Below are 144,179 nucleotides of genomic sequence, written 5' to 3' on the forward strand. Positions count from 1 at the left end.
TTGCAGACCATGTACCTCCCTTCATGGCAATAGTGTTCCCTGATTTAGCAGGCTAATGCACCCATCACATCAAAAACGGTTCAGAAATGGTTTGATGACCATGATAAAGTGATCAATCTGTTGCCTTGGCCTCCACGTTCTCCAGACCTCAATCATATTGAACATCTGTTGGATGTGCTGGAACTACAAATCCAATCCATGGATGCCCCACTACTCAACTTGCAGGATATGCTAATGTACCATATACCACAGGACACATTCAGAGGTCTTGTCCAGTCCATGACGTGAAGCATAAGAGAAGTTTTGGGAGCACGAGGGGAACCTACGTGATATTAGTGGTTTTAATGTTGTGGCTAATCAGTGTATGTAAATCTAGATTTCGATTTTATTGCCCCTTCTTTTTCCCTCTATTTTGGTAATTTCTCATTTGATCTGTGAATAAAATCAGCAACTATTGGCTGTCACGAGCCATGAATCATCTTTTTCCCATTAATCTTCTCCCTTTTTGGAACCACATACATAACTCCAAACCACTTAACAAATGAACATGCTTACCCACTGTCCACTTTGTTTCAGACAAATCTCAAATTGAAACCAAATGCGGAAGTCTATTATTCACTTAACCAGGAATTATAATGAACTGTTATATAGAAGCAGCAAATAAATGTTGTATAGCACATGTGATGGACCTCAGAATCCTCATAAACAACATAATATTGCTGGTAGCTGAGCCATGAGATGGCATAGTTGGCTGCCTAAGGGTTGGGCTCAAGCAGGGGCCTGGAGCTTTGGCTTCGGAAGAAAGGGGATTTCTTTGAGCAAGCAAGGAGATCAAGAAGATCTCCTTGCTCACCTCGTACCAAACTACCAGCTATGCAGCCTCATTGGACCCACAAGCTTTGGGTAACCATCGGACATCTCTAATGAGGGGAGTGGTCAGGTGATCAGCACACTGCATTGGTACCCTATTGGTATTGGTGTGTGTGTGCATTTTTGTGTTTGTGTATTTACATGTGTCAGTGTATGCATGTGTATGACTGTGTGTATCTCTGTGCATGTGTACACTACACACAATACTCAGACTCCCTTAGACTTAACCTCACACATTAAATTTAGCCACCGCACAGTCTGTTTGACTGTTTTGAGATAAAATGAGCAATGTCAATTCCACTTATCACAGCTTAGTGAATATACCCCATAATGTTTATTTTTTTTCAGAATGGCATTTTTGTCAATATTTTGCATCTGGTTTTCAAGTCACCGTTTAGAGAAAAGGTTCCTAGTTGCAGTCATTTCACAGATTTGCTACGTCCAAACCTTTTAATGTTTAAATACTTTACCGCTACTAAAGTCTGGATACAATGTGATACTCAGGGTCTTTTGGGATTGGGCATGCTTTATGTGTTAATTTACATGCCTATACCCAGAATCCTTTGCGGTTAAACACTGTGTTTTGGTGTGGCATCTGGAACAAGCTGAAAAGCCTCCATGAGGCATGCAAGATTTTATTATTCGATTGTAAAACTCACAATGATGTGTGATTGAATGTTACCAGATGGCCCCAGGAATTCTGAGGTTAAGCATGTGCCATTATCACTTGCCTGAACCTACAGCCCCAAGCAAGCTGTTTCTTATTCAAATATTAGATGATTGTTCTGCGTACAATGCTCTAGTCGTGTAACAGGGAAAGTACTGGAAATGATCTGTGTTCTTTGTGAGACCATCTTCAGTCTGTAAAACCCCTCAGGTATTAGACTGATGATCAATCCCTCTGAGGTGTTATGAAAAATTATGTTACTTGGGTCTCCTCTCAAGGAGAGGACTATTTTATGCCGCGTTGGGTATGCTTGCCACGCTTTTAAATTAAGGGACACTGAGCTATTCACTGAATTGTGAACTGTGGCTGCTTAATAATCAAATGAAAGGGGCTTTGAGTATTCTCCAACAATACAAACAATATGTTACTTCATTCCTATTCCTGTAATTTTTTTTCTACTGAAACACCAAAAAATAAATAAATAAAGACTCCAACACCAGCCAGATCTTTTAGTAGGAAACGCCATTCCCTGTGGATGCCCATTTATGGTGTAAACATTGCACTCCATGGGGCAAGGCGTAAAGTCCTGTTAGACTTAGTGTAGCTTGGCTATTCATGCATGCCATTTTGAACTTAATTATTAAAGTGACATATTAAAGAGCAACATGAAACGTTGCCCTCTTCTGTGTTGCTGAAATTAATTAAGACCTAAGTTAACATTAAAAATGGGATCTGGGAGGTTTCAGTATTTAAAAAAATTGTAAAAAAAAAAAAAAAAAACTTCTATACCCTCACATTTGCACAATGGCTGCTGGATTCTTAAAACTGTGCTATGTCCCCAATACCCCAATAATAATAGTATTACTGTGCACACTTTACAGTACGCACTGTGACTGCTTATTGAAGGATCTTCACACTGGTAGGGGCATTTGCAGCTTTAAGAGCCAATGGGAATCCGTTATCTTCATTTGATGTACAGTTGTGGGTATTTTAGTTATTAGGGTCATGGGAATTTGGCAGCAGTTTCTCTATAGAGAGCAGGAGCCTTGATATACCATGCAGGAGCAGGATCCTTGATAGCCCTTGATCTGTTTATCATTGGGATAGAGGCCATGGGGACCCATTAGGTCCAACTCCACTTCTCAAGGTGAGGAAGAAGGGGTAGAAGCATTTCACTGTGCACACTCCAAGCTTTTTATTACTCAGCACTCAATTCCACATGGAGTGAAAAAAGGTGGGTGAGCATCCATGGTTACCATCTAGTTAATACTGAAGCCTAAAGGAATAGATGTATTTTGTTTTTAAACTCCACACCCACCTGCTTCGCCCTGGATGGTGACAAGAAATCCAATCATCTCTTTTTTTATTTGCTGGAGTCTCATGGACCCCTGAATTTGTATTGTTTCATTATTATTTTTGTACATGTGCAAGGCCGACTTATAGCTGCAAACAGCAATTACAGCTGTAACTTGCCACACCATACAACCTTTGCATCACCTCCAGGACAAACCATTCTGAAAATAGTAAATTGTGTTAGAAAGCCTACACATCATGCAAATAAACAGTAGCATAGGCTCATGCAATCAGCCCTTGGGACTCAAGTACCTTAAATGGCATCCTTTGCCATCTATCTTTTTACTATAATATTAAATAATTTAGTGTCAACAAGGACAACATATGTTTCCTACCCATGTAAACTGATGCCTTCAAATAGCCAAAACAAAAAAAAATATCACAATTTATAAAGGATTTGCGGAGCTTTAATTAATTCACTTTACAGTTTTGGTGTATCCCAAATAACATCTTTGTTGATAAAATAATTAATAAATATTACTGGCCACTTTTTTCCATGTTTTCCTTGAGGAGTATAGTAGATAAAATCTGTATCTAAAATGGGCATCCATATTCAATTCAGTATATGAAAACTAAACTGCAAAACTCTTTAGAAAAGACATTTTGTTTCTATGCAATCCCAATGGATATACTCTCTCTCTTCATTTCAGCAACAGCCTGACAACATTAATTTAATTAATTTCATTAATTCATGTGGTACTTTGTCAGTTTTCATTTCAAAACACAGTGACATGAAGTGGGGATTGATACAGGGGCCCTTTTGCTCAGAGGGGTTTATAAAGTAAATTGGAACATTGCTAAATTCTAAGCTGAAGAATTTGTAGAAAAGCTATGAAATGTGCTAACTCTTCTGTTCAACCATTCCATCTCCAAACACCTCGCTCCACCCATCATTAGCCCAAAAGGAGCCAGCTAGCTTCGAAGACGGCCTGCAAATTGCATGAAGAACAAAATCCAAGATACTTACTGACTTTAGTGTCCTTTCTGAAATTTAAACACTTCCCTTTCAGTATACTGTCATCTCTCTTTGGGAAAACATAAAAGAGGAAGTGTTAAGTCCCCCTTAGAACCCAAAAAACGTTTTCTAAGATTTGGCAACACATTTAATTCTAATGTGACATATATCATCCAACTAAAAGCAGAAGCAAGGAAATCACACAATATTATGGATTTAAAGTTTATCTGCATTATGGAAAACATGACAATAACTTGTGCAGACAATTAGAACTTATTCTTCATGGAATGACAGAGATTTTAGTCGGCGTTAACGCTAGAACACTGATCATTTGAACGTCATATTTACTAATAATAATAATTAGGAATTTTCATGGTTTTGGTAGAACAATTACAGCAAAGCTTGATTTATCACTACTAGCAAACATTGTGTATTTAATTATCTGTGTTTATACTTGTTAGGATTGCGTTATTAATGAACAAATATATAAAAAAAGAACATCCATGCATAAAAAATAATGCATGAATAAAATTATGCTTTCTACAAAAAATTATTAAGGATAGAATCTCAGTCTCAAAATCTTCTAGTTAGATGAAAGCCAAAAATTGCATATCTCTGCAACCAATTTTTATGTAATCTATTTATTTGTAGTGATGTCCCAAACGGTTCGCTGGCGAATAGTTCCTGGCGAACATAGCGTGTTCGCGTTTGCCACGGACGGCGAACATATGCAATGTTCGGTCCGCTCCCTATTCATCATCATTGAGTAAACTTTGACCCTGTACCTCACAGTCAGCAGACACATTCCAGCCAATCAGCAGCAGACCCTCCCTCCCAGACCCTCCCACCTCCTGGACAGCATCCATTTTAGATTCATTCTGAAGCTGCATTCTTAGTGAGAGGAGGCTGCTGCTGATTTAATAGGGAAATCGATATAGCTAGGCTAGTGTATTCAGTTTTGATAAATTTTGAAATACAGGAGAGCGCACTCTTAAATGATAAATATAGATATGGATAAAATAAAATAAAATAAGAATATGTTGGTATAAAGTTTAGCAGCTAGACATAAAGCAAAATTCCTTAAAGATCGTGCCCTGAGTATATAAATAAAAAATGTCAGCGCTATATACGGTAGCCTTTCAATGAGGCAACCTATAAAAAATGTGCAAAAAATGAAACAGATCTCTGTGAATTAATGGTATACATATAAGAACACTCAAATCCCACAGTAAGTTAGACTTATGCACAAAAAATAAAAGAAAACTTGCTTAAGAGTCCATACAGTCTTATAAGAGAGTCTTGAAGGGGTTAATCTTGTATTGTAGTAGGAGATACACTGTAGCTTTTTTCGTGGATAATACCTTCAAAAGATACAAAAGAGAGCTTGCATAGTGTAAAAACGTATTTAATAAGTAAAAAGATACCTTTCCCCCCAAATGGAACCCTTACGTTAGCAAGTAGTGATACTTCTCTCGAAGATATCACAAAATACACTTTGTATAGTCAGAGGCTGTGCAGCCGTTTACCGTCCGCTGCTCTCAGCAGTATTCAAAGTTCCCGCCCGATCTCAGCGCAAGATCGAAAAAGCCCGGCAAAGCGAGCGAAACGCGTTTAAGTGCTATCGGGTGCAGAGGTCTGATGTCCACAGCCGGCTTAGAATCAACCACACGCTGATGCTCCCATCCTGCAGGCTAGAACCCACCGTATCAGCGCTGAGATCGGGCGGGAACTTTGAATACTGCTGAGAGCAGCGGACGGTAAACGGCTGCACAGCCTCCTACCGTATATAGCGCTGACATTTTTTAGTGTATTCAGTGTCCACTACAGTCCTGAAGGACTCATCTGATCTCTGCTGTAAGGACAGCACCCCCAAAAAGCCCTTTTAAGGGCTAGAACATCAGTCTGCTTTTTTTTCCCCCTGTGTAATCTAATTGCAGTTGCCTGCCTGCCAGCGTGTGTGTCAGGCTCACAGCGTATACTGTGCCCACTTGCCCAGTGCCACCACTCATATCTGGTGTCACAATAGCTTGCATTTAAAAAAAAACAAAAACTTTTTTGACTGTAATATAATAGCAGTCAGTTTCCTTCACACGTGTGCATTTCAGGGCCTGCCAGGGCACAGTGTCACACCAGTGCAACTCATATCTGGTGTCACAATAGCTTGCAATTAAAAAAAAAAAAAACTTTTGTTGACTGTAATATAATAGCAGTCAGTTTCCTTCACACGTGTGCGTTTCAGGGCCTGCCAAAGCACACTGTCACACCAGTGCAACTCATATCTGGTGTAACAGTAGTGTACATTAGAAAAAAAAAAACCTAGAAATTTGACTGTGAAATAATAGCAGTCTGTTTCCTTCACACGTGTGCGTTTTAGGGCCTGCCAGGGCACAGTGTCACATAAGTGCAACTCATATCTGGTGTAACAGTAGCGTACATTTAAAAAAAAACTAGAAATTTGACTGTGAAATAATAGCAGTCAGTTTCCTTCACACGTGTTCTTTTCAGGGCCTGCCAGGGCACAGTGTCACACCAGTGCAACTCATATCTGGTGTAACAGTAGTGTACATTTAAAAAAAAAAAAACTAGAAATTTGACTGTGAAATAATAGCAGTCAGTTTACTTCACACGTGTGCGTTTCAGGGCCTGCCAGGGCACAGTGTCACACCAGTGCAACTCATATCTGGTGTTACAGTAGTGTACATAAAAAAAAACCTAGAAATTTGACTGTGAAATAATAGCAGTCAGTTTCCTTCACACGTGTGCGTTTCAGAGCCTGCCAGGGCACAGTGTCACACCAGTGCAACTCATATCTGGTGTAACATTAGTGTACATTAAAAAAAAAAAAAAACTAGAAATTTGACTGTGAAATAATAGCAGTCAGTTTCCTTCACACATGTGCGTTTCAGGGCCTGCCAGGGCACAGTGTCACACCAGTGCAACTCATATCAGGTGTAACAGTAGTGTACATTAAAAAAAACAAAAACTAGAAATTTGACTGTGAAATAATAGCAGTCAGTTTCCTTCACACGTGTGCGTTTCAGGGCCTGCCAGGGCACAGTGTCACACCAGTGCAACTCATATCTGATGTAACAGTAGTGTGCATTAAAAAAAAACTAGAAATTTGACTGTGAAATGATAGCAGTCAGTTTCCTTCACACGTGTGCGTTTCAGGGCCTGCCAGGGCACAGTGTCACACCAGTGCAACTCATATCTGGTGTAACAGTAGTGTACATTAAAAAAAAAATTTTGGACTGTAATAGATTGAATAGCAGTTAGTTGTCTGCAAGCGTGTGTGTCAGGCCTACAGCGTCTACTCTGCCAACTTCTGCCAGTGCACAGTGCCACTCATATCTGTTGTCACAGTAGCTTGCACGCATAGTACCACTAATCAAAATAGAAATGACAAGCAGAGGCAGGCCACCCCGCAGGGGCCGTCGTGGTTGTGGTGCTGTGATTCCCTTTGGCCCTAGAATAATGCCCAGTGTTCAGGGCATAGTTGAGGACATAGTTGACTGGCTAACACAGGACACCCAATCTTCTACAGCTTCCGCTCGGAACCTTGACGCACCATCCTCCTCCAGCTTAGCTTTGGGCACCTCTTAAGTTACCACTCGCCCACCTGCCGCCACCACCAACACTAGCACCACAGCCGCTTCACTTGATATGTCAGAGGAGTTATTTACACATCAGTTGGAAGAAATGAGTGATGCGCAACCATTATTGCCAGAGGATGTAGATAACAGGGATATGTCTCAGTCAGGCAGCATTCACACATGGACGTACGGTGTGATGATGATGTTGTACCCGCTGCTGCTTCCTTTGCTGAGTTGTCAGATACAAGTGAAGCGGTTGATGATGACGATGCGTCCGTGGATGTCACGTGGGTGCCCCCTAGAAGAGAAGACAGGGGGAAAGTTCAGATGGGGAGACAGAGAGGAGGAGGAGGAGACGAGTTGGAAGCAGGGGGAGGTCGTCGCAAGGAGCTAGTGGCACAGTCAGACAGCATGCATCGGCACCCGGGGTCAGCTAGACAGCACGCCAATCAATGCATGCTGTTGCCACCACCAGAATGCCGTCATTTCAGAGCTCAGCAGTGTGACATTTTTTTTGTGTGTCTGCCTCTGACAACTGTGTTGCCATTTGCAACCTGTGCCAAAAGAAACTGAGTCGTGGGAAGTCCAACACCCACCTAGGTACAACTGCTTTGCGAAGGCACATGATCGCACATCACAAACGCCTATGGGATCAACACATGAGTACAAGCAGCACACAAACTCAAAGCCGCCATCCTCCTCCTGGTCCAGCATCTTCAGCCACGTCAACCACTGCTGTCCTCCTTGCCCCCTTTCAACCATCCGCCACTCCCTATCTCGCCTTGAGCAGTTCCTGCTCATCTACCCACAGTCAGGTGTCTGTCAAGGACATGTTTGAGCGTAAGAAGCCAATGTCACAAAGTCACCCCTTTGCCCGGTGTCTGACAGCTGGCTTGTCTGAACTCTTAGCCCGCCAGCTTTTACCATACAGGCTGGTGGAGTCTAAGGCGTTCCAAAAATTTGTAGCTATTGGGACACCACGCATTTGAAGGTACCTGGCCGAAATTTCTTTGCACAAAAGGCAATCCCCAACCTGTACTCGATTGTGCAAAAGGAAGTAATGGCATGTCTGGCACACAGTGTTGGGGCAAGGGTCCATCTGACCACTGATACCTGGTCTGCAAAGCATGGTCAGGGCAGGTATATCACCTACACTGCGCATTGGGTAAACCTGCTGATGGCTGCCAAGCATGGAATGCGTGGCTCTGCAGAGGAGTTGGTGACACCGCCACTACTTGCAGGCAGGCCTGCTGCCACCTCCTCTACTCCTCCTACTCCATCCTCTTCCATAACCTCCTCTGCTGAGACCTCTTCTGCTGCTGCGTCTTGCTCCACATCAACGGCACCCCCCCAGCTCCCAAGGTACTATTCCACATCCCGGATATGGCAGTGTTACGCCGTCTTGGGGTTGACTTGCCTGAAAGCAGAGAGTCACACAGGACCAGCACTCCTGTCCGCCCTGAACGCACATGTGGATCAGTGGCTGACTCTGCACCAACTGGAGATCGGCAAAGTGGTTTGTGACAATGGAAGAAATTTGTTGGCGGCATTGAATTTGGGCAAGTTGACACATGTACTGTGCATGGCAGATGTGTGTAATCTGATCGTACAACGCTTTGTGCATAAGTACCCAGGCTTACAGGATGTCCTGAAGCAGGTCAGGAAGGTGTGTGGCCATTTCAGGCGTTCCTACACGGCCATGGCGCACTTTGCAGATATCCAGTGGCGAAACAACATGCCAGTGAGGCGCTTGATTTGCGACAGCCCGACACATTGGAATTCAACACTCCTAATATTCGACCGCCTGCTCCAACAAGAAAAATCAGTTACCGACTATTTGTATGACTGGGGTGCTAGGACAGCCTCTGCGGAGCTGGGAATTTTTTTGCCACGTTACTGGACGCTCATGCGCAATGCCTTTAGGCTCATGCGTCCTGTTGAGGAGCTGAAAAACCTAGTCAGTCGCACCAAAGGCACCATCAGCGACATCATGCCATTTGTTTTCTTCCTGGAGGGTGCCCTGCGAAGAGTGCTGGATCAGGCCGTAGATGAGCGTGAAGAGGAAGAGTTGTGGTCACCATCACCACCTGAAACAGCCTTATCAGCATCGCTTGCTGGACCTGCGGCAACGCTGGAAGAGGATTGTGAGGAAGAGGAGTCAGAGGAAGAATGTGGCTGTTGTAGAATTATTAAAACCTTTATTAAATTTCCCCATTAACTCCATTAACTTCATTATATGACAGATTTTCCTAACAGCATTTAGAATATTAGAAAGAGAATGTATTTTCTAGAAGGATATGAGTAACACCGGAATTGTCAAAGTTCCTGTAATATGTAACAATGTATGCCATAGTTAGATCATGAGAACTGTACTAATGAAATGTCCATTCACTAAAAAGCCTTGAACCTAACCTCGAATCTAACATCACTAACTACTCAAAATGGTGCCTAAAGCCCCCCTCCCATCGAGTAAAGCCTCGTGCTAGCAAGATGGCGCCTGGGCCATCGTGTCCACTCCCGTGTCCAAGATGACGCCACCTCTCGGTGGGAGGTCATGTAGCCGGCCACTTAACACTTAAGCCAATTAATAATATTGATGGGTGGGTATTGACATAGCCACTTAACACCTAACCCAATTAATGATGTTTATTTGTTGTTATCTTGATATTCTATGATGATGTAATATTGCTCTTATAAGGGTCTGCAAGCCCGCTTTTTAACCAGATGCCATTAAAATTTCTCAAAGTTCTTTTAACCTGAACTCCGTGTGTCAGTGTGAATTTACTTCTGCGTATACGCAATTTAATCATCTCAAATTTGGACAGGAACAGATAGACATTCAAACTTATTTGTTTGCTTAAAAGAATCTATATCATGGCTTTGAGGAGGAGGAGGAAGACCAACCACAACAGGCATCCCAGGGTGCTTGTTTTCACCAAAATAAATTAAAAAGTATGCTTTACACAGCGTATAAGGGTGATGTCACAGCACAACGGGAATCTAACAGGGGAAGAGGTGAAAGTAATTCTCCTCCTCCCATGACCACGCCGGCAAGGACAGGACGCTTTACAGACGTGTTGTTGATGGAGGACATGCAGAGCTTTTTAAGTCCTACGCATCGCCACAGCCCTTCGGGGTCCACCCTCAGAGAACGACTCGACCGATAGGTAGCAGACTACCTCGCCTTAACTGCAAATATCGACACTCTGAGGAGCGATGAACCCCTTGACTACTGGGTGTGCAGGCTTGACCTGTGGCCTGAGCTATCCCAATTTGTGATAGAACTTCTGGCCTGCCCCGCTTCAAGTGTCCTGTCAGAAAGGACTTTCAGTGCAGCAGGAGGTATTGTCACTGAGAAGACAAGTCGCCTAGGTCAAAAAAGTCTAGATTACCTCACCTTTATGAAGATGAATGAGGGATGGATCCCAAAGGGACTGACAGTGGGCGATACATTCGACTAAAAAAGGCCTGATGAGGGGGACATAACAGGGATTAAACTGATAAGAATAGTACTACTTAACACACCACTCCTATCTGGTGGCACATTAGATTGCATGCGCAGTGCCCCAAATTTGAAGTAGGAGGACCGACCAAGCATCTTTTTCCATCTCCCGCTTCCTAAAATCGATGCCATATACACGTCCCCTGATAGGGGACGTAACAGGGATTAAACTGATAGGAATAGTACTACTTAACACACCTTATAATAACGCAGAGAGAGGCAACGCAGAGAGAGGAGTCTGAAGTAGAGGAGTCAGAGGAGGAAGGTGGCTTTGAGGAGGTTTAAGACCAAACACAGCATGCGTCCCAGTGGGCTTGTTGTCACCTTTCGGGGACCCTTGGTGTTGTACGTGGCTGGGTGGAGGAAGAGACCTTCAATGACATCAGTGAGGACAAGGAACGGGACATGGCTAGCTTGGTATCCAACCTTGTGCAAATGGGGAGTTTGCAGTTGTGCAAATGGACTGTTTGCTTTTGTTTGCGGCTCGTTAAACGGGGTGTTTGGCCTGTCTCTGTGAAGCGGGCGTAACCCTTACACTACCTGATCGATAAAACATCATACCTGATGTTTTAAAACACGTTATTCCAAACAATTTAGGAATGTTAGGTGATTTATGCCCTTTATGGATTAAAACCAGACTCTGCATCAACTATGTAATTTTCCATGGGAGTTTGGCCATGGATCCCCCTCCGGCATGCCACAGTCCAGGTGTTAGTCCCCTTGAAACAACTTTTCCATCACTATTGTGGCCAGAAAGAGTCCCTGTGGGTTTTAAATTTCGCCTGCCTATTGAAGTCTATTTCGCCTGCCTATTGAAGCCCGGTTCGCCCGTTCGCGAACATTTGCGGAAATTCGCGTTCGCCGTTAGCGGACGGAAAATTTTATGTTCGCGACATCACTATTTATTTGTATTGGGATGCAAGGAAATATAAAATAAAAGTTGAGGAAGGGATAGAAGACTAAAATTATCCCCCAAACACATACAACACTCATCCACCACATACAAAAAGAAACCACATGGTTCTGGAGGGTGCTTAATCTGAGTTAAGGAACTGTAACTTTTAATATTCTAGAATCTACAGTTCTTCGTATTATAAAGAAACAATGTCACCATGCTGGTGTGAACATTGTCAGTCCAACAGTTCCCAAAACTGAGAAGCATGGAAGCAGTGGTGGCTGATGAAGTTTAAAGACGGTGGAATGCTGGACTCTACCACATATTTTCATTCTCGTGATTCCTTTGTGAAATTACCCATGATGAATCTCCCAAGACTCCGTTATGATATGTACCTGCAACGAAAAAAAATCAATTACTAACAAATAAGTTATTTACCTGTGAAATCCTACTCTGAATGTTGGCCCACCCTGTAAAAGTAACTACACATGACAAACTATTCAGATTTTCAAAATAAATAGTCTTTTAAATGCATATAGCATATTTTGAGTAGGTAATTAAGCATTGAAAAATAAAATGGAATAGTGGGGAGGGAGAGGCAAAGGTACCACTACCCCTGATAGTGTATTAACGTTTGATTGGCTTATACATGTTTTATTTAAAATATCCCTTTAAAAGAAATGCGTTTCGCCACAGTGTGGCTTTATCAATGGCTTAGTTAAACTAAGTTATAACTATGTCATATGCATGAAACAGACAATGTATTTGGAGACTCTGGATAGTTTATGATTCATTTGCCCATGCATTGAGTGTAGTCCTAATACTGTCTTTGTTTATATTTAATAATTCCGTAGGTTAGTGGCTATTTCCCTACACAAAGGAGTACTGCCCCTAGTGGCTCTTTATACACATTGCATTAAACATATCCTCTGAAAGCTGTACAGTGCTGCCATTGAAGGCATTTTAGCATTACAACATAATATGCTCTAATACAGGCTTCCCCAAACTCCGGCCCTCCAGATGTTGCTGAACTACAACTCCCATGATTCTATAAATTAAATAGATAGGCTGAGAATCATGGGAGTTGTAGTTCAGCAACATCTGGAAGGACGGAGTTTGGGGAAGCCTGCTCTAACAGGACCACATTGCCTTTGGAGGGAATAAGATATCAGATATACCACAGTACTGTTTTGTTTTTTCTTTGTTTGTTTTTTATTTTCCCTGTGCTATCCTGCTGTCCTACTTTCTATCGAAAAGAATGTTGAATGCTCGTCTTTACAAGAGTAACTTTTACTTTAGCAAAACCACCCTTTCAATTTTAATGATCTTTCTTATTTCTAAGAGTACCTATATTTACAAATAACTTATCAGAAAAAATGGCTTATGCTCTCTTCGATGTTGAAAACAAAATCTAATTACGTTTTCTGGAGCTGATTGATCAAAGTGTCTGATTTTCAGACATTCCTCACTGCTTGATGCATTCTGCCTAAAGAGACATCTCAGAAACAAAACGTGCAATATCTGCCTGCTCACCGCAGACTCCTTTAAAATATGCATATGTTCTAATTAACAATATCGTAGCTGTTAACCATTTCCTTCTCATTTGTCTCCTTTGGGATCATATTTTTAATATGGCACTAAACCCCAAAATACGCAGAGGTGTTTCATATCCCTCCCTGTTACAACCTGCCGTTCAGTGGCTAGACTTTATGAGAAGTCAGGTTCACTCTTAATTTAATTAGGTAAGTAGGAGCACATGTGCAGACAGCTGACCTGCAGTCACGGGGACCTGAAATCCCGAAATAGGTTTGCGGTGGGTAAACTTGATTCAGAACGTGGTAACAATCTCTCGGTGGAGATATTAACCACAACTAACAGATCTTTCCTATAAGGCTTTATATCAATAAGATAGACAGACAGACAGACAGATAGATCTAAGAAATACTTTTATCTAGAATGAAGGCCTTATGGATTATTTTTTACTGTGCTAAAATAGATTTTTTTTTCTCTTAAGTTGCTGGTAGTAAAATGTGGATTTGAAGCTATTATTGATAATACCCAAGGGGGACCAATGCACATCCATACAAAACAAGCTATCGATCTTTTAAACAGTGGCATAAAAACACCTACAATATATCTGATGAGAAAAAAATGGATTAACTAAATTGGCAACCAGTGTTTGCAAAAAAATATTGCTTTTCACTTGCTACATAAAACAAAAGGTGTGCATGTGCATAACGTAAATGCAATTTAAAAACCCGCTGTTTATTCTACGCAATTAGCGATTAGGGTGTTTAGTGAATAATCTGCATTGTCAAGAAAAAAAAAAAAGCTAGTTTTCGAGAAAATAAAAAACTGTAGCTTTTCAAGGTCCTTCGTTATTATTGTCATTTCTAATGTGCTTATTTATATATGTTGTGGTGCTACACAAGCCTAATAAAGGTTAGTGAGGCGAACATAGAGTCAGTTTGGGTTACGTTAGAATTTGGTAATCACACAGTAACTCGTGTAGGTGTGATTTATAGGCCCCCAGGACAAATTGAAGAGTTAGATAATCTACTAGTTGAAGAAATTGCTAAAATGACAATGAAGGGGGAAGTTATCATCATGGGTGACTTTAATCTTCCTGATATAAATTGGAAAACAAAAATAGCTACTTGTGCCAGGAGCACACATATTCTAAACTCCCTACTGGGATTGTCTCTAAAACAAGTCGTTGAGGAGCCAACTCGTAAAGAGGCCATACTAGATTTAGTGTTAACAAATGGAGATTTGGTATCAGATATTACTGTAGGTGAAAGTTTAGGATCCAGTGATCATCAGTCAGTGTGGTTTAAGATAAGAACAGTGACTGAGTCACACCACACAAAAACAAAAGTTTTAGACTTTAGAAAAACAGACTTTTCCAAAATTAGAATATGTGTAAAGGAGTCATTATCAGACTGGAGCAATTTAAATGGAGTCCAAAAGAAATGGGATTATTTAAAAGTTGCACTACTGAAGGCAACAGAAAATTGCATTAGGCTTGTCAGTAAAAGCAAAAAATTCAAGAAACCACTGTGGTACTCCACAGATGTAGCCAAAATAGTAAAAAACAAAAAGTTAGCATTTAGTAATTATAAAAAAAACCCAGAGTGATGAAGACAGAATGACCTATAAGATTAGGCAGAAAGAGGCTAAGCAAGTTATAAGAGCTTCCAAATCCCACACAGAAGAGAAAATAGCACAGTCAGTAAAAAAGGGGGACAAAACCTTTTTTAGATACATAAATGAGAAAAGAAAAGTAAAACAAGGATTAGTTAGATTAAAAACAAAAGAAGGAAGGTATGTAGATGAGGATAAAGGTCTAGCTGACTGCCTCAATGAATATTTTTGTTCGGTATTTACAGATGAAAATGAAGGAAAGGGACCTCAGTTAAGAAAAAGGATAAATGAGTCATTTATTACACGTGAGTTTACAGAGGAAGAGGTTCTATTTCAACTGTCAAAAGTAAAGACAAATAAGTCAATGGGACCTGATGGAATACACCCAAAGCTATTAAAAGAGCTTAGTGGTGTACTAGCAAAACCATTAACAGATTTATTTAACCAATCATTGATAACAGGAGTAGTCCCAGAAGATTGGAAGTTAGCGAATGTTGTGCCCATTCACAAGAAAGGTAATAGGGAGGAGTCGGGCAACTATAGGCCAGTAAGCCTAACTTCAGTAGTGGGGAAAGTGATGGAAACCATGTTAAAGGATAGGATTGTTGAACATCTAAAAACACATGGATTTCAAGATCAGAGACAACATGGGTTTACTTCAGGGAGATCATGCCAAACTAATCTTATTGATTTTTTTGATTGGGTAACTAAAATTATAGATCAGGGTGGTGCAGTAGACATTGCTTACCTCGATTTCAGTAAGGCTTTTGACACTGTTGCACATAGAAGGCTTATCAACAAACTACAATCTTTGAGTTTGGATTCCAATATTGTTGAATGGGTAAGGCAGTGGCTGAGTGACAGGCAACAGAGGGTTGTAGTCAATGGAGTATATTCGAAGCTTGGGCTTGTCACCAGTGGGATACCTCAGGGATCTGTACTTGGACCCATTCTCTTTAATATTTTTATTAGTGATATTGCAGAAGGTCTTGATGGTAAGGTGTGTCTTTTTGCGGATGATACTAAGATATGTAACAGGGTTGATGTTCCAGGAGGGATAAGCCAAATGGAAAATGATTTAGGTAGACTAGAAAAATGGTCAGAGTTGTGGCAACTGACATTTAATGTGGATAAGTGCAAGATAATGCATCTTGGACGTAAAAACCCAAGGGCAGAGTACAGAATATTTGATAGAGTCCTAACCTCAACATCTGAGGAAAGGGATTTAGGGGTGATTATTTCTGAGGACTTAAAGGTAGGCAGACAATGTAATAGAGCAGCAGGAAATGCTAGCAGAATGCTTGGTTGTATAGGGAGAGGTATTAGCAGTAGAAAGAGGGAAGTGCTCATGCCATTGTACAGAACACTGGTGAGACCTCACTTGGAGTACTGTACACAGTACTGGAGACCCTATCTTCAGAAGGATATTGATACCTTAGAGAGAGTTCAAAGAAGGGCTACTAAACTGGTTCATGGATTGCAGGATAAAACTTACCAGGAAAGGTTAAAGGATCTTAACATGTATAGCATGGAGGAAAGACGAGACAGGGGGGATATGATAGAAACATTTAAATACATAAAGGGAATCAACACAGTAAAGGAGGAGACTATATTTAAAATAAGAAAAACTACCACAACAAGAGGACATAGTCTTAAATTAGAGGGACAAAGGTTTAAAAATAATATCAGGAAGTATTACTTTACTGAGAGGGTAGTGGATGCATGGAATAGCCTTCCAGCTGAAGTGGTAGAGGTTAACACAGTAAAGGAGTTTAAGCATGCGTGGGATAGGCATAAGGCTATCCTAACTATAAGATAAGGCCAGGGACTAATGAAAGTATTTAGAAAACTGGGCAGACTAGATGGGCCGAATGGTTCTTATCTGCCGTCACATTCTATGTTTCTATGTTTCTACAACTGGAAACGGAACTTACAAACCAAATGAAGAGAAACTAATTCAGTTAAAGGAACACTCTAGCAATAAAAATTAACATAATATTTAATCATTTAATATATAATATAATAATATCATTTAATATTAGAGTGTTATTTACTTGACATACATTTCCTCCCTTATTTTTAAAACAACAAGAACTAAAAAGACGCAAGCTAACCTTTAATTCAGTGTCAGATAGTCTCCGCCAAACAGCAACTCCAAACAGCCACTCAATGAGGCAATCCATGTGGATCCAGTGCTAAACATAGAGAATGATTGGGCCTTACTGAGCATCGGTGTCAATCGGCATGGTCAGTACAGAGTAGCATTGAATCCAATGTTTACACTTGTCAGGCTGCAGGGACATGCACCAAAATCGTTACATTAAGACGTAGTGGTTTTGTTGCTTCGACTGTGCTGTTAACTGGGAATATAGGTTCATGAGGACCGATCTTGCATACTAAGTGAGGCAGAGGTTGCATAAATGTCATCTACAACTATTTACCTATCGGAAACTTGATTTGTATCCTGTAAATGCTTAAGGGCAATATGTTTCAAAAACAGAATATGATCGGCAATTGACTCTTCTGTTTCTTATCTCTATTTTCTTATCAACTACAGCTAATGGTTTAATTCTTACGCGGGGATCATCAGAGACACTCCCTGCATCCCTGACTGAGCTAAGCCCAACAGTGCACAGCTTAGCCCAGGTAAGAAACTAAACCATCATCATGATATGACTACTTACGTTGGAGAGAGGGCACCAAGGCATTCCTGACACCATAACCACTACAACACTATTTTTGTCTAAATTTTGCCATCTGACTTTAAATTAAAATTCAGTATTTAATGTAACACCTTGATACATTCTGATTTGTTCTCTGCTTCTCCACTCTCAGGAAAACACTTCATTTTGCTTTGAATGTTTAATTTAATTTTATTATTTATTTATTTTTTACTCTATCCCGCCAGCGATTCTTAAAAATGATTACAATATTCATGGTAACATTTCATTATGTCAGTTTATACATAGTTATATTAGGAAACTTTCGGCCAAATGTTTCAGCTTGTGACATAAAAATAAATCGAAAACAGATTTACAGAAATGTAAAATATTTTGTATTGTGTTTCCCAAATAATTTATTGAAACATGAATCACTGCATTTTAACAACTCTCAGAGCTTTGCTGAGCTAGGCACGTCTTTTTACCCAGCATTCCTTGTGAAGATCTGAGTACAATACAGATTAATTGCATTTTATTAACATTAACTCTCCCATCAATTATATCTATTCCACAACTACATAATATATTGTGACAAAGAGTCTAAGAGATTGCCAAGTGGCAGTTCCAACTGATATTTTATTTTTCCATTTTTATCGTTGTTAGTTGAGATTTTCAGCATGAATACTTTTTTAAGGGGGGGGGGGAGAGGGTTATTGGAAATATATGTTTAATGTTTCCTTAAAAACCAGTCAGAACCTGCAGAGAGTTTATTTATTTTAAAATTAAAATCACAGAGTTCTTAATAATAATAAAAGCATTTCTCTCGTGAGGTCATCGTTATCATGCAGGATCCAATCGTGCATTGGCCACCACTATCTTTTTCCCCAACTGATGGCTACGTGAATCACAAATATTGCACCAGTATTTTTTTAGAAGTATGTAGTTAGCGGTAGATTGTGCTTTTTTAATTCTCTGTGCTTTTTTTTTTTTTTCAATTATTATTTATTCTACTTGCTGTAGTGCGTAGGAGTTCAAAAAATATCCCCTCTTTGCCAATCGATAAAAGTGCCAATTCCAAGGTGAACTAAATTTTTTATAAACTGACATGGTTACACATTCCCAGCTGTCAATCATGGTGCTCTACTTTGTTATTTATCACTGGATCACAAAGAGAAAGTTTAAGATTTTCTAAAACTGTGATGATTGTAATGCATGCGCACTGCATCCTAATGCCTCTCATTGAGAAGAATCAGATTGGTCAAGATATCTGAGCAGTGCTGTGGTGAGGAACTCTTTAAACACCGGAGTTGCTATAAATGAACTCGTTTTTCAGAGCTTTTTTTTTTTAGCAGGGGTCAGGAGACTGCCAAGCACTCCACTGTTATAAATAAATGTATTATATATATATATATACAATCATAACTAATGCATTTATTTATAATGTTAGAGTGTTCCTTTAAATAACATATTTCTATCAATGTGTCATATATATATATATATATATATATATATATATATATATATATATATGATTCCTTTATATAGTAAAGACTAAAATGTAAACAGGTTGTGAGGTTATAGAATATATATATGGATACGTTTCAAAAATGTTTGGAGTATTGCATTGTAGAATTGTGGTGAGTCATTTGTGATTTACAGGTGCCTACAAGTTAATCCTGCTGGACTGCTGAAGGTTTTTGGTAGGCTGTTCTCCACTAAAATGTAAGTTAAATTTGAAATAGTACCATTCCATTAGAAGGCTTTGCCATTTCTACATGTGGGACAAGTCCATTTTAAAGTGATGGTGACACATGTGAGTTGCGATAGAATATTTATAAAAAATGCATTTAGACAGTGGTAGAATTTATTTGGAAATACAACATAATAAAAAATATCCTAAAACAAAAGAAAACTTCAATAGCTAACAATCGAGCGATCAAGGAATACATTCTCGAAAAAAGTTATCTATTAAGTGACAAAACCACAACTTTAATAAAAAGGCTGTGAATAAAAAATATATATAAATTATATATAGATTGGTACAGAGAGAAAGGTGGTTTGCGCACACGGTGGATATAGTGGTTACTACTGCATTTATATCTGCAAAGTTTAAAAAAACATCATAGGGCAATATATATATATATACAGAATATAAAAGAGAAAGTAACTTGGAGCACTCACAATCTATAGAGCCATGTGAGTTGGCTCTAAACTGTAATGTAATGTTTTTTTATACTTTGCAGATATAAATACAGTAACCACTATATCCACCGTGTGCGCAAACCACCTTTTTCTCTGTTCCAATCCGTTTATCTAAGTGTTTTTGAGTTACAAAAAACTTGATTGTGTTTAGACGCACTGGGATATACCATTTGTACATATCTTATTCGATTTCTAGCACCACTTACCCATCTCCTGTTTTTTGTTTATGAATTATATATAGATAATGACTCTACAGGATCGTAAAGTCGATTTTGTTTGTCTTTTTTGGAAGTCCTCTGAGTGCTGCCAATTGTTATGTTTTTATATATATTTATCAGTTCTGATAATACAATATATGTGACACATAAACCTGATTTCAAAGTCTTATTTGCTTTTTAAATAAAACTATCTGTTATAAACTTACACTTTTTATATTATAAGAAAAGATGAGGTATGCGAGACAAGACAAAATTGAAAGAAAAGAAGAGGATACAAGCACTCCGACTAGAATATGCAGACTTTCAATTAAATAACGGAAATTAAAAATACATAGTAAATTGAACAATTAGATAAGAAGTCACAAGAGGTTTTGAGAAAAAGGTCTGGATCGATACAGCAAAGTTTTAGTTATTAACAACCTGGGAATATATTACATTGTTACTAGCATCAAATTGCTTGATTTCAATTTGGCAAATATTTCACTTTGTGCAAAAGTAAATAAACCTGCGAGTTTGTTTGCCTGTTTAGTAGAGTAGAATGATTATTTAGACAGAAATTATTTCCTTCCAGACACATGAAAACTATTCAGTGAAAAAACAAACAAAAAAACAAACACAATTGGGCAAAGAAGGATAAATATGGGGCAGCTATATGTTTTTTAGCAGAAGGGTAAAATTATTAAACAATTACCTTCTATATCATGTAGTGTACATATTCATATGTCATACTGGATAACATTTTAAGAATGAAGCAAACAGCAGGGACATTCCATTTGTATCTATGGTGATTGCTCCGCATTTACAACGTTGCTCCAAAATTGCTTTTCGAAAACATATCCTATTTAATCATATTTTGCCATGGTATTGTTAGGTATTATTAACCCAAAGCACTAGCATCAGAGAAGCCAAGAGAGCATTCACCACAGCTCCTGAAACACCATTTCAGTTCTAGATCATAAGATAAAACCGTACCACGCTTTTATTAAATTCGCCATGCTCCTTGCATTATTTTACGGACAGACTTTTATATGTCATTAATTTCCCATTCTGTCACCTAACAGTCATTTTATTGTCGTAATTTATTCCCGGGATGTAAGGGGAAATTAACTGTTAACTACTGTTTTAATTAAACGACCAGAAAATAATTAACTGAAAAGTAATAAACACACAAATACTCAATAGAGGACGTATAAAATTAAGTGAATTCATAAGTCTTAAGAACGGATAGATTGTCACTAAGGGAGCTACTGCTAATTCTCGCCCGTCTGATGTGGTATTGAATCATTTTTTGGGCAGAAATTAGGATTCAACAAAACATTTAATTCTATCAATACTTAAAATTGTACCTCATACTTGGAAACAGACAACTATTAATAATTTAAAAACAAAAAAAACATATATATCAGCAGATCCTAATAAAATTACTGTGTAAAGTTTGTCTGCATGTTTGTTTTTTATGTATCTGTGTAAATTTTTATTGTTTTATGTGGACCTTCTTTCTGAGGCTCAACCAATCCAGCACTTATTTGACTATTGGAAGACCTCACCTTTCAATCATGTTGCATAGCACGGGCAGCCTTTTAACATTTTTATAGTGCAAACAGAAAGAAGCTATCGTTTGGAAGATAATCCCTAAATTTGTACATTAGTAACTTTAATTGTTTCATTGTATGGACTTAATTAGGGGATGACTTTTTATGTAAAAAAGCAAAAACAAAACATGACAGGATAACTTTTACATTTGTTACACAATTTTGAAGATCTTAGAGTTGCTATTAATATGGAGGATGGATGGAGGCTTGAAAAATGGAACTGCCATGGCAGGGTTTGTAAGGGGAGCAGGGACAAATGCCTTCTCGGTCATTGGCACCACTTTCCCACTAATTAAATTCAGTAAGAGGGGAGGGGGGGCACCAAGAGTTTAAAGAGAGACTCTGGTCAGTATAATGGATTTCAGCTACTGAGTTACTTGAAGGTTCATTCGATAGCAACGATGGTGGCCTATCTGCTTACTGGATGTTGGGTAAGTAGCTGATCTCTCTCTCTCCCTCATTGCCTTGGTGTTGCTGTTGGCCCTTCCCCCCCTCCTATGGACCACAAGAGATTATCCTGGTCTCCATTGGAGGGGATATAAGCTCTTATGGATGAAGATACTGTATTTTTATTATGTTTATTCTCCAAGCATTGAATTGGAGGCCTCAATATAAAATGGATCAACCCATATATAGTCTGCACATTAGGCAATATATTAATGGATTGACTCATTTACATAAGCTTTTGAAACTCTTTGTGACTCCTTTTGGGAAAGGTTGAACCAGCGCTCACCCTCCACAAAGTCAACTTCTCATAGGACTGAACATATTCAGAACTATGCAGACGTCAAGTAGATACCACTTGCCTGCACTGCAAGTCTCTGTAGGTAGACCTCCTTGACATAGCCTAACACCCTGGAGGGTCCTGCAAGAACAGACACAGAAAGACACGAGCCTTCGCCAACAGGACACCTTTGGAACTCCATTTTGGGAACTTAGTGCAGCCAGATCAATAGGCCACTACTGCCAGCTTGCAAACGTGCCTTCGGCTGATGGGGCAGCTTAGATTTGGCTCCTATACATTTGAAGAGTTTCACAGGGCTACTACGCTGTATTATCCCAAAGGCTGGAGTGGGCTGAAAAACATATCCTTGTGGCAGACACCCCCTTTACATATATGCACATTATGTTTTGATTTTCTTCTAAGCTGAGAGTACTAAATAGAAATATTATTGTTTATGTCATGTTTAATTGTCTTGCACTACTCTATTTTGTTCATTAGAGCCCTTCAGTGGTATACATACTTATTACCTATTAAGCAAAGTTCCACTTGTTATTATTTTTGTTACTTTTTAATTTTAACTCATCGGAGTGGGTATATCTTTTTACCATATCTGGTTCTGCTGTTTATACTGTACTATGCCTTGTTGGGCCATTTAATAGCTCTTCATGCATACAATTAGGTATTGCTTAACTGTATATGTCTATATATTAATTGCAATTGTTCTATGTCAATTCTTAAATGTTTTCATATATTCATCATGCATATAGCTCAATAAAACGTGACTGAAAATAAAAAGTAGTAAGATGCATAATGGGATGCCTGTTAGCATAGTAAGGATGCAAGAAGAAATTTGTCAAGGCCTTTCTTAGCCCAACATTTTGTGGGTGTGGTGGTGGCTCATAATTTCAATTCTCTCCATAGCTAGATTAGCCAACTGGGATATTTCCATAGAGACTACAGTATCTGAACTAAACAAGGTGGCAAGACTATGATGAGTTAACATGATTTGGAGGTGTTTGCAACCATCTGTTGGATAGGATAAGACATTGGTGTCAGTGGATTCATGAGAATGCACAGATTTCTGTGATAGCTCCCTTATGCTGTCGAGGTTATCCTAATTGATGTTGTTGAGATCCATTTCAGATTCATCCACATAGTTGCCAACTGTCTTGTTTTTTTCTGGGGCAGTCCAATGTTTTAGGCTCCTGTCCCACTTACCAGGCAAGTAGACTGAGCTGTTCCTCCAAGCAGCTGCTGTGCTAAAAGGAAGAGTATGCATTTCACTTCCTTCTGGCTCATAGAGAGATGTGGTGTGGAGAGACACAGTGGAGGAAGACATATGGGCATCATTCTTTGAGCAGGCAGGTATTGCCCAATTGATGCTGGGAAATTTCCCAGTGGGCCAATGTTGGCGACAACTGCTGTGGCTGAAAAATAAACTACATTGAAAAACTGGAGAGGTAAGTGGAGTCAAATAGTAGCTGTGGAAGCCAAGTACACTTCACCTTGTGAATACAGCTTGAAGGCTACTGGGGTATATGTCATGTATCCCGGTGGCTTTCAGCCCTGTGGACAAGTTGACGAGCACATGTGGAAAAAAGAGGGATAAGCTTGAGCTCAGTCACAACAATCGGTGCAGACTCCTATACAATTCTCCTATAAAGTTCTGCAATGCAGGGCTTACAGATTGTCCGAAAGCATCAACTGATGATTCTCAGTCAATGAACTAATTTCTGCACCACCAGACTTAGTTCAATGATGGGCATTTTCTATTCTCACTGGGCAGTAGTGAAGGCAGGGAGCGGTGCATGGCCAACCCCAATTAAGACATCAACCTGTGCTAAACTGTATTGACTACTTACAATGAGGGACAAGGGGCCGAGGGCTCTCTTGGCACAATAAAAGTTTTCATGGACTGTAGTTGCTATGGTGCTTGGAGTGTTCCTTTAACAAGCTATTTAAAAATACCCATCAGCTGCTGACATCAGAGGTGCATTTATATTACTGCTTATATTTTGTAAAGTTGAAGTTCATAAATATTTAAAATAAAATAGTATTACATTTTAAATATTTTATAACATCTCAGTTTTAAGAATAAGTTGTTGCTGGTCCTGCTTATTAGAGCACTAAACGTGTCAGGGTAGGATGATAATACAACCTGTTCCCTCAGTCATCACTACAAAAAAAAACACGAGGAGGAAGGGAAATATTTAATTAGTGCAGGACTTTCCTGCTAGATCATTGAAGGGACACTATAGGCACTAAATTTTTTTTAGCTTATTGAAGCAATTTGATGTATAATCATGCCACTGCAGTCTCACTGCTTAATTGTCTGCCATTTATGAGTTAAATGACCTTGTTTATACTGCCCTAGTTACACCTCCCTGCATGTGACTTATACATCCTTCCTAAGCACTTTTCGGAAAGAGACATCTAATGTTTATATTTCCTGTTTTGTACAGTCTGTTTAATTTAGAAAGTATTATCTCCTGCTCTATTAATAGCCTACAAGACCCCACGGTAGCCTCTTGTATGTAATTTAAGCTCAATTTATAGAGCAGGAGTAAATTAACATCTGATTGAAAATAAAACCATTATTTCATGCAGGCTGTGTCAGTCACACCCAGTTGCGGTGTGGCTAGGGCTGCATGGACATAAAAAGGGTGATTTAACTCCTAAATAGCAATGAATTGAGCAATGAGACTGCAGGGTCATGATCTATGCACTAAAACAGCTTCCTAAAGCTGAAGTTGTTTTGATGACTATAGTGTCCCTTTAAGAATTGCAGATACCCTCTTCTCATTATAATATCAAAAAAATTGTATCAAAAAAATATATATATGTACAAGCAAACCATTTCCTGAATATAACCGGGTCCTCTATTTAATTGTGTTACTAGCGATGTAGATGTAACACTCTCTGTACTTTTTATTTTTTTGATACTGTCAGAGTTCAGGCTTTGAAGGAGATGGCTTTTTATAAAATATCCAGTCTAATGTAATTTTCCATGTGTACTTACGTGACAGTTTTGGGCACATAAACATTTTTCTAAATAAAACGCAGAGTCTCTTAGCGATGTGTAACTCATCTTTCACTAATACATCAAAGAAGAACGTGAGCAAAGGCATATTAAAGTGCATTTCTAAATTATTGTATTCTTCTCTTTCATCATATCCAACATGGTATTGTGGCAGCAACTATTCTCTGTGCTTGATTTTTATCCCATTCCTGAATTGTCTCAGATGAGCTTAGAAAATGTTAAATCTGATTTAACTTATCTGAACTTCTTAAGAACATCAGTGAGAGCTTTGGCACTTTCCTTCCCAACACCTTTGACCCCAACTGACCGATTCATTGTAGCTCCTTCAATGAGCATTCCATTTTCATCTCACCCATTAGCTGCTGAAGAATAAGTGAATTAAAGAGAGCATCAAATTGTGTATTTATTTCCTGTTCTACAAAAAGGCTTCTAATCCAGACTATGCGGATTCACAGAGGTCAACTTCATTCCCTGTTACATTGAATGTAAATGGTTATTTACGTGATTTTCTCCAGAGAGATGCCCGTTTCTGCCAAGTCACCATTATTTGTAGCTCTTCAGTTTTGACAACCTAAATGCCCTTCTCAACATAGAAATGTTTTTACTTTGGAATCAATGCTCAAATAAATGACAAAAATAAGCCAAGTCAAGAACATCTTTATGTTTTGCCACTGTATAAATTTAGCGCGTTTTAAAGAGCGATCGGTGATTGTTGATACAGTAATATCTACAAGAATATCTAAGGAAGTGTCTAGATATTTTTAATGTAAAAAAATTAGGGCTTGCTATATATAAAATTCCATGTTTTGTCTTTTTTCACATTTATGAACATTGGACAATGCTGATTTGGATACACAGGTTATGTCTGTCTGTCTATCTGTCTGTCTTTCTTTCCCCTGCTTTTATGTGCTTGAAATTTGTAAGGAACAACACAGAGTCTAAAAAATGGGACAGATAATAGAGTTTTATAAAAAAGAAATGTGATTCAATAGGTTAAAGTTCATGGAACATGGTCATGTCACAGAGCCCCATTATCCGTTTGTTCCAAAATGTGTGAAGGTCCTCAGTTAACCCGTTATCAAGACGTAGGGTATTCTAGAGCTTTGCATCCTACATCTTTGCCTTGAATCACTTATCTCTAATAGATGTTGTACTAGTGATTATGGTGCAAGGAGTCTTTGGGTATCTGCATTAAAGAAAAGCAAATAAAAATCATTAAATGCAAAACAACTGCTTCTATCCATCTACATATGGAACCCTATTGGTCAGAAAAGAGCAGGCCCATTTTTATTAATTGCAATAACATGTACTGAAATGTGACAATACAAACAACATGAAATATATTAGGATGGGGAAATTCACAATTATCTGTATTAATCTCCCATAATGTTCAATTTAGTAAATAACCCTTTTTAGGTTAATTCACTAAAGCATGAATGAGTTGAAAAAGAACATTTTCCCAAACTGACTATTTTTGCCAAGATTTGTATTTTCTCTGGTTAATTCTAAGTTTAATATAAAACCCATTTTGTATCAAAATGGTGTACCTGTTCCCTTCAGTTGTATCACATTAAATCCTCTGAATATGAAATGTAATATAACTGCAAGAAGTTTGATAGACACCTATTCTTTGATGTGAATAAATGACTCACTAGGTATCACAAAAGCCAAACTGGATGCCGCATTTAAAGTTATATTCTTATCTACATGCAGATGAGATGAAAGTGACTTAAATTTTGCATAGGGAGAGCCGACTTTTCCCAATGGTCTCTGTAAAACAGCCAGCACTGCATCTGTAGCAGCCTGATAGACAAAAATGGCTTTTCTTTTCTTTATTGACCGTCTAAATAATTTACAAATAAATTATCTAGCGCTGCTGGTTTCAAGACCATAAAAAAAAAAACGTATCTCTCATTAATGTTTTATACTGTTTGAATCCCTGAATTGCAGTACCTGTGTGTTGCAAAGCAGTTTAGGAGACAGATAATATCTAAAAATAACTTGAAGGGAATTTATGAGCTATCGTCTGTGTGTTTAACCTCAAAGGAATTTAAGAAAATAAATGGCATTTTCAAATCATCAAAGTTTCTTCGCTAAACTGTGTATTGTGAAGAAGAGAAAAGGAATTGCTAATTTTTGCAGAAATTAGCCAAGCTGAACATATTATTTGAGTTTGAGACATTTTTTAATTTTGACTAAAATGTCCTTGTTAATTTCCTCAATTTACTGTTTAGTGCATACACTCCATGTTTTAAAGATTTTAAAGGGACACTAGCGATGCAAGTCCAGCGATGTGTCACGTCCTGCTCTGTTCTGTGGAGATGTCTGGCCTTGGCTTCTAGTATCCAGTACTCTTGTTACAATTCTCGCTTAGTTTTCTTGGTTTTTGGTTTTCTATTCTATGTCTGGTTTTCTTTATGCTGGGATTTCTGGGTTCATTCCTATAGTTCGTCCCTGGATTTCCCAGTCTCCAGGTTTCCTTTAAATGTTTGTTTTATTTGCCACACCCGTTTGTTTCCATCTTTCATTATGTTTGCAGGTAAGTGCTATATATGTGTTCTGAATCTGTGGTTGTTTTAGCATACATTAGGCAGTGTAGGACCTGCTAGATATGGGGTACATTGGTGTTGTTGGCAGGCTTATGCAATGTATGATCATATAGTGTGGCTAAATCGCCATGATTTTCATATGTAGTACTTAGTTATTTCTCCTCTTGTTTTGCCTATGTTGTCTTGTTTTAGTTTGTATACCCAGCCCATGTACAGTCCTGTCCAGTCATGCCCATGTTGTGTTCATGTTTTCCTCATGTCTTGTGTATATGTTCTGGGTTTAGCTTACTATCCTTCTCTGGTTCTGGGTTCTACTAGTTCTCTTGTTTTCATGTTTGGTGCCTATCTCTAGTCTTGCCTTGTTTCTAGTACTGGATACAATCTTGCTGCAGAGCCTCCCTATTCAGCTCCTGGGAGGTCTGCTAATTTCCATGCTCCTAGTTCCTGGAATCCGCTTAAGCTGATTCAGGGTCTTGGTATGTGGCTGCACAAACGCTGGTGCTCAACACCAGGGGGCGTGTGGTTACCCTGCACCAGACCCTGCTAATCCACCTCCACGCTGTGACTCCTACTCTGAACATCAGGCATACTGGGTCCCGGTCCTGCACCGCCGCCCGGACAGTGGTCCGCCACCCTGACACGATGCAAGTCTTATAGACCTGTAGAAATGAGCCTATAACGACACTCAGACCACTCCTTTTTATTCTGTCACATCGTCTGTTACCCTAGAGCTGGGGTAGGCAACCTTCAGAACTTCAGATGTTGTGGACTACAGATCATATAGGCCAGTGATGGCGAACCTTTTTGAGCCCGAGTGCCCAAACCGCAATACATGCCAACTTTTTTTCCCTCAAAGTGCCAACATGGTAATTAAACCTGAATACTGAGGTTTATGTTTAGAAAAAAAACTACTCGTACAGTTAACAACTTTTGTTTTAAAAGAACACAACAGAGTGAAATTATACAAATTTTAAATAATGATATAAATCAAGCTTATATTTATTAGTATCTCCAACAAATGCAGGCCAGCAAACATCTTCCCTCCTACCCACCCTCTTTGCTGTTTGTTATTGTCTATGTCACTAGGTGTTGGGGGAGCTATCACATGGAATGTCAGGAGATGCACAAGGTGGGTCTCAACCTCCCCTGCTCTGTAGGGTAAAGTTTTCAGTTTCCGACTTGGACGTTCCCAAGGAGCTAAAAGCCAGCTGGTGGTAAGCATTAAAAGAAAAGGGAATTTGGTTTGGACGAGGGGGGGAGGTGAGAATCCAGTGGGCAAGTTGGTGCATAGGCAGGTGGTCTCGTTCATTGGCAAGGACAGTTATGTAAAGTCTGTATGGCCTAGGTGTTAATTTATATGTTAAGTTATGGATTATTTATGTATTATCTCTGATTATAATTAAATGATAAAGTTAATAATGGTAGGATGAGTCCTACAGTCTTATGTTTAATAAATGCTGTGGCCTGTTTCATCCAAACTCGGTGTCTGTCGTTATTGGGGGGGATATTTGGGGTAGGCTATGTTATCTTATTTGCATCAAATTCTCAGCTACGTCCATACAAGTGCTCTTACAGCCATTATGCTGGCAAAACATCAGGGGTGATGTAGTGCAATAACATCTGGAGTGCCAAAGGTTGTCTACTTATGCTCTAGAGTGTTTTTCGACTTAAAGGAACACTATAGTCACCTAAATTATTTTAGCTAAATAAAGCAGTTTTAGTGTATAGATCATTCCCCTGCAATTTCACTGCTCAATTCACTGTAATTTAGGAGTTAAATCACTTTGTTTCTGTTTATGCAGCCCTAGTCACACCTCCCCTGGCTATGATTGACAGAGCCAGCATGAAAATAAAACTGGTTTCACTTTCAAACAGATGTAATTTACCTTAAATAATTGTATCTCAGTCTCTAAATTGAACTTTAATCACATACAGGAGGCACTTGCAGGGTCTAGCAAGCTATTAACATAGCAGGGGATACGAAAATCTTAATTAAACAGAACTTGCAATAAAGAAAGCCTAAATAGGGCTCTCTTTACAGGAAGTGTTTATGGAAGGCTGTGCAAGTCACATGCAGGGAGGTGTGACTAGGGTTCATAAACAAAGGGATTTAATTCCTAAATGGCAGATGATTGAGCAGTGAGGCTGCAGGGGCATGTTCTATACACCAAAACTGCTTCAATCTAGATCAGGAGTGATGAAAAAGATAGATTCCAAGATAGACATCTGTTTTGATGTTTTAGAACAGCTGTTTTAGAACATATGGTGATCTACCTTTGAACATTCATCCTAGCCTAGATAGTAGTTGTATACCATTTATTCTTCTGAGGATTAATAGTTGTCAGTGACTTTTATTGCATCACTACACCAATTTTCTTCTAAATTTTGGTTGTTAAACTTGTCTATCAACCCTTTTATTACAAATATATTGAATATATGTAAATATTTTTTTTTGTCTACTCATAACTCTTTAACCTACCAGAATCCACTAGAATATCTTGCAGTGACGTTCTCATTCTTAAGGTGAGCCATTCAAAGCAGGAGACAACTATGATACCAAGGCTGCATTCTGTTTACGGACTTTACAATGAAGGGACAATGCACAATCCACTCAATAACCTCTACATATGCTTTTTTATAATTTAAAGTAGCATGATGATGTAATAAATTTAATATAGCCTTGTGTTTATACTGGTCATTGAAAACCAGTCATTAAAGGGACACTACAATGCCCAAATAAAAAAAAAAAAATGAAAATTACTATTTTGCATATCTAATTATGCATTTTCATTGGGTATATCTAAAACAGCAAAAGCTGCAGATCTATTCTATACAGCCTTTAGAAATCATCTCCCTATTTCCCAGCCCACACTTTCTGTGTCTGTCCAATCACAGACTTTTCAATGCATCTCAATCAGAAGTCTTTGCAAGACAGGTGCTCTTGGCAGTTTCCTGCCTCTTGGGTTTAGCTCCACTGAGCTATCCAAACTAGGAAGTAACAGAACTGGTTGTCTGATTGACAGCCAGGGGGAAAAGGGGTGGATAACAAGTTTCATTTATAAAAGTGTCCATTTTTAATGAAATCTGCTCTTTTCGTAAGATAGGAAAAAATAGAACACACTCTTCACACATAAAGAAGCTAAAGTACTAACGTTTTTGGAGTGTTCATTTGAGCATTGTAAATAGCAACAGCCAGTAGATGTTTATGGCTAAAAGTTACCTACAGATTTTAATAGTCAACACTCTTGTTTAAAGCAAATTCTTTGTGCTATAATTACTAGTATGCTGTAGTGATTATGGAGCCAGAAGCGCCTATGACCACTTGACAACTTACCTGGGGTCTGCAAGGTGACGGTCACTGCCAGAGGTTTTTACATAAATCTTTCTTTACACACTCCCGTGCTAAGCCCTGCTATGCAAAGCCAGCTCAGTGCAGAAAGTTTCCTGCTCCCCGAGAGGCGCTGAATAGCATCAGGCAGATTGCAGGTAAGTTGTCAAACCATTCACAAATGATTTGGCTGCTTGCGCTAATACGAGGCCAGGCAATCCTGGTTCTATAGTGCACTTTAGTGGTTATGGTGCTTGGAGAGTTCCTTTTAAGACCGCATGCTACTCACATCCACCTCCATTGATACCATCTACATCTTAGAATTTACCTTTTTGTGAAGTTAAGGCACACGAAGAAAAAATACGCGTCTTCCAATTCATTTCATTAGCAACTGCAACGGGAAACTATAAATATTTATTCATTGCTTACGCACTTTATCTGCGCTTTTACCAACCCTTAGTGTATGCATGAATTTGACTTGTCAAATCTCACAGGTATTTATTGAAAACTACGCACAGCATGTTTATTGATGGGTTTTAGTGCTAAACTGTATTTCAATTTAGAATCATTCTTTTTATGTATAATGTACTGAGAATTGGCACTCATTAAAACTTTTTATGTTTAAATCTAGATGAAGAAAACATAATTTTAACTCAGAAGGTGATTATATGCTCTAGCATGGAAACTAGGTGCTATTTGACCTTTATTATCCCCTATTAACCTCTGTAGAAGAGCTGTATGAACTCAAACCCTTCTTTCTGCTACTACTACTGTCCAGCGCAAGATCATTATGGAAAGTATCTGTTCAGTTTATAATAGATAGAAGCATGGGCAGATAGTAATGTGCTAATTGTGTGGTTCGCTGAAAATGTATTTTTTTTCTTTCATGAATGTTGAACATGAAAGTCTTTGTGAAATGACATAGCACTGAATAAATGCTACTTATTTTTTTTTCATGTAATCTCTGTTGATAATTTTCCTCCAAATATCACCGGAAGTGCATGTAAAAGACAAAGAAACATAGAACATATAGTGCAGATGGTATTTGCAAATTACAGGAATTAACGCATACGCTAAGGTAATTATTCACACTTGCTTTTTCTAGCCTTTATAAATCAGCTCTAGCATATAACACATTTGTATAACACATACACATAACAAATAAGTGGCCACCATCCTCTTGCAGATGTGCTCACTTGAATATCCAATATTTAATAGTAGGCAATATCTATTTGAAAACATTCATAAATTGCTTCTTCCAGACATGTGCGTAGGCAGAGGGTATTGTGTATGGGCCATAACTAGAAACCCTTCCGCTTATCCTCACTCCCCAGTAACATATAACTTCCTCAGTAAATAAGTAACGTCACTGAGTACCACCTTGCCAACCCAATCACTTGTGCACAGGCCCGTTGCTAGCGGGCAGGCAAACCAAGCAACTGGCCCCAAGCAGAGCCAGTACTTACTATAAGGCTGCAGCCACCTGAGCCCTCTATAGAGAGCCTCAGGTGGCTGCAGCACTCCTCGTCATCACCTCCCCTTCTCTGGCTGTAGCGTGGCCGAGCTCCTCTTTCTCCTGTCAGTCCGGCCGGGTACCGCGCGGTAGCAGGAGATTCAGTTTCCTGTTCCCGGCCGGACTGACAGGAAATGAGCACTCAGTGGGAGAGGGGGTGAGGAGATGAGGAAAACACAGGGAAGGGGGAGGTGATCAGAAGCAGAGATGAGGAGAACACAAGGAGGGGGTGAGGTGAAGCGGAGATGAGGAGAACACAGGGAGGGTGGGGTGAGGAGAATATGGGGGGCGTGAGAAGAGACTGGTAGGGGAGGATGGGGGGAGATGAAAGACCACTAAGGGGCAGTGCAGAGCTCTAAGCAGTATTTGCACTGTAAACATTTTTTATCGATATAAAGTGTGGGTGAACTTAAACTGTATGGCTATGTTGTGGTTCCTGTAGGCCTTGCGTGCATGTGGGGGGTGGGGGGGTTGGAGTTTAGGGGGGCCTCCATGTCCGTTTTGCTTGGGGCCCCCAAATTCCTTCAAACGGCCCTGCTTGTGCAACAGCCCTCCCCCTCGTCCCGACCAGCACAAAGGCCTCAATGTGCATGTTTGTTATCCATACCTGCACCTGAAGTTAGGGGAGGGATCAGCCCCGACCATACATCTTTCTACGGACCGCTGATCTAACCCCCAGTTGGCAAGGGCCATTTACCGCCACGCTATGACAAAACAAAAATACACCACCAACAAATACCACAAGGGGAGGGAGGCCAGGAAACCAACTGATAAGATGGCTGTTTGGCCTGCAAATTGCCCTCCTATTTATACTGTCACAGCCTTTAGCCCTAAACCTCCACCCACCCTTCTTAAGGCCACCTTGCTATTTCCTTCTATACACTACCCTCACTCTCACATGTCCCTGTACTGCCTAGGCCTTACCTGACTCCTCGGGGTCTTGTGCGTAGGTAGAGGGTATTGTATATGGGCCATAATTAGAAACCCTTCCGCTTATCCCCACTCCCCCTTATTTACCCAAAATAACCAAACCAAACACTAAAGGTTAAAAAAAAAAAAAAAAGTTAACCACTGAGGGTAAAAAACTAAATAAGATCACAGTAAAATACTGTTATGTGTATTTTTTTTTTTTTTTAATGATAGAGTTAAATGGGGTCTGGATACTTTAAAACTCATTTCTTCACACAGGGATACACAGTAGAATACCAATCCATCTCTATCTACTTCACAACTAACAACCAGGTGGAGGAAGGCAGATCAGATGTCCCATTAGCATTGTGATCACTGTGACTGGCTGTCGCAGCAATCACATGGGCTGGGACACAGCCCTTTGCTGTACTGATGTGCCTTGTAACAGAATTAATCCCACGATCGCCGCAACTACTGCCATTTAGCATTATTTTAGTACATGACGGAAATATTCCATCCTAAGTCCTTAAGAGTAGGACTTACATGATGACATATCTCCATCCAGCATCACAAAAGGGACTAAGAAACACTTTTTGCAAATATTTATTTTTTACGGAATAAATGATGAAGCTTAGATTATGACATTCTATTTTTTGTTTCGTTTTATTTATTATAAGTTAAGCAGCACCCAATTTCTCCCCATCAATATTTGCACTTGTAAAGCACCATCAAATAATATTGATATGATCCATTCTAAATGATCATAGTGTACATAAAAGTGGTATGATCCAACCTGAATGCATATTGTTGTAAGAAAGTATATCTATAATGTTGGCTTATAGTCAGAGTTGTTCATTTTCTGCTGCCATAATTCTCAATATCGTAAATGCTATATTAAAGAACACATTGTACAGGAGCTCAGCAGAAATTGCTCAGAATAAAGACCCTGAAAATATTATAATGGAGAATTCTTGCAGTTAAGTGATGTTTAAGTGGAGTTCTGTACGTTAAAGCTATTTTATGGCAGCTTTGATGAAAGTTGTGTGGATGTCATGGAGTTCTGATATACTTCTGAAATTCTCTAAGAAGCAGCTGAACACAAAATCACATAATAAGCTATTTTATTCTTGTCCTTTCAGGTCAGCACCTTGGAGCTTTGTACAACAGATACAATCTTTCATATTTCACACAATTTAAAAGACGCTAATGTGAAATGAAATGTTATATTTCTCTAGTGCTGCTTAAAAAGTACAGTTGCCAGTAGTACAGATTTGGTTGGGACATTCAAGTCTTTGTTGCTGCTTTCCCAAATTGTAGTTCTGAATTGCACTATAAATTATAACTAGCCATGACAAAGGTACACCTGGATGTCTTTCTATATGTAAACTCCTCATCTAGTCTAGTAAATTGTATTATAGCCATAGTATCCCCAAGCATCAGCCAAGACTTGATGAAGGGTAATCATAATATTTCATTAGGGCCAAGTTACCAGGTTATATACACAGACCCCCCCCCCGGCATGGGGTCTCCATTCAGTTTTACTGTAAACTTGCCAAGGCGCCTCTGTGTCTGGGAGATAAGAGAGCTGGCTTTTCCTTAAACTAATTATCTCCCAGACACTCGAGGTACCTTACAATACACAAAACACCCCAAAATACATACAAGGTGGATAGGAACACAAGTGTTATATCCCCGGAGAGCCCGGATCCAAGTGGCCAAGTTGTTCAAATAGTGCTTGGATCGGTATAGTATAGCCGAATCGCCTCCAAGGTAACGTTTTGACCGGCTGCACATGTGGCTGATGCCCAAAATAGTTCCAAAATAGTTCCAGAGAAAAAGGTGGTTGCGACCAGTCCACTTTCAGGAGTTCCTATATAAACATAATTTCCCCTTCGCTCATACGTAGCGAATTGTCCCCTATTCCGGGGGGTGTTTTCCCTGGAAAATCGCTCTTCTGGCTTGTCTGGGCACTGAGCAGGCAATGATAGGATTCATGATATATAGTGTCCGACAGAGAGTTCAGGCACTCAATGACATAGTCCCGCTGCCTGCTTTTGGGTAACAAAATGGCCATTTGCTAGAGTATGTGTTATTCGGTTACATGAATGGCGGCCACCAAGAAAGAGCACTTAACTTAGTGGTTGCTTTGAAGTTAACGAGCCAGGGGGATGGTCAGTGTTTGATTTAACAAAAATACTGAGCCAAAGGAAATTGTAAAACGTTCAATGAAAATGGGACGAAAGAGGGGAATTTGCAGATATAGTCTGTTCCGAGGGAGTTTAACACATAGTTTATTTCCAGTTCGTTACAATCCTTTTGGATCCAATTCAACCTACTAACAATTACCTACAAAGTTCTCAATAACTCCACTCCTCACTATATTTCCTCTTTACTCAACAAATACACATCTTCTCGTTCCCTTCACTCTGCGAGTATTCTTCTCTTCACATCTACTTGGTCCCACACTGCCAGCTCTCCATAGCCCAGCTCTCTCTCTCTCATTTCACTGTAAGCTTTTCAATGCACCTCTTGTCTCTGTTAATATTCTATATGTAAATTACTTGTTGTCAAGTAATTTAACTTGTTGTGTATAAATAATAATATGAAAGATATGGATAGAGCTAGAGTAAGACGAGTACCACTCTGTTGTATATTTTGGTGCAGCCAACGTAAAGTGTGGACAGCAAAGAATTAGATATTAGTGAAGCTAAAGTAGATTTTCACATAGCCATGTTATCTTATTAGTGGGATATAATGTAGGTCTAGAGTAGACACACTGTCCAAACAAAATGAACCTGATTTAGGATGTGCACCTCTTTTAAGAAGTCAATCGTGCTTATTCATTGTGCAATATCCTCAATGATATGGGTCATCCTCCTTGACAACTTCACATCCATTTTCACTTCTAAACAAGGAGAATCATGGAACTAACCTTGGTGTGGAGTTGAAGCTTTGCAACAGCCCTACAAGTAGACAATACGTGCTTTGTCCTGCACGATTGTTTGTAAGTGTATTTTATATCTCTGGTGTAGAGATATTGAATACTTATTTTGCATCCTTACTGTGATTGAATTCCTTTATTACTTATTTTATTGCATGTGTGAGCATGATCATTTCCCTTAAACTATTTAATAATAATGTGTTATTAGTTTCTTCTACTAAGAATAGGAAACTGAGAAATAGAAACTTTACTATACAACCAAAATCTTGTTATGCAACATTTAATATTAACTTTAAGGCAGGTCTCCAGATGATGTTGAACACTAATTATCCACAATGCTTTGCCATTCTAAAGGCTGGCAAAGCATCTTTTTAGTTATAGTTCTATCTACAGCATTTGGGATCAAACTCTTGATCATGCTTTAAGGGACACTCCAGTGCCAGGAAAACAATCTGTTTTCCTGGCACTGCAGGTCCCCTCTCTCTCCCACCCCCCATCCCCCCAAACCCCTTCAGTTACTTACCAAAGTCCTGCGCTGATGTCCCTCGGCGCTGGTCCAGGGTCCGCCTGCAATAACAACTGCAATAATTACCAGGGTTAAGGATAGTGGGAGTTGGCACCCATACCACTCCAATGGGCAGAAGTGGTCTGGGTGCCTGGAGTGTCCCTTTAATGCCCTAATTATGACCCCTGGGACATATCTGTATCAATTCTTACTACATATTCTAACACTATGAAATACTTTCCATTTACCCAGAGAATATGAAAATCTACCCAATTTCCCTGGAAGCCTGCCCAGGCATTATGAAACATGAGAAATTCTAATTTTATTTAAAGCCCTGAAACCCTATTTTTCTTTTTTACCTTGGGAATACTAGTACATCAAACATACACTCGGTTGTATATACAAAAACTCTGCCTATCCAGTTTGCAAATCTACACTTATACCAAAAATCTACTCATGAATATTAGAATCTGCTCATTCACTCTCAGATAATGTACACCTTCCTCTTTGCCATTATTACTAACCCATTCAGATATGGAATCAGCCCATTCATACAGATAACCTGAGAATCTGCTCACTCAGTTCTAAAAGCTACCCAACGAAATTGAACATCAGAGACTTTGTATATTCCCCCGGGTATCCTAATCATCTGCACTTGTTCCTAAGATTATATTCAGTATAAGTTCTGACATAAAGTAGTATGCTATTTCTTTTTATGCCTTGCTGTATCCCTCAGCAGTCACAGGTTAAGTATGGATTCGGGTAAATAGAGGGAGAAAGAACCATAGATATCTTTCTAAAATTCATTTTCACTAAACTGCATTCATTGTGGTTCACAGTCAAGTTCCTAAAAACTCATGGATTGATGGGACCACACCACGTGAAGTCTAGCCAAGGGTCTAATTATGGTCATAGTGTTTTTAGAGCAATAAAAAAATGATCATTTCCTCCTGTCTTTTCATTTGACTGATAATTGGTATCAATTGCAAAATACACAACATGATTCATTATATTAGAGGTCTATTTGTCATTTTGTTGCAATATTAGAGCAGGACAATGTTTTAAATATTTCAATAAATGTCAGAATGGTATTTTCAACATTCTTATGCTGTAGGAAAATACTGCAATATTTTAAGTATGATAAATAACTCTACCCTGTGATCGATAACTTTGTATGCTGTTGGAGAGAGTTAATACATTAGGTTTTTAAATGGCAAAAGAAAAACACATGTACTATCTAACTCAATTAGGAAACATCACCATTATTTGCAGTCATGCTACAAGAATAGACTAAATTTACTTCCCGAAAATATATCTAACTGCAAGATCTTCCATAGTTATCACATGCCAGAGTTCCTGTGATTACTAAATGGTGTATCTTAACAAAGTAGGTAAAAGGTTGACTGCAACAACCTATTCAAGCTTAATCAATACCTTCTTGCTAGAGTACCCATCTGCCAAATATTATTTCTACACAATATTACTTCTACACTACTATCTGAAATATACTCCCCCCTAGCTATCTTCTGAAATATCGAACTACTAAAACCATCTTCCACCAGTACTTTATCTCCTCAGTGACTACAAACGAAAGCATGCCACGGACCTTATCCCCTTAAGAACCACCTCAAAATCTAACAAGATCAGTTTTAACACCAGAGTTATTTCTACCACAGTAACTAAAATACAATTGGACCAGAACTTTCACATTTTCTACCTGCAGGAACCTTCCAATAATGATCTACTATAATATCCTCATTAACTTTTGCCAGAATCACTTATCAGAGCATTGATAAGTTTTACTTTACTTTTGACCTTTTCGGTCAAATTGCGATTTTTCTCAATTTAGTGCATATTTTGTATATATTTTGCAGTACACTGATTGGCCCATTTTCCTGCCCTTTCAGTTCGTCTGAATCGTTTCCCTGAGTATTTTGCAAGGACGATATTCTGATGAATTAATCTGCCATAGAGATGACTAAATGATTTAAAATTTACTTTCAGAAGTGATTTGTGCGAACCAAATTATACCACCATTCACAAGTCTAATAAGTATCTACTTTTAAGAGCCTTTAAAGTAACTACTGTTAGTTCATCAAAACTAACTTTTAGATCGTCTCCCAAAACTGTCTCCTGGCCCAATTCAGTTTTTCTGTACTCTTTACTTGAAGAGAACTAGATAGTTAGTCGATAATAGATAGTACTCACTGCAGATATTATTAAATTATTTACTGCTTTGAAATTGGCGGGTGCTGTATAAATTGTTCATAATATGTAAAAAAAAAAAAATAATAAGTTACTATGCATAGTAAATCTGAACCTGTGCATAGCACAGAAGCTAACATTAAGCAATACAGTATTTTATTTTAACATACAAAATTTACAGGATTTATCATTTATGTGGGGTATAGTTTCCCTTTAAATGCAGTACAACAGTGTTTTTCTATCTTTTGACCACTAGGTGGCATTGTGTGTGTGTGCAGCTTGCAGATTACCTTTCAATATGAGATCGTGTTTGCTGCCGGCCATGTGAAAAGTAATCTAGTGAAATTCAGGTGTAAGCAACCTTTGGCACTCCAGATGTTGTGGAGAACATCTCACACGATGCTCTTACAGGCATAATGTTGGCAAAGCATCAGGGGAGATGTAGTCCATAACATCTAGAGTGTCAAAGGTCATATAGTCACTGAACTATGTTAGAAGTTAAATCCCTTTAGACAAGGGATAGCTGAGACAATTAAACCATTTTCTGATTAGTTTTGTTTGAAAGCTTAATTTTTTACAATATTTGCCAGCTAAAACGGATTGCATTCATATGTAAACACTTTCTCTACAGCTACTGTAAAACTCTAACTTTGCAAAATTTTGTATTTGTCTAAAATGTTGTAGTTTAAAATTGATCAGCATTATATATAAATTGGACATTGTTTTACACATAATAAAAAATGAAGTGATCAATTCTTAGGAAAAACCTATATAGCTCACAACCGCACACAATGTTGTTGTTTTTTCCTCTCTTGCTATCTCTCACCGTCTCCTATGTCCCTTTTCTCTCATGCCCCAATTTCTCTACCCCTCCTAGTCTATGCATTTAATAGGCGTAGACATGTAGACATATGTATTACATTTTGCTGGACTGTGGATCCATTTGGCTTGTCAATAATACGGCATTGATCTCTTGCGTAACCTCCACGTACATCTTTCATATTATTATTGTGATTTGGACTATCTGTTATTTTACACCAATATGCTATGCTTATAAACACTTGAAATTCATAAATATTTGTATTGCAAAACAGGTATTTAGATTTAATATATGCATGATTCTCTAAACATCAATCATTTGACTGTTCCCTTGAGAGTGTTCTCATAAACCCGACATGTCTGTAAGTAATGGTTCAGTACAGCTTAGTATATGAAGATGACCCATATTCCAGATTGAATTTATATATATATATATATATATATATATATATATATATATACATATATACAAAAAATATCTAACAAGTTCCAAAAAGAGCCCAGAGACATAAACTAAGTTATTTTAAATTAGGGATACAATTGATGTTAGCAGCTGTTTAATGGAATTGCAATTTTTGTTTGAGAAGATGCTGATTTTCCAGCAGGGTATTTGGCTCAACCCCACCCCCACCCTGCCTCCCTGGCTGAGATCATCAGCATTGATAACCTCTGCCAATCCACCTTGATAATCAATTCTGATGACCCGCCAGGCACTGGAATAAAGGTGAGTTTTAAACATTTTTAAGGGAAGAAAGGGTCAGCCAGGGACCTAAACTGCATTTTTAGCACTATACGGTATAGGGCATTTTTAGTGCCTTTAACCTGCCTCTTACTCTTTATGTGTCTGAACCCCCTCTTACCCCTCGTGTGTTAACCTTTCTCTCTGTGTTGTGGTCAAGAAAATGGATGGGTAATTTGTATTAACTCATATTCAGCTGTAGGCATGCTACAATTGCTGGGATGAGGACGTGTGGACCACCTGGGATGTGTGGACCACCTCCTGTCCATCATCCAATGCACACTGCTTTCTTCCCGCCCCCTCTTTAGTATGCCCTTGGCAGGATTAATTCATGAACTGCATCATTATGGTGTCATTATTGGCATTTACAGTGGAGTTTTACTTTACAGAGTCATAGGAATTACAGATTTTAGCCTTAAGAAAAAAATTGTATATATACTGAGCACAAGAAAGAAAAACTCAGTTAATTGAAACCAGTCTTCAGCTCTATTTGTTGTGTGCTTGAAGATGTAAACTGTAGCTGCGCCTTTTTCAAAATGGTTTTATCTCTATCCAAAAATACATAACATGGGATTAAGCAAGATTTTTTCCAGCAGGATACTGGATGCAGCATTGGGTTTTGTTTATTGCGCATCAAAGCAATAACATTAGAATTTACATCAGAGTAGAAAATTAACCTTACAAAACAGCAGTTTCCAGGTAGACCAAACATAAAATACAGAAGAACACTTCAGCCACGGAAATGCTGTTCTGTCCTCTCAAGTAATACAAGGGGAGAGAAGTTAACATGGCTAATAATATTAATAATTGTTCCCATTCCACACCCCCGAATACAGAAATTTGTCTTAGGGTTTATGTTCCAGCAGGAGTGCGTGTTTTCTTTATGGAGGATAATGCAAAAATCATGCTTTTGCAATCCTTAAAGAAATCTTATTCTTCAGATTTTGGAGCAGGGCAAATTATTTCTTTATTTATAAAATATTTTACCAGGAACAATACATTGAGATTTCTCTTGTTTTCAAGTCCACAAAACATTGCATTGATACAATAGGGTACAGTAAAATACAAAAACAATATTAAAGGACCCAGTGGCGTACATACCAGGGTCGCAGGGGTCGCGGCTGCGACCGGGCCCGGCCCACCAGGGGGCCCGGCCGCCCCTGCGACCCGGTATGTATGTCACTGGACCAGCCTCTTCTCCTGGGGGGCCCAGGAGCCGGCAGGGCAGTCAGGCTGGCCGGTGCGCGAGGGAGCACTCTCCCCTGAGTGCTTCCTCTTCAGCTCCCTCACGCACCGCACTGATACCGGAGCCGGAAGATGACGTCATCTTCCGGCTCCGGTATTAGTACGCGGCGCGCGAGGGAGCTGAAGAGGAAGCACTCACGGGAGAGTGCTCCCTCGCGCGCGCACCAGCATGACTGCCCGCCGGGTGACCGCCCCCCCCAGGAGCCCAGCAGCACCACTGGACCCCAGGGAATCCCCTCAGCACTCCAAAAGGTAAGGAGGCTGGGGGGATTAAATAAAAAAAAAATGTGTTACTCTGAGTGTTAGTGTGTGTGTGTGTGTTAGTGTGTGTGTGTGTTAGTGTGTGTGTGTGTGTTATTGTGTGTGTGTGTTAGTGTTACTGTGAGTGTTAGTGTTACTGTGAGTGTTAGTGTTACTGTGAGTGTTAGTGTGTGTGTTAGTGTTAGTGTGTGTGTTAGTGTTACTGTGAGTGTTAGTGTTACTCTGAGTGTTAGTGTTACTGTGAGTGTTAGTGTTACTGTGAGTGTTAGTGTGTGTGTTAGTGTGTGTGTTAGTGTGTGTGTTAGTGTGTGTGTTAGTGTGTGTTAGTGTGTGTGTGAGTGTTACTGTGAGTGTTACTGTGAGTGTTACTGTGAGTGTTAGTGTGTGTGTTAGTGTGAGTGTTAGTGTGTGTGTTAGTGTTAGTGTGTGTGTTAGTGTTAGTGTGTGTGTTACTGTTACAGTGAGTGTTACTGTTACTGTGAGTGTTAGTGTGTGTTACTGTGTGTGTTACTGTGTGTGTCTGTTACTGAGTGTGTTTGTGAGTCTGTTTGATGTCTGTTAGAGAGTGTGTGTTTGTCAGTGAGAGTGTATGTTTTGTAAGTGAGTGTGTATGTCTGTCTGTCGCTGAGTGTGTCTCTGTCAGTAAATGTGTTTGTCTGTTAGCTAGTGTGTATGCGTCTGTTCGTGAGAGTGTGTGTGTGTCTTCAGCACTTACCTTTCTCCAGCGCCGGTCTCCCTTGGCGCTGGGGATCCCTCCGCCGCTCAGCTCCGAATGTGCATGCACGGCAAGAGCCGTGGGCGCATTCAAACCGCCCATAGAAAAGCATTACTCAATGCTTTCCTATGGACGTTCAGTGTCTTAGAATCGCGGAAGCTCCTCTAGCGGCTGTCAGTGAGACAGCCGCTAGAGGCTGGATTAACCCTCAGTGAAACATAGCAGTTTCTCTGAAACTGCTATGCTTTTAACTGCAGGGTTAAAACTAGAGGGACCTGACACCCAGACCACTTCATTGAGCTGATGTGATCTGGGTGTCTGTAGTGGTCCTTTAAGTGTGTGTGCATCTGCATGCACTGGTGTACATACCGCGGTCGCAGGGGTCGCAACCCTGCAACCCCTGCGACCAGGTGCCCGCCGCCATGTGTTGCGGCCCCGGCCTGCGCAGAGTAAGCGTGCGGGGGGGGGCCCACGGATCAATTTTCGCACCAGGGCCCCATAGGTCATGTGTACGCCACTGAAAGGACCACTATAGTGCCAGGAAAACAGACTTGTTTTCCTGGCACTACAGTGCCCTGAAGGTGCCCCCACCCTCAGGGTCTCACTCCCGTGGCACTGAAGGGGGAGGAAGGGGTTAATCCCTTACGTTTTTTCCAGCTCCGCGATTCCTCGGCGCTGGTACTCTCCTCCCTCTTCTGATTTCATCGGCTGAATGCGCATGTACGGCTAGAGACGCGCGCATTCAGCCAGTCTCATAGGAAAGCATTCTTAATGCTTTCCTATGGACGCTTGAGTCTTTTCACTGTGAAAATCCCAGTGAGAAGCATGGAAGCTCCTCTAGCGGCTGTCAATGAGACAGCCACTAGAGGCTGGATTAACCCATAGGTAAACAGAGCAGTTTCTCTGAAACTGCTATGTTTACAGCAAAAAGGGTTAAACCTAGCTGGACCTGGCACCCAGACCACTTCATTAAGCTGAAGTGGTCTGGGTGCCTATAGTGGTCCTTTAATACACAACATTTACAAAATTTAACATAGAACAGGTAGGAAATATATAATCAACCATGACAGGTGCATTCTGTTTTGAGATATGTAGAGGGACCTCTTAAAGGACTTTAGGCTTGGGAAAGATTTTAAAGTGTGCGGGAGGTTGTTAATTGTGGTGCTCTGTAGGAGAAGGAGGATCTGGCTGCTTTCCTTTTGTATTGAGGTAGACTAAAAAAAGTGCAGGTACTGGATCAGAGGTTATAGGACGTGGAAACATCAGTGGGGAGAGCATTCTGCTCAGGTAGGGTGGGAATTTCCCAGAAAAGCTATTAAACACAAGGCTGGAAAGATGAAGGGTGCGTCTGGATTCCAGCGACAGACAGTTTAGTTCTTTTAGCATGCTACAATGGTGGTTCCTGTAATTACATTGTAGCACAAATCGGCAGAACGAGTTATACAATGTATTAAGTTTATTAAGGTGGGTTTGCGGTGCAGGTGCATATACTACATCCCCATAATCAATTATTGGCATTAGCATTTGCTGTACAATCTTTTCTTTTACTGTAGGGCTTAGGCAGGATTTGTTTCTGTACAGGGCACCTAGTTTTGGATAAAGTTTAGATGCAGGTTTTTCTATATGGTGACCAAAGATAGATTGGGGTCTAACAACATATCCACGTATTTAAAAGAGTGGACTGCGGTCAGTGGCTATTTGATTTAATTTTGATGGATAGGTGGGAATTGTGTAATTTGTGTAATTTAGGTACTGTTCCAAAGATCATTGTGGCACACCCAATGGTTTCTTTAAGTTTTGGAACGATGTACAGTGACAATGTTTCAGCACTCAGTGACTTAACAAAGGCTCATGTGAGAACTGAAATGTTGTCACTATATCTTGCTCCAAAATACAGACTGCCTCTTGAAGAAATCATTGGGTGTGGCTGGATGTTCGTGTATATTTTCAGAATTTTTGGTACAAACCTCTAGTGCATTTATACCCAGACATAGGTGATAACGCAACGTTTGGCAAATGATACTGTGGCTCTTGTCAAAGATAAGCAATTGTCTTAATATTCAGTTTATTTTAGAAAAGCAAAGTGAAATTTAGAGCACTATTGACTAACATGCTATTATTACGTTAATTTACAAAATAAAATTGCAATGCATAAAAACCAATATTAGGATGTTTATATAAAACATAGACTTAAATGATATGCTTATGTGAATTGTAAGATTATATGGCAGATCCCGCTTCATAAATTGGTGCCCTCAACACGGAGCCCTTTTCTGATATTATAAAGAGCTTGGGTTTGAGATATGAAAGAACAAGACTAGCGTCATATTTGTCTATTGAATTTTTCCCAATTCATTATCACCTTTCACACAAACAGCTTCAGCAGGTCACTTGACAAAGGCACATAAATTGTTGTAATTACAACTAGGCAAATGCAAAGTACAATGGCATGTTAATATTCATGAGCTGTACATGCAGATATACAAAAGAAGAAGATTACTTGTTTAATCAAACAATGCATTAAATTATGAATGTGCCTCTCTCTTCTGATGAAAGTAGTTTTATATCTGGCTAATAAATAAAAATAAAAAAACACCCTTTTTGTTTTTGCTTTCAAGCGATAAAATCATATTGAATCAGTTCAACCTTAAGAACATAAATCCAGTTTTAGAGGGAAGGGAATCTATTTAAATCAAGATCATATTGTGGTGTGTATTGGTCAAACGGCTTTTCTGCTTTAATAATATTGAATATTCAAGGCATTTTATGATCTGTGTAATTGGATGTGTTCTCTTATAACAACCTAAGAGCAGCATAAAATGAATTTGGGGCTTGCAAGATTAAAAATGAGAGACATGCTACATTTTTTTCTGCTTATAAAATGCTCTTTTACTAAGGAAATTATATGACTAATCCTTTTAAATATCCAGAACTCTTGGGTATTAGGCAGAAACATAATGAGCGAAAGTTATCAAAGCATTCCAGTTGAAAAATGGTGTAACAATTTATAATAAAGCACAGTTCTGTGTAAAAGTCCCAATCTTTGAAGTTGTATGTCACGAATGTAGGATATTATGATTCTAAAACCTCTGTGATTGGTCTGCATTTGGCACTAAATAAAAATGGCAAAAACATTAGGGTTATACCTGGGGATACAAAGAATGCAGAGTTCTTTAGATATGAAAGTAATTTTCACAAGGAACCGACTAAGGGAATATTTGTCAAGAGTTTATCATCCATTTTTAGTCCAGTAGAATGGTGGCATCTGTTATCATTCTCCAATTTAAAGATGACCAGAGTTTACAGACTAAATTCATTATCAATTGCATTAGGTTTATTGTTACACTTAATTGTATTAATTATTTATTATGGTTTCCATTTGGGCACATTTGGTGCTATGAAAATGTTGCAAAGAAGAAGCCCTAATGATTTGAGACATGAACAAGGAAGATCTCACCAAGCTCATCATGTATAACAGAAATATTCTTAATTTTTCTGCTCAAAAAGAGGAAGACACCAAGATCTTTCTTATATGAAAAACAATTCATTATGTAGTACACCTTTTTAAGCCAAAATATTCCACTAGCAGCACTAAATATTCCAATTGTCATGACCCAAATGGTGTAATAAGGGATGGCCTGGACCCAGTTGACAAGGATAACATGTAACTGTAAATCTGAAAAGAATTATAGGAGTAAAGAGAAAATAATTGAAATTAAAGAAACACTATAGGGCCAGGAACACAGACATGTATTCCTGACCCTAAAGTGTTAAAAACATTCTAGCCTCCTTAAATAACACCCTTAACCCCTTAAGGACCAAACTTCTGGAATAAAAGGGAATCATGGCATGTCACACATGTCATGTGTCCTTAAGGGGTTAAATAACTAAAAGAAAACCTTATTTTCAGCACAGCGTGGGCCTGCCAATGTTGCCTCCGCCCCCAATGAGTCTCCTTGGCTGACATCATGAGAATAGATCTCAGCCAATTACACTGCTTTCCCATAGGTAAGCATTGAATTGCCCGAAATTGTCAATTCTGATGATGTCAGCCAAGGAAGCAGGGCAGGGAGCTGACATCATGCCAGCTGCCCTGGCCAATCAGCATCTCCTCATAGAGCTGCATTGAATGTACACTGTGCCACACTGACCCAGAATGCACCTCTAGTCGCCATCTGAAGAGTGGCCACTAGAGTTGTTCCTAGTTGTTCCTAGTTGTTCCTAGGCTGTAATGTAAACACTGTCTTTTCTCCAAAAAGAAGACATTGTTCACAGCAAACAGTCTTCAGGTAAAGGCTGTAGAAAACAGAACAACGACATTAATCTGTAGTTATTCTGGTGACTATAGTGTCCCTTTAACTCCATAAAAAGACATAAAGGCATAAATTCTCGGGATGAAAATATAATTTTGCCTCTGTATAAATCGCTGGTAAGACCACACCTAGAATATGCTGAGCAATTTTGGGCACCTGTTCTAAAGATGGATATCATGGCTTTAGATAAAGTGCAGAGACAAGCTACAACAATGATATAAGGAATGGAGCATTTTAGTTCCGAAAAGGGGATATGATAACATTTTACAAATATATTCAGGACCAGTACAAACCATTATCTGGAAATGTACTCATAAACAGGATTATAGGACATTAGGTCACACATTTAGGCAGGAAGAAAGGAGATTTTATCTAAGGCAAAGAAAATATTTTTTTACAGTAAGAACTAGAAGGATATGGAATTCTCTGCCTGAAGAGGTGGTTTTATCAGAGTCGATACAGATGTTTAAACAGCAATTGGATAAATACTTCCAAAAGCATAACATACAGGGATATAATTTATAATTAGTGGGGTAATAGCTGACTGCCATTGTTGGGTCAAGAAGGAATTTTTTCCTAGTTTGTAGCAAAATTGGAAACGCATCAGACTGGGTTTTTTGCCTGCCTTTGGATCAACAGCAAAAACATATGTGAGGAATAGAGATGTCCCGAATAGTTCCTGGCGAACATAGCTTGTTCGCGTTCGCCACAGCGGGCTAACATATGCGATGTTCGGTCCGCCCCCTATTCGTCATCATTGAGTAAACTTTGACCCTGTACCTCACAGTCAGCAGACACATTCCAGCCAATCAACAGCAGACCCTCCCTCACAGACCCTCTCACCTCCTGGACAGCATCCATTTTAGATCAATTCGGAAGCTGCATTCTTAGTGAGAGGAGTGACAGTGTAGCTGCTGCTGATTTAATAGGGAAATCGATAGCTAGGCTAGTGTATTCAGTGTCCACTACAGTCCTGAAGGACTCATCTGATCTCTGCTGTAAGGACAGCACCCCAAAAAAGCCCTTTTTAGGGCTAGAACATCAGTCTGCTTTTTTTTTTTGTAATCTAATTGCAGTTGCCTGCCTGCCAGCGTGTGTGTCAGGCTCACAGCGTATACTGTGCCCACTTGCCCAGTGCCACCACTCATATCTGGTGTCACAATATCTTGCATTTAAAGAAAACAAAAACTTTTTTGACTGTAATATAATAGCAGTCAGTTTCATTCACACTTGTGCATTTCAGGGCCTGCCAGGGCACAGTGTCACACCAGTGCAACTCATATCTGGTGTAACAGTAGTGTACATTTAAAAAAAAAAAAAAACACTTTTTTGACAGTGAAATAATAGCAGTCAGTTTCCTTCACACGTGTGCGTTTCAGGGCCTGCCAAGGCACAGTGTCACGCCAGTGCAACTCATATCTGGTGTAACAGTAGTGTACATTAAAAAAACAACTAGAAATTTAACTGTGAAATAATAGCAGTCAGTTTCCTTCACGTGTGTGCGTTTCAGGGCCTGCCAGGGCACAGTGTCACACCAGTGCAACTCATATCTGGTGTAACAGTAGTGTACATTTAAAAAAAATAAAATAAAATTTTGACTGTAATAGATTGAATAGCAGTTAGTTGTCTGCAAGTGTGTGTGTCAGGCCTACAGCGTCTACTCTGCCAACTTCTGCCAGTGCACAGTGCCACTCATATCTGTTGTCACAGTAGCTTGCACGCAGAGTACCACTAATCGGAAAAAAAAATTGACAGGCAGAGGCAGGCCACCACGTTGTGGTCGTGGGGCTGTGATTCCCTTTGGCCCTAGAATAATGCCCAGTGTTCAGAGGCCACGTACCCTGAACTCGAAACGTTCTGAGGTCATAGTTGACTGGCTAACACAGGACACCCAATCTAGTACAGCTTCCGCTTGGAACCTTGACGCACCATCCTCCTCCAGCTTAGCTTCGGGCACCTCTCAAGTTACCACTCGCCCGCCTGCCGCCACCACCAACACAAGCACCACAGCCGCTTCACTTGATCTGTCAGAGGAGTTATTTAAACATCAGTTGGAAGAAATGAGTGATGCGCAACCATTATTGCCAGAGGATGTAGATAACAGTCTCAGTCAGGCAGCATTACACACATGGACGTACGGTGTAATGATGATGATGTTTTACCCACTGCTGCTTCCTTTGCTGAGTTTTCAGATACAAGTGAAGCGGTTGATGATGACGATGCGTCCGTGGATGTCATGTGGGTGCCCGCTAGAAGAGAAGAAGAACAGGGGGAAAGTTCAAATGGGGAGACAGAGAGGAGGAGGAGACGAGTTGGAAGCAGGGGGAGGTCGTCGCAAGGAGCTAGTGGCACAGTCAGACAGCATTGGCACCCGGGATCAGCCAGACAGCACACCAATCAATGCATGCTGTTGCCACCACCAGAATGCCGTCATTGCAGAGCTCAGCAGTGTGGCATTTTTTTGTGTGTGTCTGCCTCTGACAACAGCGATGCCATTTGCAACCTGTGCCAAAAGAAACTGAGTTGTGGGAAGTCCAACACCCACCTAGGTACAACTGCTTTGCGAAGGCACATGATCGCACATCACAAACGCCTATGGGATCAACACATGAGTACAAGCAGCACACAAACTCAAACCCGCCATCCTCCTCCTGATCCAGCATCTTCAGCCACGTCAACTACTGCTGTCCTCCTTGCCCCCTCTCAACCATCCGCCACTTCGTCTCTCGCCTTGAGCAGTTCCTGCTCATCTGCCCACAGTCAGGTGTCGGTCAAGGACATGTTTGAGCGTAAGAAGCCAATGTCACAAAGTCCCCCCCTTGCCTGGCATCTGACAGCTGGCTTGTCTGAACTCTTAGCCTGCCAGTTTTTACCATATAAGCTGGTGGAATCTGAAGCGTTCCAAAAAATTGAAGCTATTGGGTCACCGCAGTGGAAGGAATTTCTTTGCACAAAAGGCAATCCCCAACCTGTACTCGATTGTGCAAAAGGAAGTAATGGCATGTCTGGCACACAGTGTTGGGGCAAGGGTCCATCTGACCACTGATACCTGGTCTGCAAAGCATGGTCAGGGCATCACCTACACTGCACATTGGGTAAACCTGCTGACGGCTGCCAAACATTGAATGCGTGGCTCTGCAGAGGAGTTGGTGACACCGCCACGACTTGCAGGCAGGCCTGCTGCCACCTCCTCTACTCCTCCTACTCCATCCTCTTCCATAACCTCCTCGGGTGAGTCCTCTTCTGCTGCAGCGTCTTGCTCCACATCAACGGCACCCCCCCAGCTCCCCAGGTACTATTCCACATCTCGGATACGGCAGTGTCATGCCGTCTTGGGGTTGACTTGCCTGAAAGCAGAGAGTCACACCGGACCAGCACTCCTGTCCGCCCTGAATGCACAGGTGGATCAGGGGCTGACTCCGCACCAACTGGAGATCGGCAAAGTGGTTTGTGACAACGGAAGACATTTGTTGGCGGCATTGAATTTGGGCAAGTTGACACATGTGCCGTGCATGGCACATGTGTGTAATCTGATCGTACAATGCTTTGTGCATAAGTACCCAGGCTTACAGGACGTCCTGAAGCAGGCCAGGAAGGTGTGTGGCCATTTCAGGCATTCCTACATGGCCATGGCGCACTTTTCAGCTTGATTTGCGACAGCCCGACACGTTGGAATTCAACACTCCTAATGTTCGACATCCTGTTCCAACAAGAAAATACATTAACGACTATTTGTATGACCAGGGTGCTAGGACAGCCTCTGCGAAGCTGGGATTTTTTTTGCCACGTTACTGTTTTCTTCCTGGAGCGTGCCCTGCGAAGAGTGCTGGATCAGGCCGTAGATGAGCGTGAAGAGGAAGAGGAAGAGTTGTGGTCACCATCACCACCAGAAACAGCCTTATCAGCATTGCTTGCTGGACCTGCAACAATGCTGGAAGAGGATTGTGAGGAAGAGGAGTCAGAGGAGGAATGTGGCTTTGAGGAGGAGGAGGAGGAGGAATGTGGCTTTGAGGAGGGTGCTCGTTTTCACCTATCTGGTACCCGTGGTGCTGTACGTGGCTGGGGGGAAGAACATACCTTCAGTGAGATCACTGAGGACGAGGAACAGGACATGAGTAGCTCGGCATCCAACCTTGTGCAAATGGGGTCTTTCATGCTGTCGTGCCTGTTGAGGGACACTTCTATAAAAAGGCTGAAGGAGAATTACCTGTACTGGGTGTCCACGCTACTAGACCCCCGGTATAAGCAGAAAGTGCCTGAAATGTTACCGAATTACCGCAAGTCGGAAAGGATGCAGCAGTTCCAAAATAAATTAAAAAGTATGCTTTACACAGCGTATAAGGGTGATGTCACAGCAAAACGGGAATCTAACAGGGGAAGAGGTGAAAGTAATCCTCCTCCTTGTCACGACACTCCTTAGTCGACATGCCCTCGTGCAGTACTCGCACTCACCACTCTTTCTGTTTGGCACTGTTCTCATTTCCTTTCATTAGGCACTACACCTGGCCCTTGTTTAGCACCTATATATTCTGGTTTCTCCCCTCACTCCCGGTCAGATCATTATCCTCTATCCTTGACCCTGTACCTGCTGTTTCCTGGTTCCCGTGATTCTGGCTCCTGTGTCTTGTTTCCTGTGTATCCTGAGTATCCTGTGTTTCCTGATCCGGTGTTCCGATGTCCTTGTGGTCCTGTGTTCTTGTCTCTGCCTGGTCCTGTGTCCTGTGCCTCCTGTTGCAGTGTTCCTGCCTAGACTCCTTCTCCAGTGATTCTGACCTTGCTGCATTATTTCTGTGTGACCTGCTTAGGGCTTTGCCCCTTGATGTTCATTTAGTACTTGGTGGCTGCACTACCCTGACTAAGCCTTTACCTTTGCCTAGGACTATCGTGGACTCTGCCTGCTCTATTGTATATATATTGAGTTATTGTATATATTTGTGGCATTGTCATATTTTGTTTTGTATATATTATATGTGTGTGTATATATATATATATATATATGTATATATATATATATCTATCTATCCTTTTGGTTTTCCTTAATACATTTTCTTTATTACTCCATTTATCGTGTCCTAGCATTATTTCTCTGCTAAGTTGGTTCCCACACTTAAAGGGACAGTGCTGTTGCAGGGCAGCACCCCTTCATGTCATGACACTCCTCCCATGACCAAGCCGGCAAGGACAGGATGCTTTACAGACGTGTTGTTGATGGAGGACATGCGGAGCTTTTTAAGTCCTACGCATCGCCACAGCCCTTCGGGGTCCACCCTCAGAGAACGACTCGACCGATAGGTAGCAGACTACCTTGCCTTAACTGCAGATATCGACACTCTGAGGAGCGATGAACCCCTTGACTACTGGGTGTGCAGGCTTGACCTGTGGCCTGAGCTATCCCAATTTGCGATAGAACTTCTGGCCTGCCCCGCTTCAAGTGTCCTGTCAGAAAGGACCTTCAGTGCAGCAGGAGGTATTGTCACTGAGAAGAGAAGTTGCCTAGGTCAAAAAAGTCTAGATTACCTCACCTTTTATTAAGATGAATGAGGGATGGATCCTGAAGAGACCGACAGTGGGCAATACATTCGACTAAAAGGCCTGCTGAGGGGGACGTAACAGGGATTAAACTGATAAGAATAGTACTAGTTAACACACCACTCCTATCTGGTGGCACATTAGATTGCATGCGCAGTGCCCCAAATTTGAAGTAGGAGGACCGACCAAGCATCTTTTTCCATCTCCCGGTTCCTAAAATCGATGCCATATACACATCCCCTGATAGGGGACGTAACAGGGATTAAACTGATAGGAATAGTACTACTTAACACACCTTATAATAATGCAGAGAGAGGCAACGCAGAGAGAGGAGTCTGAAGAAGAGGAGTCAGAGGAGGAAGTTGGCTTTGAGGAGGTGGAAGACCAAACACAGCAGGCGTCCCAGGGGGCTTGTTGTCACCTTTCGGGGACCCTTGGTGTTGTACGTGGCTGGGTGGAGGAAGAGACCTTCAATGACATCAGTGAGGACAAGGAACGGGACATGGCTAGCTTGGTATCCAACCTTGTGCAAATGGGGAGTTTGCGGTTTTGCAAATGGACTGTTTGCGGTTGTTTGCGGTGCGTTAAACGGGGAGTTTGATCTGTCACTGTGAAGCGGGCATAACCCTTATACTACCTGATCGATACAACATCATACCTGATGTTTTAAAGCACGTTATTCCAAACAATTTAGGAATGTTAGGTGATTTATGCCCTTTATGGATTAAAACCAGACTCTGCATCAACTATGTAATTTTCTTTGGGAGTTTTGCCATCGATCCCCCTCCGGCATGCCACAGTCCAGGTGTTAGTCCCCTTGAAACAACTTTTCCATCCCTACTGTGACCAGAAAGAGTCCCTGTGGGTTTTAAAATTTGCCTGCCTATTAAAATCTATGGTGGTTCGCCCGGTTCGCCCGTTCGCGAACATTTGCGGAAATTCGCGTTCGCCAGAAAATTTTATGTTCGCGACATCTCTAGTGAGGAAGGCTGAACTTGATGGACGCAAGTCTCTTTTCAGCTATGTAACTATGTAACTAATAATCACCTTACTACAATGGATTATAAATGACTTCCTGCTTACTTACCAAGTGTATACTTTGATAGAAATCATTGTTACATACCTGGTATTTAGTACTTATTCTATCTCTGATTGACCTCAGGATTGCCTACTAATATGGCACAATGGTAGCTACTTTATATGGTAGATCATTCAGGTCTATAATATAGTGGATTTTGGAGTATGGTTTAATCGTATTTGTCATAGAAGGCTATTCATGAATTTCTCTGAAAGGACATGTAGCACATCATGATCTAAATATATTATGTCAGTAGCTCAGACTCCAATGAGTAATTCCTTCATTTTGACTCTCAGGAGTGGTTTCAGGATTGGACATATTAATTTATAAATAAAACAAGCCAACCTTATGTGACTCCTCATTAATATTCCTTCTTAGACCAATTTCCATGACTTTGATTCATCATAAGAACTGAATTAAATACTTAATATTTTTTCTATATTTCTCTGATCAACCTTAGTGCAATAAATTTACACAGATAACAAACTCCTCCACCAACATGTTTGACAGTTTGAAGATGAAAGACAAAGCCAACATCAAGAATTTGTAGGAAAAAACATAGACCACACATTTACTACAGCATCTACTGATAATATGCCCAGATGTTTTACAAACCCCTAAACAATCATAAAACCTTGCATGCACTGCGAGTATATCCACCATCTCACTCGTAAAATTAATTAAATAGTAAACATTACATTAATTATTATAATGGTTTGTCTGCTCTCATAGCTAAATATGTATCTATAGATTAATCCAACATGAGAAAATGAGATAAAATGCAGATAAAACATTCTATTTTTTTTTTTCTCTGATCAAAGATATCGTGGAATCAAGGAAAATGAAGGTATTTTTAGATCTGGACAGGAAAGGAGAACCAAAGCAAAATTTATGTTATTTAAATGTAAAATACACAATAGTAAAGCAAAACGTATAGTACTTACATTTAAAATGTGCGAACTATGTGTATGTGTGTATTTGTATGAGTGTATGAATGATTGTGAGTGTGTGTATGAGTGTGAGTGTATGTGTAAGAGTGTCTGTATGTGTGTGTGAGTGTATGTGTGTGAGTATGAGTGTTTGTATGTGTATGATTGTGAGTGGCTGTATAAGTATGAGTGTGTGTACGTGTATGCGTGTGTGTGTGTGTATGAATGTGTGTGCCAGGGTGTGAATCTGTGTGTGTATATATATATATATATATATGTCAGTGTGCTTCTGTGTCTGTGTCTGCGCACACATCTGTGTATGTGCATCTGTGTGTCAGGGTGTGTGTTTTTATGTCAGTGTGTATCTGTGTCATGGTGTGGGCATGTATCAATGTTTGTGTGTGTCAGGGTGCATGTGTGTATATGTCAGTGTGTATCTATGTGTGTGTATATGTCGGTGAATATATGAATTTGTGCGTATGTGTCGGTGTATTTATATGCATCTGTGTGTTAATGTGCATGAATATCTGTGTAAGTATGTATGTGTGTGCATACATCCTAGCAGTCAAACACCAGCACAACATACAAGCACACTCCTGCAATCTAACACAAATGTTACATACAAATACACCCCTGCATTCAAACACAAAAAGATATACAAACACATCCCTTCACTCAAACACAAATACTTCACACAAATGTACATCCACATTTAAAAGTGAACATTACATTCAGACACATGCCTGCAATCAAATGCAAACATCACAGACAAAAACACCCCTGTATTAAAACACAATACATATGAAAAAAAAAAAACACGTATACAAGCACCCCTTCAAACACCAACACTGTACATTGCACTATAGGGTCAGTAAATGTGGCAGTGCTGTACAGGTTTACAACCTAGAAATTTTGACTTGCGGTGCCTTGGAAAAATACTGAAATATTAAGGGCGCCTTGAACCTAAAAAGTTTGGGAACCACTGACATATACAATATAAATACAACATATTGGAGTGAATAAAGTTAGAGATATTTACAGATATATATAATATATAGACAGACAAGTTTATAAGCACGTATATTGGCAGACAGACAGGTAAATAGACATACATACAGACAGACAAAAGGATGAATAGATAGAAAGAAAAGTAAACAAACAGATAAGCACTGGATGGACAGATGACAGATAAATAGAAAAATACATAACGAAAGACAAATAAATAGAAAAGGAAATAGACTGAAATAATTGTACGGAGACAAATTTATCAAGCTAGTATTTTATATTGCTCTGCCTATTGCAATATATCTACTTTAACCTGAGATGTCTTCACTTTTATTTTATCAAAACATTCCCCAAGCTAAAGAACGATTCTAGATAAACAGCTCTCGGAATGAGGGAAGAGAGCACACATTCTAAAGACAGAGCTTGCTTTTACCACTGCTAGAGCGTCCCATTACAGCTGCACTGTATAAACACATCTGATTTATTTTTCAATCCTGAAACCCAACCTGGAGTGTGAATATTGTTTTATTCAGTAGCTCTTCTTGGTCACACATGTACCAAGTGTAAGGTTTCTTTCTACCTCACACTGCAATGTTTATTTCTTTACTCGGTGATTGTTTTAGCTGCATTTTGTATTTATATTATGATTGCTAAGTAAGTCTTCTTTCCATAACTGAGAATTGGCTGAAGTTCCGGTGACTGCATTCACGTGTGGACCCATATAGAACCTCTTTGTTTTTCTCCAGTTCCATTCCCAGCTTATGTTTCCTCAGAAAAATGGACAAATTTGATTCCACTGACATATGCAATTTGCAATAAAATGGAATGGTTCCACTGCATTAAACCAGGAGAGCTTGCAATGTGATCTAAGTTATAGGGAAGTTAAAGGACCACTAAAACAACCCTGGTCATCTCAATTTAAAGGCCTGTGTGCAGTGGTCCTGTCATTTTCACCATTCAAGGTAAAACATTGCCATTTTGCAGAATTGGCAATATTCATTTTAAGGGTTAAACAAACATCCAGTGGCTGTTGCACTGACAGTCCACTGCAACAACAGAGCACAACTCAGTCATGTGACATTGCAGCCCCCATAGTAAAGCATTAATTCAATGCTTTCCTACGGGGAAGCTTTGATGCATGCTCATTACTTGCCATGCATACTCATCAGGTCCCCAATGCTCTTCTGTGATGAGCATTGGATTCGACCATCTCCAGAAGAGGAGAGGTGAGCAGCACCTAAAGAGCCTTGGCAATGAAAAAAACATGAGTAAAATCCTATATTTTATTATTTTTTATGACAAGCAAGAGGGGATCTCTCTTAGCTAATTAGCTAAGCCCTAAGCCCTCCACTGTTAGGAGGTAGGGAGTGGCACACGGTGGACAACAGGTAAGAAGTCAAACCACTTGCAAATGGTTTGACTACTTACGTTGGGTTGGCACCATGGTCTTCCTATGAACATAACCATTATATGGTACTTGGAGTGCAAGTGCAAGTGAGAAAGAACAAACATATGTTTTTCTGAGATTTTTTATTGTTCCCATGCCAACTTTCACTTATTATGGAATACTCAAGAATCTTAATGGCTGTTTTCATTGGTTTCTATAATTTGCTATTTAGAAATATGATGCTTGTTAGTACTTTTGCTCAAAGCACTACAATTTCTGCTACAGTAAATACAATATATTATTATAGTTAGCTCTTGAAGGACCAGGAATGTTCTAGTTTACCAACTGACCTTAAAGGTCATATTCCAAAACCAAAATCGCCCACATTTTTAGATCCAGCAGGGTTGTGCAGAACAGTAATGGTTAAATAAGCAGGATACTCCATTCTGGCGTAGGGTGAACAGCTTTTGATAATAACAATAACAGGTCCTCAAGAGATTCAAATGATACTCCAGTCCCATACAGCACTTCAGCTTATTGAATAGCTTTATGTGTTCATTTTATGTCCTCCTGAGATCAGAAGATTTATAAAGACACCCTTGCTGTTAAAGAGAACCATCTGATTGGTCAGTAATGATGAATTTGCGGGATGTGGATCAGAGATGCAGCAATGAGACTCTCCTGGCACTGAAATAAAGGAGAGTTTACTTAGTTTTAAATAGGCATTAATAATGTCTAAATGGGGGAGGCCACTAATCTGAACAGTTTAAAGAACCCTTCAATGGTACCTTCTAAGTCTCACCCCTACACTGGTACACTCTAAGCCTCACCCTTGTTCACATAGTACTCAAACGTGACAAAAACATCTGTAGCTGCAGAAGCAGAGTCAACTAAGCCCATGAAAAAGACCACCAGCTCCACTTGAACTTCTGCTGTTACTTCCACAGGCACTGAAGCTCCTTTAACCACAGCTATTTCTTGTAGCCAGCCACGAAGCAACTAAGGGAGAGTTCAGTAGATATTTTGCTGAAGTGGTAGAGAAGAGTAATGGAGGCTTCTTGGTGGTGATGAATCTGGTGATGATGTCTTTCATTGTCCCACCACCACAGACATTTGTTTGTACCTTTCCTTGGAGAAACTAACATATGATTCAGCGGAATTACAAGAGGAGACTTCAGGGAGCAGAGGCAGCAGTCTAGTATATTCTGCACCTACTTTGCACTTTACTCCTGCATTATTGCCACCTTGCTTACGTGCATCACACTCTGCTGTTGAATCACCAGATTTCATATAAACAGTTGGCGCATCATCTCCTAACAGTGCTAGTAGCAGCTAACATATTGAAATTATGATCATTATGAACACTACCACCTCCATTTCTATTAACATTAGTCAACCAAATGCTAATATAGATGCTAGTAATGTAACCATGTCCACTACCACTGATGATAATCCACCTGCATCTTCATCAGCCACAAGGCAGTAAGTAGATGCTAATGTATTATGCCTAAGCAAAGTTTAAGTTCACTTTGCGAACCTCCAAGAAAGGGGGATTTGCTAAATAGAAATTGTGTTACAAGGAAGTGAGTAGAGGGAGAGTGAAGAGTCAACTCACCTAACTCACTCAGCAGGTGTTGGACGTCCGTAATGATATTTCAATGCTGGGGGGAGAAAATGGCCGCACCAAACATGCACATGTCTAACAGTAAGATTTGCAATTCTAACATGTAGCCTAATTAGTTCAGTTATTCACCCATTCCTGTTGACTCTGTTGATCAAAAATTCAGCAAAAAGTATATCTCGAGAATATTTGCTACCTATTACTTTACCAAGATCTCAGTTAATTCCCTTTACGAATCCATGGGTGGGGGTTATAGCATTTTGAATTGTAGTTCTTCCATCCACTCATTGGAATCCTATAAATCCAACAGCGAAGGTTTCAGTCCAGTAACATGTGTCCCTATGTCTGTTTTCCACCTTGCAACGTTTTAATGGATAAACAATAGCTTGCAGACCTCCAAATTACTTTCCCATTCATTGGGTAGAGCGCTTTGAACATGCAAATAAAATGTAATATCACCCGGCTGGGAATTTACCAATAAAGCAATACACTTGTAACCTTGCAAACTGATACACATTCTATTTGCTGTCAGATATTTTTAAGAGGTACTTTGCGCACTGAACAAGTCCCTGCTTTCTATCATTGACAGGAAAGTGGAAAGGGAACTGTCACATTTTGTTGTACAGGAAATTTTACACAATTGTCCTGGTTTCCTAACCCCTGCTGTACTCCATACCACCTACACCGTAAACAGCAGAGCATGAAGGTTCAGATTAAATTATATGAAAACTGGTATATGTACCTACTGTATCTACCTACAAATAACTGTTAAAATATTTTTAAGAGGCATGCCATGCTCTGTATGTATTTGTTAGTTATGTTTTACTGCTTTTATTCATGGTGACACCTAAGCACACACTCTGACAATTAGCCCTTGCACTCCCACTGTTTCAAATCATACACACGTTAATACACATTCACTTTCACACATTTGCAACACACACATCAACCTGTGTGCTTACATACACTGAACCTCGCATATGCATGTATACACACAAAAACACGGTCGAAAACACATGCATACAAAAAAAAGCAGTGTATATTCTTACATATAAAGACAAAGCAGACATGAATATACACAAGCACTGGTCTATATGCATTGATCAAAAGATTTTGCACACCAAAAGTTACATGCATACATACACATCCTCAATACATACATAAATACTCTGAACTTTATTGACATATGCATGAAGACAGGATTATTCACCAAGGAACGAATGTAGTCTGGATTGACAAAATTCTTTTAATGAATTTTCAACAGGATTTGCAGTTCTAATATGTACTAAAGGCAAATGTGGTTGAAATTTGATTATTTCAACTGAATGATTAGATTTTATACAGTATGGTCCAATGTCTGGTTTAAAATGTAATACCTGTCTCACGTGTATAAAATATTCTATTTTTCAAACATTAAATTTCAACTGGTCTCGCTGAAACTGCAAAACAGATATGCCTACATTTTGTTGGTAAATCCATTTAAATCTAAACAAATTACTATTCCTATCACCAGAATAAACTTTCTCTTACGATGATCCAGTGCCCCTCTATTTAGTAATTCAATATTAAATTAATTTGTATTCTCTTTCTCTTTTTCTCTTTCGCTATCTCTTTCACCAACAAGGTTTCAGCATTACACCGAGCCTTTGTGTAGCCAAATCACAGTTTCTAAATAATTACTGTACAGTTTTGTGGAACTTGGGGTGTTGCACCCCCTTCAATATGTCCGGTGAGTGCTGACAATTTTTTTTTTATTTTTTACACTTTTTCCTTAAAATAGAAACTATTATTCAAGACCTCCATGATCTATGTACACCTTCATATGAGTCTTTAATACATTCCACAACAAGTTCCACAACTTTTTTTTTTCTTCTCACATCAGAAATTGGTCTTTAATTAATGCCTTTTTATCTCAAGAATAGCTTCATCAGCTACCAAATCATCATTTGTTTTCTTTTTCTTTTCATTGCCTCGCTCAAATTTTTTTTTTTACATAAAAAAACAAAGAAAACTCAATAAGAATACTAAAGTGAAAAAAAGAAGAAGAATTAAGCAAAACAAGATATAAAAACAAGAAAAGAAGTAAAGTAAAAAGAAAAGTATAGGTGGAGGGGGGAAAGGTTTGAAAGAGGGGAATCTGCCTTTACCTATTCAAGAAATGTATATTAACCTCCATTAGATGTTAATCTGTCTATTCGGTTCCCATCCACTGGGTAAGCCTGTGCTCCCATACCTTAACGTAATATTCTCTCTTCCCCTAAGCTGCCCAATAGATTTCCTCCATGCCCCTCATTTTTTCAGCTCTCTGTATCCATTGTTCTTTGGTCGGAATCATGGATTTACACCAGAAGACCGGAATCATAGAATTTGCTTCATTCAATAAATAATTCAACGGTAGCTGTTTATGTTTCTCTTTGAAGGATATTTGTGAGGGGGTTAACTTTTTGATTGTTGGCAAAATCTTATATATGTCCCCTATGACATGCTGTCAATATAATCCCATGTGATTGCAATCCCACCAAATATGTTCCATATCACCCCGTTTAGCTCCACACCTCCAGCATTGATCACTTACCAATGGGCAAAATGTATGTACTCGATCTGGCGTCCTATACCATCTAGTAATTTTTTTTTAAAGAAAATAATTTTCTAGACATGCCCCCCATTTTAAACACGTATGACCAATCCTCATTAGTCATTTGAATATTAAGGCCTTGCATCCATTTCCGTTGAACGGAAGGTACTAGCCTTTCCGTAGCCCCTTTCTGTATTATGTTATATATACTGGATAGATGCCGTTTATTCAATGTCCCTGGACCACACAGAAGCTCAAATTGTGTTTTATCTCTTGAATGCCAAAATGGGATCACTGATTTTTTTTTTATCTAAATGCAGTAATGTCCCATTATATCTATACGTGTTGTCTTACTTTTCTATTGGGGAAGTCCCTAATCTTAGGGGGTGTTTCTTCCGTCAATAAACTTATTATAGGTGGATCTTCATCTCCTATTATACTTCTTAGTAAAGGAATACAGATAGTCCCGGGGTCAACCCCCAAATATCTTTAAAACGTCTCCATGTCTGCAATGTGTGGTTTATAAACGGATGTGAGGTAGGTAACAATACACTTAACTGGCAATTTTGCCAAGGTAGCGTCTGTAACCTAGCCTTTATAAAGCTCTGTTCCAAAGCATACCATGACTTTTTCTTATCTGTGGCCGTCCACTCTCTTAATTGCGTGAACAATACTGCAACGTAATATCTGTATATATGTGGGAGGCCCAGTCCCCCTCTATCGATAGGTAATGTAAGTATATTATAAGTTATACGTGGGGTTTTATTACTCCAAATAAACTATATAAGCAGGGAGTGCATATTTCTAAAAACTCTCTAGGCACTAATATAGGTAATGTCTGAAACAAATACAAAGCTTTGGGAAGTATCATTATTTTTATTATGTTCACCCTACCCATTAAGGAAAATAAAGGCAAATCCCATTTTTTAAGATCTTTACCTATATTTTCTACCAACCTTCCATAATTTAATATAATTAGTTCTTTATGTTGTACTGACAGCTGTATCCCTAGAAATGTTAAACCTGTATCTGTACACTTATAGTTATACTTCCTCTGTATTTGCTCTCTTTTAATCTTTTGCACCAAATTTTTCCAATTCCATCTGAACATAAGATAGCGTATGTAATGGTTCTGTAATGATAAGTAACACATCATCTGCAAAAGCAGCTATCTTGGCCTCTCCTCCAGTATATCTATATCCTTTAATATTTGTATTCCTTCGTATAGCCTCAAGAAATGGTTCTTGAAGTTCCATTTCTTGAAGTTCCACAACTTAACAAAGAGATTATACATTGTATAATGCATTTTTTCCTCTATTAAATTATCTTATATCATTGCTGCAATATAAACATCATAAGTTGTGCAGTATATACTTGAGTTCTCAGACTATTCTACCAATGTATGTTACTCTCACGTATGCTCCTCAATTATCCCAGTATGCTCCCCAATTATCCCAGTAAGCTCCCCAATTATAAGTTAGATGGTAAAAAGCATTACAATTCATCCAACTATGATTTTTTTTTTGGGGGGGGGGAATACTCAAAAAAGCCACAAAAGGCATCTTGCAATCTCTGGTTTGCACCAACATCCTACGAATTGTCAGACGATAATAGTCATTGTGTAAGGATAACTCAGCATGCTGCATGGGCAAGTAACATTTAGGCCTGGCTAGTAAGATATAACTTGAAAATGTCAAGCCTTAATCTAGACCATTAACTGATCCAGGCTTGGCATCCTTGTGTATTAGAAGTGCGGTGACATTACTGCAAGTACATAATTATGTCGATAAATACAGCTAGAGTAAGAACTACCTCATAATCTCATTGGTGACAGTAAATGGGGGGATAATCTTCCCTCACATAAATACACCAATCCTAATTTTATTTAGTTCCTCCACCATACTGTAGTTAACTAATTCCATACCAGATTCCTAGCTTTTTAACATAGCTTAGTTCACTCTACTTTCCAAATTAAATGTTCATTGCCCGAATTAGGCTTTTTTTTATTTGAAACAATCCTGTTATGTGTTAGTAAAACAAATGAAACCATTGCAATTAAAATATTTCAAATCGGGGGGAGGAGGGTGAGCGTGGCTTAGCGCTCGTGCTGAACGGTTGCATGTTGGAGTAGCTCCCGACACACGAGAGATACGGAGCAATAAATAAGTGGGCTACAGAGAAACAGACTAAATAACAATACTGGGTACCTGGAGTGCATGGTCACCCACAACAGCCTGGCAGACAAGCTACAAGAAATGGATAACTCCCTGGAACTGCACAGACCTAAACTGGCTGATATGGAGGACAGATCCAAAAGGAATTGGTAATTAATGCAGAACTAAACAACTACCTTCTGGACTTGTTCAAAACACTTACCCCAGAAATTCATAGAAAGATGACCAAAACACCTACTTACCTCCACCGCATGGGATGTCATAGCAAGGATCCATTTTTTCCACGCTAAGGAACGCATTGTCCAGGCAAGTAGCAACGCAGAGCTGCCAGAAACGTACCGCAACATTAAGATCTTTGTGGACCTGTCGGTGGAGATGCTGCAGTTTAGAAAAGCCTTATCATCAATCACCACAGCACTTCGTACTCAAGGCCTCAACTACAGGTAGGGATATCCGGCCACACTATTGGTTTACCACCAGGATGCCCTGTACTCCATCACTGCCCTGGCACAGGGTTAGCAGAAACTCTGAGACTGGGGTATACCTGCAACCGAACCCACAGGCACGGCGCCAGCTAAGATACCTAGAATGGGTCAGGACTGGTCTGTTAAGTGAGGCGGCCTATTGACTCCATGGAAGAGTTATATGTAACTCATTATGATGCTTCTGTAAATATTTATTTAAAATCTTACCTTAACCTGGGAGGGGGGTCATGCTGCAGCCCCTTGTGGTCCTAGTGGTGACTGCGGCAATGCTCCGACCTCATGAGAGAAACCCGGAGGAGCTCTTACCTGCTCCTCCTCTCCCTCTGCAGTTGGAGGCCAAATGTCCTCGGACACCATTTTTGCAGAGGGTCATAAAAATCTTTCTGAAGAGCAGAGTGAGGGAGGAGAGAGGGATAAGAAAAACAAACAAGCAGACAGTGAAAGATATTTATGACCCTAACAAACCTGTGTCTTATCTACACTCATGTCGCTTTAACCCCTGTATCACAACTCAACTTTGAATTCTATGTGTCATCTTGCTCAGAAATGCTTCAGACATGAGAAAGGGAGGTTCTCCCGAAAGCTTGTCATTAAAAAATTCTGTTAGTCCAATAAAAAAAGGTATTACAAGATACAAATTTTATCTGTATTTTACATCTACATCACTGGACTAATACGACTACAATCTCTCTCTCTCTCTCTCTCTCTCTCTCTCTCTCTCTCTCTCTCTCTCTCTATATATATATATATATATATATATATATTTTATATATATATATATATATATAAAATCTAGAATACATACAATGATCACCACAACATTAAAACTACCTGACTAATCTTGTGTAGTCCTCCTCATGTTGCCAAAACAACTCTGAAGAGTCAAGGCATGGACTCCACAAGACCTCTGAATGTGTCCTGTGTTATATTGACACCAATACATTAGCAGCAGATCCTTTAAGTGTTTCAAGTTGTGAGGTGGGGCCTCCATGGATCAGATTTGTTGTTCTAGCACAGATGCTCAATTGGACTGATATCTGGGGCATTTGGAGGCAAAGGGACACCTTGGCTTCTTTGTCATGTTTCTCAACCATTTCTGAATATTTCTGAAGTGTGGCAGGGTGCATTATCAGGGAACACAATTGGCATGAGGGGGTGTATACAGTCTGCACAAATCTCTAGGTCGGTGGTGTCAAAGTAACATCAACATGAATGCCAGGATCCGAGGATTCCCAGCAGAACATTGCCCAGAGCATAACACTGCCTCTGCTAACCTGCCTTCATCACATAGTTCATCCTACTGCTATCTCTTCCTTAGGTAAACAACACACATGCACACAGCTATCCACCTGATCTAAAAAAATGTGATTCAGCAGACAAGGCAACCTTTTCTTTTGCTCCATGGTCCAGTTCTGATGTTCAATTCCCCATTTTGGTGGTGGACTGGGGCCAACATGGGCACTCTGGCTAGTCTGCAAGTACACAGACACATACGGAGCAAACTGTGGTGCACTGTGTGTTCTGACACCTTTCTATCATGTTAAGTTAATCATTACGTTTGTCAACAATTTGAACTACAATAGCTCTTCTGTGTGCTCGGATAAGACAGGCTAGCTTTCACATGCATCAATGAGCCTTGGGCGTTCATAACCCTGATGCCGGTTCATCCGTTGTCCTTTTTTGCATCACTTTTGGTAGGTACTAACAACCACATACCGGAAACACTCCGGAAGACTTGCATCACGTTTTGCCCATTTTCAAAGTCACTCAGATCCTTTTGCTTGCCCAATTCTTCTTCTTCCAACACATGAAATTGAAGAACTGACTCTTCACTTGCAACCTAATATATCCCATCCTTTGACAGTTGCCATTGCAATGATAAAATCAATGTTATTCACATCATCTGTCAGTGGTTTTAATCTTGTGGCCGATCAGTGTATGAATTCATAATTCTTTCATTACACATTTTAGAGTGTTTTTATTTCATAACCTTTAAATATTTTCTTGGTACCTAGATCCCGTTTTTAATCTTGTTCATATTGCACTTAAGTCCTACATCTTATTAATACCACATATATTACAGCACTGTGTCGTAATACAGCATTCCTTCTCTTTCATTTAGTCATTTTCAGTGTTTTATAAGGCAGTTTGTTTTAACAAAAATGTCAGTTGTTAGTAAAACACACATTAAACTATTGCCACTAAATATGTTCTGAGTATAAAATATATAACTTTTTATTAACCTTGCATATCACTTTCCATGTTAAAAAGCATAGTTATCTAATTCTTCAAAAATACTCCTATTATTACAACCCAGTTTCTGCAATTATTTTTCTATTGCTCTTAAGTCTCAGATTAATATATGTTTAATTGTTATTGTTGTTGTAGGCCTTACAGACAATGAAAATGTCATATCTAAAAAATAATTTTATATATCTTCAAGGAAGGTCTTTAGAATTGAGGATATCATGACAAATTATGGTTGGTTGCAACTCAAAAAGACCCTGGAATGGACTGGACCCAACGAAAAACTATGGACCAATAGGCTTCTCTGTGGAACTTGAAAAACCATATGAGCATTTGAGAGGTGTAGTGGATTCAATAGAAGACAGGTCTTCCAACCTCCCATTTCTATTTCTACAGGCCAGTCTTGATTTTTAGATTCTGTCCCGACGTAGTTCGCAGGTGTGTGTAGCGGAGAGCAATGGTAGCAGGGCTTCTTCTCTGCTGGTTACTCCAACAGCTACTCAGGAACAAACAGGATACTTCAGGACAGCAGGCATAAATACAATATTATACATGAATATACCATCACCCTTCCCAATAACTGGACGAACCGAACCTTTAATGGCCAGGCTGGCCTTTTATGCAGGTTTTGCCCCAAAGGTTACCACCCAGGTGGACCTTGTGGGGCACCGATTAAAATATACATCAACCAGTAAAAACAGAGTTAAGTCACAAGACACTCCCATGCACTGCATACAATCCCTCCCCTCTGCTCAATTATCCCAAAACAAAACATAAAAATCACAATTTTCCTACTTTTCTGGAAACACCCCAAAAACATATTGCATATTCATAATTTCAACATCCCCTGATAACCCTGATCTGGGGGAGCAACATACTGAAAAATCACCCAGATCGGTTCAGGGGTTCGAAAGTTTTATGGAGGTCTTAGTTTTACCGACCGCACATGCGGTGTAAGCCGAGACTAGTTCCATGGGTTTGGGCATTGCTGTCGGTCTCTGTTCGAGAAGTTGAAATGCATGAAAGTACATAAAATTATGGTTTGTGTCTTAGTTCGTGCAATTCCTCTTGTTCGTGTAATTCTTTCTACCGAATGCCGCTCTGTTCCCTTGAGTTCCCACGAACGTATACAAGGATGGAAGTCTCTGCGATGTTAGTGCCGTTGAGTGTCCGATTTGGGTTCCAGTCACTTGATGACCAAACACCGCTGGTATAATTCGTATGCCAAGATGGCCACCACCACATGTTCGTATGACGAATGGCGGCCACCTAGGAGATCACCCAATTTGTTTGTGTGTTTGTAATCAGAGAGTGTGAACCAGGATGGGGTGGTTAATAGGTGCAGCCCCCTCCAAGGACACGTGGCGAGGTCGGTTTCGCCACACCACGCTCCTCGCATGGGTGGCCTGGTTGTTCGGTATTTAGTTTGTTTGCCGAACTATATAGTAGAAATAGCTGAACAGAGGGGTTTTACCGAACAACCAGACGAACAATATAAGATGATAACTTATTACTTGTTTCTACAAGTAACAAACAGTTGCAATCCCCAAAAAATAAAGCAACAAAAGGGTTATGGACAGCCTCTAGTATAAAAGGTGCCCATTCCGCTACAGTGTGTAATCAATTTCTCTCTCACAATATAGAGCATCATCTATCAATAACTAGTTAATGTGATTTTTTTTTCCCTGACATTAGCTGGGAATATATGCTTTCCTATATTATCTAGTAATTATATAAGCATCAGGCAAAATGACAGTGCACATGATCGTAAGAATGCTGCTGGCATGTGGCTGGATAGAGTTTTGTACTTATACCACAGAGGGATGCCATCTAATAGCTTTCTTGCCTTTGCACACAAGGCTAAAGAAGGCTACTGAATAAGGAATGACATAGGAGTCCTAGAGGACTAGCATAGTTCATTTAATGTGTAATTACAATGCAGATTGCATATCCATTTCTGTATTCAGCAGTTCCAAAATACCTGCTACATGTCTATAATATAGCCCACAAAGCACAGATGAAGTAAATTATAAACAAAGCAGAACGGCAGCTAACTTCTGACAGAAGAAGGTCCCTCATGACACTCGGTGAAAAAAGCATATGTAAAAAACAACTTTTATTACAATTTCCCTTGGAACTGTAAACAAAAAATATTGCTAATTGTTTATACAGATGAACTTTTTTTTTTAATAGTTTTTTTTTTTTTTTTTAAATAAAAGTAGTGCCTAAAATGTTCAATTGCCAACAATTCACACTTTCACACCTCCCGTATTTGTTACCCTGCGAATCAGGATGTCGGTGGGATGGGGGGAATGTGATCCCATCACTAACACCATTCAAAATAGCGGACAAACCTACAAAGGGGGCTGGTCTGCCCAAAGGATTGGCAGGTAAATGCATGCCAGGATGCCTTTCCATCATCCAGGCTGGCCCACTGAGGGCAAACCTTGCATGGAGCACTATTTTAGTTTTCTGTGCATTTACCTAATGCCCTGATCATATCATGAGTGCATCCAATGATGCTCTCATGCTTTGGTTGTTGAGACACATACCTGGTCTCCCAAAAGTCAGTATGGTGGTACAGAACCTGAAAATCAGGACTGTCCCACTGAAATTGAGACTTTCCTGCTGAAATCAGGACAGGTGGGAAGTCTGCACTTTAGCAAACAAATCTGTAGTTAAAGGTACATTGTAGGCACCCAGACCACTTCAGCTAATTGAAGTGGTCTGGGTGCTGTGTCCCTTTTGCACTTAGTGCTGCAATGTTAAACATTGCAGTTCCAGAGAACATTGCAGCTCTAAGTCTGCCCCCAGAGGGGACGTTTCCGGAATCCTAACAGACTTTTGCTCCATTATCTCATGGACCTCCAGCATCAGATTTTCTCCTTTGAAAGCATTGAATAATGCTTTCCTATGGGGAGGTCTAATGCATGTGTGATCATTGCCGTGCATGCGCATTAGGTTTCCCCCGCCAGCCGACGTTGGTAGGGAGGAGCGTGGGCGGAGCCTGATCCAGCACCGAGGGACATCGGCGCTGGATTCAGGTAAGTGGCTGAATGGGTTTTAACCCCTTCGGCTTTGTTTTCCTGGTGCTATAGGATCCCTTTAATGTTTCCACAACCCTTCTAAACAATATGCAGTTTAGAACCATAAACTAAGTAAGCCCAGAAAAAAACATGTATTTTTAATATTGTTATAGTTTACCTCGAGATAACAAGTTGTCTTCTGTAATAAACAAAGAGAATGTTGCCATTTTTTCAGATTTTACTCCACATATTTTTGTGGACTAGCTCTGCAATAGTCTACTATTTTGTAATACAACTTTTTATGGAAATGCTTTAACCCCTTAAGGACACATGATATGTGTGACATGTCATGATTCCCTTTTATTCCAGAAGTTTGGTCCTTAAGGGGTTAAACTATATTTTATACCTATACGCTGATTGCTTTGTTTTTTGTTACTGATTGTTAGGGAAAAAAAGAAGTAGAAGATATTATGGTGCTTCTCTTGTCAGTGTATATAGCCACTTCTCCCTCATAAGTATATTAGCATTCACAGCATCATGGGAATCGGGACACCGCTACTGGTTCCATTGCTGTTCATCTCCGTGAGCGCAATTCACAACATTATTTATCATTCTCTTGTCTCCACATCACTTCATATATTTTACTTAATAAATATTTGCTTGATGGATGGGATAACATACAATAACATTTTTATTTAGAGCTGAAGTGACTTTTATTGGAGAATTGGTTAATTTGGGAGCTAGACAAATGTATTCAATTTGAAGGTGATAGGTGGATGATGCATGCTCTATATTGCAATTACACGTATGTGTGAATGAGGAGTCATTTTCAACATCGAGGTATTAGGCATGAATATTAGCGAATATAGTAGGGATCTTGCTGTAATCTCCAGGAAATTAAATCCAAGCTGTTTGGTCTTTGCAATAAAAATGTCAGGAAGATTCAGTCTTTCCAGCTATTTCAATGTGTTTTACAGAAAAAAAAAACAAAAAACATACAGTATATAAAACAGAATCTAAATACGCCTACTTAATGTATGTCTGCACGGATAAATCCCAAGACCCTAATTGACATGAATTAAAGTAAAATAATATTATCAATGGCAGGAACATATAAGGACATGGAAATACTTTGATGATATGAATATCTCAGTGCTTCATTTATTTAAGACGATTTTTTACTTTGATGATAATGGTTTGAGGCGGAATGACACGGATTGAATCAAGGGGAGATTAAAATGTTATAGCCTCTCAGTAACATTACAGGCTGCGAGACACGTCTCCAGTCTGTCTCTTTATACGCTGGGTTAGTTTTTATGACAATATCAATGTACTTAAAACAGGCCTGCGTCTTAGCAAAGTCGTTTAGCCTTACAATGAGGTGAAAACACTCATTGAATAACACGTTTTCTGATTATAGATGGGCGTAACAGTCCACTGTGGATATAAAATTCAAAAAAAGACTCTGGGGTTTGTTCATTAAATAGTGACATATTAGAGAGTACCGAATTTCAGGAATTTAAGATTCAGAAAAAAATTATACAAACTGGCTATGAATTTGTTTTTAATTTTTTTTTTACTTTAGCAATAAATGCTACATTTTTTTTTCTTTGACATGAACTAAAATATAACTATAAACCGATCAAGCAGATTATAGATATGTTTATTATTACAAATTCTGCATCATTATAAGTTCTTTAGAGAAACAAGATGACTGGTAATATATTGTGCATAAGAAGAACTTGTGATGTGTTTATCAAGGCAATTTTGTTGATTTGATTCATTTTAGGCTGCTTGAAGCCAACCAATACTTGCAAAATAGTATGAGAGAAAAATGCCAATTAATATTGTCATAAACTGAGATTGAAAGCCCTTTGATGTTGCAAAGGTTTCCTTAGAAAAAAAAAGGGTAATTTGTTGAAGAACCAATAATAAATAAATAAAAAGAAAACGTAAAGTAATTTTTAAAAAAAAGAAAGCAGCCACTGGCTGAATTGCCATCCCCTATTCCAAGCATGGCGGTTAAAGGGTTACTCCAACCACTGTGACCGCATCTGCATTTAAAAACTTGGAATGCTGCACATACCGAGATATTTGCACATTTGTGCCACGCGCTAGTTACTCCCTAGCAAACCTGACTTTGGCAGCCGATCTCTGTTCTGTACAGTGAAATGCCAATTCTGTGCATAAAATACTTCCACGTAATTAGCTTTGTTATTGCAGGAAGAATTTGCAAGAGGAAGCATTTGTCTCCCCTTCGTTCCTTCACTGAAGAATTTCCAGCCTCCCTATACCCTCCGTTATTTTATTTTAATTTGTTTTTTATTTTACCTGCCTCCGTCCCTCCCTCCCCTTACTCAGAACAGGTGCATAAGCTCTGAACTGGTTAAATGGTCCAGTCAAAGGCTTCTCTATGAGAAACCTTTGATTGAACCATGTGACGGCTCTGACAGATAATGGAGAAAAAGGTGTTAGGACTTCAAAAAAAGGGGGGTGGGAGTAGGTTTTTAAGGTGGTAAGAAAAATATACTGGGTTTCTGCTGGATTACTTATTCACCAGAAAGACTCAACAAATGGTCTTCACCAGTGATTCCCAATCCAGTCCTCCCCAATCCACTCCTCAAGTGCCCCCTAACAGTCCAGGATTTAGAGATTACACTGTTGTGTCTAAGGTGTTTTTAATAAAGAAAAAAAAACACTTTAGACACAACACGGCAATCCCTAAATCCTAGGCTGGCAGGGGGTTCTTGAGGACTGGTTTGGGAACCCCTGGTCTTCGCTATCACCCCCTGACAATGTGGTAGAGCATGTGCTAACAAGTAGAAGGCCTTATGACCTACCATTCCCCTGTTCTATGGACTGTAACATGATGGATAAATACAATATTAGACTAAATCCTGGGAGTGCTACATTTCAGTTGGTAGACTGAGCACCAAATGGCATGAAAGCCTAGTCTGAAATACACTTTGTTTCATTAATGCAAATAAGTAGATGATGTGATAAGTTACAAAAAATAAAAAAAGCAATCCAAGTGAATTCCTTGAATAATATTGAAAAAGCGTAGATACAATGTATATATAATGTTTTAACATTTAAAATCCTGTAGCGAGTTGTTTTCCTTCACCACCACTTCATTCCAGATTCTTTAATTGAAATGAAGTTATTGTGATGTCATAGAAACAAAATCAGTCACGGCTTATTGACCTCCGTCCTAAAATATCCCATGGTGTGCCATGCACCTGGTCTAACAGTGGCACTTGTTATAGAAGAATTGGAAATACAGCTGCAACTAGTAAGATGACATCACCACAGCAGAATGATCCCCACAGTGCTGACTTGATATATCCCAAATTTCCTAAAAATGAAATAAATTAATAACGTTTCTACCATGTTTATCCCTCCCTACTTGATCTTTTATTACTTAACCTCAATAATAATTTAATTCCATGACTTCAGTATATGCTGCAAATTAGATACATATATCAAACCATTTAAGGAATTATTCTAAAATATATTGCAAACATTGTTAGCCACCATTTAAATTTTAGCTTCCATGAATATGTAATAAGTTAGGAATTTATCAATAAAAAAAAAATGTAGGCTTAACAGCAATTTTTCTTTTCGCCAGAGAAACCAGTCAACAGTCAATGTTATTGTACGTTCACTCTTATTAAATCCTGTAGAGGAACCCCCCTTTTCTGAAGATTAAAGGAATAATCCAGGAACTACAACCATTAGAGCTCACTGAGGACAGACATAAGGAAGCTCCTAAGCAGGAGCTTCCATTAGCCCTCAATGCTGGCCTTTGGTTGAAAAAAACAGCGTACTGTAGTGGTTATGGTGGTTTGAGTGTTCCTTTAACCTGCAGACTGCATCAATACAGAGATACCTTTAACTCTAGAGGAAATAGCACATTTGGCATCTGGAAACACTTGGAAATCTTTCAAAATACTCTGCTCTAGGATTGTTTTCAGGGCCATATGGGGTAAAAAACTAAGCTATGTGCCTGTCAGACTTGCACTGAACCATCTCCCATGCCATTTAGTACCCAGTGTGAAAGAAATATCCGTAATTTTAAGCGCACAAGATCCTGCTTGTCACTTACAGCTGAAGGTACTAATTCAATTACAGAATATAATGCTAATGAACCTTCCCAGGGTCTGTATGAGCTTACGTCTTCCATGGGTCATCCAGATGTATTTAATGTGTTTCTGGAAAGACTGTAAATAAATAGGAAAGTTGATTAAAAAATGAACTCCGACATTTATTTTTTACTTTTCGGAAAAAAAGGAGAATCAGCTGTGTATAAACTAATTATTCACAGATACACAGCCGGGGCATTTATAGGTTTATTTATTCACGAAGCAGACTTTCAGTCTGTAGATTCTGACATGTATCCATGTGTTTGACACACATATATCTGTTTGAAATGCAAAGTGAACTAAAAAAAAAAGGGAGACTAAAAGTTTAACCATGCATGTGCCAAAATCACTTTGGATGCCTGTTTTGATACACTGAATAGTCCTCATTCAAATCAGAAAAAATGTATATAGCTACATTATTCTCATTGATTTACTAAAATTTTAAAGTTAAAAGGGTAATTCACACATGGACCTGTGCTCACTCTGCCTAGAGGAGTATCAGTAACACCTCGCTGATGAGGCCGAAATAAGGCCGAAAAGTTAATCCGGGGTTACTGTAACTCTCGTAAAGAGAGAACTTGACGGCATTTCTAATCTGGAATGCCTTTGTGGGTAGGATCAATCTAATATGTATCAAAAGGTTATTTCTGTAATATCACAAGTAAACAAAAACGATTGAGACCTGAACTTGGACTTATTGAAATGCAAGCTATTTAGCCTCTTTATATTTTTGCCCATTCTCAGAATTCTCATATTTACTAAAGTTTTACACTATTGAAATTTCTGTTTCTGCAAAATTAAGCTAAAACCAGAATATACGAACTTGTAAAAATTTCCACAATGCCAGTTATTAAAAGGTTCCAAATGCATTTGCTCTAGGGTGTAAGGGTACCTGTGGTTCTTTGCTCTTCATGCCATTGTGTGCATTATGATTTCTGCAGTGGCATTGCTGGGGGGGGGAGTTCTGACAGCCGCTGAGGTGAGAGTCTCACCTCTCTGTCAGAACGTCCCTGATGATTTTACTTGTTTCGGGCAGCTCGGCTGCTTGCCTTAGGCAGACCTCAGACCATAGAGAGGGAGAGTGAGGAAGGGAGCGGAGCGGGAGCGCATATTGCGGTGTTTGGGGTCACACCTTAGAGGCAGAGCGTAAGCAGAGACCAGAGCAAGTGCATTGAGAAGAAGACAGAGCAAGCAAAGGTGGAGCAAGGCAAGCAAAAGGGAAGCAGAGTGAGCAGAGCAAGAGCACTGAGGAAAAAATAGCATAGCAAGTAAGGGGGGCTTGAGCATATAAGGGGAGGCTGAGCAAATAAGGGGGGTGAGCAACTGAGCATATAAGGGAGGCTGAGCAAGTAAGGGGTGGTTAGCAAGTAAGGGGGGCTGAGCAAAGAGGGGGGTGTAACAGAACTCCCCGTACTCTGACCGAGTACCTTCCATTGATGGACGCTTCCTAGCTTGTGCTGAGGACCACAAGCACCGCACCGGACACCACAAACCCTGCCTGTCTACTATTCATGTCGTTGTGATGCCTAGTTGACTTCCAGGGCGGCAATAAAGGGGGCGGGGGATCCAGCCTGGAGTGAAGCGTTCCTGTGTGTGTCAGACAGGTAATTAGCTAGTAAGTATGAGTAGGTAAGATTAAGAAACACAAAAATAAACAATGAAAAATAAAGTCTAAATCAACAGGTAAGTATAGTAGTTCAGTGAGATATAGAAACACCAGTTCCGAAGTAGTGAGGTCTTACAGTCTCAGCAATTCTCTCATTACGGTGTGGACAGATCTTGGGTCTTTCACGCCGGGGTGTCGGTATGGGTGCCGGTTCCGGGCTTTCTCGGTACAAAATTCTTCACCATGTCTGGGTTCCATCTATGTCGCGGTTTGGTGGCCTCGGAGGCTGTCGTGGACTGTACGGCATCGGGAGGTAGTCCCAGTGTGGGCAGCAAGTCCTGAGCTCCCTGTAGGTCGTATATCTCGTGGGTGTTCCCGCCATGGGACACCTGCAGTGAGCGGTTGAAGCGCCACCGGTATGGTATGTTGTTTCGCTGGAGTAGCGTCGTAATGGGTTTGAGCGACCGTCTCCATGCCAGGGTACTGCCAGACAGGTCCATGAAAAAGGAAAGGGACATATTTTCGAAGGAGTACTGGGGGAGATTTTTGACAACCGCCATGGTTGTGGCTCTATCTGCTTTGCATTGGAAGCGGAGTATAACGTCCCTGGAGGCCGTTGGTGGGGCTTTGGCTGATTTGGGGACTGTGTGGACCCCCTCAAGGTTTATTGCTTTGACCTGCCGCGCGGGCATGAGTGCTGTTAGGAGCCTTCGCGCGAAATGTGGGAGTTCTTCAGTCGGCAAGTCGTCCGGTACACCCCGTACTTTTATGTTGGTTGCCCTTCTAGTGTCCTCCATCATGGCGAACCGCCGCTCAAAAGCCTCTGTTGTGGCCCGCAAGCTCGATATCTCCTGTTGCATGGCTGTGATAGCGGTGGCATTATTGGTGGATGTGTTCTCCAGAGTGCTCAGTCTCCCGGTTATTCCCTGGAGATCCGTTCGGAGGCCTGCCATTTCAGCCTGGATCGTGGTCTGCAGGCCCGCCAGTAATGCCTTGAGCACCACGGTCGTGACTGGTGCATTTTCAGGGTCTATTGGTGTAGCTTTGGCTGCCGATGGACTGGGAGAGGGATATGTGTCTTCCTCCTGAGAGAGGTCGCCCGACAAGTCGGAGTAAGTCTCCGGGTATTCGGCCATCTTGGGCCTAGCTGCTCCGCGTGCTTGGCGCCACATGGCTCCGATGTCGAGGCCTAGTCTTCGGCTTTTTATTTTTTCGGCCCATGTCGAGTCCCCCGCTATTGCCTGAGATTTGTGGCTATTTTGGTCGGTTATGCTCTCAGATTGGGTGTTTTTTGGCTTGAAGTTGCAGGAGCTACAGTGCCGTGCGACCTCTCTGATCTGCAGCTTGGCTCCGCCTCCCCAAATAGTCTTTTTAAATGGCAATACACCCCAGGGCCATAGTCATGAGGAAGAAGGCTGGCAATCAGGCTCCTCCAACAGCCAGGGGCAGAGGGCAGTTGGTCATATAAAAATCCAGTGACAAAAGGCATTTTGTCACAGATGGGGTGAGCAAGTAAGGGGGGGCTGAGCAAATAAGGGTGGGGTGAGCAAGTAAGGGGGGTGCTGAAAAAGGGAATGAAAACAAGAAATTCTTTTTTTTTTTTCAATAAAATTTTTATTCCATGTGAAAAAGGTTGCATATCATATTAAAAAGTTTAAATGAGCAAATAAGGGGTGTGAAACCTTACCTACTTGGTTTGCAGAGGGAGTGAGTGGAGTGGACAGTGCGGCTACACCTTACCTACCTAAAATTACAGTTTGCAGAGGGAACAAGTGGAGTGGACAGTGCGGCTACACCTTACCTACCTGAGAGTGCAGTTTGCAGAGGGAGTGAGTGGAGCGGACAATGCGGCTACACCTTACCTACCTGAGATTACAGTTTGCAGAAGGACTGAGCGAGCAGAGCGGACACTTCAGACAGTGGCATTACTACTGTGAGTAACATGAACTTTAATTGAAACTTTTGAGTAAATTATATGTATGTACCAAGGATTAACTATTGTGCGTTTAACAATGAAACAAGTAATTTTAGTTTTAGTTTGTGTTGGTAATCGATTCACCAACTTTTATACAGGTCATAAGCAGGTCAGGGCACACATTTAAAGGGATCCTATAGTTCCAGGAATACAAACCCCTTTTTCCTGGCATTTTAGGCTCTTAGAGTGCCCCCCCTGGGGTATTGAGTAATGACCGGTTAAAACCGACAGGTTTAATGACATGTTTTTATAATAATGACCATCATCCATTTTTAACTCTCCAAGTCATTCAGTCACATTAACATTGTCCCCCAACCACATCACTTGTTGAAGTGAGTGTGGACTGAAAGGGTTGGGGTGAATAAAGCTAGTGTGACTAAATGACTTGGAGAGTTAAAAAATGGATGATGAGCATTCTAAATAAAAAAAAAAACAGTGGAGATGAGATTTATGTTTTTAAAATGCCCGTCATCATCCATTTTTAAACACTTCATGTAGCCCCATGTAGCCAAAGCGCAGCTAAGCGGAAAAAGGCCTTGACAGGGGACAGGAGGCGGGCATAGGAGGAAGCAAGGAAGGAATGGAATTATGGGTAAGTAGGCTTGGCTATTTAAATAGGCATCCATTTTAAATCATTCACTTTTAATTTCCTACCTGTTTGTCCCGCCCACCCTCCCTGAGTTTTTGGTTCCTGATTGGGGTTATCCCGTTTTTTCACAGCGGCGGGATAGGGAGCTGAAGAAGAAGAAATAGGCTCCCTAGGATGAACGTCATGGAGACGTAAAACTGTAGTCATTGGTGGTTGGTAGGTTCCGAGTCCTGTCGGTGGCTCAGAATCTGGTATATATATTTGTTATTTATATGGGGGTCATTGCCTTTTATATTAACAGAAGGATTTGGATGCGAGGGCGGAGTATGGGGGGCAATGACCCATGTTTATTTGTTAAAATATTATTATGGTTATTAATATTGTAATTAATAAATTGTTATGATTCAGGATTGTTTAAATAAAGCTGTGGACAAATTTTCCCACATAACTGCGTGTCAGTGCGTTATTGGGTTAGGTATGTGGGGGGTTGTCCTGGAATTCGACTGCCCATATGGTGACTGTACACCGGTCAAGTCATTTATTCAGATTACTGTGTTCCCCCCATGCAGACCACACTACCCTACTTGATGTGGGAAATGCAAATGGGACTGAGAGACTTTTAGTCCTGTGTAATCTCTGTCCTTAGTTTGCCAGTGCTATCTATGTCTTGCCGGTGTGGCGGTGCCTTCTCTGTCCCCAAATAGCAGCAGGTTATGAATGAGGAGCAAATATAAAGCCCTATGTCCTTTTTATGTGTGTCCAGGATATGAACAGTGTATTTCTCAATTCTGTTTAAAATGCAATTTTCCTATTCATAAATAATAATGGTGCAGTGTGCAGCTGCAAGTCCTGTCTGAGCAGTATGGGTGCAAGAGCAAGTCTAATTTATGAATAATGTGGGTGCTGAAGAAGTGAATGAAAACAAGAAATATTTTTTTTTCCAATAAAATGTTTATTCCATGTGAAAAAGGTTGCATATCATATTAAAAAGTTTAAAACAGTGTCAATGCTCTATATATATATATATATATATATATATATATATATATATATATATATATATATATATATATATATATATATATATATATATATATATATATATATACACATACATATACATACACATACATATACATACATACACACACGCACGTTTTATAATTGCCCCCCTACTTTTGTCACTGGCCCCCCATGTGCCCTCCCTAAATATGAATGCTAGAGACGACACTGCATTTCTGACACTTATCCCTATTCCCCTCAGTAACTGTATCTTTTTTGGTGTCAATTCAGATTCAGGAAGTTTCCTCTTCCGTCCTTTTATTGTGAGTCGTCTCAGCATCATTGTTTAGATGCATCCTCTCCTGGTTACCTAAGTACCGGTAATGCGATTCTGTCATTTTACTCATTTATTTGGATAGACAGATTCAAGTTCTGCAGGTAGGGTATTTCAACCTTGACAAAAGGAAACCATAGAAACTACAAAACAATTTGCTATTCACAGAATGGCTTAGTAGTTTCATTTGATAAAAAAAAGTCAGTGGCATAAATGTTACATCTAGTTAGAGTAGGCATAAGGCTTCCTTGGAGAGAGTCTAAGTAACCCTTTCAGTACTGCAGTAGAGAGAAGATATCTCTAGCATGTATTCACTAGCATTGAGGAGTATATAAGGGCTGTTGTCATTAGCTTGGCTAATAGAGCTTGGTTGCTTCATCTAAGTGTTGCTTCTAAGTGTGTGTGTGGTTGGAGATATTCTGGAGATAACCTGGAGGTAATCTGAGGTATTCAGGAGGATAAATAAAAAAAAAAGGTAAAATTTGTTTGATTTAAATTATTCGCCTCCTTGGAATGGCAGACTTAGTTCAGTGTAATAGTTGCTTTGCATTTGTTTCACGTTCCACTTTTTGGAGGTTTGGTTGTTGTCTAATCTGTAGACAGTTCTCTATCTTGCGACAGGAGATTGTATTTTTGAAGTCTGAGATTTGTAAATTATCTGGTAAACAAATTCAGGCTGGAACTGCTGCAAAGCCATTGCCGCAGAGACATACTAGGAATGGCAGATGGATTACTGTAGGATCTGGTAGACTTGGAGTTGTGGATAAAAGGCATATTGCACAGTCTGTTGTTCTACTTGATTCATTTTCTGCACTTTCAGAGTGTAGTGGTGTCCTGGAGATAGGCACTGAGGCTAGTGGTGTTGTGCAGAGAGGCACTGAGGCTAGTGGTGTTGTGCAGTGAGGCTTGAAGACTATGGTGAGGCCTAATAGAAAGCAGTTGTTGTTGGGGGATTCCATCATAAGAGGTGTGGAGATGGACAATGGTGGTCTTGTGAGGTGTCTTCCCGGAGCTACTGCTCACAGAAACAGAAGACGTATCTGTAATATTGTTAAGCAAGCAAAGCAGGAAGGGGAATTGGATGTACTTGTCCATTTAGGGACAAATGACTTGGCTTGCAATGAGGTTTCAGAGGTTAAGGAAGTTTTTAGTGTTTTTGCCAATGATATACGGTAGGTTGCTTCCACACTGTCATTCTCTGAAGTTCTGCCTGTGCATAACACTCAGAACGACAGGCGGATGCGTATTAGGGACTTTAACTTGTGGCTTGGTGAATGGTGTCGGGAGCAAGGATTTGGCTTTATTGCTCATGGTAGCTCTGTTTGGAATGGAAATAAACTGTACAAAAAAAGAACAAATGCTCTCAGTGAGCAGTTCAGAGGTTTTGCTAGGATGTTTTTAAACTAGGAGGGGGGGCAAAAGGGTGATGAAACATCAATCCAAGTGTCCCCCAAAACAAGGACAGAAGGTGCCTGTAGCAAGTGTGTTAAAAAATGATAAGCTTAGAGTAATGTCTACAAATGCTCGCAGTTTAGGGAATAAGATCCAAGAACTTGTGGCAATAATGGCAACTGATAGTGTAGATTTAGTCGCTGTTACTGAGACATGGTATAATGAGAAAAATGACTGGGACATAGCAATACCAGGGTACTCTTTATATAGAAAAGACAGGGAAGGCAAGAAAGGGGGAGGGGTGGCCCTGTATGTAAAGGATAGCATAAAATCTAGCCTAATAAAGGTTAGTGAGGCGAACATAGAGTCCGTTTGGGTTACATTAGAATTTGGTAATCACACAGTAACTCGTGTAGGTGTGATTTATAGGCCCCCAGGACAAATTGAAGAGTTAGATAATCTACTAGCTGAAGAAATAGCTAAAATGACAATGAAGGGGGAAGTTATCATCATGGGTGACTTTAATCTTCCTGATGTGAATTGGAAAACAAAAATAGCTACTTGTGCCAGGAGCACACATATTCTAAACTCCCTACTGGGATTGTCTCTAAAACAAGTCGTTGAGGAGCCAACTCGTAAAGAGGCCATACTAGATTTAGTGTTAACAAATGGAGATTTGGTATCAGATATTACTGTAGGTGAAAGTTTAGGATCCAGTGATCATCAGTCAGTGTGGTTTAATATAAGAACAGTGACTGAGTCACACCACACAAAAACAAAAGTTTTAGACTTTAGAAAAACAGACTTTTCTAAAATTAGAATATGTGTAAAGGAGTCATTATCAGACTGGAGCAATTTATATGGAGTCCAAAAGAAATGGGATTATTTAAAAGTTGCACTACTGAAGGCAACAGAAAATTGCATTAAGCTTGTCAGTAAAAGCAAAAAATTCAAGAAACCACTGTGGTACTCCGCAGATGTGGCCAAAATAGTAAAAACCAAAAAGTTAGAATTTAGTAATTATAAAAAAAAACAGAGTGAGGAAGACAGAATGACCTATAAGATTAGGCAGAAAGAGGCTAAGCAAGTTATAAGAGCTTCCAAACAGTCAGTAAAAAAGGGGGACAAAACTTTTTTTAGATACATAAATGAGAAAAGAAAAGTAAAACAAGGATTAGTTAGATTAAAAACAAAAGAAGGAAGGTATGTAGATGAGGATAAAGGTCTAGCTGACTGCCTCAATGAATATTTTTGTTCGGTATTTACAGATGAAAATGAAGGAAAGGGACCTCAATTAAGAAAAAGGATAAATGAGTCATTTATTACATGTGAGTTTACAGAGGAAGAGGTTCTATTTCAACTGTCAAAAGTAAAGACAAATAAGTCAATGGGACCTGATGGAATACACCCAAAGCTATTAAAAGAGCTTAGTGGTGTACTAGCAAAACCATTAACAGATTTATTTAACCAATCATTGATAACAGGAGTAGTCCCAGAAGATTGGAAGTTAGCGAATGTTGTGCCCATTCACAAGAAAGGTCATAGGGAGGAGTCGGGCAACTATAGGCCAGTAAGCCTTACTTCAGTAGTGGGGAAAGTGATGGAAACCATGTTAAAGGATAGGATTGTTGAACATCTAAAAACACATGGATTTCAAGACCAGAGACAACATGGGTTTACTTCAGGGAGATCATGCCAAACTAATCTTATTGATTTTTTTGATTGGGTAACTAAAATTATAGATCAGGGTGGTGCAGTAGACATTGCTTACCTAGATTTCAGTAAGGCTTTTGACACTGTTGCACATAGAAGGCTTATCAATAAACTACAATCTTTGAGTTTGGATTCCAATATTGTTGAATGGGTAAGGCAGTGGCTGAGTGACAGGCAACAGAGGGTTGTAGTCAATGGAGTATATTCGAAGCTTGGGCTTGTCACCAGTGGGGTACCTCAGGGATCTGTACTTGGACCCATTCTCTTTAATATTTTAATTAGTGATATTGCAGAAGGTCTTGATGGTAAGGTGTGTCTTTTTGCGGATGATACTAAGATATGTAACAGGGTTGATGTTCCAGGAGGGATAAGCCAAATGGAAAATGATTTAGGTAAACTAGAAAAATGGTCAGAGTTGTGGCAACTGACATTTAATGTGGATAAGTGCAAGATAATGCATCTTGGACGTAAAAACCCATGGGTAGAGTACAAAATATTTGATAGAGTCCTAACCTCAACATCTGAGGAAAGGGATTTAGGGGTGATTATTTCTGATGACTTAAAGGTAGGCAGACAATGTAATAGAGCAGCAGGAAATGCTAGCAGAATGCTTGGTTGTATAGGGAGAGGTATTAGCAGTAGAAAGAAAGAGTGCTCATGCCATTGTACAGAACACTGGTGAGACCTCACTTGGAGTACTGTACACAGTACTGGAGACCCTATCTTCAGAAGGATATTGATACCTTAGAGAGAGTTCAAAGAAGGGCTACTAAACTGGTTCATGGATTGCAGGATAAAACTTACCAGGAAAGGTTAAAGGATCTTAACATGTATAGCTTGGAGGAAAGACGAGACAGGGGGGATATGATAGAAACATTTAAATACATAAAGGGAATCAACACAGTAAAGGAGGAGACTATATTTAAAAGAAGAAAAACTACCACAACAAGAGGACATAGTCTTAAATTAGAGGGACAAAGGTTTAAAAATAATATCAGGAAGTATTACTTTACTGAGAGGGTAGTGGATGCATGGAATAGCCTTCCAGCTGAAGTGGTAGAGGTTAACACAGTAAAGGAGTTTAAGCATGCGTGGGATAGGCATAAGGCTATCCTAACTATAAGATAATTCCAGGGACTAATGAAAGTATTTAGAAAACTGGGCAGACTAGATGGGCCGAATGGTTCTTATCTGCCGTCACATTCTATGTTTCTATGTAATAATGCAGTCAATCTATTCATTGCTGCAAAACAATGCAAACTCATTCCGTGGAACTGAAGCTAAAATAAGGCATGCTGGAATTTGTGAGACTCCCATACGTAATTAGAGCTGATCAGTTCCAGAGAAGTATAAAGATCCCACAGGCCCTTAGGCAGGTTCCAGATTCCATCTCTCATGCACCCTTATTATTTTTCACATAGGGATGGGTAATGGGGCCAAACAAATTAATGCTGCTGGGGCCACTGTCTAAACCAGGAGTAGTCAACCTGGTCCCTGGGATTTCAGGTGGGCAGTGGTTATTTCTGCGGTGGCCATGGGACAAGGCCGGCAGGAGAGATCCTTTCAACTCCCCTGCCGGCCCATGCAGAGCCAGCCTTGCTGTAAGCCCTCTCGGGCCAGTGAGGAGATCAGCAGAGGGAGGGAAGGGCCTGGGAGGTTCTGTGTTCCTCCTGGAAGCAGGCTGGTCAGAGCATTGCCACACCCACCCACACATAGCATAGACCAGGGGTTCTCAACCAAGTCCTCAAGGACCCCCTACCAGTCCAGGATTTACGGATTACCTGGGTGTGTCTAAGGTGTTTAGAAAAAGAAAAGACAAAAACACCTTAGAATCTAAGGTGTTTTGTTTTCTTTTTCTAAAAACCTTAGACACACCCAGGTAATCCCTAAATCCTGGACTGGTACTGAGTCCTTGAGGACTGGGTTGAGAACCCCTGGTAGAGACCCTATGCACCCTTCACACACAAACACACACTACACCCAGGAAACACACTGCCCCCCTCACTCATGCAGACTGCCCCCTCACACCACACAGTCTGCCCCTGTCAGGGTCTTACCTGAGTTGGGAGTCTGTAGCGCAGATATGTTGCTCACCCTTGCAGATAGCCACAGGCCAAGGTGGTCAGGTAAGAATTCACCCGGCCTTTGGGTCTGTGCACGGGGGCTGTGCAGGATGCAGTACCAAATACGCAGGACAGGCAAGGACTGAACCAGCAGGAATGTCGAGGGATAGCCGAGGTCAAAGGATGCCAGAGGTCAGGAGCAACGAGGAGTAGCCGAAGTCAAGTGATGCAGAGGTCAGGAACAACGTAGTCAGAAGCCGGGGTCAATAATACGAAGCAGATAAACAGGAACACTGGTACGAAACAGGATCACAGGATCAGAGACTGGACACTGAGCACAGGGCGAGGCTGGGTTTAACCCCTTAAGGACCAAACTTCTGGAATAAAAGGGAATCATGACATGTCACACATGTCATGTGTCCTTAAGGGGTTAAATACCCTGCTGATGACTGATCAGAGTCAGGTGAGACACAGCCAAGTCAAGGTGCAGCCCCCAGTGTAGTAGCCATGCCAGGATGAACAGGACCGGAATCAGTAGTCACTGTATAAAGCTGCTGTGGCTCAGAGGCAGCAAGCAGGACCAGGACTGAGAAGTTCCCCGGTTCAAGTACCCTGTTGGAAACTCCAGGAGCGACCACGTCTGGCTGTCTGTCTAACTGGTGAGAACCGTGACAGTACCCCCCCCCCCCCCCCCTTTTAAAACGACCTCCGGGCGTAAGTAGGTTCTCCATCGTAATAATACACCTCTCCAAGGTCACTATCAGAATCCAGTGAGTCCCCATAGTCAAAGTCCTCTGTGCGGAATCCCTTAATTGCTTGGGATTTCCCAGTACCAGCTTCTGGTACGGCTGAAGAACTGTCCAGGTTTTTTAGGTTCCGGGTACAGGTGGCAAGCACTTCCACAACTTCGGCAGGAGCAGTGTTCGTAGCTAACAATGCTTTTTCGAACATTTCAAGGTCTTCTTTACGGACCGTAGTGCCATTAGAAGCAATGGCACAATCCACAGGTAAATCCTTTTCAGGTGGGCAGGAAGTAGTGGTGGTACCACAGGAAGTAACTGCGGCAGTAGATGCAGGCGGCTCTGGAGCAGGGGGTGTAGTTTTTCCCATGGAAGCCAAGCATGGGCAAGAATAACGGCTCCCATGTAGCTTTTTAGGCTGGTATGCGGTGTACACAGGACGAAGGAAATTAGTACCCAGTCGGAGAGCTGGAGGTCTAGGAGGGCGAACAGGACAAAGCGTGATGAAATGCCCTTTTTCTCCACAGTAATAACACAGGCCATGGCTTCTCCTTCGGTCCCTTTCCCTAGGTGTCACTTTGCAGTGGACAAGTCCTAATTGCATAGGTTCCTCAGGGTCAAGTGGAACACAGGATACCTCTGGAGTTTTCCTGGGAACTGGATCATAGGGGGGCATCACTGGGGTGTGGTGATGGTACTCGGTTCCTTGGTTACGAAGACTCCACGATTTTTTAGTACGTGGAGCTGGCTTGGGCATAGTGGTCTTGCATTGTGAGTCCATAGCAGTAATAAAGGATTCCCAGCTGACAAGGACAGGACTCTTCGTCTGCAACATTTGGTGAGCCCAAACTTTGATGCGTCCAGACAACAGGTTGATAGCCGCTCTGACCCTGATGAATTCTGTGGCATAAGTTCGAGGCTTTAAAGAAAACAACACCTCGCAATCCATCTTGAATGACTGAAAGGACGTGCGGCTACCATCAAATCGGTCGGGCATGATGACAAACGGTTCCGGATAAGCTGGTTCCGGGGCTGGATGTACTGCGCCTTTAAGAAATAAAATTTCTTGCTGCAGCTCCGAAACAGTCTGGGCCAGGCTGGACACTTGCTGGGGCGAGGGTGAGCACATGTCTGCGGACTCCATATTGGTCAAGTCTTTTGTCAGGGTCTTACCTGAGTTGGGAGCGCAGATATGTTGCTCACCCTTGCAGATAGCCACAGGCCGAGGTGGTCAGGTAAGAATTCACCTGGCCTGTGGGTCTGTGCACGGGGGCTGTGCAGGATGCAGTACCAATACGCGGGACAGGCAAGGACTGAACCAGCAGGATCGTCAGGGACTAACCGAGGTCAAAGGATGCCAGAGGTCAGGAACAACGAGGAGTAGCCGAAGTCAAGGGATGCCAGAGGTCAGGAACAACGTAGTCAGAAGCCGGGGTCAATAATACGAAGCAGATAAACAGGAACACTGGTACGAAACAGGATCACAGGATCAGAGACTTGACACTGAGCACAGGGCGAGGCTGGGTTTAAATACCCTGCTGATGACCGATCAGAGTCAGGTGAGACACAGCCAAGTCAAGGTGCAGCCCCCAGTGTAGTAGCCATGCCAGGATGAACAGGACCGGAATCAGTAGTCACTGTATAAAGCTGCTGTGGCTCAGAGGCAGCAAGCAGGACCAGGACTGAGAAGTTCCCCGGTTCAAGTACCCTGTTGGGAACTCCAGGAGCGACCACGTCTGGCTGTCTGTCTAACTGGTGAGAACCGTGACAGCCCCCTCACACCACACACACACTGCCCCCACAAACACACATGCACCCTTCACACACACACACACACTGGCTCCACTCATACACATACACACTGCCACCCTCACACTCTGAACCCCTCACACACATTGCAAGCACACACACACACACTTCCCCCTCATGCACACAGACTGCCCCCCACACACTGCACCCTTCACACATACAGCACTCCTCACACACATAGCACCCCTCACACACACACACAGCACCCCTCACACTCACACTATAGCCTACACACACACACATTACACCCTTCACACGCACTGCCACCTCACACACACTGCACTTCTCACATACACACACTACACCATTCACACTTGCGCTATAAAATTAGTTACTGCATGGGCACTCAACAAAGATACAAAAGTAGGCAGTAGGTATTAAAAGGTTGACTACCCCTGGTCTAAACCTTTTGCCCTAACAGATGCTTCGGACTGTTTTTTAAGATGAATCCTGCTCTGATTAGTTCCCTCACACCTTCAAGTAAATACCTAAATAATTTGGGATTTTTTAATGCCAATAAAACCCAAAACATGGTATTTAGATTCCACATTTACTCAACACAATGGGCATTAGGTAGGAGAGCAATGTTTTATTAGTGTCAGGAAATTACATATTTGCTAGATCTTAATGATCATAGTGTCACCTGGCCTTCAACATATCTCAGAGTTAACTCTTGCTGAGGTATTTATTTTGACTTTCCATTACCCTTGACTTAAAATGAGTTGCTGAGAGAAAGGGTTTGGCATCTTCAGTTCTTATAAATTGAGACCAGGAAACTGTCTAGGGAAGATTGGGCATTTGCTTGTTAAACATTAATAAACAGGACAGGACATTGGGCAACAACTGGCTTTAGTCACACTTGACCCTTTAAATGGCAGCTGTATAGGAAGACAGAGGCCATATTCTGAGCCACTCATGGTACTATTGGTCCAATGGACCTTTTTAAGTTAAATATGTATTAATAATGGAATGAGCGGATTTTCTCTCTTAGTGTGAGGAAGATACCAGGATATATTAATTGAAAACAACATTGTATTGAGGATTTGAAAAGGTCAACTACATATGTGATTGCTTGATGCTGTGTCATAGACACAAATATGTATACTTTATTGCAGTTTTCACTTTTTTTTGCTCCAACCATTGACATGATGTTTTAAAAACATAATTTAAAAACTAGGGCTTATTTTTTCTGCACGCAAACAAGATAAGTAGCGATGCTGAGAAGACAACCTCTGATATTAAATATCACAGATTTTGAAACTGACTTATGAGCACGACAACATTATGGAAGTTTCACTGCCATTTAGTAAATAAAGCTAATTATATTTTATTATTACGTTTGTGAATTTTCAGAAAAAAAGACTTTGTCTACTTTTATTCATTAAATACATCAAAGGTCTTTGTCATTTATTGCTTATTTTGTATTATTGTTTGTGTTCTTCATATTTAAAAATGTATTACACGTATTAAACATTAAAAAGTGCCAAATCGAACTTTGAATGCCTTTTTAAATGCAGTATGTTTGTCCTAATGTGTAGAAGTAGAAGAGGTAGATAGGATTTTTTTGTACATTTACAGAAAATAATCCTCTATACTAGTGGTTCCAAACCCAGTCCTCAAGTACCCCCTCCTAGTCCAGGATTTAGACATTACCCAGTTGTGTCTAAGGTGTTTTTAGAAAAAAAAAACACTTCAGACATAACAGGTAAATTCCTAAATACTGTACTGGTAGGGGGTACTAGAGGACTGGGTTTGGAACCACTAGTATAGGAACCCCTGCTCTACACATCTCACCAACACATAGAGAGTGCACAAACCTCTAAATCACTTAAATCTAATGCTGTTTCTTTAATCCTAGCCACATTTGGAAGGTCGTGAATATTAACTTTTATACCCTACCCTTACCTTTTGTGTCACTATACCCCACTCCCTCTAGCATGTAAGTTCATTGAGCAGGGCCCTCAATCCCTCTGTTCCCGTGCGTCAAACTTGTCTGGTTACAAATACGTGTCTTTTAGTCCACCCATTGTACAGCTCTATGGAACTTGTTGGCGCTATACAAATATTAATAATAATAATGAGTTTTTCAATGCCATTTTATGAAGACAGAATAGACCAAGAGTCCATTGGATGCCTGAGAATAGATCAACCTTCAAAGTTTCCTTGTTTCACAGACAGCAGGGATATGAGAAGCAAACAGGAAATTCATGTTTAGTAATTTTTACATTTTTAAACCCTCAGACCTGCAATCTCAAGGTTTAAGGAAATTAGGGAGAAAGTTCAGTCTTCACAAATCGGTCAAATGGAAGAGAAGAACGGAATGGGAAATCATAAATATTCCCTTCCCTCCTTCAATACTTAACAGTTCTATATGTTTCTTGGATGAAGTGGTTCAGCCAAACAAAATTGTTTCACTAAGCTATTGATAGTTTTAATTCTTAGTATAACTCAGTGAAAGTACTGAAGCTATAGAACTCTTAGAAATCCCCAGTACTCACATGTTGTTAGTAGGGCCCTGATAATTTACTGTTACATGTAACAAAGTTTCTGTTCCTAAAAACAATTAATTGCTATATTTTTCATTTTTTTCTGCTTCAATGAATCAAGTAAAAATACACAATATAATAGCTAAGATTGTTTTTGTGGGGGAGAGGGTTGTAAAATAAAACAAAAATTAGGAAAAAATTAGATTAACATTCTCCAGCATTACTGGACGTGTGTGTCAAAAAATATGCCTCTTTAATTCTTTTATAGGTTCTAACGTGCCTATGAGAGACTACTTTCTTGAGAGCAACTAGGCATGTTAAAAAAAAAGACAGATTTTAAGTTCAGACATCTTCACAAGGAAAGAGACCAGCTATTGAGTTGCCTTTTGGGCAGCAGTAGCAAATTCACACGAGTGGAAGATTGGTCTCTCTAATCAATGCCATGATTGGCTCACATCACTAAGGGTAGGGTACACTGCACACAGGAGAGAGAAGCAAAAAGCACAGACAGAGGACAGCAGCAACAACTCCTGGCTCCCGCTAAATGTAAATTTATAATAATTTCTCCCGCAGTAGCCTTGGTGTCTGCCTGTAGCCAGATTAAGCAACGTAGGTTACTAAAACATATATACTATATAAAGCTTGAGAACTGGGGAAAATGGCATACATTTCTGACAGTACTGTGCTGCATGTGACTTAGAATTTTAATTTCTCCTACTGCACATTGTACAGTGTAGGCTCAACTGCCCAGTGGCTATCATCTTTTTTAACATACTCAATGATTCTGGAGCTGAGACCTGAGCCACTCATGCAGTAGTCAGTTGAAAAGTTGTGAAGCTCCACATTGCAGGACTGAAGCTGTGACTCTGAGGACTAAGCTTATTCTGATAGTTTCAATCTGTAATTGTTGTTGCTTCTGTTAACCATGTTAACTAATGTTTAGCTTCATATTACAATTGCAGATTGATCACATTGTCAGCTGCAAAGATGTATCCTGCTGGTATAACACTGTGCACACTGTGTGCTGAGAGCTAATAGAGAATCAGGAGTAGCTGACATGTTTCATAGCAGAAGCAGCAATCTTTACTGAAATGCCAAAGCTGTCATTTCAGGAGCACATCTATAAAAGATAGTAAGATATGATCAGAAGAGAGGGCTAGAGAGATAGATTCAGACTAATGGAGCTGGAGCATTACACAGCGACATTGTACTGTGTGGATAAATCTGTATTTCATATCTGTGTAATCCATTGCTGTGACCCTTATTGTGCCAACTGTATCTGTTGTATATCTATTTTTTACCCATCTCAGCCTGTTTTCAGTGTAGGTAGACAGCTTGCACAACCCAAATCAGAGTCTCTTATTTCTGGCCGTGGATAGATACTGTGTGGATAGGGAGAGCCTTATATTTGTCCTCAGATCCAAGTCAGAATGGATCAAATATATAATAAAAAGAGGACAGGACAAAATATAGTGTAGTATTTTGATGATATTGGTTACATGGTTACATAGTTACATAGTTACATAGCTGAAAAGAGACTTGCGTCCATCAAGTTCAGCCTTCCTCACATATGCTTTTTGCTGTTGATCCAAAAGAAGGCAAAAAAAACCAGTTTGAAGCACTTCCAATTTTGCAACAAGCTAGGAAAAACATTCCTTCTTGACCCCAGAATGGCAGTCAGATTTATCCTTGGATCAAGCAGTTATTACCCTGCATTGAAAGATTATATTCTTGAATATTCTGTTTTTGCAAGTATGCATCTAGTAGCTGTTTAAACATCCGTAAAATTGGTGAAATAAAGCAAATTCATTTCCATTTTTTGGAAATGATAATTAGCTTTAGATATATGCACCTGGATGGTAAAATCCCTGTCGGTGGATATTACTTGATATCTTTAACCAGTGGAAGAGCTCCTGGTAGTATGAAACAAATGAAAAAAGCAAAAAAATAAAAATCCCTCTTTAGTTGAATGAAAAGTTGCATACATTTAATTTTGCATATTTTTCCTTAGGGGTATATCTAAAAACAGCTTGCAAAAGCTCTAAATCTTTTGTCTAAAGCCTTGCACGTGCTTCCCTTTGAACCCATCCCAGAGTTTATGTGTCTGACCAATTACAGAGGTCCCAATGCATCTCAATGAGAAGTATTTGCAACGCAGGTTCTCTGGACATTTACTGCCTCATGAGTTTAGCTCCATTGAGCGAAGCAACCAGGAAGTAACAGGATCGGTTGTAGCCATTGGAGTCCAACAAGGTTTATTTATAAAATTGTAAATTTATATTGCAATCTGCACTTTTTTGTAAATTTAAATGAGTTTAAACTGACACTGCAGGACCCTAGTGCTTTATGTGCAAATAATTCTCTTTTTTTTCAAGTAAACAATGTGAATAAGCAGGGGTAAATGCCGGCATAATACATGGATGAGAAGAAAATAAATAAGTATAACAAAATGAATAAAGGGTTTCTAGATTTGATCATAATACATCTGAAAAGAGATGGTAAGTCCCAAGTATAAAACATGTCAAACATTCCTAGGAAGTCTTAAGGGAGGCTGTGTGAGTCCCAGTCACAGGAGGTGTGCCTAGGGCTGCATAATCAAAGTTAACTCCTGAACAGCATAGATGTGAGCAGTAACACTGCATGAGGCATTATCAATACATCAAAACCTCCTATTTAAACTTAAAGGACCACTATAGGCACCCAGGCCACTTCAGCTTAATGAAGTGGTCTGGGTGCCAGGTCCACCTAGGGTTAACCCTGCCTGCTGTAAACATAGCAGTTTCAGAGAAACTGCCATGTTTACAAATGGGTTAATCCAGCCTCTAGTGGCTGTCTCATTGACAGCAGCTAGAGGCGCTTCCGCCCTTCTCACTGTGATTTTCACAGTGAGAAGACGCCAGTGTCCATAGGAAAGCATTAAAAATGCTTTCCTATGGGACTGGCTGAATGCGTACGCGGCTCTTGCCGCGCATGCGCATTCAGCCGATGATGGGAAAGGAGGTGGAGAATCTCCAGCAAGTATGTTTTCCTGGCACTATAGTGGTCCTTTAATTTGTTTTGGTGCTTAGAGTGTCAGTTTAATCTACCATCAATTCAAGATTTGATCAAGGGCTTTCAATCTTATTTTAGAGGAGTGTATTTTGTTGAATAGTCATTTCTTAAATTTTCCCTACATATTTCATGGAGTCTCAGTGTCCATTGAATCAAATCAAGGCTCAGTTAGCATATAAAAAATGTTGTTCCCAAAACAGTCCTACGCATAAGGGTTTCAGTTTGGCAAAATGTATTATCTCTAAATACAGTCATGGACGTGTTATACTTGGATTTCAAATCACACCTGTGGGTTCATTTTCAGATCATCTGCTAAAGTAAATAAATAAATAAAATTAATTTTGTCGAAATCTGCTTTCCTGAACAAATCCTAGAAAAAGTTGAAAATAATGAAACATATGGTGTAGCAGGTGGTAGATAATATCTATGTTCTGACCCTGAAGATATTTGCTGAGGACATTCGCTAATTGATTGGTCTGGCGTTTATATATAATAACACATGTGATTGGCAACATGTCTAACAACAACTGCCAATGTTTCTTTGAAAGGGAAACTCAAAGCACCATAACCACTGATACTCTTGGCATAGATTGCAGAGAAAAAAAAGCTCCCTGTACTTCTATCAAAATCTTTTTAGCTACAGTCATCCAGCATGAACAAAGGAAACTTTAATAATCCAAAGCATAAGATCTACATGCTATAGCATCATGGAATGTTGTTGCTTTTATAAAATTGTATTTTATTAAAAGCCCGAATTCACCCTTTGTTCACTTATATCTGGTTGTATTAAAATAGTTACATGTATTGCTCCATATATCATTTTATTACATTTTATTACTACGTTATGGAAAATTGTTATTTTTTGTGTTCACCATTGCAATTTTATGAGACCACCTCCTTTTGTCATTGTATCACCCCATTGCTCTAGTGTGATCAAACACTGATCTAATCTGACTTTCCCCTATATAAAACCAATATAGGCTTGATTATATTTTCTGGTCTGGACAGCAGTGCTTCATGAACTTTTCCTCTATATTAGACTATTCCATGCATCTACTACTCTATCGGTAAATATGTAATTCCTTACATCACCTCTAAATGTCCCTCCTTCGATCTTAAAGGGATACTCCAGGCACCCAGACCACTTTTGCCCATTGGAGTGGTCTGGGTGCCAACTCCCGCTACCCTTAACTCTGCAAGTGTAATTATTTCATAAACTGCAATAATTACCTTGCAGGGTTAAGTCCTCCTCTAGTGGCTGTCTATCACGAGAAGTGTTTTAAGCGATGCTTGACATCCTCGCGCTCTGTGAGGACCTCCAGCGTCACCGAAATCCCCATAGGAAAGCATTGAATAATGCTTTCCTATGGGGAGGTCTAATGCGCGTGCGCGGCAATTGCATGCATTAGGAGAGTAGGCAGAGAGTTGGTGGAGCCTGACCAGCATCAAGGGACATCGGCGCTGGACTCTGGTAAGTCACTGAAGGGGTTTAAACCCCTTCAGCAACTTGGGATAGGGGTGGGAGGGAGAGGGGCACTCCAAGGTCCTGGAGAACCCCTTTAAGGTTATAGCTTCTTATTTTAGCTATTCTCTTTATAAGCATCAGTTATTTAGTATTCATATTCCGTTAAATAGCAATCCACCTTCTTATTGTTAGCGTTCTGTGTCTCTGTAATATAAAGAGACAGGGTCAGTCACGATTTAAACTGCTAGAGCCTTCCAGCAGTTGCGATTGCCCCATGTTAATTCAGTGCCTGCATCCCGTAGCTCTGCTTCTATTTGTGCTTAATTTGTAACTTCTCAATTGCCATTTGCTGAGTGTTTTTTTTTTGTTCATCATTGGTAACCTGCAGTAATTCAGGTTTCAAAGCAGGAAAGCAACACATGAATAAAAACATGAACCTAGAACCAGCCAGCTGTCCTTAGAGACGCGTCAGCGCACGTTGGCTTTCCGTTGAAAATAACACTGCATCTGTTCCTCTAAAGTTGCTTTTCTGGCGCTAAATAATTGTCAGCACTAAACCTACATGCCTAGTTTTTTCAACAATAATTCTTCAATGTGTAATATGCTTTCTGGGTGCTAAGGATTCCTTCTTCGCCTCGCTTCTAACACTGTAAATTTGTTTGCAATAGATAAATAAAATAAAAGGTTGGATTTATACAGATATAAGCAAGCTGTTTCATTATACAGAAGGGGTACAGTGCATTAGAGGCTGTAAATGCATCCATATAGTGTGACAAACAACCCAATTATTCTCTGTATTTATGAAATGACAGATTTTTAATAAACTTACAGTAACGTGAGCATGGCCTCTAAAAGAATACTCTCTAAATGTGCTATAATATTATGTCATATTGTACTGCTGAATAAATGACTTACCATTTGCTATGATACCGAACAGTTTCAGCAGTAAACCAAGATTTAAAGGGGAAACTTTATCGTCTCTGACATTAATATTGTTCCAAAAACCATTGAAAATTGCCTTTAACTTGTATTAACATTTATTCATGTGATGTTACATTTTCGTTTAATCCCTTAAGGACTGAACCAAATGTACACATTGTGATCAAAACAAAACGTAAACAAAAACTTGAATTTACGCTATATGTCTGCACCCACACTTATTATATATCGTTTTAATCAGGAGAAACAGGGCTTTCATTTAACATCAAATATTTTGGTATGAAACATAATTTAATATGAATAAAATATTTTAAAAATGGAAGAAAATAAGAATTTAAAAAAAAATGTTTAGTTCTACATGACATTCTAACTGTGAATGTCATAATACTGTTTGCTTTTACTGCAATAAAATACACATATTTGTATTCAGCAAAGTCTCACATGTAAAACAGTACACCCTATGTACAGGTTTTATGGTGTTGTGGAAAGTTACATGGTCAAATATAGCACGTTACATTTTTCAGTTTTTTCACATTGAAATTTGGCAGATTGGTTACATTGCCTTTGAGAACATATGGTAGCCCAGGAATGAGAATTATCCCCATGATGGCATATTATTTGCAAAAGTAGACAACCCAAGGTATTGTAAATGGGGTATGTCCAGTCTTTTTTAGTAGCCACTTGGTCACAAACACTGGCCAATTAGTGTTCATATTTGTTTGTGTGTGAATAATGCAAAAAACTAATTTGAACAACAATTTTGGCCAATTTTTGTGTACATATATATATATATATATACATATATATATATATATACATATATATATATAATTTTTTTACATTATTTTTATTTATATATAGGTATATATAAAGTGATATATATGTATATACTTATGTATATATATAGATTTATATTATTTCTACGTGTATTTTGATATCAATATATATATATATAAAACACTTTTAAAATACAGTTAGAACGAAATTACAAATATTATTTTTTACGTATTTACATATTTAAGTATTTTAGATATATATATATATTTATTTAATCAATATCATTCTATGTGTATTTTTATATTAATATATACAGTGTATGTGTATATATTTGTATTTATGTATATATGTATATATATATGTATATATATATATACTTAGATCATATATATAATATATAATAAGTATATATAATTAAATTTGACATTGTTTTAAACACTGTAAAAAAAATAATTTTCAGGCAGCAGGGGGGGTACCTGTTATTACAAACACTCCCCCTGCTGGCATTGCTGTGGACAGCTATGCCATCCATGTGATCGCGAGGTCCTCGCAAGGACCTCGTGATCACATGGCCCAGGGGGGCCGAAGAGGAAGGAGGGTTACTCCCTGGGCTCCCAGGTAAGTCCTCAGACCGAGATCGCCGGCCACTGGGTAAGTATAAAGGATGGCGGGGGCATGCTATGCCGCCCCCCGGCGTTTTGAGCAAGGTCCCTAAGGACGGCATAGCACGCCCACCGTCCTTAAGGGGTTAAAAGTATATTAAGATTTTAGCATTTTAGAAATTAGCCTCACAGTCCAGTTTAGTCGTGGCACAGCCAGGGCACACAGTGCATTAAACAGAAATATAGCATCTACTACTCTTTCTGCAAACACTATGTTCAAGGACAGAAAATGTCAGAACAAAAAATTATTTACACACATACCCACAGATATACTCACATAGAACCACAGACATACACACACGTAACCACAGACATACACACAATTACAAGCATAACCACCAACAAGCACACTATCACAGACCTACACACAATCACAGATATACATGCAAACATAATCACAGCCCCACACACACATAAAGACCTATACACACATAATCACAGACATACACACATAATCAAAGACATACACACACATTTACAAACATACACCCAATCACACATATAAGCACACACACCCATACACACACTCACAGACACATTCATACAACCACATTTTTTTTATTTATTAAGAGGTCCACCAAGCCATTCTACCTTGCGCTGGAAGGGCTGGAATTGAACCTCTGGTGGCCAGTGGTTAGCACTGGAATCACTGTGCTCTCCCTGCCACGGTCCCATGTGATCCTTCTAGTAGTCCTGATGCCCGGTAATGATGTAATATCCCAGATGCCATCACCACAGGGCATGCCTGAACTCCTCTCTAGTGTGGACATTATTATATTTTGGCTGAGTAGGCACCTTACACCTCCATACACACAGCTGTGAATTCTGGGATAGTTGTTGAAACATGATTTCTTGTGTTTCTGTGCCCAAAAAGGCCACCTCAAAGTCCACATTGAGCTATGCCTACACAGACCTATCAACACAGCACCATACACACTCATAGCCTTGCTACACAGCTTCCCCACACACACAATTCACACAACATCCTCATATGCAAAACAAACAATGCCAACAGTCTGGAGATGCATGGAAATCAATACGTGAAAGGCGGGATGAAACCAAATACCAGCGGTAGATACATTTGTAATATACTTCTAGTATGGTTATGCAATGAATGATTCTTTTTACCAAAAGAAAACCCTGTAAAAAGCTAAATGGAGATCTTGTTCCAATTTTATCATTGTTGGGGCTTTTTCTATATGTTGCTGGCTATTGATGAACCTGACGAACCTCAAGAACATTGTATTACATGCTGAGCCAAAAACTGCTCTATCGGAGTTAGCCCTAACCAGGCTTTACAAGTTAAGAAAGATTTAATTCTAAAGTAATTAAATAACTCCCTAGGAGGGAGATTATATTTCAACTGTAATAGAGGGAATGGGAAAATTGTCTCTCCATCGGTTATCTCTTAAAGAACTTTTAGGCCATTTCTATGCCATTCTTTCATATTTCGGTCCTCCAGATAGTATTTTAAACATTCTATTGCAGCGTGGAGGGACATTTCCTCCGTACCAAACTTTTTCTTTTAGTATTTAATTGTGGATCGTAATGTTTTAATAATTGGATTATCTGGATTTAAAGTTTTGACAAACCTACTATGACAGTTTATGAGATAAAAAGGCTCTATATTGTTTAATCCTATTCTCTCTAAATCGAGCCAAGTTGAACTGGGGGAGGAAAAATTATCATTGACGGCAAAGTGAAACATCCGGAAAAGACACCCAACCCTCATTCCTTGACCTCCGTAGTATTTCAAGAGCTATTCTGGGTCGTCTATACTGCCATATGTAGCCAGAGAATTGTCACTGAAATCCACAAGTCGGCTGGGAGTCTTCCATCAGCAGGATATTCCTAAATAAGTATGAGTCTAGATAATGCATAATAATCGATTACTTTAATTATGCCTAACCATGAAAGGTCAGTGCCCTTCCAGGTTTTAAACGTTTCCTTAAATTGCCTAGCCAGTGCCGAATAGTTAAGTCTATTGATTAGAGTGAGATCCAAAGACAAACGTATGCCCAGGTAATTTATACTCTTTGCCTCCCACTCTAGCTTACATTTCACCTTAAGAGAATCCATCCTAGGTCTGCTTAGGCCCTCTGTCAGGATTTGTGTTTTTTTTTTATATTATTATTAATATTATTATTATTATTATTATTATTATTATTATTATTATGGTATTTATATAGCGCCATCAAATTCTGCAGAGCTTTACAATGGGTGGACGAACAGACATGTAGTTGTAACCAGACAAGTTGGACACACAGGAACAGAGGGGTTGAGGGCCCTGCTCAATGAGCTTACATGCTAGAGGGAGTGGGGTAAAATGACACAAAAAGGTGTTATATTACCTTTACATCCGGAAAGTTTGCCAAATTCCTCTATTATTGAGAACAATTCTGGCAGAGAACTTGCGGGGTCCGTGAGAGAGAGGAGCACATCATCTGCATAAAGTGTACTCTTTATCTCTGATGAATTTACCTTAAAACCTTTAATATCTGTATTCAGTTGAATTGCTGCTGCCAGAGGTTCGATGGAAAGAACATATAATAATGAGGCTAATGGGCATCTCTGCCGGGTCCCATTCAAAATTGAAAACCGATCTGAATGGAACATATACCCTGAAACTCTGGCTTGAGGGTCCCCATATAGAGCCATAGTGTAATCTATAAATGTGCCCCTGATGCCAAAGGAGCCCAAGACTTGTTCCAAGTATGACCATCCAACCCGGTCAAAGGCCTTCTCGGCATCGAGGGCAACCAAAGCAAAGCTGGTCCTTTGCTGACCAGCATAATAAATTACATTGAGAATCTTTCTGATGTTGTCAGATGTACTCCTCCCCTCCACAAAACCGGACTGATCATGATGGACAATGTCTGATATGACCCCCTTAAGCCTATTATTCTGCCAAGATTCTGGAATACACCTGCTTATCTAAATTAATAAGTGATATAGGTATGTAGTTACTTATTTGTGATGGGTCTTTATCAGGTTTAGCGATTGGTATGATAGATACTCTGAGTATCTCCGATGGAATAGTTTTACGTATAGAAAACTCTGTAAAAGTCCTAAGCATAAAAGGGGAGATTAGATCATTTAGCTTCTGATAGAAAGCTGACGAGAACCCATCTGGGCCTGGGGATTTACCACTCTTTAGTGCACATACAGCATCACTAATCTCCTGTAAAGAGAAAGCTATTTTGTTCCTCAGAGATTTTTGGTAGATTTAACCTGTCCAAAAATTGTTGTATGGCACGGATAGAAGGGGCTGTACAATTCAGGTTATACCATTTCTTATAATACTGTCTGAATGCTTTCCCTATTTGAGTTGGAGAAAGGAATTTAGAATTTCCAACTACGATTTTGTTAATAATTTGAAGTTTGTTCTGATTTTTTATATGATGTGATATGTGATATTTCTGCCTGTTTTGCCTGATACCAGCCCTGTTTAAGTGTTAATATTGCTTTATTTATTCTTTCCTGTGTTTTCTAGAATATTCTGTCTGATTTCTTTAATTTCCCCTAAACTCCCTGGATCTAAACATGTATTATGAAGCCTTTCCTGAATTGACGTCTCTATATACAAATTATTCAGGTCTTTCCCTTTCTCCTTCTTTGTATAAGTACCCAGTTTTATGAGCCAGCCCCTTACAAATGATTAAAAAGTGCACCAAAAATAAAAATTATTTGACCTGAATACGTAAATCTTTAATGTTGGTTTCCGATGTTAAAAGGAACTCGTTTAATGGCCAATAATTCCTACTTTTATATTCAGGTTTATTTTTTTCTAGAAAAATTGGTGCATGGTCTGACCATGTCATAGATCCGGTTCCTGTGTTGATGACCTGTTTCAGAACATCCGCCCTGCCCAAGAAAAAGTCTATTCTTGTGTATGACTAATGAACATTTGAAAAGAAAGAGTAATCATGATCGTCTGGATGCTATGTTCTCCAGCTACCATATAATCTGTTTTTGATGATAACGTTATACATAACTGAAACTCCAGCTTTCTGAGATTTATCATTTAGCAGGACCTTGTGACTGTTCCTATCCAATTTGCTATCAATAAAACAATTAAAATCTCAGCCGATGATAAAACTCCCAGACAATACGTGTTCCACTTTATTGATTAGACTTTCCAGAAACCTATATGTAAGTTGATTAGGAGCGTAGATATTAACTAAAGTGTATAACTTATTGTTAATTTGAGCTATAAGTATTAAGTATCTTCCCAACGGGTCACTCTCCTAACTTTAGATTGTGACGCGGTGTGACTCTGCCTTATTTTATAATATACCGGTTTTGCTAATTCAGCAAGAAAGGAAGGGGAAGAAAGGAGAAAACTAAACAAACAAAACAAAAACTGAGAAAACCAGTCCTGCTTGTGAGTAGGTCAATTTAGAGATAAATTCCATAGCAAAATTTTCTCTCTGAGTTTGGAGTTATCTTTGAAAATGTATGTATTGTCCTTATAGTGAACCAGGGCTGCCGTCGGAAATAGCCATTTATGTCTGATCTCGTTGTTTCTACGTGTTGATAACTGTTCGGCAAAGGATCTTCTTGCCTGTCTGGTCGCTAAAGAAAAGTCCTGGAATATTTTTAGATGTTTAAATTCTTCTATATCTGAAGGCTTATTTCTTAATGCTTATAGTGAAAAAAATGATGTGCTCTCTATCCAAAAAAGCAGCTATTCAACAACAAGGAGTTCCTTTTACCTTGTGAACAATAGAACAAAACAAGCAATAAATTAGGTGGACAGCGCTAAGAATTATTATAATAAAATCATACATACACAGCATGATTAAATTCTTCGTCTGGAACCTTACAAAACACATTATAACATTGTGTGGATCATGATCCGTAATTGATTTGGTCATGGACAGTCTATGGTACCTCTCAAAGGGATCTGTGCCCAGAGACTGAGGGGAAATTAATGAAGAAAATAATCTTGTTAAAAAGGGATGAAGCTCCTCTTGAAGAATTGTTTCCTTAATCCCTCTAACTCTGATATTGTTACGTCTAGAACGATCTTCTAGATTTGTGATATTCGTCTCCAGAGTTTAGATTTTTTGATCAATTTCTGCAGTTGAAGACTTAATAATTTCTTGTTCTTCCTGTATTTTATGAAGCATGATCTCTTGAGTGGAGATTTTCTCTAAAATGACCAAGATTTCTGATCTAAGATCATTTATGCTGAGGTCGATATCATTTGAAATCTATGTAGAGGTTCTCCAGCATTTGGGCTAAGACTTCTTGTTATATTCCCTGAGATGGAGGGAGGAAGGGTGGGAATTCTTCGTCCGAGAAGGTGGAAGTCTGAGTAACAGAGAGATCAACACTGTTTAAGGGCAATGATTTTTTTTGTCTGAAACATTGATTGTTTCTTTAGGGGAGTAGAATGTACTAATTTGTTTATTTTTTTCCGAGTTTGCAGTTTTCTCCTTCTTTGGATCCATGTTGTTACCAGAATATGCTGAGTTCAAGTTTTCGCGCGTTGATTCAGATAGATTTAATTCACTTACCGCCAGAGTTTAAGAGCTCGATTGAATCCGTTCTTTCATTATGTAGCAGATTGTACTGGATTCAGGCTATCGCCCAGTGTTTCAACTGATTTCAGTGAGCTTATCTCCACCACATTAAATTACAGTGAATCAATTGTTTCTTTAGGGCCACAAGGATTTGAGTAACTCACTTATTCAATCAAGTCCAACTCGTAAGTCCAAGTTTTGTGTGGTATATAGTGCAATGTTTAATTAACAGTGTGGTAGTGTCCAGGTGGTGCAGACACTGGGTACAGAGTGCTGCAAAGCCGACAATTCGTAATCTTGCGGTCTGAAAAGCCGCTGGTACCTTCTCTGATGCCTTCTCTGCCTACACCACTCTATTCTATGGGTTTCTCCAATTTAGAGACGGGTTTCGAGCGGGACCCTTGAGACAGTGATACTGTGCTAGGCTTCGGCCGAAGCAAAAACTATTTTGAGACCTGAGTGGTGTTCACTTGCTGTGTAATAATTCCCACTCATTGACAAATGCCATTGCAACAATATAATCAATGGTTCAATGGATTAATGGTTTAATGGGTTAATGGGTCTAATGGGTTTAATGTGTGGTTAATCAGTGTATTTGGGATAGCTTGCACGTAACTTTCTTGTTTTTGTTTTATATATTTAGGCTGTATACTATAGCCATTCCCGCTGCCCAAATGTAGTGGGAGTTTGAGCGCAGGGCTTAATTTTGCATGTCTTAATTTCCTTCTGTATCACACAGCCATGTCACAGTGCTGCTGCCAAACAAGTTTCTGTGTTTAAAAACTTTGACAGGAGAAAGTGGTGAGAAACAGAGATGGAATGGAGGTGTAGAATACTCAAGGGGATAGCAAACTGGATTTTTGCCTAGGGTAGTAAAGATCCTTGTACTGGCTCTGTGCCCCACAATATGATCATGAATAAACATAATTTACACCTTTTGGAGCAAGATACAAACATCAGACCTGTGCCAGGATCCAGATTTAACAAAAACACAAATCATATATTGAACAGGAAAATTTGAAGATTAGGTAAAAAAAAAAATAAAAGCTCAAAGGGTTCATACACTCTTTAAGTATAAAAACAAAATAACTTAAATAGCAGTATTTTAGCTACAAATTCAATTAATTAGACAATACATATTCACATATTTTTTAGTGTCTGTTTGACCGCTCATGTGGATGTTGCCCAATGTAGTTCCATGAGAAAAGAAGTAGTGGTCAGTCAACTTTCGGGAGTTCTTGTGTGAATGTTAATGTTACCCTCAGTCTTTTCCCCAAAGAGCACTCTCCTGGCATGTCTTGAGGGGAGCAGGGAATGGTATAGTTTTCCCGGGGACTGCGAGGTAAAGTATCTGAACACAGTTCCATACACTCGGGGGGTGGTTGGTGTTCAATAATATGAAAGTACCAAACCAAGGGGAAACACAGTGTGTTTGGTTAAATGGGGACAGCTAAATAGGGAAGAATTTGTACTGAGTATCTTTAGATGGTTGAAGGAGTTAGACTGCAGTAATAGGGACTTATAGTTTAACTGGCACCCACAAAGGTTTTTTAGGGACCGTCTAGCTCAGGGGTAGGCAACCTTCGGCTCTACAGATGTTTTGGACTACATCTCCCATAATGCTTTTACAGCCATATTGCTGGCAAAGCATCAAGGGAGATGTAGTCCACAACATCTGTAGAGCCGAAGGTTGCCTACCCCTGGTCTAGCTGAAGCTGTCAATATTCAGACGCATACATGGGGAAAGCAGTATGTATGCACAGCTCACTGGAGGAGGAGGTTAAAAACCCAGTTACCTTATGAGGACAATAGCTCTACATACTAATCAGAATTGCTTTTTTAGGGATAAGTTGGATAAGTTGAGGTATCCTGTACCACTGCTGTATTTAGTCCGATGTATGTGGATCACGAAATACACATATACTTTTTTATTTGTTTTCCCCAAGTATTTGGGGTTATATGCTGCTCTATTTCCAACTGCTTATTCAATTTTTCACTATTGTAACAATACACCCACTGATGTGGCTTTAAGCCAGTCAACAGCTTAGTTGTAATCTCCCCTATTAACCCTAGAGCACCACGGATTATTATCTCTAGGTGTAATTAGACCATAAGTTACTTGGGAATCTATTTTTTTTCAAACCGATATACTCATTTACATTGAACAATTGAGAGACTCTAAGCTACCGACCAAAATACTACCACTGTTTTAATATAAAATGGATAGGATCATTTATGGGTAATACATTTTAGGCAACACAAATGAAGCCTGCTGGTTTACCAATTGGGTCCTCCAGTGTTCACTTTCTCGTTAAGTGTTATATGTTGCACTCACCTTTTTTCAGCCTATCTACTTATTAGCACCCAAGACGAATTTCTCTGAGGAGAAAAAATCTTTATTTCTTTACTCTATGCTATTTTGGCTTTTATCCTTAAATACCTGGATTAATATTTATTTTCTATATATGGAAGTGAGACCTGGCTGTCCTCAGGTCCTGAGCACATTGAAAGCCTGGAGAGTGCGTTATCCATTATCGTATCTAAATGTTTACAATCTACCAACATTAAAATAATGAACACCACAAAATATGCTGTGTGCAAGTATGTATGATTATGGATTTTGAGAACCAGTCACAACCTAATAATTTATAGCAAAGATCATTTATTTAAAGAAGAACTGTACTGCTAGAAAAAAAACAAACATATTTTTCTACCATTAATGTGCTCTCTTTCTGGCCCACCGTGCAGTTAAAATATAGAAAAATGACTAATGCATTTTAGCTGTCAATGATGGTATCTCCATAGCCAATGCTCCTCCTTTGGGGGAAGTATTAGGGTATTTCAATGCATGCAGTGCATGCCCTGTAATTGTCATAATGTGCCAACCAGCATGTCCTGTATGGAGAGCATTTAGTGCCTTCATGCAGAGAGTGAAGATGCCAATATCAGTCCTGCAAGCATTACAGGACCATAATAGGAAGCACTCTAGTGGCTGTTTGAGTGACAGCCACTAGAGGTTTCCTTTCAACTCATTATAAACACAGTTTTTCTCAGAAAAGACACTGCTTACAATTGAGTACTGTAGGGATTGCCTTTTGTACCAGGATCATCTCATTAAGCTCATTAAGCTTTAGTATTTGTGGTAAGATAATATATGTAACCCCTTTACTACAGCACTTGTGTATACATGATTATGAGAGTATGCATTCATACCCTGCAATTGTGCATACACGATTTGCATATTTGCAAATGAAATTTGCTTATTTTGCCTATAGTAAGTCCTGAAACTCACATTGCAGCAGCACCAGCAGCTGCTATGCTTTTAGCTTCAGAGAGCTGAACACAGATACTCTCTCTGTGTGCAGCTAGAGCAGTAGTAGCAGCATTCAATTTTGAGGGAAGGAGGGAGCGAAGGAAGAGGCCAGCAGCTCATTCTCCTCTGTCTCACATGTTACCTCCCAACAAATGTGCAGCATTACATGTTGATAATGTTCTCCAGAAGGCTACCTTGCTTATTGCAACTGGATCAGCTGAAGATGGATTGAGTTCTGTTCTGATGTGAAGCAGGGAAGTTTTAAAATCGGAGTTTCTTATTGCAACTGGATCAGCTGAAGATGGATTGAGTGGTGTTCTGATGTGAGGCAGGGAAGTTTTAAAATCAGACTTGCTTATGGCAACTGGATCAGCTGAAGATGGTTTGAGTGCTGTTCTGATGTGAGGCAGGGAAGATTTAAAATCAGACTGGCTCATTGCCATCTCTGCCAATAAGTAAGCATCTGAGCATCAACATTTCCAAATAAATTACATTAGCCAGCCCGGAACTCTAGTTCCAGGCTTGATGATGACATCCCCATGACACGGGTGGGGTGGAGGTGGAGTTACAAAATAGCCATATATAGATAGTGGAAGTGCACTCAACCCTTCGTCATGGAATTCAGGGTGCTCTAATGGATAAGTCCCAGTACCAAAAAGGACCAAACATGGAATTATGAATGTAGAAAATAATCCAGGCACTCCAATGAATTCCAAAGCAAAGGCAATTTTATTATAACCAGGAAGCAAAAGGCAACGTTTCGACCCCTTAGGACAAAGGCCCTAAGGGGTCGAAACGTTGCCTTTTGGTTCCTGGTTCTAATAAAATTGCCTTTGCTTTGGAATTCGTTGGAGTGGCTGGATTATTTCCAACCTCTAAAAAAGTCAGTTGGATCTCTCCCTGACAAAGTTCACTTACTGATACTTCATGCCTGGTATAACTTGGTATAGCATAAATGCCAGAATGCAGCCTTTTGTCAGTCACTGTATTCAAGGTGCAATTTCCACCGTATCTCCAGAAGGATATTGATGCTTTAGAGAGAGATCAGAGAAGGGTTACTAAACTGGTTCATGGATTATAGGATTAAACTTACAAGGAAAGGTTAAAGGAACTTAACATGTATAGCTTGGAGGAAAGACGAGACAGGGGGGATATGATAGAAACATTTCAATACATAAAGGGAATCAACACAGTAAAGAAGGAGACTATATTTAAAAGAAGAAAAACTACCACAACAAGAGGACATAGTCTTAAATTAGAGAGGCAAAGGTTTAAAAATAATTTCAGGAAGTATTACTTTACTGAGAGGGTAGTGGATGCATGGAATAGCCTTCCAGCTGAAGTGGTAGAGGTTAACACAGTAAAGGAACAGGCCAGGGACTAATGAAAGTATTTAGAAAATTGGGCAGACTAGATAAGCCGAATGGTTCTTATCTGCCTTTACATTCTATGTTTCTATGTTTAGTAAAAAGCAAATGGTATAGTAGTTTATGTGGTATCACATAGGGCATTATGACCACGGTAGGAACTTTTCACTACTAAGTGTCTCACTAGAGTTAAGTTATTGAACTGTGTTTTTGGCTAACTTTGCTGCAACCAATTATTACAGCACTGGACTTAATAAATTGATGTATTAGAAATGGTTTGGTCATTCTGAGTCTGATTATTGAGCTAGCGTGTTTTAAATGAGAAAAGGAAAACTACTTTTATTCCCACAGTCCCAGTTTGGATCTGATTCTTCTATAATCCATTGTTATGTAACAACTTAAAATAAATTATATGAGGCATTCAGGATGAATTCCAAAATAAACTCTTCTAAGGACAGTTAGAGCTGTTGAATGTATTCCTTCACCATCTAGTTTAACATTGTTCCCAATTACCAAATCTATCGTGTGGTGGACCTTTGTCCTAAAAACACAAACCACAGTCCCCTTCCACAAAGTAGCAGCCAAGCCATGCATATTGTTTGCACTCATTGTCCCTGATCTGTAAAATCCTTTGCAGCCAATCAGGTGATGAGGTAAGTGCAAGAAATTGGTAGACATGACTATAGCACTTTTTGGGAAAGGATCCAAATCTCTTCTTTTCACTTATTCTAAGGTTTTGGAGTTTCCTTCTGAAATTTTATATATTAACCATCCCAGTGTCAGATTTTAGAACAATTTGGCACAACATTTGTTTAAATTGTCCTAAATTGAACTTTTGTAGGGAAAAAAAAAATAAGCAGAAAACAAATCTAAAAATTCTATTGTCAGAATTATTTTATGAAAAATAAATGGAAAGGCTGTTCGGACAGCCACAACAGCCGGAAAAATGCTGCCTAAAAATATTCTGGCATGCAAAAAATGGCTGCAATAGTGCTTAATGGTTACACAAGATCAGCCATTTTTGAAATGCCAATTCTGAAGTAACAAAATTAGATTATTATTATAATTGGATTAAAAAAATGAGGTAAGAGAAGTTATAGATATAATTATATTCCAAATGAAAATCCAGAACTGAAAATATCAGACAATTTTTGTTCAAAACGAATTGACTAATGGAATATTTGCTTCAGATGAATAAAGTTAATTTTCATCTGAATTTATATGAACGAACTGAAAATTTCTGCTATGCGCACGTCTAAACATTAATAAATATGTTTGTATTTTAAAAAGATGTCAAATTCCATAAGTTCTCTTCTATCTGGTTCTACATAAGGGTTTCTGGATTTCTCATCTGCCAACTTCCAGCCTTTCTGAGCTTCAATAGTCTGGTTTGGAAAGATAAGTACCTGGAGCGTAGGCCAGTGTCATCTATGGCCCTAGCAGCCTTAATAGCAGAGCTGGAGGAATACCTAAAAAAAAGTGTAAAACCCAGCTCCCAGTGTCTGTGTGTGAGGGTGGACAGGAAGAGGATGGGATCACTTCCGATCTGCCCACTAGTAGCCTTTCACACAGGTTCTCTTTCAACTGTCAAAAGTAAAGATAAATAAGTCAATGGCACCTGATGGAATGCACCCATAGTTATTAAAAGAGCTTAGTGGTGTACTATCAAAACCATTAACAGATTTATTTAACCAATCATTGTTAACAGGAGTAGTCCCAGAAGATTGGAAGTTAGTGACTGTTGTGCCCATTCACAATAAAGGTAGTAGGGAGGAGTTGGGCAACTATAGGCCAGTAAGCCTCACTTTAGTAGTGGGGATTATAAATGTATCCAGAATCCAGAGATGCATTTCTTTACCTGAATGCATGCATTGCCATAATGTGTCTTTTATAGTGTTGATATTGCAATACAAAAGAGACTTCAACTTCTAAACCAGAACTGGTGTCATGCTGACAAGACCTAAAAGGTCAGAACTGTGCAACCCATGACTTTTTCATGGTCACTGGTTCTTTTGGATAATAACAAAGTTACATAGTAATCTAGGTTAAAAAAGACAAATGCATAGTGACGTCTGAAATACGATGGCTGTCTGTCAGGATACTTATTTGCATGTCAAGCTGTAGATAACTTAGGGCAATCTGATGGCAGACTTTGACCTATTATCAGACTCTGCGGCCCTACAACAGCACAGCGGGGTCCCATGTTATATGTGAAGCTGCAGTACTGGGAGGAAGTGAGTACAAGACACTTCCTCACAGCCTACCAACGGAGGAGAGGGAAAGAGGGAAAGACCAGAGAAGAGGGAGAGAGGAGAGGAGAGAGTGAGCCTGGACTAGACTCAGATCAAGCTGAGCAAGATGTCACGATATCCCAGGGAACCCACTCTCCAGCACCCAAAAGACATGAAATAAGAGGATGGCTAAAATATGTTAATTGTTAACTGTCTGTGTATGTGTAAGAGTGTGTAATTTGTGCATCTGTGTGTATATATACAGGTGTGCATCTCTGTCATGTGTATGTATGTGTCATTGTGTGTGTGTGTGTGTGTGTGTGTGTGTGTGTTTCAGTGTGTGCATCTATGTGTGTGTGTCAGTGTGTTTAAATGTGTACATCTCTGGATAGAATCCAGATGATAAATTAGAATGAATGTGCTCGGCATTGCGTGTTTCAGCTTCAAATTTGGCAGATTCGGGTGATCGGTCGAATTTCCGAACTCTGGCAAATTGCAGTTTGGATCAAAATGATTCTCTTACTTTACTTTTAAATAAAGTTTACATTTTAGCTACTTACAACGAGCTTCATCACATGATGTAATAGTTTCTTCTGATTATAGCATGGTTTGCTTAAGGATTAAAATTCTGTGATAAAATCCTGAAATACATGTCAAACTGTATATTTGGACATTGAGCTCCACACATTGATACATACAAATTAGTCATCTCCCAGCTAGTATTTCATGTGTTAGTGACAAATGCTACTTCATATTAACTGTGATGCTTGTTGAAGCATAGTTATGTTGGTTTTAATAAAAATTATAAAATAAACAAGCGATATAGATCTGTGGCTTAGATTTCTCTGAAATCCTGGACTTAATTCCATAGGGTCTAAATAGATGTCAACATCAACCCTGCCCAATGTGAAACGTTTCTTAGGATTAATAATACATTCTACACATTGCCCCCAAATATAAATAAAAAGCTTAACTAACTCTGTCAGTCTCTCCATCTGTCCAGAAACAAATCTTGCTTGACAGTTCTGGTTGGGATTGGCCCATAAACGGTACCTTTACACTGCCCATAAATGTACCCAAAACGTTTAAAGCAGTGGTTCTTTCCTCTGGGTCAGGACCTGAAATTCGATCCCCTTGTCACTTCAGTTAGTCTCCAAAGATTGAATGCACACACTATATGTATCAGGAGGGTTTAGACATCTTCTCTCAATAAAGGGTTTGTAGACTTATGCAGGGTGATAAAAGTTGGTTCATCCAAAACACTTCAGCAGGAAAAAAAATAAGATTAAAATCGGGATGGCAAAATTTAGTTCATGCCGCTGTTGATGAATATCCATACTGAAAAAAATTCAGGAAAGCAATTCGGGCAGCCCCAAATAACGTTGATATTGCGTGGTCTTATTGCTTGAAATATAAGGCATTTATAATAATAATATAAGAGAGGTTTTAAACTTCCGTTATGCTCCAACCCGCCCGTTATGCTCCAATGCTGCAAATTGTGCCCAGCCAATGGCATCAGGTGGCATTGAGAAACATAGAAACATAGAATGTGACGGCAGATAAGAACAATTCAGTCCATCTAGTCTGCCCAATATTTCAAAATACTTTTAATTAGTCCCTGAACTTATCTTAAGTCTAGGATAGCCTTATGCCTATCCCACGCATGCTTAAACTCCCTCACTGTGTTAACCTCTACCACTTCAGCTGGAAGGCTATTCGATGCATCCACTACCCTCTCAATAAAGTAATACTTCCTGGTATTATTTTTTATATATAATTTTGTTTAGCACATATATATATATATATATATATATATATATAGAATATAGAATATACTAAAGGAAGGCTTGCACTCACGGTCTGTATAATGAAATATCTTCTTTATTCCAACATTTTAAAACATGATATAAGTCATCGACGTTTCAGCCATCTATTGTGGCTTTCTTCAGGATCAGTTTAGGGTGCTAAACTGATCCTGATGAAAGCCACAATAGATGGCTCAAACGTCGATGACTTATATTATGTTTTAAAATGTTGGAATAAAGAAGATATTTCATTATACAGACCATGAGTTCCTTTAGTATATTCTATTATTATCTTTGGCTATGGCTTTGATGCACCCGGCATTATATCAATAAATATACTTGAAAGTGTGTGTGCAGGGCACCAATGGATTATATATATATATATATATATATATATATATATATATATATAAAAACCACACAGAGGTGGGGGTGTTCATTCATTCAGCCCATATTGTTGGCCAGGCATACATGCCCCTGATGTCTTGGGTGTGGGGTATTTTCCCAAGTGCTTCCCCCTGCATCCACCACTGTTTACAAACATATTATGTCCTAAATCATTATTTGTATTATAATGATTATTCAGAGATGACAAAGGTTGTGTTTTCTTCACAAAATAAAACAAATTATATTCATTTGAAACAGTCATTAATAGCCATCATTTAAGCATAATTCACAATTCAAAGCATTATATACATAGTTCATTTTAACATAGTTATATTTGCTATTTTGATTTTAGTGGGTAAAGCAAAATAAAATAAAGCCATTATTGTGACTTTTTTATTACATGTAACACATATTTCCATTACGCAAGTTTGATATTCACTATCAATTCCACATGCAAGTAGTTATGGATTCCACGGTCGATTTGATTATTCTATATTCCTGCCTATAGATAGGTAATCATTTAATCCAAGCCCAACAACGTCTCACATTCAAACCACCTCATTAATTTACCTTTGCTGAGTGATGCTGGATCGTATTCCTACTAACTGTATTTCTTATTTTATTATTAAATCAGCTAGATTTGCAAAAATGCAGTTTACACTTTGTTACAATAAATAAATGGCAAAAGATCATGTTTTGGCTACATATTCTCGACTGTCCCTATGAGCAGGATAATTCCAAATAGCTGACTTCAGATGGTTTTATGAGTGTATCGTGAAATTTTAGGGATTTATGCTATTACTTCAAATGCAGGGAAACATAATGCACAAAGTATATTACAGGATCCCATCCTGTCCTCCAACACCTGGATATTCTAGAGGTGAGACAGGGCCATACAAAGCATCCATTACTTATAAGATCCAGGGAGGAATCAAGAGAAAAATTGTTGTCAAATGCCATACAATGTATCCATTTGTATCTGAGTGGAACCAGGAGCCATTAAAAGCATCAATAAATGGATCCAGACAGGAGTAATAAGCCATCCATGAAGTGTGAAAACCAGAGAGATGATGGGAGCTATACAAATTATATGTACCTGTATACATGTATGAACGAAAAACACAGAAACCATGCAAAGTAACCATACGTATCAACCAAAAAAGAAACAGGAACTATACAAAGTATCTGCAACTGTATGAACAGAGAAGAGACAGGCGCCATACAAAGTATCTGCAACTGTATGAACAGAGAAGAGACAGGAGCCATACAAAGTATATGTAACTGTATGAGCCAACGAAGAGACATGAGCCATACAAAGTATCTGTAACTGTATGAGCCAACGAAGAGACAGGAGCCATACAAAGTATCTGTAACTGTATGAGCCAAAGAAGAGACAGGGGCCATACAAAGCATCTGAAACTGTATGAGCCAAGGAAGAGACAGGAGCCATACAAAGTATCTGTAACTGTTTGAGCCAGAGAAGAGACAGGAGCCACAGAAAATATCTGTAACTGTATGAGTCAAAGAAGAGACAGGAGCCATGCAAGGTATCTGTAACTGTTTGAGCCAAAGAAGAGACAGGAGCCATACAAAGTATCTGTAACTGTTTGAGCCTGAGAAGAGACAGGAGCCATACAAAGTATCTGTAACTGTTTGAGCCAGAGAAGAGACAGGAGCCACACAAAGTATCTGTAACTGTATGAGTCAAAGAAGAGACAGGAGCCATGCAAGGTATATGTAACTGTTTGAGCCAAAGAAGAGACAGGAGCCATACAAAGTATCTGTAATTGTTTGAGCCAGAGAAGAGACAGGAGCCATACAAAGTATCTGTAACTGTTTGAGCCAAAGAAGAGACAGGAGCCATACAAAGTATCTGTAACTGTTTGAGCCTGAGAAGAGACAGGAGCCATACAAAGTATCTGTAACTGTTTGAGCCAGAGAAGAGACAGGAGCCACACAAAGTATCTGTAACTGTATGAGTCAAAGAAGAGACAGGAGCCATGCAAGGTATATGTAACTGTTTGAGCCAAAGAAGAGACAGGAGCCATACAAAGTATCTGTAATTGTTTGAGCCAGAGAAGAGACAGGAGCCATACAAAGTATCTGTAACTGTTTGAGCCAGAGAAGAGACAGGAGCCATAAAAAGTATCTGTAACTGTTTGAGCCAGAGAAGAGACAGCAGCCATACAAGGTATCTGTAACTGTATTAGCCAAATAAGAGACAGGAGCCATACAATGTATCTGTAACTGTTTGAGCCAGGGTAGAGACAGGAGCCATACAAAGTCTATGTAACTGTATGAGCCAAAGAAGAGACAGGAGCTATATAATGTATCTGTAACTGTTTGAGCTAGGGGAGAGACAGGAGCCATACAAAGTCTATGTAACTGTATGAGTCAAAGAAGAGACAGGAGCCATACAAAGTATATGTAACTGTATGAGACAAAGAAAAGACAGGAGCCATACAAAGTAACTGTATGAGCCAAAGAAGAAACAGGAGCCATAGAAGAAACAGGAGCCATAGAAGAAACAGGAGCCATACAATGTATCTGTAACTGTTTGAGCCGAAAAGGGACAGGAGCCATACAAAGTCTATGTAACTGTATGAGTCAAAGAAGAGACAGGAGCCATACAAAGTATATGTAACTGTATGAGCCAAATAAGAGACAGGAGCCATACAAAGTAACTGTATGAGCCAAAGAAGAAACAGGAGCCATAGAAGAAACAGGAGCCATAGAAGAAACAGGAGCCATACAATGTATCTGTAACTGATTGAGCCAGAAAAGGGACAGGAGCCATACAAAGTATATGTAACTGTATGAGTCAAAGAAGAGACAGGAGCCATGCAAGTCATACAAAGTATCTGTAACTGTTTGAGCCAGAGAAGAGACAGGAGCCATACAAAGTCTATGTAACTGTATGAGTCAGAGAAGAGACAGGAGCCATACAAAGTATCTGTAACTGTATGAGCCAAAGAAAAGACAGGAGCCATACAAAGTATCTGTAACTGTATGAGCCAAAGAAGAGACAGGAGCCATACAAAGTATCTGTAACTTTATGAGCCAAAGAAGAAACAGGAGCCATACAATGTATCTGTAACTGTTTGCTGCAGAGGGATTTAGATAGACTGGAGGACTGGGCACTCAAATGGCAGATGACATTTAATGTTGAAAAATGCAAAGTTATGCACTTCGGCGTAAAGAATACACAAGCAACGTATACCCTTAATGGAAGCGAATGAGGGATAACAACACACGAAAAGGACTTGGGAATTGTTATAGACAACAAACTATGCAACAATGTGCAATGTCAATCAGCAGTGGCCAAGGCCAGTAGGGTATTTTCATGCATGAAAAAGGGCATTCATTCTCGGGACGAGAATATCATTTTGCCTCTTTATAAATCACTGGTAAGACCACACATTGAATATGCTGTGCAATTTTGGGCACCTGTTCTAAAGAAGGATATTATGGCACTAGAAAAAGTGCAGAGGCGGGCTACAAAATTAATAAAAGGAATGGAACATATCAGCTATGAAGAAAGGTTAACAAATTTAAACCTATTTAGTTTAGAAAAACGTCGCCTGAGAGGGGATAGGATAACATTATACAAATATATTCGAGGCCAATACAAACCATTGTGTGGAAATCTATTCACAAACCGGACTTTACATAGGACACGAGGTCATGCGTTTAGACTAGAAGAAAGAAGATTTCGTCTAAGGCAAAGGAAAGGTTTTTTTACTGTAAGAACAATCAGGATGTGGAATGCTCTGCCTGAAGAAGTGGTTTTATCAGAGTCCATACAGATGTTCAAACAGCTACTAGATGCATACTTGCAAAAACAGAATATTCAAGGATATAATCTTTCAATGTAGGGTAATAACTGCTTGATCCAAGGATAAATCTGACTGCCATTCTGGGGTCAAGAAGGATTTTTTTTCCTAGCTTGTTGCAAAATTGGAAGTGCTTCAAACTGGGTTTTTTGCCTTCTTTTGGATCAACAGCAAAAAACATATGTGAGGAAGGCTGAACTTGATGGACGCAAGTCTCTTTTCAGCTATGTAACTATGTAACTATATGTAATAATAGGGATTGTAGAAAATGTGGTACAGATGAAGATGAAACAAGAATCAAGAGGTACAAAGGTCAAGGTCAGCAGTGAATGCCGGTATTATACGCACTAGGATGAAGTTCAAAGAACTGGAGATATACTGTATATAGCAAGATATGTGGACTTTGGCATGAACTAGGGAATGCACAGTGTGTAGATGTGAACCACCTGAGAATACTATTGAAGTACAGTCTAGAGCCATACGTAAAAAGGCACAAAAAATTAAAAGACAGAAACCATGTCATGTCTTTAATGTCAAGCAATGTGGTCCAATTTCTCAGCAGTAGGAAACATAATTGATGTTTTGCTGCCAGGCTAGATCCTTTTGCCTGTCACCAGCCATTAATGATACATGTTGATATTGCAAATGCTTTGAGCTTTATTGGTACTTGCAGCTCTTATTATCACAACCTTTTTCCGAATTCATGATGTGAGATTCATTTCTGGTGGTCTCACAGCACCTTTAAAGTGTATGAACCAGAAATTATATGAAGCATCCCTAAGTTGAATAAGTCAGAGAAAATATGAGGTTCAGGAACCATATAAAATAAACATGAAGGCCTCCTTATAAAGACTACACCTTGTATATGCTGCAATTTTTGGCACCTGTTCTAAAGAAGGATATTATGTCACTAGTAAAGGAATTTTAGTTATGGAAAAAAAGATTAACAAATTTAAATCTCTTTAGTTTGGAAAAATGGCACATCTGAAGGGATATGATAGCATTAAAGAAATATATTTATAAATATATCTATCCTCCCTTATACACAAGTATGTCCCGTCTAGGCCCTTACGATCTGCTGAAGACTTACATCTATCTTCTGTCCGTACTCCCACATCTGATGCTCGCCTTCAATATTTCTCAAGGCCTGCAACGTTCCTGTGGAACTTGCTTCTCTCCTCTGTTAGATGCTCACCCAGTCTCCACTCCTTCAAAAAAATCGTTAAAAACCCACTTCTTCATAAATGCGTTTCAATTAAACTGTTAATAGCTCCTGACAGATTCCTCTTCTGCAACTGTCACTAGTCTAATACTATCCTTACCTTTTTGTGTCATTTTACCCCACTCCCTCTAGCATGTAAGCTCATAGAGCAGGGCCCTCAACCCCTCTGTTGCTGTGTGTCCAACTTGTCTGGTAACAACTACATGTCTGTTCGTCCACCCATTGTAAAGCGCTGCGGAATTTGATGGCGCTATATAAATAGCATCATAATAATAATAATAATAATATTTGGGGTCAACACAAATCATTGTCTGGAAATCTATTTATAAACAGGACTAGATATAGGACACAAGGCCATGTATTTGGAAGAAAGGAGATTTAGCAAAATAACAATAAGGATATGGAATGTTCTGCCTGAAGAAGTGGTTTTATCAGAGTCTATACAGATGTTTAAACCACAATTGGATAAATACTTGCAAAAACATAATATACAGGGATACACTAAATTTTAATTAATGGGGTAATAGTTTCTTGATCAAAGAAGATATCAGACTGCCATTCTGGGGTCAAAAATGCATTTTTTCCTAGTTTGTTGCAAAATTGGAAGCACTTTGCTTTTGCCTTCTTTTAGATCAACAGCAAAAACAAGTGTGAGAAAGGCTGAACTTGATGGACCCGTGTCTCTTTTTAGCTATGTAACTATGTATGAATGTTAGGAACATGAAAAGAGACTCAAGCTATATAAAGAACCTATAAGTCAAATGCTATTTTTATTAATCTATCTTCTTGCTCTCATTTAACTGGTTAGGGTAAATTCCAGATAGAATGTACAGCCCCAAAGCCTTATTACACAAATACATCACGATCTTATAAACTTTTATTGTTATTAAAGTCTTTTCAGCTGTGTTAAGAGATATATTTCAGGGGAGTCACAACTGGACAGAGTATTTGTAAACAATGTATGAGGTAGGTAACACACTTTTTATTTACTAAAGTGAAAATTCACAGTGAATTTCAAATTTAAAGGAAGAATAAATATATATGTGTTAATGAACCTATAGTGTTAAGACTACAATTTAGGTGGCTTGCCCCCTTTTACCCTCAATGAAAGGTAATTCAACGTACCTTATTTCCAGTGCCACAGGCACTGGCCAAGGTTCCCCAATTAACCTCCTTGACTGACATAATCAGAACTGATGATCTCAGTCAAGCCAATGCTTTCCCATAGGAAAAGCATTGTATTGATTGAGATTGTCAAGGAGGCGGGACCTGGGTGGGGCCAAATGCTGACCTGGCCAATCTGCATCTCCTCATAGAGATGCATTGAATCAATGCATCTCTATGAGGAAAGTTCACCAGAGACACTGAATGTCTGTGGTGCACACTTTGCAGCATTGCCCCAGGAAGCACTTCTACTGACTGTCAGAGGAGTGGCCACTACAGGTTTTCCTAGGCACTATTTTTTTAAACAGCCCTGATTGGAAGAAACGTGTTGTGGACTGTTTTATATTGTTTTTATTGCTTATTATAAAGGTGTTTTGGCTATTTTAACTTTAAACTGTGTCATAAACCTTTTTATTTTATATTTATTTTTATTATTATGTTTTATTACCTGGCATCCGGTTTTACTTCTCCAGTTGAGAATCACATCAAGAATCCTCTGTGGGGATTATACCTCCTACGCTGTATCTACTGATCAGTGTTATTCTGCTCAGTAAAATGTGAGTATGTTTCACCTATTATTACTCTTGGTATTTTTTATTTACACAGTAAGCACTATTGTTGCTGATTTTATTCTTTTTTTCTGGTCCTGCATTCATCCGGTGATGACTACTTCTACCTTCAAAAATATCCTATAAGCGGGGGATTAATTACCACTGCATCTTAGACTGCATCTAAGCTCTAGGACATGTGAGTAGATTGGAATTTTTTTATATCCTTTCGAATTTTACATGGACTTATTACACTATTGCAGTCTCTCTTTTATTTTTAATTTTTATGAATCCTGAGTATCCCTCGTTACCAGCCTGTCCAAGAAGGAAGAAACCATTAAGAACCCTTGTTGTTCATAACAATTCCCTTTAGGTACCCTTGGGTACCTGCTCTTATTGCTAAGGGAAATATTACAAATAGTATGTTATCCAGTACTCTTCACTGTGTTTATTTGTTTCTATCGTAATATATTTTATCTGACATATCCCTGGCGCATCCCTCCTTTCCCATTTTTTTCCACTAATGTAAACACTGCCTTTTCAGTGTTTACAGCAAAATGCCTGCAGGGAGGTGGTATAGACTCCCGAATAACTACATTAAGCTGTAGTTGTTCGGGTGACTACAGTGTCCCTTTAAGGTCAAAATAGCTGAACTGAATTATCTAAGTCAGCTATGCTATCAGTTTGGCTACTCTAGCCTTAAATTTGAAATTCACTTCAAATTCAAAGGAATTAACCCTCTTAGTGATCTTTATTTGAATCTTTCCATATGATAATTAAGATAATTGTCATCTCTCTTTGAGAAATTGTTCAAGGGAGCATCAATATACTCATCCCGACTGCTATCCATACACAAAATATTAACAATATAGGCAGCAGATGCAATGCTGTCCTCTCATACACATTATGCCATATACGTATAACTTAAATATTCGCAGTCTTTTAACTTCCAAGCTATGAGTAATCCAGATAGCCACTGATGGCTGATTCTTAATATCCTGTTACATTAGAGTTTGCAATGAAGAGGTTATTTGTGTGGATGCAGCAAAGTTATTATACGTTTGTGAATGACCAGAACACTCCTCAAGGACATAGCTTCATTAAAAGTTTCTCTTCCACTGGTAGAAAATAACACCTCAGCACGAGATAACAAGGTTAGAGTTGGATATTAGTGCATCAGGTATGAATATATTTATCTCTATTCCTGCGTGCAACCCTCTCCCTGTAAACGAAGGAAACCAATTTCACAGTGCACCTCATTAGGCGAAGAGTACAGTGAAGAAAGAGGTCTCCCCAGCTTGCTCTGTCTACTCCATACATCAATAGCAGCCTGTTATTATACCTTCCCAAAGAGGCCTCGGTAAACTACATACCTTTAGCTCATTGCTGCACAAAATGCATTTAGATTTGCTCTCAGAAACAAGATGTGGCCATGAGGGAAAATTCAATCTACATCTCTTTTCACATCTTAGAACCAAGCTTTTTCTATATCTCTTCCAATATCACTATTACAAACCTGTTTTGATGCCAGCCCATGGCAGTGTTATTGTGTTCTCTTAATAGAAAGCTGAGCAATGATTACCTTACAAATGAAATGTTTTATTTAAAGAATTCCAATGTTGCAGTGTTTTTCCAATTTGCTGGCCCTTAATTGTTGAAACATTCCCCTCTGCTCTCTACTGGTGGAGGAAATTTATCCTTATTGAGAGAAGAAAATATTGAGAGGGCGATACTTTTGGCAAAATGGATTCCCACATGTGTAGAAAAAAATGGACTATATATGATTAATAAATAAAGAAAAATAAATCATGTATCTTATTTTGTATAGACTTGTAGAACAGTTTGTTTTGGATGGTTCGTCCGAAACAAATGCCCTTTCATCCACATTGAGACGAATAGAATGTTCGAATGGGAATTAAAAGACAATTGATTTGAATGAACCGATTTTTTTTTTGATTTTTTTCATGATTTTTTTTAAGAGCTTTATATTAAAATAAGAAAATATATGAAGCAGATGCAAGATGTGAACATTATTGTCTCTTAAGTAAATCTTACTGGGGTTTACATGTTACTCACATGTTACTCACATGTTACTCACTCACTGATTTAACCAATCAGTGTCCTATCCCTAGGAATTCTGGAAAAGTGCATTTGCATGCCTGGAAGATTTACACATGTGCAGTTGGAACATCTCTCCACCTTGCAACATCTGACAGGGGAAGAAGAAAGGAAGTCTTATCAGTGTGATGCATGCAGAGCAGGTTTCGATGTCGGGTTTCTCTCTCCTGCTGCTGCATATTGATGCCTTGTTTCTGTCATTAGAGGACTGGTCTGTAACTGAGCTGGGGAGGTTGAGGCAACTGTATCTAAGAAGGTTCCCAAAAAATTTAATCTGACCAAGTTCATAGACAGTTTATAAGTATTTATTATATACTTTAAATAGTTTTTTTTTTCTTTATATTGGTTTCTATATGTGTTTAAAAGTGTTTGTTTGCTGGTTTAAAAATAGTTGTCTAGTGGTGCATGCCCCTTTATTTTCACAGCTTTATTTATCACACTAATCTGCATGTTAAATGCACATACATACTTTTAATTCCTTCTCATAGACAGTAATGTAATTTCTTAAAACATGCCACTCTCACTGAAAGATGTGAAATTCCACAGACATGTTTATCAGTTTTCACACTCACATACATACCTCCCAACAACATTGTCCAGAGAATTAGAATGACAGTAGGAGAAGGATAAAGGTGGTCAATTATGCAATTGCATCAATGGGTTTGTCCAAAGGGGTGGACACACATGGAGAGGGACTGGCTCTGTCCAAATTACTGGCAGGTCAGGCTGCCATGAATGTATGCCAAGATGACTGATACCACCCAGGGCAACTACCACTTATCCAGCCAGCCCACCGAAGGCAGACTCTGCATGGAACACTGTTTCAGTGCCCTCTGCAGGGTCCTAATGCCCTAAACATTTAACGAACGTGTCTAATAAAGGGCTTGCACTATGCTTGTCCGCAAAAGCAGGACACAAGGTAACTAAGTCCAGGACTCAAAAATTGAGACTGTACCACCAAAATCCGTACAGTTGGGAGGCCTGAACATATTACATCCCCTCAAGTTAATGCTGCATATGGACACGCAATTCCACAAACATGTGTGCCACACAGAGAGATTTTTTACTTCCATACATGTTTATAACAGAAAAAAAAACACTACTGTTTATCACACTGGCATAAATGACAATAGCACAGAAGCCCCAGTTAATCCCAAGGACAGGCATTTTTATTGCACATAAATAACTATTAATCCCGCAAATATGCTACTAAAACAGGCAGACAAATTAATTGCTTGGACATGTATATCACATAGTAAGACAAGTTGATTCCACAGACAGCTTTATTCTACAGACATACTTGCCAATCCCACAGACATGCTTATTATACAGACAAACCTGTTAATCAAACATTTTAATCTTGTATATAAACATGTGACTAACTGTAATATTGTTAGGTGTTTTTGTTTTGTCCACTACTACCACACATGGTATGTCATTTTTTAGTGTTTGTTTGTTTTGGTATTATAAAGAAAAATCTATTTTGTTTACTCACATATTTCCATTAATAGTACGTAATTATATATTCTTCAAAAGTATTTAGCACATGACAGCTTGAGCCATGTGTTACGTTATTTCCTCACCAATGTTTCTGTTCTGTAAATGTTTAACACATTATATCATTCCAGAATGCCCTCACTCACCCTCTCCATAGTTTATTGACTCAGTTGTCCTGCAAAATGTTGTACTCAGCAATATTGAAAGAGGTCTGTACATCAAATAGATAAATAAATAGGTGAGCCCATCTAGGTTATCCCTTAACTCCATAACAGTTTCAGTGACCACTGCTCAGTATACTGCATGCACTAAATAATGGCTACTAAATCCTCTCCCAAGGTTAAAATCACCAGGTCCTTCAAAAAATATAATCTTGAATCATTTCTAAAGGACATCAAGAACCTCCCATGACACAGATTAAACCTTATCCCAGATCTAGAATGTGCAGTTGAATTCTTTCAGTCTGAACTCCTACAAGTTTTTAATTTGCATGCCACACTGGGTAAGGTGAGGGCTAGGGGTAGCGTTAGGGTCAGGATTAGGGTTCGGGGTAGGGTTAGGGAAGTGCTGAATTCGTAAAGTGCCGAATTCACAAATTGCAGAAGTCCTGAATTTCCGAGGTGCCGAAATGCCGAAGTTCCGAATTTTGGAAGTGCTGAACCGAATCAATTTTTTTGCCCATGCACATCTCTACTTGTAATTAATATGTTGTAGTAATGTATAGTTCTGTAATTCATTGTTACTGCTATCATTTTGTAGAGCCTGTTACTTATTACCTGTTACTAGTTATTATAGTAAATTAACATTTAAAATTACAATGCTTTGTGTGTTTTCTATCCACATATTCAACAATAATACCAAGAAATATAAAAAAAAATAATATAGTTGCGACTTGCTGCTCAATTATTGTATATTAATTAAAAGAGTAACATCATATTTAAGTCACGGAAAAAACATTGGACTAATGTGGCAACTCAAATTTTATGACACTGGCAACTGTGATGGGATAAAAAGGTCAAAGAGCTTTAAAGATAAATCATTAAGGAAAAAGTATACAACAAACAGGATCTGCATCATTGCCTGAGTCAAAACCATAAATTCATTTATTCAATAAAACAACAAAAGTATCCACTAAATGTCAAACTGTAATGAACTGAAATCTAAATTGCAACACTAATGCTAAAATAGCTTGACTAGGATTATGGTTTTTCTATGTAACCTTAATGTATTCTGTGGATATTGGGCTATGCACTAAAGTGTGAATTGTAAGGAGTTCAGTGTGGATATATATATAGAAATTTGCACTAAAATTGTTGAACTAGCTGACTCATATTTTTTTTTTTTTCATCTTCTACATTTTTGGCCTAAAATTCAAAACTATTTTTGACTTCCTAAAAATTGACACTTTAGTGAATACCATAAATCATGGTGAAATTATGACAAAATAGTCAAGTCGAAAAGATTGGTCAACAAAACTAAAATTGAAAAATGCTCAATTGCAGCTAACATTTTCAGTTTCTAAGTGGATTCTCTGCAATTTCTGGTTTTGTGTTACCTTTATTTTAATAACACACCCAAATGAATAAAAATAGATTTAATCTTATTCAATTCTAAATAAAACCCAGCAAGCTATTTATTTAAAAGGTGATTACCGGTGCAGCCACCAACTGACTTTGTGCTAAAAACAGCAGTAGGTAAGGAAAGAACTGTGTCCGTCTGTGTAGAATGTGCATAATCAGGAATTATTTCATGTGGTTCTTGTCATATGTGCAAGTTTGAACCCACATAATAGATCACAATCCCTATGAAAGGATTCTTTGACTCTTTGCCACTGCAGACATGGTTGGCAACCTAGCTGTGATGATGGAGAATCATTGGGAGAAGTGGAAAAAAATATATATTTTTTCTCATTTATTCCTGGGAATGCAAGGTTAAGAATAATCTCTTTACTACTGGGAGGAAAATTATTTCCATTTGTATAAAAACAAATATAGTAAATAAGCTAATAGTGAACTTATGCTTCAAATAAAAGCTTGAATGAAGTTCAGTGCAAGAAAATACACTATATAAGAAGGTGACCACCACAAAGTGGGTAGAAATAACACAATAATTTACCCTTTGAAATGTAGTAGGAGATTGTAAGACAATTCCTCATATCTTCTATAAAAATCATAAAAATATACTATCTATAGGAATAAAGAGAACGCAAATAGTATAAAACTCTTTATCACCAGAAAAAAATAGGGTAATTTTTGCACTCACAAAGGTAGGCACGTAGAAAAAAGGTCCCCTCATCTCAGCGATTTAAAAAAACTTTTTTTCAAGCCATCCCAAAATGCCATAAACCAATCGGGAAGTCGCCAATCCTGATTGGCTTATGGCAGTTCGGGGTGGTGCCAAAAGAAGCATTTTAAATCGCTGAGATCCGAGGTCCTTCATACACCTTTCCGATGCCCCTGAGAAAGTCCTGCATTGGTTGAAATGTGGGGCTAAGAGACTCAGATAGTGTTTGATTTTTTAATATATATATATTGTTGTTTTTATTTCTTATTTTTAACTGCTGCTGCACAGCTATTCTTGAGGAACCTTTTCCATGTCCTGGTTCGTGGAGAGTGAGATATTGATGTGCTATACATGGTCTTTTATCCTGTGAGTGCAACTTAAATAAAGCTGTTCGTTGTACTTTAATTGCCACACTATGTTTTTGTCTCTCTCCTTTACTTTCATGCACTGAATGTAAGGAAAGAGAATATAAGAAGGTCATTGACGTTAAAGCCTTTCTACGTGCCTACAATCAATTGTACCTTTGTGATTGCAATAATTACCCTATTTCTTTTCTGGTGATATACAGTGTTATACTATTTACATTCTTTTTATTCCTATAGATTGTATATTTTTATGCTTGAATGAAGTTCACCTTGAATTAAATTCACTTTGAATTCTCACTTTGTTAGTGCTCTTTCGGCATGCTCTTCATTTCTTCTATCATTTATTATGAAGTTTAACTCTTTTTACTAGTTAATGAGATTTACATTTCATTTAGCTGGTCAGTAAGATCATCCATACCTACTACTACTAATAATCATTATTATTATTATCAAATATTTAATAGCATTTAAATACTTTATATTAATGATTCTGTGTGTTTACGTGTGTGTGTGTGGTCTTTTTTAAACATTAAAAGTCACTTTCCATTTAAAACAAATATTATAACCTAAATAGACGTATACTATTTGAATGGGACTCACATCTTGTATGAGCTGAGACTGGTACCTCTAAGCTCTGCCAATCTATGGATTCCTTATAATAATAAACCTTATTGCTTAACAAACATCTCTGCTCTGTCATGTACAGTATAGTGTTATTCAGCGCAAACTTGTGGACAGCAATCTTTCGATAACTATGCAACTAACTTGGAAATATGAACCCGAGACAAGTAAAGGAGAAACAAATTGAAGAGGACAGCAAATGAGTGGTTTGGGAAGGTCAGAAAATTCCAGTTCGACTGATGAAAATATTTTATTATACAAGGGATTTTCCAAGGGATGCCTGAACAATGTCACATTATACTCTGCAATTTGCAATATTTATCTTGTGGTAAAATAGCAGATTGAATGTGATAGATTTTATAACATAAAGTGACTGGATGCATTAAATTCAATCAGGATAGATCAAGCCAAGTTTGTTTGTGGAGTAACCTTTCCTGGTGGACAATATAGGAGTAAGTCACCTAATATAATATATTGTAATTGTATCACAAAGCAATATGGCATACATATGTCAAAATGCATGACAATTAATTTTGTCTGCATATTCTAACAGCATGGAACTACATTTCCTTAAAATGCACAATTATGTTTAAAGATATTTTTATTTATTTTTTCAGCTAAAGATGCAGCCATTTCAAGTTCTATAGTTGAGAAATCTTTATTTGTTTCAGTTTGAATAGCTATGGCATGATATGATAAAACATAAGAGTTTGTTAGTACCACTGTAATTGTAACATGTAATTAACGTTTAACCATGTCTACCAGTGTCAAGAATTACGCTAACAATTCACCTGGCTGCCTTCAAATAAAAGTAAAATCTCTAATGAGACAGAAAATTATATTCTTATGAATATTTGTAAAGTAATTTACCCTAAATCTGAAATACATGAAACTGCTTTGTAACATGACTGTGTAGTACAAAAAAGCAAAAAATAAATATTAAATATTACCCATGCATTCCAACTCCCACTACTCTTGGGCAGCATATATCCAAATGGCTAATTAGAGGTTGTTTAGAGGCTAAAATATCTGAGGAAGAAAAAAATTGCATCTCAACTATGGTCACAGCTTGACTATTTTAGAACCAGTCTTGTCATTCATATTAAGTTTTGTTGTTGTTCAATAGAAAACATCTACACCTTTGTTAAGAGTAATGCAAATACTAGTTTTTTTCTAAGCTTTTTGTTTTGTAAAATTGTTAAGACGCTCAACAAACCACTGATTCAGAAATGTATTTTTATACACTATTTATAAACTGTTTGAATGGGTATACAGGGAGTGCAGAATTATTAGGCAAATGAGTATTTTGACCACATCATCCTCTTTATGCATGTTGTCTTACTCCAAGCTGTATAGGCTCGAAAGCCTACTACCAATTAAGCATATTAGGTGATGTGCATCTCTGTAATGAGAAGGGGTGTGGTCTAATGACATCAACACCCTATATCAGGTGTGCATAATTATTAGGCAACTTCCTTTCCTTTGGCAAAATGAGTCAAAAGAAGGACTTGACAGGCTCAGAAAAGTCAAAAATAGTGAGATATCTTGCAGAGGGATGCAGCACTCTTAAAATTGCAAAGCTTCTGAAGCGTGATCATCAAACAATCAAGCGTTTCATTCAAAATAGTCAACAGGGTCGCAAGAAGCGTGTGGAGAAACCAAGGCGCAAAATAACTGCCCATGAACTGAGAAAAGTCAAGCGTGCAGCTGCCAAGATGCCACTTGCCACCAGTTTGGCCATATTTCAGAGCTGCAACATCACTGGAGTGCCCAAAAGCACAAGGTGTGCAATACTCAGAGACATGGCCAAGGTAAGAAAGGCTGAAAGACGACCACCACTGAACAAGACACACAAGCTGAAACGTCAAGACTGGGCCAAGAAATATCTCAAGACTGATTTTTCTAAGGTTTTATGGACTGATGAAATGAGAGTGAGTCTTGATGGGCCAGATGGATGGGCCCGTGGCTGGATTGGTAAAGGGCAGAGAGCTCCAGTCCGACTCAGACGCCAGCAAGGTGGAGGTGGAGTACTGGTTTGGGCTGGTATCATCAAAGATGAGCTTGTGGGGGCTTTTCGGGTTGAGGATGGAGTCAAGCTCAACTCCCAGTCCTACTGCCAGTTTCTGGAAGACACCTTCTTCAAGCAGTGGTACAGGAAGAAGTCTGCATCCTTCAAGAAAAACATGATTTTCATGCAGGACAATGCTCCATCACACGCGTCCAAGTACTCCACAGCGTGGCTGGCAAGAAAGGGTATAAAAGAAGAAAATCTAATGACATGGCCTCCTTGTTCACCTGATCTGAACCCCATTGAGAACCTGTGGTCCATCATCAAATGTGAGATTTACAAGGAGGGAAAACAGTACACCTCTCTGAACAGTGTCTGGGAGGCTGTGGTTGCTGCTGCACGCAATGTTGATGGTGAACAGATCAAAACACTGACAGAATCCATGGATGGCAGGCTTTTGAGTGTCCTTGCAAAGAAAGGTGGCTATATTGGTCACTGATTTGTTTTTGTTATGTTTTTGAATGTCAGAAATGTATATTTGTGAATGTTGAGATGTTATATTGGTTTCACTGGTAAAAATAAATAATTGAAATGGGTATATATTTGTATTTTGTTAAGTTGCCTAATAATTATGCACAGTAATAGTCACCTGCACACACAGATATCCCCCTAAAATAGCTATAACTAAAAACAAACTAAAAACTACTTCCAAAAATATTCAGCTTTGATATTAATGAGTTTTTTGGGTTCATTGAGAACATGGTTGTTGTTTAATAATAAAATTAATCCTCAAAAATACAACTTGCCTAATAATTCTGCACTCCCTGTATAACTGTCATTCACATACATTTTTCATCACAAAAATTCTGACTGCAAAAAGTTAAATGTTAAAAAGCAAACTTAAAAGTTTCACTCTGAGGACCATAGCATTTTTTACTGCAAAAATGATGCATCTGTTGCCTCTCTTTTAAAACTGCTTATTTTTGTAAATGAAAACCCTTTGTGTTTGTGTATGAATGTGTGTGTTTATGTGTCCACATCCCTGTGCCGGCCAAAATGCTTTCTTCGTGTCTGGCAATATTAGTTTTGCACAACTTTTTTGTTTGGCATCAGCACCTTACAGCATGCTCTTCCCAGACACAATGAACAGGTTGAATGGTTTCCCCCTGTACTATACATATAAACCCTTTCTCCCTGTATTATACATATAAAATACAAAGACGAAATAGGAATACAATGAAAACACACATAAGTGAGCACTGCCACTTACAGGATTACTCCCCAAATCACATAAATTAAAAAATACAAGTCCAGTAAACACAAAAAATGCAAATATGCAAAACTATACTTACAAAATATAACATCTTACCAAGTAAAGTATGTTGTGGGGTCTGCCACACTCCCTATTTACCAGGGGTAAATAGTGTCCCTCTGTTCTCTCCTAATGTCCCTCTTTTCCGTGAGCTCCATATTGTTTGTGTGTCTGAATGTAGAACAGAGTTCTACAGCAATAATACTCACAGTAATCTGTCTATAAACTTCAATAAATTAATCTGGGTAAATAAGATACAGAATTATTTTGTGTAAATAGGATTCAGAAATCAGAAATCAGTCTGTGTAAAGAAGATACTTCATTCTTTTTTTAAATTATATTTTAGTTTTAAGTTGTAAGTCACTTACTAGTAAGCCCCATCCCCAGGCCAAATCCCAACTCACAAGTGTCCCTCTTTGTTCATTTGAAATGTTTGAAGCTATGTACTGATGCAGACTTGTATATGACGGATATGAGAAAAATAGAAACAGAAAAAATATAGTCACCATACATTTATTAAAAACAACCAAAATAATATAAAACCCACTCACAAAATTCAAAGCCCATTTTTATATGTACAAACACACATTGGCCTCCAAACCTCAAAGGAACTCCCATACAGTCTAAGAATTCCTTACAACCCTCAATCATTACTCCAGGGGAGACTTTGTAATACTCTTCGTATGAAGATGTATATCAGATCTCACCCCTGTGGCTGGTTAAATATAAATATATATCACCAAAACATAAATCATAAAGGTTCATTGTGTTTTGTTTGACATCTGTGCAGACTTCTTCAGGAAAAGCTTAATTCCTTGACCTCTTTTGTTCTGACTTGAATACCTATAAACACCATCTTGGCCATTCTTGCGTTCAATGTATGAGATCATAATTATTATTATATAAATTTATATAAGGTCAACATATTCTGCAGTGCTTTACATTTATAGCACTGGTACATGTGACAACAAGTAATTGACATATAGAATATAACAGAGACAAGAAGAAGGCCCTGCTCAAACAAGGTTACAATATAAGGAAGGGATAAAGAAACACAAAAGAAGAACAGCATGTCAAAGGGGGGTGGGGGGGGGCGTTTGAGGATAGGATGCCTGTGTCAAAATCAGCTTGTTAAAGTTGTGTGTTGAAGAACAAACAGTGGAACGTGAGAGAGTGAGTTGGGTTATAGAAGTGAGGGAACTGAGGAGGGCTATTGTAGTGAGATAAGTGTTACCCAGAAATCCCCAGAATCCTGAAAATGAGAGTTAGCTGTGTAGGAATGCACAGATGACAGCAGACAGTTGCTCTCATAGTGAAAGGAATGAGAAGGGGTAGATTTGTTGAGTAAAGCAGAACTGAAAGGAGGAGTGTAATTATTTAAAACTTTGTAGGTTAGTTGCAGTAATTTTAATTGGATCCTGAAGAGAACAGGAAAAGTAGGTAATGATTGGCGAAGGGGTAATGTCTGTGAATTATATGCACATTGCGACAGCATTCATTACAGACTGAAGAGGGGCAATGCGGGTATTTTGAAGGCTTATGAGTAGTAAGTTGCAATAGTCAAATTTAAAAATGATGAGTGCATGAACAAGTGCCTTTGCTGTATCTTGAGTTACAAAGAGGGTGTATGCAGGCAATATTTTTAACTTGGCAATTGCAGGATTTGGTGACAGTCTGAATAGGATGAATCAAGGCTAACTCCAAGGCAGCAAGCTTAAGGGGTTGGGATATTAGGTGCCCCATAGACATGCAATAAGATATATGGAGGTGGACTATTTTGTGGCAAAATTATGAGAAGTTCAGTTTTAGAGATTCTTTTTTTTTTTTTAGAAAGCAGGAAGACATCCTGTTAGATATGGAAGAGAGGCAGTTTGTGATGCATTTCAGGAGGGCTGGAGAGAGGTTGGGGAGTGTAAGCAAATCTGAGTATTGTCAGCAAACAGATGGTTGCAATACAAAAGAGTTAATAAAGTTACCAAGATATGCAGTATAAATGTATGCATTGGACTTTAGGATTGCCGAGAGGAGGGAGGATGCCAACATGTGTCATAAAATTGCATTGGGCGAAAAACAAGGACATATAGAAAGAGTACTATAGATTGAGTTTGCAGGTGGTGGATGGAAGGAAATGTAAAAAAAAATGGTAAATGCAGAGAGTAGTAGTGAGAAATTTGGATAAACGGCTGTTTGAAGAGTGGAGCTAGCAGCTGGTTACCATAATTAGGTAAGTAGTTGAGTCATTATGTTAAGACATTATAAACACATGAATAAGGGACTGCACACAATTCCTTAAAAATGGTTAAAAAAAAGGTTAGAGGGTTAGCTTAGTACAATTTTGTAAGGATCATGCACTAAGAATTAATGGTCCATAGAGTTGACAAGAAACAAACAAAGGTCTGGTGACATATATACTATGGATGGTACATCTTACACAACCTGATTTCAAATCTATAAATACAAAGCCAAGCATACAACATTTATGTGTACCTGTGAAATGCAGTTGTGAAGCACTGTAGGCAGTACATGAGTACTGCTCCAAAGAAATTGATCCATTTTTTGACCAATAAATAAGTATACCCCAGTGTTTATCTTCTGTACAGTTTGGTCCATATTATGCACTCCCAGTTATCCCCAATACAGAGAACGTATGGACTGGTTAACTGCATGTCGTCATGCAATGATTTTGGGTGATGTTTTAAAATAAAATATCAAACATATCTATAAATGCCTGCTTTATATATTATATAAAAGACATGTTATACTTGTTTTCAGGCTACATCAAATAACATGCTTAAAGTTATATATTGCTTCATAGATGTATTATTTTCTTACATCTGGTTTAAAGTGGATTAATTGTAATATTGGAAAGATTTCAGATCATATGAGAATTTAATTTTCAAGAATAGTTTAAATTGCATAGAATACACAGAGTTCTGCAAGTCACTAAATTATTCCTAATATCAAGGGTGCTCTAAGTCAAGCAAAAATAATCCAATTGTATGATAAATTATCATTTAAACAGGCAACTATTGTAGCCCAACTCTGGGAAACATCATGGAAATATATTTAATCTGGGATTGGAATAATTTCCCCTGGGACGTAGAGTGACTGGATAAGGAATTGCTTAAACATTAGCCTAGACAGATATGTGTGATTGTTAAACAATAACCTTGTATCGATCAAATTTGGAATTATTATTTGCAAGATTTATTGGTTTTATTGACATAGCGTTGTGTATATAATTACAACAGTTTAGTGAATAATGTATAAGTTGTTCAAATTCAGTGGATGTTGTAGCTAAATATATAAGAGATAATATATAAGTTAATATTAAAATAATAAAATCCAATGTGTGTGTTATAAAAATAGATAGGTATCTAGATAGATAATGGCAATGACATTTTAAAGTGATTATGTTAAGATATAGACAAAATATTGTCAGCAAAAAAAATTTAATTGGCTGAAATTGGCTCTTTTGCCAGTGCATTTAAGTGATATTTCCATGTTTAGTTCTTGTTGACTCTGGGGTAATATACAATCCAGCGTGGCTGGTATCATATGAGTATTTTCACAACCTTTTCCTGCTAGTAACAGTATCCAAAGCATGATCAACTCATTATCACGCTATTTCATATCAGTGTTATCAGCTGACTTAATATCAGTAGCTTCCTTAATATCAAACTACTTCAGACAACAATAATCACATGACTTCAAGATCGATAATTGGGTATCTCAATGTTGATGATAAACGAAATGGGTCCATCGAAGAACCATCTTTTGTATTGCAATGGTGATGATAATAGATGGTGTGTGTCATTAACTTGTCATTAACTTGTTCAGAATAGATATGGTTTTGTGTATATGTTTCTTAAGTAATATCATTTTGGGCATAATGTAAACGTAAATTTTTATGTTAACAAATTCACTATTTTTTTTGCAAACATTATTATTTGTAATTTATTAGCTTGATTATTAAGTTATCAATAGTATACGTTTCATGGCAATGCTTGTAAACTTTATCAATACAGGATAGACATTCAAATGTGTTTGTCCTTTTACATGTTGAACGTAATAGATGTCAAATGATACCTGTGACAAACCCCCTTTTCAAGTGAGTTTGCCACAAGTTCCTGGAGGAACCTGCTTGCCAGCCTTCTGCCCACAGACTATGGACCTGGTAAAATGTGATGTAAAAGTCTCCATTCGTATATATTTGGACTATATGGTTCGGGATCCGAACAGCCGCACGAACCGGAGACCACCCTGGAGCTTGTTAAGCCTAATTGATACTTTGTAGCAATTTCCACCACAGTGTTCTAAGTGTTCGTCTGGGTGGCTGCAATTCTTATGGACGATGACGAGTAGGCGGCCATCTTGTTCGCATGAATGCAGGCAGCGGTGTTTGGTCATCGAGTTCATGGAACTATTTATGGTTACTGAAACTCCCAAACACAACTGGACTTCCATGATCGCCTGCATTCAGTTCGACAACACTTAGAAAGACTCTGTTCAGTAGAAACATTCCACGAACAAAGGGAACCAGTTTTTTAATTTTTAAACTACCGAACTAGACCGACCGCAAGCCTTGATTCTCTGGAACTGTTTTGGGCATGGGGGCCATGCGTGCGGTCGGTCAAACAAATGACTTCCAGGAAATTCCTGAACCCCTGAACTGATCTGGGTAATTTTTGGATATGTTGGTCACCCAGATCAGGGCTATCAGGGGATGTAACTTGTGGGTGTTTTATGTATTTTAGGATACTTTTAGGGTGTTTGGGGAAAAAGTATGCTTTTTCTGTGCTTGAGGATAATTGTAATAGATTAGTACAGTTCCTGATCCAATTATCTCCCAGGCAAAGAGGAGGGATTATCTGATTTTGTATGGGAGTGTCTTCAGAAGGATTGAGTGTTTAAAGGAAGGAATAGAGCCCTCTTTCACTAAGACAAAAAGTGTAAAAGTGGTGTTGAAAAATGTAAGAACAACATAACGTGTCAATAATATTTAAATAACAGATTGTACCCTTTTGTTCTGAGCCGTCACATTAAAAAAGTAGTTTGAGTTTTGTTTTTTCTTTTTATACAACCATTCATGTATGTAATCATAAAAATTAGAGATACCTAACTACACTGCTATATTCCTGGACAAGTAAAAAAAAATAATCAGCAAATTATTCTACATATAGCAAAGATGTTTAAAAGATTAATAATACCAAGGATTAATCAGGAACTGTGAAGAATGAAGGGATTTGCAAATATTAGGCCTAAGAAGTCAGAATTAAAAAAACCAAAACATTTGCTTAAATACACTTTATTATAATGCATGTAATAATTTCAGGGTGACTTCATGATGGTGACATCAATGTATTCGTAATGTAAATATAATGATGTGGTAAACTCTGCTTTTGGTAAGTACTCTGAAGCAGATTAAAGGTGCAGATGTAGATGAGGCCAGGATGTGTATTCCACATTACTAACACCAAATGACTCTGCTTAATGGTAACACAGTTGGCTCTTGACAGGAGGTAGGTATTAAATTATCATCTGAATTGATCATCTGAATTATCATCACCTCTTGTCTTCCAAAACAATTATATACACCAAATAGGAGAAGCTCTGCTAAGGAAACAGAATGCAAGACAACATCATAGGCGTGCGCACGGGGTGTGCCGGGTGTGCCTGGGCACACCCTAATCTCCGCGGCACGCCTATGGATTGAGACTGGCAGGGGAGATCTCAGGATCCCCCCTGTCGGCTCATGCAGAGCCAGCGCTATCTGAGCGCCGGCTCTGCTCTCAGCCTCCCTCCTCACCGATCCACAGGCAGTAAGGGAGGCAGGAGAGGACCCGGGGAGCTATTGCCGGCAGCTCCGCTGGGTTCCTCTCGCGAGATATTCTCGCAAGAGTGAACTCTAGCCCCACAGAGGCTAAAGTTCACTCTCCACTGGACCACCAGGGAAAGCAGCAGCAGAAAGGATCCCCCCCCCTCCCTACATAAGGTAATAAGGGAGGGGGGATATTAACTGATCTGCTCCCACCTCCACTGGACCACCAGGGAAGGCAGCAAGGAACAAGAATCCCCCCTCCCTACATAAAGTAAGAAGGGAGGGGGGATATTGAGTAATGTACCCCCACCTCCACCCCCCACTATCACCCACACACATACAGCACCCACACACATACAGCACCCACACACATAAATACAGCACCCACACACATACAGCACCCACATACATACACAGCACCCACACACATACACAGCACACATATACACAGCACCAACACACATATACAGCACCCACACACACATACAGCACCCCCACACACTGCACCCTCACACACAGCACCCTCCCAAACACACACAACACCCTCACAAACAGCACACAGACAGCACCCTCACACACAGCACACAAACAGCACCCTCACCCACACACAGCACACACACAGCACACTAACAGTACCCTCACAAACACAAACAAGACCCTAACAAACACACACACAGCACACTACCCGTACCCTCACACACAAACAGCACCCTCACACACAGCACATTAAAAGCACCCTCACAAGTGCACACACACACACACAAAGAGCACCCTCACAAGCGCGCACACACACACAAACACCCTCACCCACATAGCACACTACCAGAAACCTCACACACACATCACACTAACAGCACCCTCACACAGCACACACAGCAGTGTATGTGTGTGTATATGTATATATATATATATATATATATATATATATATATATATATACATACATACATATATATACGCGGCATGTGCTTGTGCTTTAGGGTGCACACCCTAATCCAATAGGCTGCACACGCCTATGGACAACATAGTGAATAACTGTGCATGAAAAGTGCTGGAAATGTGGAATTCCAATTGGCCACTCACACTGTTTTTGTCAAATTAATTCCTGGTAAGTAATATCCCATTAGGTGGATGAATCTTCTTATTTCCAGAATGGTATGCACTCTCAGAAGTGAGGAGCCACAACTCGGGTAGAATAACTTGCAAAATTGGCTTTAAAACAGTCTATTAATTTACTTGAAGGTTAAAAACAGCAAATATAGTTAACAAGAGACACCACAGATAGCTATACGCATTTCATCCTTACTAGGGACTTCCTTAGGGAACATTCAAGTGCAGGCAAATACAAAAGACTTCTCATTAAGCTGCAATGGGAAGTCTGTGATTAGACAGACACAGAAAGTCTGGACCGGGTTAGAAGGGACGGGCTTGCAAAGGAAGCAGATTAGAGAAATGCAACAATTACAAGCTGTTTTTTGTATTATCTCAATAAAAAAATGCAAAGTTAAATACATGCAAGTTTTTTTGGTGGGTATATCTACAAAACAGGGATTTGTATTTATTTTGTATTTGAGCAGTGGAGTGCCCCTTTAAAATACGATTGGTAGAAAGAGGATCCAGGCTCTCCAAGCAACTTCAATTGTATTTATTTGGATAAGTGAGACACAGCTCACTTGAGGTGTCTCACTCATAGTGTTGTCGCGAACCCGAAATTTTCGGTTCACGAACGGCGAACGCGAACTTCTGCAAATGTTCGCGAACCGGCGAACCACGCGAACCGCCATTGACTTCAATGCGCAGGCGAATTTTAAAACCAACAGGGACTCTTTCTGGCCACAAAAGTGATGGAAAAGTTGTTTCAAGGGGACTAACACCTGGACTGTGGCATGCCGGAGGGGGATCCATGGCAAAACTCCCATGGAAAATTACATAGTTGATGCAGAGTCTGCTTTTAATCCATAAAGGGCAGAAATCACCTAACATTGACACCTGTCCTCAAAGCCCCTGATACACACTGACACAGAGCAGAATAGAGACTGTTCCCTGTCCTCAGAGACCATGATACACACTGACACAGAGCAGAATAGAGACTGTTACCCCTACATAGGGTCACTTGGCAGATATGGCGGGGTCGTGGGAGGGGGAGGATGACTTTCACCTCTTCCCCTGTTAGATTCCCGTTGTGCTGTGACATCACCCTTATACGCTGTGTAAAGCATACTATTTAATTTGATCAGCATGGCCACTTGAGTTTTTATAGTTTTCACGCTGCTTGTAGTTTATATATGGTTCACAAAAATCAAACAAACGATAAAGTAAACATGTAAGGATTCAGAATATTCTTTCAAACCCTTACACATTGTGTGTACGTTTTTTTTGTCTTAAGTTTGTGGCTTTAAAGAGGTTCACGTTGTTTCTATGATGTGCATAACATGTTCTTGTAAATGTTTGTTAAATTTTTCCTGGAATTGTAATTTTTGAATCTGAATAAAGATAGTCAAATCCCTGATACACACTGACACAGAGAAGAATAGGGACTGTTCCCCCTACATAGGGTCACTTGGCAGATATGGATTGACACCTATCCTAATGATCCCTGATACACACTGACACAGAGCAGAATAGAGACTGTCCCCCCTACATAGGGTCACTTGGCAGATATGGATTGACACCTGTCCTCAAAACCCCTGATACACACTGACACAAAGCAGAATAGGGACTGTTCACCCTACATAGGGTCACTTGGCAGATATGGATTGACACCTGTCCTCAAAACCCCTGATACACACTGACACAGAGCAGAATAGGGACTGTTCCTCCTACATAGGGTCACTTGGCAGATATGGATTGACACCTGTCCTCAAAACCCCTGATACACACTGACACAGAGCAGAATAGGGACTGTTCCGCCTACATAGGGTCACTTGGCAGATATGGATTGACACCTGTCCTCAAAACCCCTGATACACACTGACACAGAGCAGAATAGAGACTGTTCCCCGTCCACAGAGACCATGATACACACTGATACAGAGCAGAATAGAGACTGTCCCCCCTACATAGGGTCAATTGGCAGGTATGGATTGACACCTGTCCTCAAAGCCCCTGATACACACTGACACAGAGCAGAATAGAGACTGTTCCCTGTCCACAGAGACCATGATACACACTGACACAGAGCAGAATAGAGACTGTTCACCGTCCACAGAGACCATGATACACACTGACACAGAGCAGAATAGAGACTGTTCCCCGTCCACAGAGACCATGATACACACTGACACAGAGCAGAATAGGGACTGTTCCCCCTACATAGGGTCACTTGGCAGGTATGGATTGACACCTGTCCTCAAAGCCCCTGATACACACTGACACAGGGCAGAATAGAGACTGTTCCCTGTCCATAGAGTCCATGATACACACTGACACAGAGCAGAATAGAGACTGTTCCCCGTCCACAGAGACCATGATACACACTGACACAGAGCAGAATAGAGACTGTTCCCTGTCCACAGAGTCCATGATACACACTGACACAGAGCAGAATAGAGACTGTTCCCCGTCCACAGAGACCATGATACACACTGACACAGAGCAGAATAGAGACTGTTCCCCGTCCACAGAGACCATGATACACACTGACACAGAGCAGAATAGGGACTGTTACCCCTACATAGGGTCACTTGGCAGGTATGGATTGAAACCTGTCCTCAAAGCCCATGATACACACTGGGGGGAGCTACTGTCCTCCCCAACCCCAGCGCGGTGGGTGGGGGCCATAAATCATAATGGGGGGACCTACTTCCTCCCCCCCCTCGGCCCCCACCCCTGCGCGGTGGGTGGGGGCCATAAATCACAATGGGGGGCCTAATTTCCTCCCCCCGGCCCCCATCCCTGCGCGGTGGGTGGGGGGCATAAATCACAATGGGACGGACCTACTGATAGGAGTGGAGTATTGTTCATATCAGTTTAATACCTTCCGCGTCTCTTATCAGTGGACGTGTATATGGCAGCCATTTTAGGAACCGCACACCTGGGACCCGAGCAAGGTCACCTCGTTCAAGCTGCTCTGGTTCCTTGATGAGCCAGCTGCCCGTGAGTTAACATGTCCCGTGGAGAAGCACTCTGTCCTGTAAAGCCTCACCACAAAAAAATTAAATAAATAACATCACTCGGAGTGGTGAGTTTAGTAAATGTTCATATCAGTTTAATACCTTCCGCGTCTCCTATCAGTGGACGTGTATATGGCAGCCATTTTAGGAACCGCACACCTGGGACCCGAGCAAGGTCACCTCTTTCAACAGACGACATGATTTGGCCCTGTAAAACTATCCTGGATATTCTCTACAATTTCTATGGATATGGCATTGATTTATGTAACAGGGAGATGGAAGAAGATGCTTGGTCGGTCCTATTACTTGAAATTTGGGGCACTGCGCGGGCAAGCTAATGTGCCACCAGATAGCAGTGGTGAGTTTAGTATTGTTCATATCAGTTTAATACCTTCCGCGTCTCCTATCAGTGGACGTGTAAATGGCAGAGATTTTTAATTGTTGAATTACCTCCCCTTTTTAGGCCAAGGTGGGAAGATGCTTAGACCACTGGTATATTGGTGCCATCTTGGAGGATTTTTTTTGGTTTGGTTTTTGAAGCCACAGTGCTGCACCAGTGGGCCTAAAAATTAGGCATGTACACATGCCTGAAAAATTTGGTATTGTTGCAGCCGCTGCTGTAGCAGCGGCCAGAAAAATTGATGTTTGTTTCACAGGCAGAAAGTGCCCTAAAACATGGCGGCTTGAACCCTAGTTGGTGGCAGATAAGTCACGCAAGTCAAACGTCATTCAGAGCTAAAATACAGCAGCGTGTGGACCATTTTTAGCCCAAGGCAGCTCATCTCATCAGGCCTTTTTTAATCGAATGTATCGCCCAGTGTCAGTCCCTTCGGGATCCATCCCTCATTCATCTTAATAAAGGTGAGGTAATCTAGACTTTTTTGACCTAGGCGACTTCTCTTCTCAGTGACAATACCTCCTACTGCACTGAAGGTCCTTTCTGACAGGACACTTGAAGCGGGGCAGGCCAGAAGTTCTATCGCAAATTGGGATAGCTCAGGCCACAGGTCAAGCCTGCACACCCAGTAGTCAAGGGGTTCATCGCTCCTCAGAGTGTCGATATCTGCAGTTAAGGCGAGGTAGTCTGCTACCTGTCGGTCGAGTCGCTCTCTGAGGGTGGATCCCGAAGTGCTGTGGCGATGCATAGGACTTAAAATGGTCCGCATGTCCTCCATCAACAACACGTCTTTAAAGCGTCCTGTCCTTGCCGGCGTGGTCGTGGGAGGAGGAGGATGACTTCCACCTCTCCCCCTGTTAGATTCCCGTTGTGCTGTGACATCACCCTTATACGCTGTGTAAAGCATACTTTTTAATTTATTTTGCAAATGCTGCATCCTTTCCGACTTGTTGTAATTCGGTAACATTTCCGCCACTTTCTGCTTATACCGGGGGTCTAGTAGCGTGGACACCCAGTACAGGTCGTTCTCCTTCAGCCTTTTTATACGAGGGTCCCTCAACAGGCAGGACAGCATGAAAGACCCCATTTGCACAAGGTTGGATGCCGAGCTACTCATTTCCCGTTCCTCCTCCTCACTGATGTCATTGAAGGTATGTTCTTCCCCCCAGCCACGTACAACACCACGGGTACCAGATAGGTGACAACGAGCACCCTGGGATGCCTGTTGTGTTTGGTCTTGCTCCTCCTCCTCCTCCTCAAAGCTACAATCCTCCTCTGACTCCTCTTCCTCACAATCCTCTTCCAGCGTTGCCGCAGGTCCAGCAAGCGATGCTGATAAGGCTGTTTCTGGTGGTGATGGTGACCACAACTCTTCCTCTTCCTCTTCACGCTCATCTACAGCCTGATCCAGCACTCTTCGCAGGGCACGCTCCAGGAAGAAAACAAATGGTATGATGTCGCTGATGGTGCCTTCGTTGCGACTGACTAGGTTTGTCACCTCCTCAAAAGGACGCATGAGCCTACAGGCATTGCGCATGAGCGTCCAGTAACGTGGCAAAAAAATTCCCAGCTCCCCAGAGGCTGTCCCAGCACCCCGGTCATACAAATATTCATTAACAGCTTTTTCTTTTTGGAGCAGGCGGTCGAACATTAGGAGTGTTGATTTACAACGTGTAGGGCTGTCGCAAATCAAGCGCCTCACTGGCATGTTGTTTCGCCGCTGGATATCGGCAAAGTGAGCCATGGCCGTGTAGGAACGCCTGAAATGGCCACACACCTTCCTGGCCTGCTTCAGGACGTCATGTAAGCCTGTGTACTTATGCACAAAGCGTTGTACGATCAGATTACACACATGTGCCATGCACGGCACATGTGTCAACTTGCCCAACTTCAATGCCGCTATCAAATTTTTTCCGTTGTCACACACCACTTTGCCGATATCCAGTTGCTGCGGAGTCAGCCACTTTTCCACCTGTGCGTTCAGGGCGGACAGGAGTGCTTGTCCGGTGTGACTCTCTGCTTTCAAGCAAGTCAAACCCAAGACGGCGTGACACTGCCGTATCCGGGATGTGGAATAGTACCTGGGGAGCTGGGGGGGTGCCGTTGATGTGGAGCAAGATGCAGCAGCACAAGAGGACTCAGCCGAGGAGGTTATGGAAGAGGATGGAGTAGGAGGAGTAGAGGAGGTGGCAGCAGGACTGCCTGCAATTCGTGGCGGTGTCACCAACTCCTCTGCAATGCCACGCATTCCTTGATTGTCAGCCGTCAGCAGGTTTACCCAATGCGCAGTGTAGGTGATATATGCAGAAATGGGAGTGTACTGGCGCTATTTTTTGGAAGAGTGGATAATTGTTGTATAACACCGCAAAATATAGCTGCTATAACACCAAAAACGTATCTTAAGACAAAGTATAAAAGGGTGACGGTGAAGCGCTAATACATATAATTTGTGATATACAGTGCGGAATGTGTAGCAATACCTCTACCTTGGAATATTTTATACAGGTGTCCTAATGGAGGTATGCTGTACCTTAAAAACAAAAGGCAAAATAACCACACATAGTGTATACCATTAATATAAATACGTGGTATATAAAAGATAGGGGGAATATGCCCACTCACACTTTCAGGAGCTAACGATTATAGCTCACTGTGATCGCCTGTAGGGTCTGTAAAGGCGACCCTATCCCTTCTTGGCAGTCGTTCCTTAGTCGCTTGTTTCTCTAAATTAAAACACAGACATCTATGGTGCAGTATTGTAGGTTCCAGTGGTGGTATAAAACAAATGAAATGTGTACTTACAAACCCAGAGCCTTCCACATCGGCTCTGGTCTGAGGGTGTATGTAGTTAAGGACTACAAGCCTTCTTTGTAAAAATAGCAGGAGATGCCACAAGTGGTATGAAAAGTAATAAGTAATTTATTGTATCACATGAATAAAAAAGAATAATAATATAAAATATATCTATACATAAAATACCACTCGTGGGTTAAAAAGTCCAATGTATGAGTCTCTTTTCTCACAAGGTCCCCAGGACGCGTTTCGCCGATCTGGCTTCTTCAACTGGTGTTTTGGAGAAAAAAATCTTTGTTTCTTCCTTGGACCGGCTCCTGCTATAAATACCTCTTCTTGGTTGCTGTGATTAATTTCCGGCTTGTTGAATCGCGGGCGTTCACCATGGGAACGGTGATGCCCTGCGTTCCAAGCCTCACTTTCAGTTCGTTTCCTAATCCATTTGTTACTTCCGGTTTCCGTCTGTGTGCCGATACGTCATCATTCTGCGCTCGGCACTTGCGGTCTCTGTGTATGTCGGTTGGCATGGCAACGGGAAAATCGATACACATAATACATGATTACTTTCTCGTATTTAAACTCAATTTTTTAAAAAAGAAAATCCTTTGAATACAAGATCTATCTATCTCTTCTCACATATATTCACTTTAAACTTCTATGTTATCTCTATATATTGCACATTAGTGTTGGAAAGGATTAGAGTTTCTTCTAGAGAGTGGTCTCCCACTTTAGGAATCTATTCCAACATTTTTATGTATAGTATATTATAACACTTACTTAAATTCTGTTGCAACATTTCTATGTATAATAAAAAAAAATAAGAAGATATGTATTACAAATCCTACTTAAAATAAACAAGTAATAGTAAAACCATTCTCTACACATTCAGTGGTGTTGGTATCTTAGTAAAATAGTAAAACCATTCTCTACACATTCAGTGGTGTTGGTGTTAAAAGAAAACGGAAGGTGATTTGACAAGTTTTCCATAGAGACTATAAGCACAATAGGAGGGAGAAATAAAATTTACATACTCATTTAAAGACCTATCATCCTAAAATCTTTTCTTTAAAAAATGGCACATTTCAAAGTCTGCGTTGAGACCATAGGGGATTAAAGTATTTAGTTTAAAAATCCATTCCATTTCATTTCGGCTCATCTTTGTATTAAAATCCCCTCCTCTCCAATCCCTTTCTAGTTTTTTTATACCTAAAAACTTGGAGTTCTTTGTTTCACAATTATGATATCTTTTATAGTGAGCGGACACACTGTGGTTCTCAAAGCCCTTAGTAATGTTTCTGCCATGCTCTTCTATACGGATATGTAATGCCCTTGTGGTTTTCCCAATATAGTATAATCCACAAGGACATATCATTAAATAAATTAAATTATTAGAGTAGCAGGTTAAAAGGTCTTTTATTTGGTATTCTGTTCCGTCCTTGTTATTAAAACTTTTTATGTGTCTTTTTTTATTTGTTGTCCTCCTGCATGCTAAACAGCTCCCACACCCATAAAAACCTTTTTCCGTGTCTAAGAATGTTCTATTGATCTTTTTTTCTTTTATAAAACTGGATGTCAAGGTGCTACGGAGATTGTTAACTCCTCTGTGGATAAAATGTGGTTTTTCTGGGAGAAATTCTTTTACTGTTGGGTCTTGCAGAAGGATGGGCCAAAACTTTGAGACTATCTTTCTAACTTTATAGTTATCTGTGCTATAATTGCATATAAAGGGTATTTCTTTTAACTCATTCTCTTTTTTCTCTTTATATTTCAAAATGCCTTCTCTTTCTCTTCCCTCCACTTCTTTTCTAGTGGTTTCTAGTTTGAGTTCCTCATAACCCTTTTCCACAAAGTCCTGTTTTATTCTATCGTATTGCTCTTCAAAGGTTGAGAGGTCAGTACAGTTTCGGCGTATACGGAGGAATTGTCCTCTAGGGGCATTCTCCAGCCACGGAGAGAAATGGCAACTTTCCCTCCCTATGTAGCTGTTAGCTTCTACTACTTTAAAGTAGTTCTTGGTTTTGATCTCATTTTCTTCTATGTATATTTCCAGATCCAAAAAAATTACTTGGGACTTACTCCAGTTGCTTGTGAGTTTTATCCCCCATGTATTGTTATTAAGGTGTTCTAGAAATTGGATCAGATCCTCCTCCTCTCCTTCCCAGATGAAAAAAATATCGTCGATGTAACGGCCATAGGTGACCAAGTTCTGCCTCCAGCTATGTGGGCCATATACAAAAACGTTTTCCCAATGGGCCATGAATAGATTAGCATAGCTGGGGGCGAACTTGGTCCCCATGGCCGTCCCATTAACCTGCAAAAAAAATTCATCCCCATACCAAAAGAAATTATTTTTGAGGATGATTTCTATACCTTCCATAATAAAGTCTATTTTTGTCTCGGTCATAGCTGAAAAGTTGTTAAGGAAATATTTCACTGCATTGCATCCATACTCGTGTGGGATATTGCTGTAGAGCGCAGAAACATCGCTCGTAACTAAAAAACACTTAGGATTCCAATTGCAATTTTTTAAAAAGTTTAAAACCGCTATTGTGTCCTTTATGTGTGAGGTAGTTTTTTTCACTAGGGGTTGTAGATGTATGTCCACATAATGGGATAATCTGCTAGAAATTGAGTCTATCCCTGCCACTATCGGTCTCCCTGGGGGGTTGAGGGTATCCTTGTGGACTTTAGGGAGGAAATAAAATACAGGTATTTTAGGGTATTTAATATTAAGGAAATTATACTCTTTTTCATTCAGTATATTTTGTTCTAGACCTTTATTTAAAAAATTTAAAAAGACTTCATTCATATCATTACTGGGATTCGAATTTAACTTCTTATACGTATGTTCGTCTCCTAAAATCCTCTCTGCTTCTTTGCAGTAAAAATCTTTTGACATTAAAACTATCACCCCCCCTTTGTCGGCTGGTTTGATGATAAGATTGGTATCCATTTTAAGATCTTTCAGAGCTTTTTTCTCTTGAAGTATTAGATTTTGATTAAAATTATTCCCCTTTTCTAATTTCCTTATTTCCGTCATAACCATGGTCTCAAAGGTAGTCATTTTATCAGAGACCATGTGTTTTGGAAAGAATACGGATTTATCTTTTAATTTAGTATACCTTGCTTCTTCCTCTTGATTATATTGTGATTCTATAGGATTTTTTGTAAAATATTTCTTTAGGCATATATTTCT

At 39.5% G+C, this 144,179-nt stretch overlaps 1 long non-coding RNA gene across 1 annotated transcript; it reads right to left on the minus strand.

Moving 5' to 3' along the window:
• Positions 1-12,063: 12,063 nt before the first annotated feature.
• LOC134582803 (uncharacterized) lies at positions 12,064-74,661 on the minus strand. Its single transcript, XR_010086274.1, has 4 exons — positions 74,648-74,661; positions 73,688-73,733; positions 17,094-17,174; positions 12,064-12,230 (listed from the first exon to the last, which is right to left on the minus strand). It is a non-coding gene; the product is annotated as an uncharacterized LOC134582803 (long non-coding RNA).
• Positions 74,662-144,179: the final 69,518 nt, after the last annotated feature.

Source organism: Pelobates fuscus, chromosome 13, assembly GCF_036172605.1.
Source record: "Pelobates fuscus isolate aPelFus1 chromosome 13, aPelFus1.pri, whole genome shotgun sequence".
Classification (NCBI taxonomy): domain Eukaryota; kingdom Metazoa; phylum Chordata; class Amphibia; order Anura; family Pelobatidae; genus Pelobates; species Pelobates fuscus.